The following is a 116,164-nucleotide window of genomic DNA, read 5'->3' as shown; positions in this document are numbered from 1 at the left end:
GGGCTCCTGCTTTGCACCGACTTCTTCGAGTCTCCTGGCAAACACATCTCCATTCTGCATCTCACACTCACAAGTGTCCGTGGGAATAGTGGGAGTGCCCCTCCCTGGGCAGTGCCCCCTCCCTGGGCACTGCAGGAGGTTGTAGAGAGGCACGAGGTGCACCTGCTGTGGTTCTTCCTGGTGAAGGCAGGGCCTGAGCAGGAAGCCTCACGGGAAAGTGGGTGTGGTTTGGCCTCCAGGCTGTGGGGCCACCGACGGTAGGAGTTCGTGGGGATACCTCCAGAAGCACTAAGCACCGAGAGGCAGAGGCCTCGCTCAGGGCTGCGCACGTGGACGCTTAATAAATATTTTGCTGAGCAGAAGTGGTGTTCTCTGTCGCATGTTTTGCCCTGGCTGCCCCGGGGTTTAAGGTAAGCTTTGTAAACAGCACAGGTGGTGGACGGAGCTGTTCGCTCGTGCCTTGTCCTGTTTCTCCTCCCTCATTAAAGAAAGCAGCCAGGCTACTGCATGCCTTGGAGGAGATCAGTCAGGGCCAGGACCCAGCTTCCATTTTTCCATAAGCAGCCTGGGAAGTCGGCAGCACCTGGAGAACCTGAGGGAGTGATGGGGGGGGGGGCACCAGGGCACTGCCAGCTCCTGGGACGGCCCTGGGTCAGGAATGTTCCAGATACACCATGGCTTCCCACGCTCAGCCTGCAGGGTGGACGAGCCGCAGGTGGGACGGTGCTGGCGTCTCAGGTACTGAGCCCGAGTGCCGGGCATCGCTGGCCAGGACGGAGGGGAGATCAGTAAAGGGAGTCCCAAGGAGCAGAGGCTGAGCAGGGACCACACAAGCCGCCCCGTTGACAACGCCACGGGCTGCACAGATGGGTCTGAGGAACAAAGTAGCTTCTGATGACGGTGACAATGACGGTGACCTTCCAAGTCAGAGGGAAGGACTGAGCGTCCAGTAAATGACGTGGGAGCGGTCGGACCAGCGTTGGATTAAAGTTGTGCCCATGCCTCACACCACACACAAAACCAACGCACAGATAGGTACAGAGCTAAATGCAAAAGGAAACCAAGCAACTGTCAGGAGACGTGGCACGCTGTGACCGTGGGCGGGAAGAGTCTCCCGCACACAGGTCTAGAAGCCTTAGAGGTGAGGCCCGGGGTGTGAGTGCACAGCCACGGAAGCTTCTCTTCTGGAAGCACACAGGCCTGCACGGACCAAATATCAGACATCAGAGACGCACAGAGAGGAGTGGCAGGCTGGGTGTGCCGCCGCGGGCTCTGCAGTGTCTACAACTCCTTTTCTCCCTCGGTTTGTGTCTTGCGTCCACAGAGAATGAGGAGCGTGGACAAGGAAGGCCGTGTCAGCCGGAAGTGGTTTCGCACAGAGAGCAAAAGCAGCAGAGAAAGCTCCCTCTGCGTGGAGGCGTCGGGCCGTCGGGGGTTGGCACAGACGGTCGGGGGAGTTCTTGTGCTGGGTGCCAGGGGAGGGGTGGTTTTGGTTGGTTCATTGTGTGAAATTCTACAGAAAACACACGAGACTTTCCCCCGAGAAGCACAGAATTCTCACTACTTAGATCAGTTACAGCAGCACGGAAAACCTTGACCACAAGGACTAGCCCGGGCGTCAGCCTCCTTCCCAGAAGCCAGCTGTTTGGCTTCACGCAGGTCCTGGGAGACTCATCTCCAGACGGTGGGCGAGGAGCCCCGGCCCCTGTCTACCTAGGCTTGCGTTCGTCTCTCAATGTGGCTGACTCTCCCACTGAAACAGACAGAATCTATCTATCTATCTATCTATCTATCTATCTATCTATCTATCTATCTATCCATCCATCCATCCATCCATCACTTGCATATCTCCCTCTTTACCCATATCTGCATCCCCCCCAATCTATCTAGCTGACTAACCAGTACCCAGGACTTCCTGAAGGGGTGTGATCTGAGAAATGCATCATGAAGTGTTCCCACCATTGTGTGCACACACCACAGAGGGCACTGACACACACCTAGGTGGTGCTGGTCACTCAGTGTGGCTGTTTGTTGCAGTCAGGAGTCTGGGGAGGTACCAGCGGGATGAGGCTGCTGCCAGTGCGACACAGCACTGCCTTAGAATAACCTTCTTATTTATTTTATTTTATTTTATTATTATAATTTTTTTTGACAGGCAGAGTGGACAGTGAGAGAGAGAGAGAGAGACAGAGAGAAAGGTCTTCCTTTTGCCGTTGGTTCACCCTCCAATGGTCGCCACGGCCAGCGCACCGCGCTGATCCGAGGCCAGGAGCTAGGTGCTTCTCCTGGTCTCCCATAGGGTGCAGGGCCCAAGCACTTTGGCCATCCTCCACTGCACTCCCGGGCCACAGCAGAAAGCTGGCCTGGAAGAGGGGCAACCAGGACAGAATCCGGCGCCCCGACCGGGACTAGAACCCGGTGTGCCGGTGCCGCAGGCGGAGGATTAGCCTAGTGAGCCGTGGCGCCGGCAGAGTAACCTTCTATTAAGATTTATTTTATTTATTTTAGGGGCAGAGTGACAGATCGAGGGAGAGACACAGAAGGAAAGATCCTCCACCTGCTGGTTCACTCCCCAGATAGCTGCAACAGCTGCAGTTGCCCCAGAAGCCAGGGGCTTGAACTCCATCCAGGTCTCCCACGTGGGTGGCAGGGGTGCAGTCACTCAGGTCGTCTTCTGCTGACACATGAGCAGGGAGCTGGATCCGAAGCCGAGCAGCCAGAACTTGGGTGCTCTGACGCGGATGCTGGCGTCGCAGGTGGTGGCTTAACCTGCTGCACCACCGCACTGGTGCCAGTGATCCTGTCCTTAAAAAAGCGGCAACTAAGTAGGAGTGCACTTGGAAATCGTGAGCAAGGCAAGCGTTCAGTGTCGTCATCGCGTGTTCCGTACTGCACGTACCACGTGTGCTGTGCTTTTGCACAGCTGGCCTGCAGTGGGTTCCTGTGCACCAGCGTCACCACAGACGCGCGAGTGACGCGTTGCTCTGCATTTCAGCGGCAATGACGTCTCCAGGTGTAGGAATTTTTCAGCTCCGTTGTAATCTCATCATCGTGGTGTATGAGGTCAGTTGTTCACTGACGCATTGTTACTGGGTGTGTGACTGTATGTTTTCATCAGGTGACTAGAAAGTGAGAATTGTCATAATCTTTTTGGCAAATTAAAAACATCTAGAGGGTTAAAGCCCCAGCCTGCAGCACTGGCATCCCATGTGGGCACTGGTTTGAATCCTGGCTGCTCCACTTCTGATCCAGCTTCCTGCTAATGAGCCTGGGGAAGCAGTGGAGGATGGCCCAAGGCCTTGGGGCCCTGCACACACGTGGAAGACCCAGAAAAAGCTCAGCTCCGGCTGTCACAGCCATTTGAGGACTGACCCAGTGGATGGAAGATCTCTCTCTGTCTCTTCCTCCCTGTCTCTCTCTCTCTCTCTCTCTCTCTCTCTCTGTAATTCTGCCTTTCAAATAAATAAATAAATATTTGGGGAAAAATCAAGCAACAGAGCAGGAAAGATATTTGTTCAGATCTGAGATGTAAACATATTTGTGAAAGGGCTTGTATTCAGAATATATAAAACATGGTTTTTTCTTTTTTTTTCCAAGATTTATTTATTTGTTTGAGAGGCAAGTTTATAGACAGAGGACTGACAGAGAGAGAGAGAGAGAGAGAGAGAGAGAGAGAGAGAGAGGGAGGTCTTCCATACACTAGTTCATCACCCAAGTAGCCTCAATGGCCAGAGCTGGGCTGATCCGAAGCCAGGAGTCGGGAGCTTCTTGGGCAAGGGCCGTCTTCCACTGCTTTTCCAGGCTATTAGCAGGGAATTGGATTGGAAGTGGACTAGCTTGGACTTGAACTGGCTCCCATAAGGGATGCTGGTGCCACAGCCAGAGGCTCAACGTTCTGTGGCACAGCGCTGGCCCGGTGGCTGCCCTTCTGGCCCAGCTGCCTGCTCACGTGACTTCTGGAGTGCAGAAGGTGATGGCTCAAGTGCTTGTTTCCCTGTCTCCCATGCGGGAAACCCCGGTGAAGTCACAGGTTCCTGGCTTCAGCCTGACCCAGTTCTAGCTGTTGTGGGCATTTGGAAAGTGAAACAGCAGACGGAAGACCTTTCTGCATCCATCTGTCTCCCTGCCTTTCAAATAAATGCAAATAAATCAAGAGCAATTAAAGAGAAGGCCCAAAGGAGGAGGACAGGCTGGCACCAGCTGCCCAACCTCATCGGTCCGCAGAGCGCTGCCGAGCAGAAGCTCCGTGCGAGTTCTTCCTGCTTCCCTCCCGTGTCCACGCCCCTGCCAGGTGGCCTCTGGGCACAGAAGTCGTTAGGTTGGGCAGGTGAGTTACTTGGAATCAGAGACATCGTCCTGGAGTGAGACCTGGAGTCTCAGGCATCCGGGCTGTTTCCTCACTGCCAACCAAGGTTATGGTGAGGCAGAGACGGAGCAGCCAACTCCACGCTGCACCGTGGGAACTCCAGTTTGGCTGCAAAGCTGTAGCAATCAATGCAGTGTGATTTTGGTGACAGATGGACAAATAGACCAGTGTTACAGGATCAAGAGTGCAGAAACGGATCCACAGAAATCTGAGTGTAATCGGCTGATCTTTGACACAGGATCAGAGGTGATTCAGCGGGGGAAAGATGGTCTGCTCAGCAAACACTGCAGGCGAACTGGCCAGCCCTGTACAAACACGGGCCAGAAATTAAATCAAAAGAGATCCCTGCCCTAATGCAAGATGCAAAATTCTAAAACTCCTAAAAGATAATGTAGGTGAAAATCTAGATGACTTTGGATATGGTAATGAGTTTTGGATACAAAACCAAAAGCATGATCCGTGAAATAAATACTTGAGAGACCGGCACTGTGACATAGTGGGTAAAGTCCTGGCCTGCAGTGCTGGCATCCCATATGGGCACCAGTTTGAGTCCCAGCTGCTCCACTTCCGGTCCAGCTCTCTGCTATGACCTGAGAAAGCAGTGGAAGATGGTCCAAGTCCTTGGGCCCCTGCACCCACGTCAGAGACTCAGAGGAAACTCTTGGCTCCTGGCTTTGGGTCAGTGCAGCTCTGGCCGTTGCGGCCAATCGGGAAGTGAACCAATGGATGGAAGACACCCCCAACCGCCTCTCCTCTCTCTGTGTAACTCTGACTTTCAAATAAACAGATATATCTTAAAAAAGAATGAGAAGACAAGCAACAGACTGGGAGAAATACTAGCAAAGGACTGTTTTCCAAAATATACAAACAATTCTGAAACACAACAATAAGAAAGCAAAGAACTCAGAGAATAGGCGGAGGACTTGACTAGATAACTCACTGGAGATGTTCCGACGGGAAGGGAGTGCGTGGCTATGTTCCATGTCATATACCATTAGGGAGATGCAAAGTGAAACCAGAGGAGAGACCACCGCACACCTACCGAGATGCCCCCAGCCTGCAGCCGTGAGGACGCCAAGTGTGTGGGGCAGCAGGGCCTCTCTTCCAGTGCCAATGGGAATGCTTTGTTCCTAGTCACCGGAGCTTTGCAAGCAACCAAGATGTCTTTCAGGAGATGAGAGAATTAACTGTGTTCGTCCAGACAGTGGAACAGTATTCAGCATAAACAATGACCTCTTGGGGCCGATGTTGTGGTATAGTGGGTAAAGCTGCCACCCATGATGCCCGCATCCTCTATGGACTCTGGTTTGTATCATGGCTGTTTCCCATCCTGCTCCCTGCTAATAGCGTGGGAAAAGCAGTAAAAGACGGCCCAAGTGTTTGGGTCCCTGCCACCCACATGGGAGACTTGGATGAGGCTCCTGGCTCCTGGCTCCTGGCTCCTGGCTTTGGCCTGGCCAAGCACTGGCCATTGTGGCCATCTGGGGAGTGAGCTAGCAGATGGAAGATCTCTCTTTCTGTGTCTCTCCCTCTTTCTCTATAACTCTGACTTCCAAAATAAATAAGTAAATTTAGAAAGTAAGCTATCCTTGGTTAATCCTCTGCCTGTGGCGCCGGGTTCTGTCCCGGTTGCCCCTCTTCCAGGCCAGCTCTCTGCTGTGGCCCGGGAGGGCAGTGGAGGATGGCCCAAGTGCTTGGGCCCTGCACCCCATGGGAGACCAGGAGAAGCACCTGGCTCCTGGCCTCTGATTGGCGCAGCGCCAGCCATGGCGGCCATTTGGGGGGTGAACCAACGGAAGGAAGACCTTTCTCTCTGTCTCTCTCTCACTATCTATGACTCTACCTGTCAAATAAATTTTTAAAAGAGTGAGCTATCAAGCCATGAAGATATGCAGGAGGCTTAAAATCATATTAGTAGGTGGAAGAAGATAGCTTGAGAAGGCCGCACGTTGGATGGTTCCAGCTACAGGACAGCTTGGGAAAGTCGGAAGTGTGAAGACAGCAGGAGGTGGGGGTGGGGTGGGCTGAGCCCAGAGGACTTCAGTGGTAGGTGGGGGGTGGGGCGGGCCGAGAACAGAGGACTTTCAGGACGGGAAAGTGGCTCCGTGTGAGACTGATGGTGTCGCTTGGCAGGTGCGTTTGTCAAAATCCATAGAACACGCGCCCCACTGACCTCCAATGCAAACTGTGGACTCTGGTGATAATGATGTGTCAGTGTAGGGTCATCAATTAATGGTTAACAAATGTGCCACCCTGGTGGGTCGTTGATTGTGGACAAGGCCGTGGGGAGGGCAGGAGGCGCCTTCTGCTCCGCTCTGCTGAGAACTGTCTTCACCAGCCTTCCGTTTTGCGTTTTTGTCTCTTGCTTTCTTCTGTGTGCATGGGTCTCCTTGCCTCGACTAAACAAGTGGGCTTTGCCCCGGGAGCAGCTGACCTGGCTTCTCCCTGGAGGGGAGATCCTTGGGGGCAGAAACACCTCAGGGAACGGTTCCAGTGGTCCTGGCTCGCTTGCTCCTGCCCCTCTCCCTTGGGGATCTCAGCTCAGCCACTGCCCTGATGCCTGGACCTGGCCTGGTCCCGCTGACCCGTGTCCGGCTCTGGCCTGGTCCCGCTGACCCGTGTCCGGCTCCTTCCTAGTCCTCAGCCCAGTTTGACTAAGTAGAAGCTTTAGTGGCTTTGTGTGATGCGGTGAATGTGCAACTGCACCCACAGCCACAGCCTCGGCAGGTCGTTACCACGCCTTGGTGCTTACCGTAGTGTTCCCGGCAGCTGGCACCAGGCACACAGGTAGGCACTCCGTAAGTACCTGTTACATAAGTGCCTGAAGTGGACGGGGCTTTTGGCCATAGTCTGGTGTATTCGCAGGGTTCTTTCTCAGTAGGCTCTGTCTCAACATTTGATCTGTGCAAGCTCCTCCCACCGTATGAATAAGCACAGTGTTTTTATCCATCCATTCCCTCGCCAGTGGGCAGCCAGCTTAGTGTCAATGTGTTTGCATTACTAGGTCCCCAGTCTCTTATTTGGAATTCCACAGTCCCAAAAGCCTTACAAATACGGTTTTTGTGGGCCGGCGCTGCGGCTCACTAGGCTAATCTTCCGCCTTGCGGTGCTGGCAATCCGGGTTCTAGTCCAGGTCGGGGTGCCGGATTCTGTCCCGGTTGCCCCTCTTCCAGGCCAGCTCTCTGCTGTGGCCAGGGAGTGCAGTGGAGGATGGCCCAAGTGCTTGGGCCCTGCACTCCATGGGAGACCAGGAGAAGCACCTGGCTCCTGCCTTCGGATCAGCGCGGTGCACCGGCCGCAGCACGCCAGCCGCGGAGGCCATTGGAGGGTGAACCAAAGGCAAAGGAAGACCTTTCTCTCTGTCTCTCTCTCTCACTGTCCACTCTGCCTGTCAAAAACAAAACAAAACAAAACAAAACAAAACAAAAAAAACCACCAAAAAAACAAATACGGTTTTTGTTTTTTTTCTTGTAAATTTGGGCCAAACTAATTTGGTGGCAAAATCTGACCTGACAGGTTGGGAGGCAATTTATAATTTTTTTTAAAAAAAGATTTATTTATTTATTTATTTATTGAGAGGCAGAGTTACAGAGAGAGAGGAGAGACAGACAGTAGGGAGAGAGAGAGAGAGAGATCTTCTGTCTACTGGTTCACTCTCCAAATGGCCACAATGGCCAGGGGCTGGGCAGATTTCAAGCCAGGCGCTTCTTCCAGGTCTCCCATGCGGATGCAGGGGCCCAAGGACTTGGGCCATCTTCCTCTGCTGCTTTCTCAGGAGCGTTGGCAGGAAGCTGGATCGAAAGTGGGGCAGCCAGGACTAGAACTGGTGTTCCTATGGGACGCCCATGATGCAGGCTGTGGCTTTAACCAGCTGTCCACAGTGCCGGCCCCTGAATTTTCTTTTCTTTTTTTTTTTTATTTATTTGATAGAGTTAGATAGTGAGAGAGAGAGTCAGAGAGAAAGGTCTTCCTTCCATTGGTTTATCCCCCAAATGGCCGCCATGGCTGGCATGCTGCACCGATCTAAAGCCAGGAGCCACGTGCTTCCTCCTGGTCTCCCATGTGGTGCAGGGCCCAAGGACTTGGGCCATCCTCCACTGCATTCCCGGGCCACAGCAGAGAGCTGGACTGGAAGAGGAGCAACTGGGACTAGAATCCGGTGCCCATATGGGATGCCGGCACCGCAGGCTGAGGATTAGCCTAGTGAGCCACAGCGTTGGCCCCAGCCCCTTAATTTTCAATCTTTATTGACTTTATTTGGTGTGAACAGGCCCATATTTTGGTGTTTTAATGGGTTTGATAACAGTTTGCTGAATCAAATAAACAGTCCAAATGCCCTCTGGGATTCAGGAGTAGACCCGGGGACCTGTGTAATGAGCATGTGTGTGTCCTGCTGTGTGGGGTGCAGGCCTCCTGCAGGCGGCTGGCTGAGCACTTCGCCCTACAAAGGGGTGCGTCTGCGGCCACTCCCCAGCAGTGGGCCGGAGTGCCTCAGCCGCTGTCTCCACGTCCGCACCACGCACCCACTGACTTCTCAAGGGAGGCTTAGGATCATGGATGATGATAATTTTTCCCCCAAAGCTTTATTTTACTTATTTTGCAGGTGCCCAAGCACATGGGCTGTCTTCTGCTGCTTTCCCCAGGACACCAGCAGGGAGCTGGATCGTAAGCGGAGCAGCCGGGACGCAAGCTGGCGCCAAGGTGGGATTGGGATTCCGTTTGCTTTTAGTCTCACAGGTTCTCTTCGTTTCCAGAGTTACTCAGGTCAGCATCTCTCCCACCCCCACCCCCGCTGTCCCCACCCCCACCCCCACCCCACCCCGCTGAGGCTGCTTCATTCACTTGCCCTGCAGTCGGAGGTTTTCGTCGCATTCTGCGTTCTGCTCTGGGACTCCCCAGTCTCCTGAGATTTCTTCGACAAGTGTATTCTTGAAGGCTCAGCCTTGTGTTGTGCATTTCTGGGGGTTCCACAAATGCATGCTGTCAGGTACTCTTCAGCAGACCGGACAGGCCTAGGGCTGCAAATATCCCCAGACCCTCACCTCACTGACTTTATCGATGCTTCCGTGTTCCACCTTTTCCAGTGTCATCTGCTTATCTCCTTAGGTTGACGTCTGTGTCTTGGCAATACACAGTACCGATGAACTCATATCTCTGTTGTTTGAAAGCTCATTCCTTCTAATTGCTGAATAGTATGTCATTATATAACTGTACCAGTTTTTTTTTTTTAAACATTTCCCTATTGAGGACACCTTGTTTGTGTCCAATTTTTGGAAACGATGAGTAAAGCTGCCATAAACACACGCATGTAGGTTTTGTGTGGGCATAGTTTTCAAACACACAAGAGCATGATTGCTGGGTTGAGTATGTTTAGCTGTCTCTCACTTTATTTTAAACATGACTTAATTTGCGTTTTGAATAGATAATTCGTGTGATTGGTATCAAATTCCAAAGTAAGCCTCCTCCTAGTTGGTATTCGTTTTCCTTGATTTCCCCTTTCCAGAGGCAGTCTCTGTTCTACTTCTTGTGATATTTTTAGATGTTAAATTATTCAAAACTTTGAAATCTAGAGAGGAGATGGCAAAGTCATCCTGAGCATTACATAACAGGCGCACCCAAGGGCCCGGCAGTCCTCGGGGGCAGCACTATCAGACGCTTTGTGCGCTCCGGGGGTGGGGGGCAGCAGGGTGCGGCCTCCACGGTCAGCCTCACTGTGCCACGACGGCAGCCGCCCGTGCTCTCTCTGACACTCGGTGGAAAGCTGCCAGTGTCTCAGAAAGCGAGGCCCTGACGCCGCCCAAGGGAGACTACGGTAACAAGCCCCGCCCCCGGGGCCAGGCAGCTTACACCGCGGGGGACGCGGTCTCCTGCTGCTCCGGAGGCTGGAAACCCAACACCGAGGTGCTGTCGGGGCTGACACCCGGTGAGGGCTCTCCTCCTGGCTTACAGGAACCTCCTGTGTCCTTGCACGGCCTTTCTGTTGTGTGCATGGAGGGAGGCAGGGAGGGAGAGAGAGAGGGAGGGAGAGAGAGAGAGAGAGAGACCTATGTCTCTTCAAGAGTCCTACTTCTACTGGATCAGGACCACACACTCTTGACCTCACCTAGCCTTAACGTCCCTCCTGAAGCCCCAGTCTCCGCATACAGGTGGTTACCCTGCGGGTCCAGTTTTCAGCATCTGAATGGGAGGAGTCAGGCCCCAAATTCTGCTACCGTGCATTGTACTTCTCTCGGCTTTCCACGTGCGGTACGCAGTTTGCCGGCTTGGCCTTTGGCCCCGCAGTGAAGATGCCACCTGGGATGCCCCCGTCCCATATCAGAGTATTTGAGCCCGGGTTCTGCCTCTGACGTTGATTCCGGCTTCCTGTTAGTGCACCCTCAGAGGCAGCAGAGCACAGCTCAGTAATCAGGGCCCTGTCTGCACGGGGAGAGATGAACCGTGTTCTGGGCTGCTGGACTCAGACTGCCAGGGGCGTTTGGAGTGAACTAGTAAAGGGAGGTCTCTCTGCCTCTCCAATAAGTAAAATAAAAAATAAAAATTATAATAAATTGCCAGGTTCACTTAAGAATATACTTTAAGTGTTAAAACTAAATTTTGGGGCTGGCGCTGTGGCATGGTGGGTAAAGCTGCCGCCTGCAGTGCCGGCATCCCATGTGGGTGCTGGCTCAAGACCCAGCTGCTCAACTTCTGATCCAGCTCTCTGCTATGGCCTGGGAAAGCAGTAGAAGATGGCCCAAGTGCTTGGGCCTCTGCACCCACGTGGGAGACCTGGAAGAAGCTTCTGGCTCCTGGCTTTGGATCAGCACAGCTCCGGTTGTGGTCAATTGGGGAGTGAACCAGTGGATGGAATATTTCTCTCTCTGCCTCTCCCTCTCTCTCTGTGTGACTCTGACTTTCAAATAAATAAATACGTGAAACTTTTTTTAAAAAAGAGATTTGTTAAAATGTGAAACTGCAGCGCGGGCAGTTTGGTGCAGCAGGTAAGATGCTGCCTGGGATGCCTACATCCCACATCGAAGTGTTTGCATTTGGTCCCAGCCTCACTCCAGAGTCCAGCTCCCTGCCTACCCGCGCCCTGGGAGGCGGTAGTGACAGCTTAAGCAGTGGCTCCTGCCACCACAGAGACGCAGATTGAGCTCCTGGCTTTTGGTCTCATCCTGGCACAGTCCTGGTTATCGTGGGCATTTGGGGCCTGAAGTGGCGGATGGAAGCTGGCTCTGTCTCTCTGGGGCAGGGGTGGGCCAGGACGAAGCCAGGAGCCAGGAACTCAGTCTGGGTCTCCTGTACCAGTGGCAGAGACTCAAGTACTTGAGCCGTCATCTGCTGCTTCCCAGGGGCAGCGGTGGGAAGCTGGATGAAAGGTAAAGGTGGGGGCTGGCGCTGTGGCGCAGTGGGTTAGAGCCCCAGGCTGCAATGCCAGCGGCCCACAAGGACACCAGTTCTGTCCCAGCTGCTCCACTTCTGATCCTGCTCCCTGCTCATGCTCCTAGAAAAGCAGTGGAAGATGTGGCCCAAGTCCTTGGGCCTCAGCACCCATGTGGGAGGAAGCTCCCGGCTCCTGGCTTCGGATCAGCTCAGCTCCGGACCTTGCGGCCATTTGGGTAATGAACCAGTGGATGGAAGACTTCTCTTTACTTTTTTTTTTTTTTTTTTTTTTTGACAGGCAGAGTGGACAGAGAAAGAGAGAAAGGTCTTCCTTTGCCGTTGGTTCACCCTCCAATGGCCGCCGCAGCCGGTGCGCTGCTGATCCGATGGCAGGAGCCAGGTACTTATCCTGGTCTCCCTTGCAGGGCCCAAGCACCTGGGCCATCCTCCGCTGCACTCCCGGGCCACAGCAGAGAGCTGGCCTGGAAGAGGGGCAACTGGGACAGAATCCAGTGCCCCGACCGTGACTAGAACCCGGTGTGCCGGTGCCGCAAGGTGGAGGATTAGCCTAGTGAGCCGCGGCGCCGGCCAGAATTTTCTAGGCTATGATTTTTTAAAAAAGATATATTTTATTTATTTGAAGGACAGAGTTAGAGAGAGAGGTAGAGACAGAAAGGTCTTCCATCTGATGGTTCACTCCCCAGATGGCTGCAATGGCCGGAGCTGCACTGATCCGAAGCCAGGAGCCAGGAACTTCTTCCAAGTCTCCCACGTGGGTTCAGGATCCCAAAGACCTGGGCCATCTTCTGCTGCTTTTCCAGGCCATAGCAGAGAGCTGGATCAGAAGTGGGAGATCGCAGAGACTGGGCCAACCCAGAGAAGGGAGGGAGAGCAAGGGAGGAGTTACTTACAGTTGGTCCAGCAAGGTCTGTAGTCAGCCTGGGGCACCAGACAGCTTCAATGAGCGAGGGGGCCTTGAACCCAGGAAGGGGAGGCTCTAAACCTCAGCTCCCAGGTTTCGGCACCATCTGTAAGGTGTCCGGCGCAAAACAGATCTTCCCAGGCAGACGAATCAATTAATTCACAGGCTTTTATTGGGGTTCTGCTCCCGGGCGAGGTTCCACGGCCCCAACAGAGCAACAGAGCTGGGGCTGGGCAAGTCGCCGCATAACCCCCCATAAAGCACAAGATCCTTGGTGTCTTCCACAAAGGAATGGCATAAATGGGTCCTAAATCAAGGGGGATTTAGAAGCAGTGGTCTAGGCAGTGAGTTTTGTTAGGCAGGAAGTTAGGTATGAGCTTGTGTGTGTGTGACAAAGGCCTCCGGAGAAGACTTCTATGTCCAGCATATGCATCTACATCTCAAAGTTATCCCGATAATGCTTCAGGGGCAGCCCGGTGTTCCCATCCTGCCCTGCCCCCTTCTACCTGATAACCTGCCAGGTGGGGGTCCCCGCCCCTTCTGCCGGACAAATCTTCCACAACCTCCCAGGTGCAGCCCAGTATCTGCATTTCAAACACCCTGCTCCGGATCCCCATTCTCTAGGGGGTCCTGCTCACCCTTCCTCAGAACCCAGGATGGCGCCAGCTAGGCTTCCTCCTGTCTGATACCTTCAGGGGAAAACTCAGATAGGAGTTTCTTAATATTTACAGCCATAAAATCCTTTGTTTCAGGAGGAAATGTGAGAAGACAGAGACCCATCTCCTTAAAAACCCCCGCCTAAATGTAGACCGGGCACTCTCTCTCAGGTCCTGTCTGGAGAGGTGCCCATCGGTTCTTGCGGATGTCCCTTCCCTAATAAACTTTGCTATTTTACCTCCCACTACTCTCTGTCTCACGCCCGAATTCTTTCTTGTGCTAAGACAAGAACCCTGCCATTTCTCCGGTAACAGTTTCACTTGGTTTTCTTCTTCTTTTTAAAATTAATTAATTTATTTGAAAGGCAGAGTTCCAGAGAGGCAGAGGGAGGGAGGGAGGGAGGGAGGGGGAGAGAGCGAGAGAGAGAGAGGGAGAGAGCGAGAGAGACAGAGACAGAGAGAGAGGTCTTCCATCCACTGGCTCACTCCCCAGTTGGCCGCAACGGCCAGAGCTGCACCCATCTGAAGCCAGGAGCCAGGAGCTTCTTCCGGTCTCCCACGTGGGTGCAGGGGCCCAAGCACTTGGGCCTTCTACTGCTGCCCAGGCCACAGCAGAGCTGCATGGGAAGTGGAGCAGCATGTGGGACGCTCGCACTGCAGACAGAGACTTCACCGGCTCCGTCACAGCGCCCGCCCTCGCCTGGTTTTCACTTGCACACACAGCGTCCTCGCACAGCACGAGGCCGCGTTCCCTTTTCGTCCAGGTAACACCATTCGCATCCCTTGGAAAAGAAACCCTCGGGTGGATCGTCTTGTGGGCGCCAGCAGCCTAACGACAGGGCGGCGTGTTCTCCAGCTCCCACTCCCTGAAAACCTGTGACCCAGCTCGAACGCACGCTCAGCCATCTCGCTGGATGTCTCCACACCTCTTGGATCTGCGTTCACTGCACATTTTTGTGAGTATCGTGTTTTCCGTTTTTAAGATACGCTTCGACAGACACGGGTGTATTTACGACGGATATGCGCATTAGCGTTCATCGTCGTCATTATTATTGTCTGACCAGTCCAGGCTGCTGGACCCCCACGCACCTGTGTTTTTCACACGACTGCACACTGGACTCCCTGCATGTGCGTGGACACACACGCTCGGCGTTTCTCTGCTTCTCAAGCTCCCCCACAGAAACCCACACAAACCACACGCACGCATTTGCCCTCGTTAAGAGCAGGGTCGCACGCTCCCAACAGCGGCTGGGGACACCCGGAGGGACGAGGCTTCCCGCACCACGTGACCAAACTCCCGCGATCACGTGACGCTGCCCTCGCCACGGCTCTTCCGCCCGCTTCAGACATGGCCGCCAGCCGGCCCTCGCACGGCTGCCACCGGCTTTCCTGCGCGTAGCAGCTTTGTCGGGTCCCAGAGCCGGCTCTTTCGGAGAGCGCTGTCCTAGGAAAAGCGCGGCGGGATCTTCGGGACGTGGCGAGTGGGGGCCGCTCGGGGTCGCGGGGCAGATCGAGGGCGGACCGGAAGTTCCGCGGGTGAGCTGTCCGGGGGAGCGGTTGGGCGCGCGCCGGAAGTGGCGGTCGGCGGTCCGCGGGACCCGCGGTGTGCGCGTCCCTGGGTGGCGACAGCGACGGCGACATGGAGCCCGGGGCTGCGGAGCTGTACGACCAGGCCCTGCTGGGCATCCTGCAGCACGTGGGGAACGTGCAGGACTTCCTGCGCGTGCTGTTTGGCTTCCTCTACCGCAAGACTGACTTCTACCGCCTGCTGCGCCAGCCGTCGGACCGCATGGGCTTCCCGCCGGGGGCGGCGCAGGCCCTGGTGCTGCAGGTGAGGCGGCCACAGGTGTGGGCCGCGCCTCCCTCCCGTGGGCGCGGCTGCGCGGTGGGAGGGGTGGGAGCCGCGGGCGGGGCGGGGCGGGGCGGGGCGGGGGTCGGGTGGTGGGGGGCGCCCCGCTGGCCGGGGGGTACCTGCGCGCTCGCCGGCCCAGGGCGGCCCTGGAGGGGCGGTTAGGGTCGCCTCCGGACTCGGGGTGCACGCCTCCCAGGCTGGGCTGGTCGCGAGTTGGGAGCGACCCGGCGAAGTTGGCACTTGCAGTAAGCGTGTACCGAGCGTGGTCCGCACCCGGCCGCCACGGGCGCGGCGAAGGTGGGCTTCAGGGGGCTCTGCAAGGCCGGCTGTGGGCCGGAGCCAGCTGGGAGGGAAGAAAGAAATGGGGGCTGAGGGCTGGGCGCCTGGCGCGCCGCGTGAGGCCCGCATCCCGCATCACAGCCCTGGGGCTCGAGTCCCGGCCGTGTTGTCCACTCTGCCTTCGTGCTGTGGGCAGCCGTGCTCGCCGGGTACTCGGACCCTGCCACCCAGGTGCGAGACTGGATGGCGACCAGCCCCCCCTGGTCTTGGCCTGGCCCAGCTCTGGCTGTTGCCGGCGCTTGGGGGGCGGAGCAGTGGATGGCAAATCCCTATCTCTCTCTCTCTCCCTCTCTCTCTCTCCCTCCCTCCCTCCCTCCCTAACTTTGAAATGATCAGTAAACAAATTGACGATGGAGAGAAACCGAGGCTTTGTGGGCGAGGTGGGACTGGGTGAGGCTGGGGGTGAGTGCTGGCGCAGCGCTGAGCCTGTGTGTGGGAAGCTGGGAGGCAGACGTGCTGTCGGTGACCCCTGGCGCGGTGCTGTCCGAGTCGCTGTGCCAGGTGCCCCAGCCTCTCAGGTGCTGCTTCCCTCGGATCCGGCAGGAAGGAGCTTGCGGCTTAGAGCGTGTGAGGAGTGTGTGGTTGTGGCCCGCGCAGCGCAGGCCATTCCGCATCCTTACCCGTGGCCTGGTGCCGTGGCAGCCACCAGGAGCTGGCACAGCGGCTGCCGGGAGGACCGGGTGACAGTGTCGTGGTGGTCTCGCAGCTGGTCTTCCCAGGGCTCCCGTGGGATAGGTAAGGGTGAATTTGGTGCACCAGTTAAGCAGAGTTAAGCGCTCTGGCCAAGAACACACAGAGCTGGAACTGAACACTCTGCACTGTCGGGTGGCCGTTCCGCAGTGGCATGGCAGTAGCTTGCAGAGAGGTGTGGAGGAGGAAGGAACGTGAGTCTGCTGGGTCCGTGTTTCCACCGTGGAGTGTCACTCTAACTCTGCACGCCGGCAGAGGGTGGTCTTGATCCTTGGATCGGGGATGGATGCGTCCGTTTATCTGGTGACTATTGACGAAGCACCGAGTCTGGCCTGACACGCTCACTCAGTAGATTTGTCGGCCAGTGAGTGTCGTGGGGGCGCGGCAGCAGGGACCCAGGCAGGGGAGGGAAGAGTCGGGGGATCCACAGTTGGAGGGACGAGTCTCCCCGTCTTTGTTCCAATATCTGGCTCCTGTGGGAGATAAGAATTCAAGACAGAGGCGAGGTTATTTAAAGGGAGAGAGTGAGTATACATTCAGGTATGAGTGTGGCGGCCCCTTGTCGAGAGGTGCTCACGAGGAGAGAGCGCGCGCGTGAGAAGGCTGGAAAAGGCCGCCCCACGTCCCGTGACCCCTTTTATGGGGTGGGATGGCCCCCTAAGTGAGTGTGCCCGTGTGCAGTGGGTGTGCTGTGGTGTGTGAGGGCGGGGAAGCCCCCTAAGTGAGTGTGCCCGTGTGCAGTGGGTGTGCTGTGGTGTGTGAGGGCGGGGAAGCCCCTAAGTGAGTGTGCCCGTGTGCAGTGGGTGTGCTGTGGTGTGTGAGGGCGGGGAAGCCCCCTAAGTGAGTGTGCCCGTGTGCAGTGGGTGTGCTGTGGTGTGTGAGGGCGGGGATGGCCCCCTAAGTGAGTGTGCCCGTGTGCAGTGGGTGTGCTGTGGTGTGTGAGGGCGGGGAAGGCCCTAAGTGAGTGTGCCCGTGTGCAGTGGGTGTGCTGTGGTGTGTGAGGGCGGGGAAGGCCCTAAGTGAGTGTGCCCGTGTGCAGTGGGTGTGCTGTGGTGTGTGAGGGCGGGGAAGGCCCCTAAGTGAGTGTGCCCGTGTGCAGTGGGTGTGCTGTGGTGTGTGAGGGCGGGGAAGGCCCCTAAGTGAGTGTGCCCGTGTGCAGTGGGTGTGCTGTGGTGTGTGAGGGCGGGGAAGGCCCCTAAGTGAGTGTGCCCGTGTGGCGTGGGTGCGCTGTGGTGTGTGAGGCCAGCCAGGGTTTCGTGGCAGGCGTCTCACGTGGGGTCTTCTGTATAGGAGGCCTGGGTGCATCATGGGGACGTGAGTACGCGGGGTTGGTGTGTGAGCTGCGGGGCTGGAGACAGAAATTGTAGACTACTTTCCAGCTCATTTGATCCTGACTCGCTGCCTGTTCTGGGCCCCATATCAATAATGATAATGTGGGCCTCTGCTGTGGCACAGTGGGTTCAAGCCACCACCTGCAGCGCCAGCATCTCTTATGGGCGCCGGTTCAAGTCCCTGCTGCTCCTCTTCTGATCCAGCTCCCTGCTGTGGCCTGGGAAAGCAGTGGAAGATGGCTCCATCCCTGGGGCTCTGCACCCACGTGGGAGACCTGGAGGAAGCTCCTGGCTCCTGGCTTCAGATCAGCTCAGCTCTGTCTGTTGGGGTCATTTGGGGAGCGAACCAGTGGATGGAAGACTTCTCTATCTGGCTCTACCTCTTTCTCTAACTTTTTCAAATATATAAAATAATTCTTTAAAAAAACAATGGTAATGCATTACCTGGCCTGTCACCAGGGTGTACCGGGGGGGGGAGGGGTGTAGTTGCAGGTAAGTGGAGTTTGAGGTTGTGCAAAGAAGGCTGGGCCTGGGGGTTATTGAGCTGCGGAACTGAGTCTTTCAGGAGGTGGGTCACTGGAGTGGCCAGAGGTGAAGGACATCTTGGGGGTGGTTCCAGGGACGGGCCGTGTCCCAGAGGCCAGCAGATGGCGGAGGGGCGGCCTGCTTTCTGGAAGAGGTTCTGAGCCATCAGCCTCGCTCGCTGTCCCCTGGCTGCTTTGGTTGAGAACGTCTGGGTGACTCCTGGCCACCTGCTCTTGTCTCCACTCCTGGCCACTTGCTCTTGTCTCCACAGAAGCCCGCTCGGCACGACCCTCGTAAAGGCCCTGTCACTGTTGCCAGGGGTCTTGTTGGGCGGTGGAGCCTTAAAACGCGCAGGCTGGGACCCGCTGCAGCCCAGCGCCGTCTCCTGACCCGACCCCTGCTCGTCCGCCTTTTAGGAGCTTTCTCTTCTCTGCCCTTGACTCCATGGCGGAAGACTCCGTCGCCGGGTCCCCCGCCGGTGCTGAGTGCCGGAACAGGAGGAGAGGCTCTGGGTGGGTGTGCCGGCCGCCCCGTCCTGGAGCTCTGACGTGTCCTGCTGGCCTGGGGAGTGGACCGTGGGCGAGTGCGAGCCCTTGGCCGCGGTGAGGTCTGTGTCTGTAAGTTAGCGGTGTTTGGAGGAGGAGGTGGTTCAGGAAGACGTGCCGTGCACTGCAGTTGATGACTACGTGAGAAGCACTGCGTGGAAGTCCCGCACCTGCGGGTCAGGGAGCCGGCCGGTCCTGTTGCTCAGGTGACGCACTGGGACATCTTGGGACAGTCCCTGCAGCTCCTGTCATCTGAGAGGTTGCTTGGAGGTCACACATGAACTGCGACTCTAGAGTGAGCATGAGAAGGTGTGGCTGTAGCAGGCCCTGGTGTCATGGAAGAGCTTTTGGGTGGCGCCGGTGGGCAGGCGCGCGGGGCAGGGCCACGGGCATCAGGTCTCGGGTGTAGGAGAGGGGCCTTGGTGGCTTGCTTTCGTGGTGTTGGGAAGATCTGGGTGCTAGGGGCAGGGTGGCCGTGAACGCACACAGGAAGTGCACTGAGGACTCAGGCTCCGCTGCGTGGGGCTGGGCCTGCTGCTGTCTGGCTTGCTTTCCCGTGCCTGCGCGGCCTGTCACTGGTCGGTGCCCCTTTCTCCTGGAGAGTCCCTTCAGTCCCTGAGCCTTGGTTCCTTTCCTCGTCTGTGGAGTGTCGACGCTGTCTTCCTCACAAGATTTTGGGAGGGTTTGCGAGTCGCTAGGAGCTTGGGCGTGGTTCTGTGCTGGCGCTCTGTGGCAGGCCCTGCTCCTGGGGTGGGACCCCGCCCACTTCCCAGGTCCGTGTCCGGATCCTTCCTTCCAGTGGGGTTGGAGCTTGGCGTCCCCGCTGGTTCCCCATGGGAGACCTGTCTTCTTGCACAGGGTCCCCTCCCTTCCTTCCCTCTCCCTGGATTTTCTCCCTGGGAAGTGCTCATCCCCTCCCGCAGTCTGACAGGGATCAGCGCTCTCTTAGGGCTGGGTGGGGGTCTGTCTGGTGGCACCTTGCTACCTTGCTGTTGTGACTGGGACCCAGAAAAGGGTAAGGGCTTGGCTACACACCAGGATTCTCAGGGTTTTTTTTTTTTTTTTTTTTTTTTTGACAGGCAGAGTTTGACAGTGAGAGAGAAAGTCAGAGAGAAAGGTCTTCCTTCCGTTGGTTCACTCCCCAAATGGCCGCCGTGGCTGGCGCGCTGTGCCGATCCGAAGCCAGGAGCCAGGTGCTTCTCCTGGTCTCCCATGGGGTGCAGGGTCCAAGGACTTGGGCCATCCTCCACTGCACTCCCGGGCCACAGCAGAGAGCTGGCCTGGAAGAGGGGCAACTGGGAAAGAATCTGGCGCCCCGACCAGGACTAGAACCCAGTGTACCGGCGCCGCAGGTGGAGGATTAGCCTAGTGAGCCATGGCGCCGGCCAAGGATTCTCAGTTCTTAGGCGGCAGGAACTGTCACTGGATTTTTTCTTTGCGTCCCTTGTGTGTAGGCACCCGATGGATGGTGGCTAAATGCCTGCGCTGTGTCTCCTTGGGGCAGAGAGGGTGGCGACATGTCAGTAGATCGGGTTGCATTTTGTCTATTGAGTTCAAGCATGTTTTTGTGCCTTTTTTTTTTTTAAAGATTTATTTATTTATTAGAAAGGCAGAGTTACAGAGAGAGAGAAGCAGGCAGAAAGAGATCTCCCATCTGCGGGGTCACTCCCCGAATAGCCACAATGGCTTGAGCTGGGCCAGTCCAGTCAGGAGCCAGGAGCTTCTTCTGGGTCTCCCATGCAGGTGCAGGGGCTTGAGTACTTGGGCCATCTTCTACTGCTTTCTCAGACCATTAGCAGGGAGCTGGATCGGAAGTGGAGCAACTAGGGTCTAGCCTGCGCCCATATGGGATGCCGGCATTGCAGGTGGTGGCTTTACCTGCTATGCCCAGTTGTGCCTTCCCGACTCGTAGTTCAGCGCAGTGCGTCGTGCAGTGTGAACAAGCTTGCCTTGGCTTGTCAGCTTTCAGTTTTGTGGATTTTGGAGCCCCCTGTTAACGACCATGTTCCCGTCGTCTTTTGGTGAAGTTACAGAGTGTTTTGGTGTTGCCAGTGAGAAACATTTTTGATCCCTGCCCTTGCATTCGCTGCCTAGAGGGTGCTGCCACGTTTCTGCAGAGTTTCCAGTCTGTGCTGAGCACGGCTGACGACTGCCTGGCTGCTTGGTTTTAGGTATTCAAGACCTTTGACCACATGGCCCGTCAGGATGATGAGAAGAGGAGGAAGGAACTTGAAGAGAAGATCAGAAGAAAGGAAGAAGAGGAGGCCAAGGCCGTGGCAGCCACTGCAGCTGAGAAGGAGCCGGTCCCCATCCCGGTCCAGGAAGTAGAGGTCGACGCCACCCCAGAGCTGGGCGAGCCACAAGAGGTGGAGAAAGCTCCGCCTCCAGGCCCGCAGGGGCCGGGGCAGGAGGTGGCCGGTGGCCCGGAGGAGGAGAGAGCTCCTGTAGCCGCTTCGGATGCTGCTCAAGTCCCTGCGGAGCCTCCAGCCAGCTCCAGGTATGTCTTTGTTTTTTCCTTTTTCTTAAAGATTTATTTATTTGAAAGGAACAGTTGACAGAAGAGAGAAAGAGAAGAAGAGAGATCTTCCATCAGCTGGTTCACTCCCCACTTGGCTGTAACGGCTGGAGCTGGGCCAGTTTGAAGCCAGGAGCTTCTACGTGGGTGCAGGGGCCCAAGGACTGTCTTCTCCGATCTCCCAGGTGCATTAGCGGGGAGCTGGATCAGAAGTAGAGCAGCTGGGACTCACACTGCACCTGCTGGGGCTGCCGGTGCTGCGAGCGGCAGCTTTGTCCGCTGTGCTGCAGCGCGGCTCCCAGGCAGGACTTCCTGCTCCGCAGCTTCCTTCGTGTGGACATCTGGTGGTCAGTGTTGGCACCACCTCCGTGCTTGGTCAGTGTTGATTGATGTCGTGATGTGTGCAGACTGCATGGTAAGCCTTCGGTTGCACAGGGTGGGTGCTCAGTGGCCTGAGTCCTCTTCATTATCTTCCCTGGAAAGGTGAGGTGACACCCGTCCACAGTCATAGACCCACGAGAGCACCTGGCTGCCCCCAGGCCTTCACTTGAACTCTGTGAGGCTTAGCCTTAGTGACTCAATTCTGGTTCTTGGTGTGTCTGTGCTGCTGGCCTGTGGGCCCACAGTGCCCGAGGTGTGGTGTCTGCCTGCAGGGGCGGCCTAAGGAAGGGCCCGGATGCGCATCCTGGCTCTGCCGCTTCCTGAGAGCAGGTGTTGGGTAGGTGGACCAAGGTGGTGGGGGAGGATGGTCTTGCACGTGGGGCTCTGAGGGGAGGAGCTGAGTTAGGCTTGGAGTCTGGAAGTAGAGGCGGAGGCAAGAGAGCTGATGTGTCCTAGAGAGCTGATATGTTCTAGCTGGAAGAGCTAACTTGCCGTATTATTTTTTTTTTTTTTTAAGATTTATTTATTTATTTGAGAGGCAGAGTTAGAGAAAGGTCTTCATCCTCTGGTCCACTCCCCAAATGGCCTCAATGGCCAAGGCTGGGCCAGGCTGAAGCCAGGAGCCAGGAGCTTCTTCCAGATCTCCCACACGGTGGCAGGGGCCCAAGCACTTGGCCCATCTTCCACTGCTTTCCCAGGCTCATGAGCAGGGAGCTGGATCAGAAGTGGAGCAGCCAGGGCTTGAACTGGCACCTGTATGGGATGCCGACACTGCAGGCAGTGGCTTAACCCATTGTGTCACAGCACTGGCTTCAAAGAACTTTCTTTAATGTTTCTTGTGTATATGTGCTGCTCATGAATTCATTCAGCTTTCATTTGAAAATGCCTTTATTCCATCTTTACTTCTGGGGATATTTTTGCTGGACATAGAAATTCAGATTGACTTTTTTTTCTCCCACCGTTGTAAAGCATGCGTTCCAGTGTGTTCTGGCCTGCATGGTTTCCGAGGAGGAATGAGTTGGAGTTCCTTGTCTCCTGCACAAGTGGCACATCCTATGTCCCCCACCTTTCAGAGTGCTTTTCAGATAATCTGTGTATCCGTTTTAGCAATTTGATAATGATTTATTCTGGTGTGGTTTTCTTTTCATATTCATTTAAACAGAGAGACAGAGACAGAGCTCTCCAGTCTGCTAGTTCATTCCCCAAATGCTCACAATAGCCAGGCTGAAGCCGGGAGTCTGAACTTAGTCCACGTCTCCCATGTGGGTGGCAGGGATCCGCGAACATGAGCTGTCACCTGCTGCCTCCCAGAGTGTGCATTAGCAGGAAGCTGGATTGGAGGTGGAGGAGAACTTGAACCTGGCACTCCCATGTGGGATGCGGGAGTCCCAGGCCAGCTGCCCTTAGTAGTTTCCTTGTGTTTAGCCTGCTTGAGACTTTTGAACTTATTCTGGGCTCCCTCCCACCCTGCCTGTGTCTCTTTCCTCCTTGTGCTTCATTTGAAGTCGTTTCCTCTGTTTCTTGGAGGTGTGGTCTATTTGTTGGAAATGCTTTTTTTCCTTTAGTGTCTAATCTTGAGTTAAACTCAGTAAATTTTTGTTGCTGATGTTTTATTTCTCAGCTTTGCAAGTTCCCTCTGATTTCTTTTTTATAGCTTTGAATTCTCTCCTTACTGTTTCCTTTAAATCCTGTGAGGTATTCATAATAATTGGAGTCTTTACCTGCTCTTTCTGTTGCTGTTGTTCTTGGTTGCTGATTTTTGAGTCACATTTTCCTGCTTTTTTCATGTCTGGCAGTTTTTTTGTTTTGTTTTGTTTTGTGTGTGTGTGTGTGTGTGTGTGTGTGTGTGTGTTTTTTTTTTTGACAGGCAGAGTTAGAGAGAGAGAGAAAGGTCTTCCTTTTCCGTTGGTTCACCCCCAAATGGCTGCCATGGCCAGCATGCTGCACTGGTCCGAAGCCAGGAGCCAGGTGCTTCTTCCTGGTCTCCCATGCGGGTGCAGGACCCAAGCACTTGGGCCATCCTCCACTGCACTCCCGGGCCACAGCAGAGAGCTTGCCTGGAAGAGGAGAAACCGGGACAGAACCAGCACCCCGACCAGGACTAGAACCCAGAGTGCCGGTGCTACAGGCGGAGGATTAGTCTAGTGAGCCGTGGCGCTGGCATGTCTGGCAATTTTTGATTGGATGCTAGACATGGACGTTTTTTAATTTCTGGATTATGTTTTCTTTCTCTCAAGGTGCTGTGCTTTGCTCTTCAGGCAGTTCATTTATTTGCAGATCAGCCTGAGCGTGTTGTTAAGCTTACTTAAGGTGTCTCTAGGGTTAGCATAGCCCTCTTTCTAATATGTGGCTTTTTTGGGGTATCTCCTGAATGTTCCAGTTGCCATTCTGATTGATGGAAACTTGAACCCTCCCAGCCTTTGTGAGCGCCAGGGATCGTCCAGGCCAGCTGCCCAGGGCTTTCCCTCTTGCCTTGTGGAGTCACACTTGGCATGTGTGCGTTTAGTGTTCAGCCAAAGACTCAAGGGGGCTCTGCAGTCTTCTGGAGTTTTCTTTTCTTTCTTTCTTTTTTTTAACTGCATAGCTCATCTTATTTTCCTTATTTTTTTATTTAAAGATTTATTATTTGAGAGGCAGAGTTACAGAGAGTGAGAGGTCTTCCATCCGCTGGTTCACTCCCTAGATGGCCGCAACGGCTGGAGCTATGCTGGTCTGAAGCCAGGAGCCGGGAGCCTCCTCCAGGTCTCCCACACAGGTGCAGGGGCCCAAGGACTTGGGCCATCTTTCACTGTTTTCCCAGGCCATAGCAGAGAACTGGGTCAGAAGTGGAGCAGCCGGGACTCAAATCTCTGCACCCACATGGGATGCTGGCAACCACAGGTGGTGGCTTTACCCACTCTACCACAATGCCGGCCCCCAGAGATCTTCTATTTGCTGGTTTACTCCCAAGGCTGAAACCAGGAGCCTGGAACCCCATCTGGATCTCCCACATGGGTGTCAGGGCCCATGCGCTTGGGCCATCTTCCGCTGCTTTTCCAAGAGCACGAGCAGGCAGCTGGATCGGAAGTGCAGCTGAGACTTGAACTGGGACCCATATGGGATGCCAGCACTGCACGTGGTGACCTAACACTGCTACCATGCCGGCCTCCTTATTTTTCTTATTTTTAAATGTTCTTGTTTTTAATTTATTTGAGAGACAGAGGCAGTTGGATAAACAGAGAGAATGAGCTCCTATCTGCTGCTACACTCTCCATGTGCCTGCAGTAAATAAGGCTGGAACCAGGGAGCCAGGAGTACAATCCATGGGGGTCGCAGGAACCCAGTTATTTACAGCCCTGCTGCCTCCCAGGGTCTGCACTGGCTGGAGCGAGAATCAAGCCAGAGCCAGGAGTCAGACTCGGGTGTTAGCGTGTGGATGTGGGTGTCTTCACTGCCAGGCTCAACACCTGCCTGCTGCCTTCGCCAGTCGTCTCTCCGTACAGTCGTCTCTCTGTACAGTCGTCTCTCCGTACAGTCGTCTCTCTGTACAGCAGTCCAACAGGAGCATGAAGATCTGATTTCGAAAGTTGTCTCTCTCTCTAAGTTTTCTTTATTTATTTGAAAGGCAGAGTTAACAGGGAGAGAGAGAGAGAAAGAGAAATCTTCCATTGGCTGGTTCACTCCCCAAAAAGCTGTAACAGCTTGTTCTGGGCCAGTCTGAAGCCAGGAGCCAGAAACTGGGTTTCCCATGTGAGTAGCAGGAAGCCAAGCACTCAGACCATCTTCCACTGCTTTCCCAGATTGGAGCTAGATTTTTAGATTGGAAGTGGAGCACCCACGTGGGATGGCAGCGTCACAGGCACCGGCTTAACCCACTATGTTACAGCACCTGCCCAAAAAGTTGTCTTTGTCCCTTCAGGCTGTTCTAACAGAAAACCTTAGCCTCCGTGGCTGGGTGGCTTTCCAACAACAGGAATTCCTCTCTCGGAGTTCTGGAGGTGGGGCAGATTGGGCGGGTGGCGAGGGTCTGCTCTCTGCTTCGTGTCTGTCTGTCCTCACATGGCTGGAGTCCCTTTCAGGCAGACTGTATCCACGTGGCCATTCTCCCGAGGCCTCAGCTCCTAGTGCCATCACCTTGGAGTTGACACACGGGTCTTGGACGGAGACAGGGGCATTCGGTCTGTGTCGCTGTCCACTACACTGGTTTGTTTCAGCTTACACCAGCAGAGTGGGAAGGGTGCTGGATTGTCATAGGTGGCTCAGCATATGTATCAGATGGTTTAAAGGTGGCTGTGTGGAGGCGGTGATGGCCAGGTTCGTGTGTCACCTTCTCTGGCTAAGGTCTTCGCTGACGCGGTCCAGCAGTCCTCCCTGTGGGCTGTGAAGGCATTCTGTGTAATCAGTGCCTTGGAGGGGGGAGGGTGTCCTTCAGAGTGGGCCTGAGCAGTTCTCCGACCGCCTGTGGGGCGGGGGCTTCCCTCAGGTAGAGAGGTGCTTCCTGTGGTCGGCAGCTTACTCGGTTTCTGGAGTCCACAGTCGCCTGCCGCCCCAGTTGTGCTCCTGTCTGTGTCTGCTGCTGGTTGTGTTTTTCAGTTGATCTCTAACTTACACAGATTCATAATAAAATGTTAAGTAGGAAAGGAGGGTCCCAAATGAGCAATCCAGTACTAAATTTGGAAAGCATTTAAAAATGTATTTATTTATTCAGAGAAAAAGCCTGCAAGGAAACAAATTATTATTCAAGAAACTTATTTGTTTATTTGAAAGCTGGAGTGTCAGATGGAGAGCGAGAGAGTGGGTTCTTTCATCCACTAGTGGTTTATTCCCTCAGGGGCTGCAGCAGCCAGGACTGGGCCAGGCCAAAGCCGGGACCTCCATCCTCTTCTCCCAGATGGGTGCAGGGGCCCAAGGACTTGGGCCGTCATCTGTGCCTTCCCAGGTGAATCAGCAGGGAGCTGGGTCCTGTTAGCTGGATTGGGAGTGGCGGAGCCCAGGCTGGGCCAGGCCCTCCCGTGTGGGATACGCATGTCCCAGGCAAGGTCTTAACCAGAGCGCCCAACACTTGGCCCTGTTTTCACTCCTGAACTTGTGAGTCGGGTTCTGGGTTAGAGGTGGTTCACACGTTGCCCCCTAGTGACGGGTGGAGTGAAGACTTGGGTATGTCGCAGGAATCCTAGTTCTGGCTTGGCAGCCTCCACTTTGTTTCAGATGAGACGGGGCTGCGGGAGTGCTGATGGCCGGCTGTCCCTGGTTTTCTGTGAACCTAGCAGGGAGCTGTCCCTGGCCTCCAGTTACAGCTGACGTCTCTGCCAGCCAGGCTGGCCATGGGCGTGGAAGGCCTTGCTTCTGCTGCGCTCCTCTGCTGTACCCAGGTGTCCGCCAGAGTCCAGGACGTGTGTCCCATAGACTGTAGGGCTGCACTTCTGCCGGTTGGTAACTTAGGGTGCTTATCCGTAGGTGGCTGTGGTGACTGGTTTCTCAGGCCTCCTGTGGGCGCATATTGTTGGAGACTGCCCGGTATTAGGCAGACTGCTTTTACTCTGTAGCAGTGTCACATTGCGTGCGTATTTAACTTGAACAAATTCAGCGTAGGTGCTGGGAAAACATGGACTAGGATAACATAAACTTATGTCTTCATGGTTTGCATATGTATTTTTATTATATCATTGTATGCAGTATAATATTTTTCTTTTGTGCCTTAATAAAGTATAATTTCCATACCAGTACAGTTCTGTCTTGGAATACAGCTTATGAATTTTCACAATTATAGTCTGTGCCTACTGCCATAGTCGACAGACGTTTGCTTCAGCTCCAGGCTGCTCTTTGCCCGTCAGACCAGCCCCTCTTGCACGCCCTGGTGCCCTGAGGTCTCTGGAGCCTGAGCTTGTGCTCACGGAAGTCCGTCCCCTCAGCCCTGGCTTTGCTTCCTGTGGTTTGCTCCCCACTGCCCCTTTGGATGTGGTTTGTCCCCTGAGGGTTCCCGTGCTGGAAGCTTGGTCCCTGGGATGGAGGTGGAGAGCTGGTAGGACCTGTAAGAGGTGTGCCCAGGGATGCACCTGCTGTGATGTGACGTGGCCGGGAGGCCCTTATGGGAGACAGCACTGTGCTTCCAAACCTCCAAAACTGGGCGCTCAACAAACCTCTTCTTCACAAAGCAGCAGCCTCAGCTCTGGTGCTCTAGCAGTGGAAACCCGTCTGTAAATGTGGGATCAGAATCCCAGAAATAAACAGTTCATCTTTTTTTTTTTTTTTAAGTCTATACTTTTTTTTTTTTTTTTAATAATTTATTTGGGCCGGTGCCGCAGCTCACTAGGCTAATCCTCCACCTGCGGCACCGGGGCACCGGTTCTGTCCCGGTTGCCCCTCTTCCAGGCCAGCTCTCTGCCGTGGCCAGGGAGTGCAGTGGAGGATGGCCCAAGTGCTTGGGCCCTGCACCCGCATGGGAGACCAGGAGAAGCACCTGGCTCCTGGCTTTGGACAGTGTGGTGCGCTGGCTGCAGTGCGCTGGCTGCAGCGGCCATTTGGGGGTGAACCAACGGAAAAGGAAGACGTTTCTCTCTGTCTCTCTCACTGTCCACTCTACCTGTCAAAAAATTTTTTTTTATTTGTTTATTTGAAAGGCAGAGTTACAAATGCAGAGGTAGAGCGAGAAGTCTTCCATATTCTGGTTCACTCCCCAAGTGGCTGCAACGGCTGGAGCTGTGTCGATCTGAAGCCAGGAGCCAGGAGCTTCTCCCAGGTCTCCACGCGGGTGCGGGGGCCCAAAGACTTGGGCCATCCTCCACTGCTTTCCCAGGCCACAGCAGAGAGCTGGATCGGAAGTGGAGCAGCCGGGACTAGAACCTGCATCCATATAGATGCCACCATTGCAGCCAGTTGGGGAGTGAACCAGCAGATGGAAGACCTCTCTCTCTCTCTCTCTCTCTCTCCGCCTCTCCTTCTCTATGTGACTCTGACTTTCAAATACATAAATAAATTTTTGAAAAAAAATTGTTATAATATTCTGTTTAAATTGTTCTAGTTTATTATTATTATTAATCTCTTACTGAGCCCAGTTTATAAATGAAACCATCACCAGTGTGTATGTATAGGAAGAAGATACAACTCTCCACCACTTCAGGCCTGCACCTGGGGTTGGAGTGAAGCCCCCATGGTTGGGGGGTGCTGTTGTCTACCCAGTGAGTGTATTTTTACACTGACAGCACACGTGCAGTATTTTTGGATGCCTAGGGGAGTATTTGAGGGGAATCTACATTTGTCCTAGTTTTGCTGTTACCTCAGTGGCATTTCCCCCGCTACTGAGTTAGTTGGACTGCATTTTATTCTTTTTTTTTTTTTTTAAGATTTTTATTTATTTATTTATTTGAAAGGTAGAGCTACAGTGAGAGGGAGAGACAGAGAGAGAGGTCTTCCTTCCATTGGTTCACTTCTGTAACGGCAGGAACTGCGCCAATCTGAAGCCAGGAGCCAGGAGTTTCTTCCTGGTCTCGAACGCAGGTGCAGCAGCCCAAGGACTTGGGCCATCTTCTACTGCTTTCCCAGGCCAAAGCAGAGAGCTGGATTGGAAGAGGGGCAGCCGGGACTAGAACTGGCACTCATATGGGATGCCGGTGCCGCAGGCGGGGGATTAATCTGTGCCGTGGCGCCTGCCCCTGAATTTCATTCTTGATGCCTGCCCTTCTGTCACAGGTGGGCCAGGTCAGGTGGAAATGCCCATCTATTCCTCAGAGAAGAGGCTGAACCTGGGCACCCAGAATTCACGCAAGATTGCCTTAGACAGTGGGCTTACGTTCTGTGAGGAAATCAGTCTCGAGTTGTTCTCAGTACAGAGACATTGTGAGAAATGCTGTTTGTGTCTCCGTGTTTGTGGTGTGCTTGCCTGGGTGGCCGCTGCCTGGGGACAAGACCTGTCGGGGAGGAGAGGACAAGACCTGTCGGGGAGGAGAGGGCAAGGCCTGTGTCTGAGCTGGGCGCACTTTCCTCTCAGCTCTGTGCCACCTGCACTTCGGATCCTGACCTGCAGGTGTCACTGTGGGTAGCAGAGTGAGAGTTGGATTTGCTGGGACTGGGTGGTGGGGTGGTGGTGGGGGGATGTCTCTGAAAGGCCGCTGTGGGCTTCTCCCTTTGTGAGGTGTGAACAGAATTCTGTAACAAAGAAGAGAAATAAACAGCACTAAGAATGTCAGTTACCACCTGGCAGCAGTTGTCTTTGTCCTGTGTGCTGGGGCTGGGTGTCTGGGGTGAGGGATGTGGTGGTGGTGGGCGGGCAGTGTGTTGGTTTGCGTCCACTGAGGCCCCCCCCCCCGGCCTGCAGAGGAGGGTGGACTCAGCCTCTCACTGTGCCCGGGTCAGGCGAGCCCTCGAGCGTGCACTGGGTAACGTCCCTCAGGGCCTCCCCTTTGGCTTTGCTCACTGGTTGTTTGGGCTGCTGTGACAAAATATCCGAGATTTGGTGACTTCGGGGTGGGCGTTTGGGGCAGCGGTTAAGATGCTTCTGGGTGCCCACATCCTGTATCGGAGTGCCCGGGTTCCAGTCCAGGCTCTGCTTTCAAGTCCATCTTGCTGCTAAGGCACACCCTGGGAGACTGCAGGTGACGGCTTAAGTACCTAGTCCCTGCCACCTCCTTGGGAGACCTAGATTGCATTCGAGGCCAGCTCAGCCCTGTCTTTGGTGGGCATTTGAGCAGTAAACCGGCAGATGGAAAATCTCTTTCTGTCTCTCTGTCTCTGTCTCTCTGTATGTGTCTGCCTTTTATTTGAATAAAAGTAAAGAAATAAAAACATAAGATAGTCTACAAGTCATTGGTGCAAGATAATTTTTTTAAACGACTTATTTTATTTATTTGAAAGACAGAGTTACAGAGAGAGGTAGAGAAAGAGAGAGGTCTTGCATCCGCTGGATCACTCCCCAGATGGCCACAAGGGCCGGAGCTGCGCCGATCCGAAGCCAGGAGCCAGGAGCTTCCTCCGGGTCTCCCATGGGGGTGCAGGGGCCCAAGGACTTTGGCCATCTTCTGCTGCCTTCCCAGGCCATAGCAGAGAGCTGGATCGGAAGAGGAGCAGCCAGGACTAGAACCAGCGCCCGTATGGGATGCCGTCGCTTCAGGTCAGGGCTTTAACTCGCTGTGCCACAGCAGGCCCTGATGCAGGATAATTTAAATAGCTGCATTCTCACTTTAAAAAAAAAAAAAAAAACCAACAAAAAATGTGGTGGACGTTGTGGCGAGTGGGTTAAGCCTCTGCTTGGAATAACTGCATCCCGTGTGGAGTGCCAGTTCAGGTCCTGATTCCCTGTTTCTCATCCGGCTTCCTGCCTGTGCATCCCGGGAGGCACAGTGATGTCTCAGTGCTGAGGCCCTGCCACTCACCTGGGAGACCTGGCTAGAGTACAGGCCCCTGGCGGTGGTCTGGCCAAGCCCTCGCTGTTGGAGGCACCAGGGGAATGAACCAGCAGACGGAAAATCAGTCTGGCCCGTGTCTCTGCCTTTCCAAAATAAGTAAGAAGTAAATAAATGAATAGAACGGGCATTATCGGTCCCAGTTCAGGAGGCTGGGAGCTCAAGATGGAGGGGCTGGCTCTGTGGTGAGGGCTCACTCACACGTGTCCCTATGCACACTACTTGTGAGGACAGGGGACCAGTGCTCACTCACACACGTGTCCCTATGCACACCACATGTGAGGACAGGGGACTGGTGCTCACTCACACGTGTCCCTATGCACACTACTTGTGAGGACAGGGGCCTAGTGCTCACTCACACGTGTCTCTATGCACACCACATGTGAGGACAGGGGACTGGTGCTCACTCATACACGTGTCCCTATGCACACTACTTGTGAGGACAGGGGCCCAGTGCTCACACACGTGTCCCTATGCACACCACATGTGAGGACAGGGGACCAGTGCTCACTCACACATGTGTCCCTATGCACACCACATGTGAGGACAGGGGACCAGTGCTCACTCACACGTGTCCCTATGCACACCACATGTGAGGACAGGGGACCAGTGCTCACTCACACACGTGTCCCTATGCACACCACATGTGAGGACAGGGGACTGGTGCTCACTCATACACGTGTCCCTATGCACACTACTTGTGAGGACAGGGGACCAGTGCTTACTCACACGTGTCCCTATGCACACCACATGTGAGGACAGGGGCCCAGTGCTCACTCACACACGTGTCCCTATGCACACCACATGTGAGGACAGGGGCCCAGTGCTCACTCACACACGTGTCCCTATGCACACTACATGTGAGGACAGGGGCCCAGTGCTCACTCACACGTGTCCCTATGCACACCACATGTGAGGACAGGGGCCCAGTGCTCACTCACACGTGTCCCTATGCACACCACATGTGAGGACAGGGGCCCAGTGCTCACTCACACGTGTCCCTATGCACACCACATGTGAGGACAGGGGCCCAGTGCTCACTCACACGTGTCCCTATGCACACCACATGTGAGGACAGGGGCCCAGTGCTCACTCACACGTGTCCCTATACACACCACATGTGAGGACAGGGGCCCAGTGCTCACTCACATGTGTCCCTATGCACACCACATGTGAGGACAGGGGCCCAGTGCTCACTCACACATGTCCCTATGCACACCACATGTGAGGACAGGGGCCCAGTGCTCACTCACACACGTGTCCCTATGCACACCACATGTGAGGACAGGGGACCGGTGCTCACTCACACACGTGTCCCTATGCACACCACGTGAGGACAGGGGACCGGTGCTCACTCACACACGTGTCCCTATGCACACCACATGTGAGGACAGGGGCCCAGTGCTCACTCACACGTGTCCCTATGCACACCACATGTGAGGACAGGGGCCCAGTGCTCACTCACACGTGTCCCTATGCACACCACATGTGAGGACAGGGGACCAGTGCTCACTCACACATGTCCCTATGCACACCACATGTGAGGACAGGGGACCGGTGCTCATTCACACACGTGTCCCTATGCACACCACATGTGAGGACAGGGGACCGGTGCTCACTCACACACGTGTCCCTATGCACACCACGTGAGGACAGGGGACCAGTGCTCACTCACACACGTGTCCCTATGCACACCACATGTGAGGACAGGGGACCAGTGCTCACTCACATGTGTCCCTGTGCACACCACATGTGAGGACAGGGGCCCGGTGCTCACTCACACACATGTCCCTATGCACACTACTTGTGAGGACAGGGGACCAGTGCTTACTCACACGTGTCCCTATGCACACCACATGTGAGGACAGGGGCCCAGTGCTAACTCACACACGTGTCCCTATGCACACCACATGTGAGGACAGGGGACCAGTGCTCACTCACACACGTGTCCCTATGCACACCACATGTGAGGACAGGGGCCCAATGCTCACTCACACGTGTCCCTATGCACACCACATGTGAGGACAGGGGCCCAGTGCTCACTCACACACGTGTCCCTATGCACACCACATGTGAGGACAGGGGCCCAGTGCTCACTCACACATGTCCCTATGCACACCACATGTGAGGACAGGGGCCCAGTGCTCACTCACACACGTGTCCCTATGCACACCACATGTGAGGACAGGGGCCCAGTGCTCACTCACACACGTGTCCCTATGCACACCACGTGAGGACAGGGGACCGGTGCTCACTCACACACGTGTCCCTATGCACACCACGTGAGGACAGGGGACCAGTGCTCACTCACACGTGTCCCTATGCACACTACTTGTGAGGACAGGGGACCAGTGCTCACTCACACGTGTCCCTATGCACACCACATGTGAGGACAGGGGACCAGTGCTCGCTCACACGTGTCCCTATGCACACCACATGTGAGGACAGGGGCCCAGTGCTCACTCACACACGTGTCCCTATGCACACTACGTGTGAGGACAGGGGCCCAGTGCTCACTCACACGTGTCCCTATGCACACCACATGTGAGGACAGGGACCCAGTGCTCACTCACACACGTGTCCCTATGCACACCACATGTGAGGACAGGGGACCGGTGCTCACACACGTGTCCCCATGCACACCACGTGAGGACAGGGGACCAGTGCTCACTCACACACGTGTCCCTATGCACACCACATGTGAGGACAGGGGACTGGTGCTCACTCACACACGTGTCCCTATGCACACCACATGTGAGGAGAGGGTACCGGTGAATTCTCTTTGTCTCTTCCTCAGACTCGGATCCCGTGTGTGGAGCTCTGTCTTGGCAGCTAGTGCTGTGCACAGGGCGTGCGTCCCCAGACCTGCACGCTGAGGGAGACCGCTGTTCTGTAGCACAGGCCAGCAGCCCTGCCCATGCCTCTGGTGTCCTCGGGCGGCTGCTCTCAGGGCTGGGGCTGCCTCTCCCGAGTCACGGCCCCTGTTCCCTGGTCACGGAAGGTGCTGGGGGCTGGCTTAGTGAGATGCCTGGCCGGGAGAGCAGCTCAGAGGCGCTGCTGCTCTGTACTTAATAAATAAAATCCTTTCCCTTTCTTCCCCATCGTTGTCAGTGCGCACAGTATATGGAAAAATCAGACAGTGTGTGAAGAAGAAAAATTACTACCACCGTCTTAACTCTTCGGGATATTTTCTGTAGTTTTTCTTACGTATGTGAACGTAATGTATGTTTGTATGCATGTGTGCTAACGTGCTTTGGATACCCTGTATCTTTTCTGAACATTATATCCTGAACAGTGGTATATTCATTTTCCTGTTTTTTTTTTTTTTAATTAATTTATTTGAGACACACACACACACACACACACACATGTGCACACAGAGCTCCCAACCAGACTCACTCCTTGGATGCCTGTAACAGCTGAGACTGGATCAGACAACGCTGGGTCCCCACGTGGTGGCAGGGACCAGTACTTGAGCCATCACTGTTGTCTCCCAGGAGCTGCACTGCCCGGAGGCCAGAGTCGGGAGGGGGGGACAGATACAGCGCCCAGGCGCCAGTGTGGGTTGTGAGCGTCTCAGCTGCTGGGCCACATGCATGCGCCCTTTCTTCTGGTTTGAGTTCGTGTTGTATGCGTGAAGTGAGTGTTGCTCTCGGACAAGAGGTGCGCTGCCTGTTAGGTCCCGAGAGGACAGAGAACGGAGCACCTGCATGCCTCCCCGGCGCCAGCTCTCTGTGGCCCTGGCTCTGCCGTACCTGCTGTAAGCTGCCATTTCCCCTTTTCGTGGCTCGTCTCCGGGAGGCTCAGGCACAGGGCCTCTGATAGCTCAGGAAAGCCTGCCGAGATTGTTAGGAGGACTGCCCCCGCCCGCCCCCACAGCCCCCAGTAAAATGCTGCTTTGGTTGGTTGGTTGGTTTTGAATGAAACTTACAGGACTCATTAGCAGCAGTGGTGTGTGTTGGGTTTGTTGGATCCTGAAGCCATTTCGGGTGGTGGCCTGGCCTCCTGGCCGCCTGGCCTCCTGGCCGCCTGGCCTCCTGGCCGGAGTTGCAGAGGCTTCAGGAGCAAGTGGGTTGGGACGGGGAGGAGGTGTGTCACAGGCACCTGACAAAATGTGTTACTTCAAGGTGCCGAGACGGCCTTTCCTTTGCACAGATGAAGAGGTTGAGGTTGCCGTGGTCAGGTGCTCCGCTTACGTCACACGGTTGGTTCTAAGGCAGGACAAGCGGTGTTGGGAATAGGGGTGGTACTGCTGTGCTGTGTAAGGAAAGAGCAGCTGCTGCCAGACTGTCCACAGGCACAGTTAAACATGAAAGTAAGCAGCTTCGTTTGCATGTTTTTCAGTGTGGTAGTGAGGGCTGCCCTGGCATGCCCTTGTCTGTGCACTGAGGAGGTGGGAGCTGAGCCTCACCATCGCGCGTCGCCGGTGCCGTGCTGCCCTTTGCCGTTGCGGTCACGGCCTGTGTTGCGTATGAGCACTTGGAGCAGGATCGCCCTCAGCTGCTTGCCTGAGTCTCCACCGTGCTGTCCTTGGAGTCCCCGGGGCCTCCCAGAGCTGTGATCCTGTGGGCCTGAGCTGGCCTTGCTAGTGACCCTGACGAGTAGTCGTACTCTCCGTGGAGACCCTGACGTCAGCGTGCGAGGAGTCCCCGCCCTGCAGATTGCAGCTGTGTGCAGCCCGTGTGCATTTCTCGACCGTGTGTGCGCCCTGGGGGTTCTGAGAAGGAGCGCCGAGCTGTGGTTCTGGTGGGTGTGTGCGCCCCGGGGGTTCTGAGAAGGAGCGCCGAGCTGTGGTTCTGGTGGATGTGTGCGCCCCGGGGGTTCTGAGAAGGAGCGCCGAGCTGTGGTTCTGGTGGATGTGTGCGCCCCGGGGGTTCTGAGAAGGAGCGCCGAGCTGTGGTTCTGGTGGGTGTTGCCAGATGGGCCTCTGCAGCTTGTGCAGCCGCTTTAGTGGCCAGGCTTCTGAGGTGCCTGATCTGTCCCAGCTGCGGCCAGTAGCCCGCCCACGTCTAGGCTCCTCTTTTTTTTTTATTTTTTTATTTTTTTTATTTTAGGATTTGTTTGTTTATTTGAAGGGCAGAGAGAGAGAGAGAGACAGACAGACATCTTCCATCTGCTGGTTCACTCCCCAAATGGTAGCAATGGCCACGACTGAGCCAGTCCAAAGCCAGAAGCCAGAAGCCTCTTCTGGGTCTTCCACGTGGGTGCAGGGGCCTAAGGACTTGGGCCATCTCCTGCTGCTTTCCCAGGCACATTAGCAGGAGCTCGATTGGAAGTGGAGTGACTGGGACTTGAACCAGAGCTCATATGGCAGCTTAACATTCTGTGCCACCGTGCCTGCCCCCCCACCCCCCTTCTTCTGTGGTGTCCTTTGATGCTGGTCCCCACTGACATTCCTGGATTCTGTCTTCCTTTTCCATTCCGTTTATTTACAAATATTGAAGCATGTGTTCTCTTTGCTTGCTGTTTTATTTCTTTAGCTTATAATGAATTTTCACACTTGTAAGGCTAGTGTTTAGTCTTTTTTCCTAGATTTTTCTTGACTATTCCTGAAAATTAATTTCCCATATAAAAATTCTGTTGGGACCGGCACTGTGGCGTAGCAGGTAAAGCTGCCACCTGCAGTGCCGGCATCACATATGGGCACTGATTTGAGTCCTGGCTGCTCCACCTCCCATTCAGCTCTGCTATGGCCTGGGACAGCAGTAGAAGTTGGTCCAAGTCCTTGGGAGCCTGCACCCATGTGGGAGACCCAGAGAAGCTCCTGGCTCCTGGCTCTGGATTGGCGCAGCAACTATGGCCGTTGCAACTATCTGGGGAGTGAACCAGCAGGTAGAAAACCTCTCTCTCTCTCTCTCTCTCTCTCTGCCTGTCTGTAACTCTGCCTTTCAAATAAGTAAATAAATCCTTAAAAAAGAAAATTCTGTTGAGGGGTCAGCGTTGTGGCATAGCGGGTAAAACCACTGCCTGAGCTGCCTTTATCCCATGTGAGTGCTGGTTTATGTCCCAGCTGCTCCGCTTCTGATCCCGCTCCCTGCTAACAGCAGTAGAAGTTGGTCCAAGTCCTTGGGCCCCTGCCACCCATGTGGGAGACCTGGAAGAAGCTCCTGACTTCGACCTGACCCAGCCCTGGCTCTTTTGTGGCCATCTAGGGATTGAACTAGCAGATGAAAGACCTCTCTCTCTCTCTCTCTCTCTCTCTCAACTCTTTCAAATAAATCTTTAAAAAAATTCTGTTGAAATGCTAATTGGGAATACATGGTATTTATAAAGTTTGATTTAAGGAGAATTGACATCTTTACATTATTGAGTCTTTAAGAACAGGATATAGCATGTTTAGCATGTTTATTTAAGCCTTACGTTCTTCTGTGGTATCTTTTTTTTTTTTTTTTTTTTTAAGATTTATTTTATTTGAAAGAGTTACAGACAGAGACAGAGACAGAGGCCCTCCATCCGCTGGCTCACTCCTCCCCCAGTGGCTGCAGCGGCTGGAGCCGCGCCATTCTGGAGCCAGGAGCCAGGAGCCAGGAGCCAGGAGCCAGGAGCCAGGAGCCAGGAGCCAGGAGCCAGGAGCTGCTTCTAGTTCCCCGGTGTGGGTGCAGGGCCCAAGCACTTGGGCCATTTTCCCTGCTTTCCCAGGCCACAGCAGAGAGCTGGAGCAGAAGTGGAGCAGCCGGGCCAGAACCAGTGCCCATATGGGATGCTGGCGCCCCAGACCAGGGCCTCAACCCTCTGTGCCATAGCGCCGGCCCCTCTTCTGTGGTATCTTAATATTTTTATTCAGTAGGTCCTCTGTATGTGCAGATACTGAATTCTTTTACTCGTTTCTAGTAGTTTCTCAGTCGATTTTCTTGGATTTTCTAGGTGTTCATACTAGTATTTTTTTTTTAAAGATTTATTTGTTTATTTGAAAGTTAGAGACACACAGAGAGCAAAGGAGAAGCAGAGAGAGGTCCTCCATGCGCTGGTTCACTTCCCAATTGGCTGCAATGGCCGGAGCTGTGCGGATCCGAGGCCAGGATCTAGGAGCTTTCTCCGGGTCTTCCACAGGGGTGTAGGGGCCCAAGGACTTTCCCAGACCACAGCAGAGAGCTGGATTGGAAGTGGAGCAGCCGGGACTCGAACCTGTGCCCAGAAGGGATGCTGGCACTGCAGGTGGCGTCTTTACCCGCTACACCACAGTTCTGGCCCCAATGCTAGTATTTATTTTAGTGCTTTAGTAACCACTATATTTAGTAGTAAATTATATGTATTTGTCACATTTAGAGTTTTAATGTAACTATTTTTTTCTCCCCCTCAGAATGTGTTTCCCAGCTGCTGAAAGTACAGAGCTGACAGCCCCGGAGCCCGGGGGCTGCCGGCTGCCGCGGAGTGGAGCGGGCGTGGGCGTGGGCGTGGGCGTGGGCGTGGCTCCTGGGAGGGGGCTGCCGGCTGCCGCGGAGTGGAGCGGGCGTGGGCGTGGCTCCTGGGAGGGGGCTGCCGGCTGCCGCGGAGTGGAGCGGGCGTGGGCGTGGCTCCTGGGAGGGGGCTGCCGGCTGCCGCGGAGTGGAGCGGGCGTGGGCGTGGCTCCTGGGAGGGGGCTGCCGGCTGCCGCGGAGTGGAGCGGGCGTGGGCGTGGGCGTGGGCGTGGCCGTGGCCGTGGCTCCTGGAAGGGGGCCGGGTGGGCATTGGAGAGCGCTGATGGTGCAGACTGAGATCTGAGATCCGAGGGAGGAGAGGCTTGGTCATGATGTGAGGGGTGAGGGGCCGGTGCTCCGGAGAGGGAGGGGTTAGAGAACAAAGCCCATTCAGGGCAGAGGTTGGACAAGCCTGGGAGCACACATCTGGCATTTGTTCCTGGGGTCCTGACCAGCACCCAAGATCCTGGACATGCTTTTGATGGTCTTTGTCGACCCTTCCCACTGGGTCGTGCGAGATGTCTCTGGGCCATCATCCTTGCTCTGTGGTGGCGTCAGCATGTCCCTGGGCAAGTGCCCTTGGGCCTCTGTCCAGTGAGTGGTGGCTACAAACACTGCCAGCTCTGCAGGCGCCGGTCTCTGCCTTTGCTGCCCTTTTGTCCTTTTGTTGCTTCTCTCAGCACGGAAGTCCAGAGGAGGGAGTCTGCTGACGGGTGTGCAGGGCTGGACCTGGCTCAGGTCATTGACCTTGAACTGGCTCTCACCACAGACATCTTACTGGGCATCGGCCATCTTCCCGTGCTGGGTGGGCCTTGGTGACCCTGGCACCTGACACATGCATAGTAGGCACTCAGTGAACAGTGAGTGAAGGGGTGATTGAAGTTAGAAGTCAAGTTCAGAATGGTCCGTCTGTCACATGGCATGAATGCCGTTACTTAGCAACGTTTACCTCTTGGCACCTTCATGCATTCTGGACTTCCATGTCTTCCTCTTGGGGTAGTTATGCTTTATTTTTATTATTTTTTAACTTAAAAATTTATTTATTTGGGAGAGATCGAGAGCGAGCTATCTCTCCTGTCCACCAGTTCACTCCCCAAATGCCCACAGCAGTCAGGACTGAGCCAAGGCTGTGAAGCCAGGAGCTAGGAACTCCATCTGGGACTCCCGTGTGGGTGGCAGGGATCCAAGTGCCTGAGCCATCACCTGCTGCCTTCCATGCTGCACATTAGCAGGGAGCCGGAGTGGAGAGCAGGGCCAGACCTGGACTCCAGGCACTCCCATAGGGGATGCAGGTGTCCCAGGTGGTGGCCTAACCGCTGCGCTAAGGGCCCTCGCCACAAAGTTGTGCTCTAAACCCACTCCTGGGGGCCTAGGGCTCTCGCTGTGTCTTGCTATGTGCTGACCTGGGCGGCCGTCAGCTTCTCTCCTGGTGTTGCTGTACGTGCCCCTCCCTTCCCCTCCCCAGTGGCCTGCAGCTCCCACGTGACACCCCAGGATGGTGCAGACCCCGGCTGGCTCTGCGGTGGGGAGTTGGCTGACCTGAGCTTTCGTGTCTCTCTATGGAGCCAAAGGCCTTGTTGTAGTGTCCGCTCCGAGGTCAGCTGGTGTGGGGCTGGTGTGGGGCTGGTGTGGGGCTGGTGTGGGCTCTGTCTCCTCAAGATGACTTGGCTGAGTCCTGACAGCTGGGAAATCAGCCTGGGAGCTGGGGACTGAAGAGCGAGGGCAGGCGTGGTGGCCGTGCACGGAGCCAGTGTTCGCTGGCAGGGACTGGGTCCTCTCTCTCACAGGAGTGTCGGTGTCTGTTTAGTTTCCAGTCTTTCTATACATTTTTTTTTGATGATTCAGTTCTACCTTAAAATAATTGCAAAAATCATACCAAGATTCTGCACATTCTTCACCCAGTCTTCCAGCATCCTTCGTAAGTGGGGCCTCTCTCGGCGCACCTGTGAGTGACCTTGTGGGCCGTCTCTGTGTTAGGCGTTTTTGGTGAGAACACCCCAGAAGTGGTGCTTCCTTCTCCGCTCTCCTGTTGGGAGCTCAGGACGTCCTCTGCCGTGTTCCTGAGGTGGTGGCTGTGGGCGCTGGCCGGGTCTGTGCTGTGGGGTTGTGTGTTCCCTGCGTAGTTAGTGTACGTCTATGCCACAGAGTTCCCCGCTAATCTTAGCAGCTATTGATTGCTCTTGCCCGAAACAGTTATTACTGTGGTGTTTGTGAGATGATTTTCTATTTTCATCATTCTTTCCACATTTATTCATTAGAATTATACTTGTCAGAAGACAGGATTACAGCACACTTAGCTTAAAGATCTAATTGACTTTTTCTTTGTGATTCTGGATTGGGCATCGCGTTGTTTTGAGCAGAGAGAGGTGTGCCTCCGGGCAGGCGAGGGCTGAAGAGGCAGACGGGTGGAGCGCAGCTCACCGCGCTTCCTCACCAGGCTCGCCGGGCTGGCGCGGAGGGCCTCCTGCGGCACTGCCTCGGGCTGGCCGGGCTCTCCTGTGCTGGGAGAACCGGCTCTGTGTTAGTCCGTCACCTTTTGCGCAGTTTCTGACTCGTGGTTCTGGAGGTGTGGCGCCAGAGTCAGGGTCAGCATCTGCTGATCCGCTGAGGGTCTTCTTCCTGCGTCGTAACACGGCAGAGGCCTCGCGTCGGCTGCGCAGGGCAGGTGCGCCCACAGCCGCCCCTGAGTCCAGGTGGAGTCGTCCATTCATGAGGGCAGAGCCCTTCCGACTCAGACACTTCTGTCGGGTCCCCTCTGCTGATCCCTGAGCGCGAGTTTTAGGGTTGTCTCCGAGGGTCACAGTCAGACGGCAGGCCTGTCTCACAGCTGGATTAGGTGTGCTGTGTTTTGGATGTGATTTGTCCCCAGAGGTTCATATTTTGAGAGCTTGGTCTCTAGGGAGGCTGTTGGGAGGGGGAGCCTTTGAGAAGCGCAGCCTAGTGGGAGGTCCTTAGGTTGTTTGGGGGCGTTGCCCTTGGGACGGATCCAGGTACTTCCTGGGGACCCTGGTTGGTTCTGTGAGAGGGTTGTTACCAAAGGCTGACCCTGGCCCCTGTGTGGCGAGGTGAGCGCGCGCTCTCCCGCACGTGCTCCGCTGCGAGGTGATGCAGCTGCCAGAGCCTCCGAGACTGGGCTGGACACGCCTCTCTCCGCTGGAGTCAGCCCGTGTCGGGGGTCTTGTGTGAGCTGTGCAAAGCAGTGTAGCACGTGAGGGACTCTGTTCTGGCCTGATGTGGCCTGCTGGGCCCGTCAAGAGCTCAGGCCAGAACAGGGGCCTCTGTCAGCTCGGACGTAGCAGCCGAGAGCTTGCTGCCCCCACTCGTGTGCCTGCGTCCTGTTTGTGTCAGAGGCGTGGTATTTGCCCCGGCTGCGGTCCGGGTTTTGCTCTTCCCTGTCCTCGTTTTGCTGCCCAGGCTGCCGCTTGCCCTGGGCCTGGCCTTCTGACACGTTCACGTCGGCTGTGGTCGCTTCTCTTCCTTGCACCGCAGGGGCTGGGTTTGTGCGCTTCTTTCCGTGCCCTCGCTGTGGTGTCTCTTGAGAGAATTTCATTTATTTATTTGAAATAATACAGAATGACAGAGCGAGAGCTTCCGTCCGCTGGTTCACTCCCCAAATGACTGCAGCGACTGGGGATACCACCTTAGCCTGCGGCACCACGATGCCAGACCCCGGATGTCCTGCAGGGACTGCGATGAGAACCGGAGCTGGGCTGTGCTGTTCCTTGGTGCTGGGGTCACCGCTTCCCGGCCTTTGCCGTGGATGGGTGAGGAAGAGGCCCGTCTCCTGCCTCTGTTACCATCACACTCATCCTTTACTTCCCGATCCTAGCCTGGTTTCCCCTGAGAGAAATGTGGTGTGTGCATCAAGATGGTGAGTCTTGAAACTCATTCTGACGCTGACCAGCTGGCCGGCCTCGGCAAAGCCCCTCATCCCACTGGGCCTTCGTTTTCTCATATGAGTCGGGTGTGGTGTGTACTGAACCCCGAGACTTCAGGACTAAGTGAGGTGGTGCAATTTAAGCTTCAGTACGCGCTAAGCTCAGTCATCACTCAGCGACGTCACCTCGTGACAGGGTGTCTGCAGCTCTAGCGTGTGGCCTCTCCCACACCTGGGCTGGATGGCTAGACTGTTGCTGCCGGGCTGTGGACCGTGAGCCCCTCACTGTGCTGAGTGTCGTAGGCGGGTGTGACATGATGGTGTATTTGTGTATCTGAGCTTAAGAAAGGCTCAGTGAAAAGTACATGGTCGGGGCTGGTGCTGTGGTGTAGTGGGTAAAGCCACGGCCTGCAGTGCTGGCATCCCGTATGGGCACCGGTTTGAGTCCCGGCTGCTCCACTTCTGATCCAGTTCCCGTCTATGCGCCTGGGAAAGCAGTGGAGGATGGACCAAGTGCTTGGGCTCCTGCACCCACGTGGGAGACTGGAAGAAGCTCCTGGCTCCTGCCTTTGGCCTGGCCTAGTCCCTGCCCTTGCGGCCATTTGGGAAGTGAACCAGATATTAGAAGATCTCTCTCTCTCTCTCTTTCTCTCTCTCTCTCTCTCTCTCTCACTCTGTCTTTCAAATAAATAAAATAAATCTTTAAGAAAAAAAAATGCATGCATAGAACAAAAAGCGACCTGCCTGGGCAGGGTGCTGGTCTGAGTGGGTTCGTGGGATGGGAACTTGCCCTGGGCGAGTCAGTGGTGGCGAGAGGATGTGAAGAAGGGCTGTGTGTCACAGTTTCTGCACACTGCCCTGCATTTATAACAAAGAGTTCTCCAGTAATACGCATTCTCCAACTCTTATTTTTAAAACTTTAAAAATGTTTTAACCTTTCTGACTCTCTTGTAAGAACACTTAGCTTAAAACAGAAATAGTACAGCTACATAAAAATACTTCCTCTTTTTAAAAAAATAATATTTTCATTTTATTTGAAAGGCAGAGAGAGAAAGCAGACAGAGGTAGATCTTCCATTCAGCTCTTCGGTCCAGAGCCCTCCACAGCCAGGTCTGGGGCAGACCAGAGCCAGGAGCCTGGGACTTCATCTGGGTCTTCACGGGGGTGGTGGGCCAAGTGCTGGAGGCATCGTCTGGTGCCCCCTCGAGTGGTGCACGTTAGCGGGAAGTTGGATTGGAAGTGGAGCTGTGGCTCAGACCCGGGCGTTCTGATAAGGTGTGCGGGCACCCCGGGCAGCTCCTGCCTCTGTATTTCTTCTTTTTATTCTTTATTATATAAGCTTTTTTCTGTTATTAACATTTTTAGTTTTTTTTTCTACTTTCCAAACTTTGTTAAAAATGGACATGCATACACATCAGCCTAGGCAACACAGGGCCTTTAGTGGCACCGTCTTCCACCTGCGCGTCTCAGTCCACGGGGGGTCCTTGTGGTAGTGGCGTGCATGGCACTGTCACTCCTGCGACAACAGCCCCTTCTGGCCGTCTCCCAGAGGCCTGCCCGGGGGCTCCTCTTGGGCGGGTGTCGCTCCCTTCCGAAGCCTCCATGCTGGTTTGCTTGGTTGGCTTCTTTCTCCCCATCGTGGACGCTGGAAAGCAGGTGGAGGACCAGGAGCAGTCCTTGCTGTTAACCGTCACCTCCCAGGGGTAGGCTCCCTGCTTCCAGACTCTGCAAGCAGCTTGTCTGGGTCTGTGAGGCCTCCGCGAAGCCCTTCACCGGCTGTGCAGCTCCTCTGTACTCCTGCACCAGCTGTGCAGCTCCACTGTACTCCTGGGGCCCACCACCGTGCACGCGGTCTCTCCATGTCCTAACGTAGCACGTGGCTGTGCTAGGTTTGGTCTTGGATTCAGCAAGTATAGGAAATGAGCAGAGACACTGCATGCTCAGGGCCGTGGGGTGCAAGGGCTGACAGTCTCCTGCCCGTCCCTGCAGCCTTGCTTGGGGAACCTGGCCTCAGACTCCCTCTTCCCAGCTCCCCAGAGTTGTGCAGTGAGTCAGGAGCGGGGAAAGGAAGAATTTCTTAGGCCACCCACTAACAGGAGTTTGTGTGTGGGCGCTTTGCTGTCCCGGAGTTAAATGAGCAGTCCTGATTCTGTCTGCTCCCGAAAACAAAACCCCATGCCGATCTGTGGGTGTGTTAGTGCGCTCTGTGCTGCAGCCTGCACCCCTCCCCTTCCCTGGAGCAGCTCCTGTGTCTGTTGACCCCCTCGTTCTTCAGTATGTGGGGCTCGGTCAACACAGGCTGCTCTTCGGGCTGGAAGAGCTGGCTGGTGACCTTCACAGGCCCTGGCAAGGGTGGACGTTGGGACAGAAACCAACAAAGGCCTCCTCGGTCTCAGCTGGGCTGAACTGCACTGTGGTTTGGGCCCGAGTCTTCTCCCAGGGAGGACACACTCTCTTCCCGGGACCTGCAGGGCCGGGTGTGGAACACAGGCCTGGGTGGGCCATGTGTCCCCTCCGCTGGGCTCTGTGCCCGGCCCACTTTGTCCTGCCTGCCTCTCCACGCCTCCTGCTTGGCTGGCTTGCCCAGCGCTGCCCGTTCTGCTGCCAGAGTTCCCAGTAAGTGGGTAGCTAGGACTAGCTGTGACCTAAAAACACTGAAGCATTATCTGGGTGTCCCCAGCGGAAAGCTGAATACAGCAGGATAAATGTCACTTCGGAAGCTCCATTTCTCCCAGGAGAACAAACTTCCAGATGCTCTGTTCCCCCTCATTTTTGAAGGCAGAAGGCCGAACTGAGAACCACACAGCCAGGCTTGGTACTAGGCTGGCAGGAGGCACTGGCGGGCCTGGGGAGGCCTGGGGGGCAGCCTCTCTCCCAGTGCTTCCCAACCCCTACCACTGTTTTAGTTCTTAAGTAAGAAAAACAAGGAAAATGAGCCCCAAAGCCTCCGAACAACAACAGCGGGGGAGCGTGTGTCGGGGCCTTGCCGCACTCTTACCGGGGAGGTGTGTGCAGAGCCTTCTGGAGGGTGCCCGGCCAGGACTGGGTGCTGCCTGGTTTGGGCTGTTTCCCTTCTCATCTTGGCCCTGCGAGGCGAGCTTTCTGTCAGGGCTGGGACCATGGCGCCACGTCCTGCTTCAAAGCCGGTCTTGGAGCCGGGTACCTTTGCTGCTGCTGCAGCCTTCGTGTAGACCAGACTCGGCCTCCCCTCCTGTCCCCAGGACTTCCTCTTTTTCCCTAAAGTTTCTTTGCTGCAAACTTGCCCGCTGCTCAAGAAGCTCAGGAGGTGCAGAGGGCCTTCTGTGTCCTGCCCTGCCTGCCCGGCTCTCCAGAGGGGCTGGCAGCCACCTGCTCTGAGTGCCCACAGCACCGGGGTCCTGCGTGGGGCTCAGGAACGAGTGAAACACAAGTGAGTTGTCTAGGCCTTATTTTTTAAAAGATTTATTTATTTCTTTGAAAGGCAGAGCTAGAGAGAGAGAGAGAGAGAGAGATATCAATCTGTGTTCCAGCCTCTGGTTCACTCCTCAAATGGCTGCAACAGACAGGGCTTGGGCCAGGCTGAAGCCAGGAGCCAGGGACTCCATCTGGGTCTCCCATGTGGATGGCAGGGGCCTAAGTACTGGAGTCACCTCTGCTCCCTTCCTGGGCGCATGGGCAGGGAGCTGGATTGGAGGCAGAGCAGCTGGGACTCAGACTGGCACTCCCGTATAGGATGCCAGGGTCGTAAGCTCCACGATGCTGGCCCCCCTACTTTTGTAAGAATGCTTTTAGGATCACAGCAAAATTGAGCAGAAAGTAGAGTTCCCATGTGCCCTGCCCCCATAGCCTCCGCTGTCAGCAGCCCACAGCCTCTCCTTTTTAGTTAGAGGTGGAGTGCGGTGTGGAGGGACACCAGCTGTGCTGCTCTTCCTTTGCCTTTTCAGGAAACCAGTGGAGCCGGGATCAGTCCTGGGCCCAAACTGCTGTGCCTTCAGATGGCCGCCTGACGTCCTGACAGTGGGAAAGCTGGGGGATCTCAGGTGCTCCCGGGAAACGCTGGGCTGCCTGGACTGGAGACGCCCAGGCACTGGCCAGCAGCCAGCACAGGATCCCACTCCTCCCCCTCCTCGTCCTCTTCTTTTTTTTTCTTTTTTCAAGATTTATTTATTCATTTGAAATTCAGAATTACAGAGGAGGAGAGGTAGAGATAGCCTGGCCCAGTCCTGACCGATGCAGCCGTTTGAGTTGTGAGCCAGTGGTTGGAAGATTCTCTCTCTCCCTCCCCTCCCCTCCCCTCCCCTCCCCTCCCCTCCCCTCCCCTCCCCTCCCCTCCTCTGTAAACTGAATTTCAAATAAATAAATCAATCTTACAGAGAAAAGTGGGATCCTGCTAGCTGAGGCTGGCGCCCTTGGAGTCTGGTGTAAGCACCCAGGAACTGTCCCCTTCTGCTTCCACAACTCTGTGGGTCCATAGAGTAAGGGAGCCAGGCCGGTGACCAGACTCACTGTCTTCTAGCCAAGGCAGTTTTCTGTGGCTGCTGTTACCTGCTTTGCCGTCTGTTCAGTCCTGAGGTCCTGAGAAGAAATGTGTGATCAGACCCACAGGTGAGGCCAGGCAGCCGCTGCTCTCTGCTGGCCGTTGTCCAGTTGAGGGACTGTTATTTGCAGGAGCCCAATGAGGAAATGATTCTTTTGCGCCCTCATACTGCTTGACAGGTTGTAGAAGTACCACACTGGGCTTGGCGCTGTGGCGTAGCGGGGAAAGCCTCAGTGCTGTCATCCCATATTTACTCCCTAAATGGCCGCAATGGCCAGAGCTGGGCTGATCTGAAGCTGGGCTGATCCGGGAGCCAGGAGCTCCTTCTGGGTCTCACACAGATGGGTGCAGGGGCCCAAGGACTTGGGCCATCCTCCACTGCTTTCTCAGGCCATAGCAGAGAGCTGGATTGGAAGTAGAGCCTCTGGGACTTGAACCGGCACCCATGTGGGATGCTGGCACTGTAGGTGGTATCTTTCCCTGTTACGCTACAGTGTTAGCCCCCATAAACAGATCTTTAGGAACAAAGCAGAAGTGTTATTTATTTGAAAGTCAGAGTTTTGAGAGAGAGAGAGAGAGAGAGAGAGAGATCTCCATCTGCGGATTCACACTCCAGATGGCCGCAGTGGCCAGGGCTGAGCAAGGCTGAAGCCAGCAGCTTCTTCCAGGTCTCCTGTGTGGGTGGCAGGGGCCCGAGCACTTGGGCCATATCCTGCTACTTTTCCCAGTCCATTAGCAGGGGCTGGATGGGAAGTGGAGCAGCCAAGTCACAAACGGGCGTCCATATGGGATGCAGCTTTCCCCATTATGCCACAGCACCTGCCCCCATCCAGGTCTTCTGTAACATCGATAAAACTCGAGGTGCTTGTGAGCAGCCCCCCACAGCCTTTTCACGGGTGGTCAGGGTGCCGAGGCTCCCCTTTAGGGTTTTGGTGATGCCTTTTCATGTTGATGATCGCTGGTGGAGTGATGAGTGCAGTGTCCCCTGTGCCACTGGTGGTCGTGCCGTTCTGAAGTCTTGTTGCTGTATTAACGCTAACCTGCCCATCGCCCCTGTGATGTAGAATTCGCACTCTTTGCTCAGGGTTTGGGTAGTCTAGATTGTTCGTTTGCTCTTCTTCACCTGTCTGGAACCTGCATCAGTTTTTTGTACTGGTCTCAAACATTGCTGGGAGCTTGGCATGGAGTAGACTGTACCAGCTGCTGGTCTTCAGGGAAGGCTGGCTCCTTGTCCTCTGTGGGTGTCCCCAGCCTGTCCTCCCAAAACAACTGTGTACTCTGTCTGCTCTGGACTTGACACCACGTGGGTTCCAGTGGACAGAGATACAGGCATGTCAGTTCCTCTTGGTGCTCTCAGAGACACACTGGAGCCGGCTGGGGTGGTCCTGGGTGTTGCAGCTCCTCCTCTGTCTGATGGTCTGTACTTTCCCCTCTGCAGTTGTTTTTTCCTTTAGCTCTCATGCACCTAAAATATCCCCAGAAACCCAGCACACTGCTGCCTTACCTGTAAGCCTGCCGGCTAGTGCACTGTCCCTGGGAGCTAAGTTGATCGAGGCTGAGCTTGCTCTCACTTCCTGTCTTGCCTGTAACCGTGCCTTCCTGTTCCCACCTGTCTCTCTGAGGCTTTCTTCTCTAATGCTTTCTCCTGCAGCTTCTAGGATACCCCCCTCTGGGGCCCCTCGTCCCTTTCACTTTCCTTCCCTTCTCCCACCCCCCTCTGGGCACAAGCCCATTGTAGCCAGGCGGTGCCCCCACGGACGCCTCAGAAGTCTGCAGATCCGATCACTTCTCTGCATTCCAGGCTTTCCCAGTGTGGGTGACCATGACTCACCAGCCAGAGACACTATTTGACGTTTCAAAATACAAGTTAAAACTGAAAATATGCTAATGAACTGTCCGTGTCTCTCGCTGGAGCCCTGTCTGTGTTCCTGATTCTGGGGAGACAGAAACGCTGGCTGCGCGTGTCCGCCTACTTGTCTTCCCCAGTGTTGGGGCCTCCTTGGCGGGCACACGCACAGCCCTTGAGCCCTCTCATAAGTGAACTCTGCCCTTCCTCCCTCCATGACAGCAGTCCTGAGTGATGGTGGAGACTCCTGCCAAGGGGGTGCTGCTGAGGCCTGGCTGGTCCTGTGCCATCTTTGGACATCTCCAAGTCACCATGCCTGGCTACTCTGCTGCCCAGTTCAGCTGTGCCCAGGCTTCCAGGTCCAGATCTGTGGGTATTGGCTCTCCTAGTGTCTGGGCGTGAGAATGTGTGTGGGGGCTGTGTCTGCCATGTAGGGTCATGGGGGTCCCTTCAGGTCTCTCTGCCCAGGAGTGTGTAACCCACCTTTAGGGGTCCCAGTTAGACAGTTGAACCACCTGCTGGGAACTAGTTAAAACGATGGGTTGAGCATGGCTGTGGGACAGAGCCCATCAGCACCCCTTGTCTGTGACAGCGTCCGCCTGTGACAGTCCTTGGACGGCTGTGGCTGCTGCGTGTTTGGGACCTCGCAGATTCATTCAAGGCTGTCTTCTGGCTGTGACTCAGCCACCCCGGGAAGGGGTTCAGGACAGGGGCTGCCAGCTCCACCGGGTGACACAGCTGTGCGCCTGTTGGTGTGTGCAGTTTGTATACTTTTTGTTAAGTGAAGTTTGGCGGATTTTTATAAACTGAGTATTGCCACGGAATCCCTGCCCGAACAGTGGTTTACCAAAGAGGCAGTGCTTGAGGGCATCTCCCGCGCCTCGCGCTGGTCTCTGACCCTGCCCTGCCGTGGGCATCACGGGGCTGCCGGGGCGAGGTGCTGCGAGCTCGGAGGTGAGACGGGTTTGCTCTGGAGGCAGAGTCTGACAGGTGTCCCAGGCGGTGGCTGCAGGCGTCCCTCGGCTTGTGGCCCTGTTCCTGCTGCAGCCTCTCTGCTGTCACCCAGCCCTCCCCACTGTCTCTTCGCTGTGAGGGGCTTGTCCAGGCGGCGTCTCCTCAGGGTCCTCAGTCCCTCTGCAGTGACCTTTCCCAAGTACGGCCGTGGTCACGATTTCCGGGGGTCGGGATACCTGTGCTTTGGGAGGACTGGTCCTGACGTTGAGGTTTATCTGTGGAATCTTACTCTCGTCTGTTTCTGTTCTCGTGCTTGAAGTCTGTTCACAAGCAGAACCAGCAGTTCTCGCTCATAGACTGTTTAATTCTCTGATCGCGGCTCCGTCCGCCCTACTTTCGTTCTCTGGGACTCAGAGACCACACCTTGTGTTTGGTGATCCTGTGTCTCCAGTGTCTGTGAGTCTGGAATGTTCACCACCTTTTTTGTTGTTTCTGTCTTTGGCTTTCTTTTTTTTTTTTTTAGATTTATTTGAAAGGCAGAATTAGAGAGAAAGAGGGAGATCTTCCATTCACTCCCCAGATGGCCACAATGGCTGAAGCTGGGATAGGCTCCAGCTAGGAGCATGGAACTTCATCCAGGCCTCCCAGAAGGGCGGCGGGCCCACTCCTCGGGCTGCCTTTTGCTGCCCTCCCAGGCTCTTAGCAGAGCTGGATCGGCAGTGGAACAGCCGGGACTTGAACCGATGCTCGTGTGGGGAACTGGTGGTCATGAGGGTCCCGTGGTGTAGGCGGCAGTTAACCCACTGCACCACAGCACGGAACCCAGACGTGGCTTTTGTGACCTGTCTGGGTTTAGACTCAGATGGACGCTTACTTGTTCAACCTGTGCCTGCACTGCCCTGCCCCTGAGGGCGGAGTCCCCAGTGCCCACCGCAGCACCTCTGCAGAGTTGGTGTAAGGGCCTCCCTGCAGCGGCAGCTTTGTCTTTGCTGCAGGGAGACCAGTGGAGGCCACATCGCCTTTCGTGTCTGTTGACGATCCTGCCTCCCATCACTGTGGCTCGATGGTTGCAGAATGGTGATTGAAAAGGTGCTAGGGGTGGGCGCTTGTTACAGCAGTTAAGCTGCCAGCAGGGTCTGGCACTGTGGTATAATAGGCCAAGCCTCTGCCTGGGGTGCCAGCTCCCAATATGGGCACTGGTTCAAGTCCTGGCTGCTCCATTCTGATCCAGCTCTCTCTTATGGCCTGGGAAAGCAGTAGAAGATGGCCCAAGTCCTCGGGCCCCTGCACCCATGTGGGAGACCCAGAAGAAGCTCCTGCCTCCTGGCTTTGGATTGACCCACCTCTGGTCATTGTGGACATTTGGGGAGTGAGCCAGTGGATGGAAGACCTCTGTCTCTCTCTCTATCTTTCTGCTTCTCAAATAAATGAGTAAATCTTTTTATTTTATTTTTTATTTTATTTTTATCACAGTGGTCTTCCACCTGGCAGGTCACAAGTTCCTGTGGACACTTTGGGCTAGGATCCTCGGCACAGCGTGCTTCTCTGTCCCAGGCCGGCACTCGGCCTCTGCTCCTGCCCAGGAGCGCACACCCCGTGGTCGCAGGTGCAGCAGCAGCAAACCTGCCGGGGCTGCACGTCGCTGTGCACTGCGGCTGTCATCAGAGCATCTCCCACTCAGGTGTGGTCAGGTTGCCTTCCAGAGTTACCAGAGTTAGTGATTTCTGATGCATAATCGATTTAATAGTCATATTCATTTGTGTCTGTGTTCAGTTTTATGGTTTGTTTTTTCCTTTCTTCTAAATTATTTTTCGAGTTTGCAAAGCATTTTCAGAGGCCATGAGTCAAAGCTCGCTGAAGAGCTGTCCTTGGAGGAAGCTCACTCCTTTCTCTGCTGCGTCTGCTCCCCAGCAACGATTTTTCTGTTTCTGGTCTGTGTTTTTCCCTTTTTTTTTTTTTGCGAAAGCAAAGAATGATACAAGTCTATACATGTGTGTTTTTCCTTCTTTCTTACACATTTGATGGTGTACTCTGTGTGCTCCTGTGTGTCCTGGAGGAGCTGCCTGCCCCCAGGGCTCGCTCAGGTCAGCCCCTGGCGCGTCCGTGGTGCAGCCGTCCTGCGGCCGAGGGGCTCTTGACTGCGCTCTGCTCTGCTGGTGGCAGTGTGACCTGGTGGCAAGCGTGCCCTGTGCGTCGGCTTTCCTAGGGGTGGGGGTGCTGCTGGCCTTTTCCTTTGTGACTGCCTGCATTCCTGCAGGGTGGAAGGCCCGCTGGCCAGGCTCTGTGTGAGCCAGTGTTGAACATTGCCTTTACTGCCTGTTGTGTACCCTCTTCTGAGTACTCAGCGTCTGTTGTCCAATTTCTTCTTGGGCTTTGGCTTTGTTATTTTACTTCAGGTTGTTTTTTGTTGTTGTTGTTGTTAATGTGTTTGAGACACCAAGAAGGAGCTGGCTTCCACTGGTTTACTCCCCAAATTCCTGCTACTTCCAGGGCTGGGCTAGGGCCAGGGGCAGGAGTGCAGTCCAGGTTTCCCACTTGGTGTCAGGAACCCAGTTCTTGAGCTGTTACCACCACGTTCCAGGGTCTGCATTAGCAGGAAGCTGGAGTGAGGAGCCAGGCGTTGCGATGTGGGGTGCACGGCACCCTAACACCGAGGCCGGCCTGCCCGTTCACTTGAGCTGCAAGGTGTCACTATGTACTGGGGAGATTAGCATGTATTAGAAATGCTTTCCCCTGGGGTATTTTTAAACTTGGGCAGTGACAAGTTTTCTGTGAAACAGAAGTTTTAAAAAATTATGTGAAAAATGTTTGTTATGCTATGAGCTTTTTCAGCCTTTTTTTTTTTAATCTGGATTCTGAATCAGAGTAGGAAGGTGTTCCCTACACTGAGGTTTTGAAGGAGTTCTCCCATTTTTCCGGGAGTGCTTGTATTTGTTTCCTGCGATTCAGTGAAGATGGCCTTTCTGCGGTTTCAGTGTTCATGTCTGGATCGCTGGTTCACTTGGAGTTTACGTTCCTTGTGAGGCCTGGATCCAGTTTCACCATTTCCCTAATGGGCGCGCAGTGTCCCAGAATCATTTATTCTAACACGGGAAACTGCTGGAGCTGGAGAGAAGGCTCTGCTGCTGGCTGGGGCCGTGCACCTGGGTGTGAAGTCCCGGAACCCGGCAGGTAGTGGGCCCTGCAGCTCAGCTCCCTGCACCCTGCCCCCACCCTTGGGAAACGGACAGGCAGGCCCTGCTGTGGAGGCCCCTGTGCTGACGGACCTTTCACTTGGGCCCACGTCGCACTTCACTCGTCCGCGCAGGGAGGCTTGTTCTGGATGATTCCTGTGAAATGGGCCTTGCACAGAATGGCGGCTGCTCCTGTCGCCACAGCCGCCCTGGCACCGAGGCTTCGCTGCAGCCTGTTTGCAAGGGGAGTCTGGGCTGGCGGGTGCTTGCCCCTGCTCCCTGGAGCTGTGTCAGCGCCGGGACCCCGTCCCGCGGGAGTTGGTGTTTGGCTTGCCCTGACTCTGGCCTTGGCTTCTCCCTCAGTGGGTGTGGTGGGTTTAGGTGGCCCTGTAAGGATGCTCTCTCTGTCCTGAGGTCCAGTTTGTCTTGTCGGACCTGTGAGTTTCTCTCGAGAGGAGGTTCTGCCGAAGAGCTTGTATTCCCATTTATTAAACACAGAAACCCAGTTTCCTCCTAAACTACTACCTCACCTACTGGACCAGTGCCCCCCCCCCCTTTTTTTTTTTTAAAGATTTATTTATTTGAAAGTAAGAGTTACAAAGAGAGAGGGAGATCTTGCATCCACTGGTTCACTTCCCAGATGACTGCAGTAGCCATTGGGAAAATGGGCGCTGGATCAACCCTTGCCATGCACTTGCAGTGTGTTATAAATAATACACATTCACATACATTTGTAAAGAATCAAACGAGGGGCTGTGATCTCTGTGCAGACGCCAGCATCCCTGAGGGGGGCGCTGCTGGCACTGCTGGCACTGCTGGCCAGGGAGCGGAGGAGATTCAGCATCCTCAGAAAACACAGGTGTCCAAGCAAGGTGACCAGACTTTACTTACACAGTAGTTATAGTCCTGAAAAATTCATAATGTAAAACTCTGCAAAAACTTGATGGGTTTTTATCTAAAATTGAGTTGGGCTCCAGGCTCAGATGGCTTGGAGACCCGTTCCCCTCTCCGGGCATCCGGCAGGGTGTGTGGAGGAGGCACGGGCAGTGGATGCGCCTACTGTAGTGTGCTCCTGCCCACCGATGGTCGTGTGCGAGGAAGTGCGCCCTGCGCTCCAGGAGCTTGCTCTTTTCATTCAGGTGTGAAGGCTGCAAGTCCAGCTAGTATGCTGGCGTGTGTTCTTAGTGAGAACTTTGCGGAGTCGTGGTGGCAGGGTGTTTGCAGCGTTGAGTTGTGTGCATGTTCGCTTGTTCAGGGTCATTACGTGGTGCAGGTGTTGGTTGCATTGGCTCAGGCACTGTAACTAGAGCCCTGGAAATGAGGCCTCTGTACGCAGTTTCACGATTCTCCAGATGTTCTTTGTAAGCAAAACATACCGAGCTCCTTGGCTAAGTTACCTGAAGTACCTCAAAGACGGAGTGCGCCTTCTCTCTGGCTCTGTCTCCGGTGTGTGTGGCTCTCACATCTGGTTTGGTGGTGGCTGGCTTTCCCAGGGGAGACCATCTGCCTGCACAGCCGAATCATCTGAGTCTCGATTTTGTTTGCCGTTGAGCCGGGCAGCTGTCCGTCTGCACAGTGGTCAGCTGCCATGTGGCCTGGGTCAGCGCCTGGCTCCCAGACCTCCCTCTCCGCATTTTCACCCCTTCGTGGCCACACCGTGCATCACGCGGCTAGTGGAGGGTCCCTAACCCCCTGCTCCCACACTCCAAAGGCTCTCGATTCTCCCCACGGCTGCCTTGCCGGCTTCTTTTCCAACAGGGAGCTCACAGGACGTGAAGCAGCCTCTCCCTTTGGTGGTTCATGCTCAGTTTTAGGGGAGGCTTCCTTGCTGGTGTGGGTTGAGCACCCTGTGTGCCAGGCCACGTCCTGTCCTAGGAGTCAGATGCCCGGAGTTGGAGATGCTCAGGGGCTCACAGTTCGGGGAGAACCTGCACAGATGGTGGGGTCCAGTCCCTGGGACGTGGAAGCCCTTGCTGGAGGAGGGGAGCTGCTGGCCTTGGAGTGTTCCAGGAATTCCCTTGGGAAGGGTGGAGTCAGGTCCAGTGTGGCTCTTAGGTCGGTGTCAGGGCCACCTAGAAGATCTGGTGGTGACAGAAAAGGATTATGATGTAGTTCCAACAGTTGTGAAAATGCTGATAGTTTTCCAGTGGGAGAAACCCAGAATCCCTTGATTCAAACTTCACAGCAAAGTGGAGTTAGCCAAGGGTTGATTCATTTGGATGATGTTTGGTGGTGTTTGTGGGTCAGTGGATGCAACGGCTGAGGCTGGGCCAGGCTGAAGCCAGAAACCAGGAGCTTCCTCCAGGTCTCTCATGTGGGTGTCGGGGCCCAAGCTCTTGGGCTGTCTTTGCTTTCCCAGGCTTACTAGCTGGGAGCTGATTCAGAATTGAAGCACCAGGCCTCAAACCGGCACCTGCAAGGGATGCTCCCAGTGTTCCAGACGATGGCTTTACCTGCTACACCACAGTACCGACCCCTACTTTCATATTTTCTTGAGGTGATTTGGGAAAACAGTGGCCCAGATGGGTTCAGGGCCTTGGGTGACATGGACCCTCACCCCCTGCTGTGGTCAGTGGTGGAGGTTGGTTTTGTTTTATTTTTTAAAAAGATTTATTTTTTATGTATTCGAAAGACAGAGTTACAAAGGTAGACACACACACACACACACACACACAGAAAGAAAGTCTTTCATCCATTGGTTCACTCCCCAAATGGCTGCAGCCGCCCAAGCTGGACCGAACCGAAGCCAGGAGCCAGGAGCTTCTTCCGGATCCCATGTGGGAGTAGGAGCTGTTTTCCAGGCACATTAGTAGGGAGCTGAATTGGGAGTGAAACAGCCTGGACTCCAGCTGGCGCCCATGTGGGATACAGGCGATGCAGGCTGGGGCTTTAACCCACTGCGCCGCAGTACCGGCCCCTGTTTTGTTTCTAAGACATAGGCATCTCCATGATATTAAAGCAATGAACAATACATCAGCTTATTTGGTTTCTCATATTGTTGGATTAGTGCTGATTTTTAAAATCTAAAAAAATTTATTTGTTTGAAAGGCAGAGTGAAAGAGTCAGGTATTTCTCCCATTTGTTGATTCACCCCACAGATGCCTACAGCAGCCCCGTCTGGGGCCCCATCCAGGTCTCCAGCACGAGTGGCAGGGACCTACGTACTGCAGCCTTTACTGCTGTTTCCGGATTGCACGTCGACAGGAGCTGGACTGGCTGTAGAGTGGGCACTCAACCCAGGCACTCTGATCTGGAGTGCATTTGTCTTAACTGCTGTGCCAAGTGTGACACCGGAAGTTTTTGTGTTTTTGTGTTGTTGTTGTTGGTTTAGCTTTGGTGGTGGCAGGTCTGGTATATGCTGGTGGTTTCTTGACGGGTGTGTTGTGGAGGCTGACATCCCCTTCCTGAGACTGGTGATGAGCATATTTTAAAGTTGTAGTTGTAGTTATTTTTGTAGATACAGTTTGATTCATGTTTTTTTGTTTGTTTGTTTATAGTAAAGATTTTTCTGCATGACTTAACTTTTTTTTTAAGATTTATTTTATTTATTTGAAAGACAGAGTTACAGAGAGGTAGAGACAGAGAGAGGGTGAGGTCTTCCACCTGCTGGTTCACTCCCCAAATGGCCACAATGGCTGGAACTGAGCTGATCCAAAGCCAGGAGCCAAGAGTTTCTTCCAAGTCCCCTACATGGGTGCAGGTGCCCAAGGACCAAGGACCGTTTTTCACTGCCTTTCCAGGAGCATTAGCAGGGAGCTGGATTGGAAGTGGAGCAGCTGGGACACCACGAACAGGTGCCCATATGGGAAGCTGGTGCTGCAGGCCGGGGCTTTAACCTTTGTGACAGCTCTGGTCCCTGACTTAACCTTTGACACTGCCCCTTATTAAGGCAGTGTGGATCTGGGTGTTGCCCATGGGTTTAGGGTGTTGGAATAAACCTGCGTTTGCTGTCCACCCGTTCAGTCCTGGCACTGGCTCTTGCGTGGGGTTCTGCCCCGTGTCTTCTGCAGTTTCCGGTGTGTTAGATTCTAGATCTTTCCAGTTGTAGGCTAAGCATACTGTTCATGGTCTGCCGACAGGCTGGGGCTGCTCTTTAATACTGAGTTTCTTAACGGTGAATTTCACTGTGACTTAATCAAGTTGTGCATTATACCCCCTTGGGGACTTTAATTGATACTGTGTTGAAACTGCATATTAGCTTCAAGAATATCATCAGTTTTACTCATTAAATGTTCCCATTAAAAGCAGGTGTATCATTCCATTGTCAGAGGATTCTTTTCTTCTCCCATTAGATTCAGTTACTGCAAGTTACCCTGGAGAATGCCGTGAGAATCTCCTGTGTGCCGAGTTCCAGTAATAGTGATAGTTAATGTTTGTATTTGCCCTTTAGGAATGGTTTCTTCCCAGTATGTTTTACAGCTGTGTGACGGTTAGGAGAGCAGTTGTTTAATTAATCATAAAAGTAATAACAGGGGCCAGCGCTATGGCGCAGCGGGTTAATGCTCCGGCCTGAAGTGCTGGCTTCCCATATGGGCACTGGTTCAAGACCCAGATGCTCCACTTCCGATCTGGCTCTCTGCTATGGCCTGGGAAAACAGTAGAAGATGGCCCAAGTGCTTGGACCCTGCACCTGCATGGGAGACCCCAAAGAAGCTCCTGGCTCCTGGCTTTGGATCAGCACAGCTCCGGCCATCGTGGCCATTTGGGGAGTGAACCATCGGATGGAAGACCTCTCTCTCCCTGCCTCTCCTCACTCTGTGTAACTCTGACTTTCAAATAAATAAATAAATCTTTAAAAAAAAAGTAGTAACAGCAGGGTTTAGAAATTTTGGAAAATAGAGAAAATTATTCAGATTCTTTCACCATTAGTATCTTGTTGAATTTCTTTCTAGTTGAGTTTGCCATATTCATTCATTAATTTGTGGTACCCCAGGGGGTGTCTTTGCATGCCCTCCTCCAACCCACACCTACATTTACAGGACTGCACACACATCAGTCCACACACATGCAATACTTTCTTTTTTAAAGTTTTTAGAATTCTAAGAAAGAGAGGTATCTTCCATCTGCAGGCTTACTTCCCAAATGCCTGCCGCAGCCGGGCTGGGCCAGTCTGAAACTGGGAACTGAGAACCGAGAACTCAGTCCTGGCCTCCCCCGTGGGTGACAGAGGCCCAACTTACGTGAGCCCTCACCTGCTGCCTCCCAGCGTGGATGCTGACAGGAAGCTGGACGAGAAGCGGGGCCAGGATTCAAATCAGACAGATTGATGTGGGCGCAGGGATCTCAAGTGGTATCTTGACTGCTGTACCAGACGACTGCCCCCATATACACAGTTTTTAACAAATGAGATACAATTGACATATCTTAAAACTTGCCCATTCTTAGGTATAATTCAGTGGTTTTTTTAAAAGCTATATATATTTTTAAAAAGCAGGATTGGAACCATCTCTTACCTATCCCAGGACATCTTCGATCCCCGGATAAGGACTTCGTACACTTTATCAGTCTCTCTCCATTTCTGTGCAAATCTCCCAGTCCTGTGTCCTCAGCAGATTGGCCCACATAGATTTGCCAGTTCTGACGCTCCCCTAAGAGTGGACTCATACAGTTTACGGCTTTGTGTGTCTGACTTCTTTGAGTTAGTTACTGAGGTGTTGTTCTCAGGCTGCCGTGTGGTATGCCCGTGCGCGTTCCTTTCACTGGGTAAGTATTTCATTGTATGGACAGACCCCTCCCTTCTTTCCCCTCATCAGCTCCTGTGTATTTGGGTTGGCTGTTGTGAATAGTGATGCTCTGAACACCTGTCTGAAGTTCCCCTCAGTACCATGGGGGATTGGTCCAGGACTCCCTGTGGACGCTCACATCCTCATGTGGAATGGCATAGTACTTGCATGTAACCTACAAGATTTGTTTATTTGGAAGGCAGAATGACAGGGAGAGACAGACAGAGAAAGAGATTTTCTCCCTGGTCCACTCCCCAAAACGGCCGCAATGGCCGGAGGTGGACCAGGCTGAAGCCAGGAGCCAGAAACTCCATCTGAGTCTCCCATGTGGGTGGCAGGGGCCCGAGCACTTGGGCCATCTTCTGCTTTTCCAGGTGAATAGCAGGGAGCTGGACTGGAAGCAGAGCAGCCAGGACTCAAACGGGCGCTCCTTGTGGGGTGCAAGTCAGAGGTGGCGGCCCCTCCTGTATGCTCTAAGTCATCTCTGGGTTCTTAAAATACCTACTATAATGTAAATGCTGTGTCAGTCATTGTTTGTGATATAGTTTAAGGACTGATGACAAGGAAAACAGTCTGTGCATGTTCATTCCAGATGCGGTTTTTATTTTCCTGAATGGTTTTGATTCAAGTTTGGTTGAGCCCACAGATAAGAAGGCCAAGTGGGGGACACATGTTTTCTTTGTTTGGGTCCAGACCTAGGAGTGGAGTTGCTGGGTTATATGGTGGCTGTGTAACCTTTAGAGGAAGTGCTGTGCTGTTTTCCACAGCGGCTGCACTCTGTATACTAGCAATCTGTTAGGGTCCTGATTCCTCCATATCCTTGCCAACATTTATTATTGTCCATCTTTCTAAAGATTTCATTTATTTATTTGAGAGGTAGAGTTACAGAGGGAAAGACAGAGAAAGAGGTGTTCCATCCGCTGGTTCACGCCCCAAATGGCTGCAGTGGCTGGAGCAGGGCCAATCAGGATCCAGGAGCGTCTTCTGGGTCTCCCATGTGGATGCGGGGGCCCAAGCACTTGGGCCATCTTCCACTGCTTTCCCAGGCCATGAGCAGAGAGTTGGATTGGAAGAGGAGCAGCCGGGGCACAGTTGGCACCCATATGGGGCGCTGGTGTCACAGGTGGAGGCTTAGTCCACTATGCCACAGCGCTGGCCCCCCATCTTTCTAAAACTTTTTTTAAATTTATGTGTTTGTGTATGTTTGTTTATGTGTTTGAGAGGTTGGTTCATTCTTCAGATAAACCACAGTGGCTGGAGAGCTGGAGCTTGGAGCTCAACCCAGTTCTCTCAGATGGGTGGAAGGAATCCCGTTACTTGAACATCACCACTGTCACCCAGAGCCTGCCTTAATAGGAAACTGTGGTCAGAGGCAGGCGTTGAACCCAGGCCCTCTGTGCTGGCACTTGCGTGTCTTAACTACTGGGCCAAATGTCTACCCCTCATTGTAGCTTTAATTTTCATTTCCCTAATGAGTAGTGCTATTGAGCAAAAAAAAAAAAAAATAAAAATAAATAAATAAATATATAAATATATGGTGAACTGTATACAACATGAAATTTCCCATCTTGTTCACTGTTGAAGTATATGGCTGTGTGGCTCTGAGTACGTTGGCAGTGTTGTGTAGCTATCACCTCTGCAAGGGTTTATTTTTTTGAGATTTATTTATTTGAAAGCCAGAGTTACAGAGACAGAGGCAGAGAGAGGGGAGAGGAGAGAGGGGAGGTTGGGGGTGGGGAGGAGGTCTTCCATCCTGGTTCACTTCCCCAAACAGCTGCAACGGCCCGGAGCTGGGCCGATCTGAAGCCAGGAGCCTAGAAGTTCTTCTACATCTCCTATGTCGGTTTAGGGGCCTAAGGACTTGGTCCGTCTTCTATTGCTTTCCCAGGCCATAGCAGAAAGCTGGGTGGAAGTGGAGCAGCTGGGACTTGAACCAGCGCCCATGTGGACTGCTGGCACTGCATGTGGCAGCTTTACCCACTGCGCCACAGCGCCGGCCCTACTGCAAGGGTTTGAATGTCCCTCACCGTTGGCGAGTTGAGGATGACTGTAGCACAGTGTTGTTGGGCGTGGGGCCTGGTGAGATCAGGTCACGAAGGCTCTGTCCTCGTGAGTGCGTTGTTGTTGCAGTGTTGTGGGTTAGCGGTCCTCAGCGACTTGATTGTAAGAAGTGAGTTCCACCCTGTCTTGGTCTCTCTTGTGCTCTCTAGCCCTTGCATTCTCTGCCTTGGGATAACAACCCAAAGACCCTTGCCAGAGGCCTTGGGGGTCTCTAGATCTTAGACTTTCTAGCCTCTAGAACTGTAAGAAATAAACTTATTTTTTGGAATAAATTGCCTAATGTGTGACATCTGTTATAGCAACACAAAATGGACCAAGCCAGTCACTGTCCAAGATTTTTCCATTGTTCTCAACAGCAGCTCTAGTCATTAAACACTGACTCCCCTTCCTCCCCCAGCCCCTGGCAACCCCCAGTCTACTTCCTGTCTGTACGGGTCGGACAGCTCTGGGGACCTTTTGTGTTGGGCTCCTTTTCGGGGAGTGTCACTCTTGAAGGTAGCTTGTGTAGCTTGCATCAGGCTTTCCTTCCTCCTTAGGGCTGAATGAGAGAGTGGCCAGTGTGTGGGTGGGGCACCTTGTGTTCATTCATTTCCCTGTTGATGGACACTTGGGTAGCTTCTGTCTTTCAGCTAGTGTGAGTGCTGCTGCTGTAAACATGGGTGTGCAGATCTCTCTCCAGAATGTGTGGTTATTGTGAGATTCAGCCATGTCATGTGTATCAGTAGTTCATCACTTTTTTATTTTTTAGATTTTTATTTATTTATTTGACAAGTAGAATTACAGACAGTAAGAGAGAGAGACAGAGACAGAGAGAAAGGTCTTCCTTCCGTTGGTTCACTCCCCAAATGGCTGCTATGGCCAGAGCTACGTTGATCCGGAGGCAGGAGCCAGGTGCTTCTTCTTGGTCTCCCATGTGGGTGCAGGGGCCCAAGGACTTGGGCCGTCCTCCACTGCTTTCCCAGGCCACAACAGAGAGCTTTACTGGAAGAGGAGCAACTGGGACTAGAACCCGGCGCCCATATGGGGTGCTGGCACCGCAGGTGGAGGATTAGCCTAGTGAGCCTTGGTGCCGGCCCCAGTTCGTTACTTTTTATTCCTTTCTGTTTATCCATTCGGCTGCTGTGAGGTTCTCGGGTTGTTTCTCTCCTTGGCCGGACAGATAAGCTGCTGTGAACCTTTGGGTGCCACCTCTGTGTGGGTGGACGATTTGTTCTCCGTGGATGGCTGTACCCAAAGCAGGCGCTGCCATGCTCTCCCCAGCGCTGTGCGTGCCGCCACCCCCAGCGCGTGAGGGTTTCAGCGGCTTCTCATGCTAGCCAGCATTTTGTGTTTGAAGTCTTTAGTTCTAGTCGTTTTCGTTGGTGCGTAGTGGCTCTGGGTTGTGGTTTAGGTTTGTATTTCCCGGTAAACAGTAACATTGCAGTCTGACGTCTTCTTTGCTGAGACGTCTCTTTTGACTGTTTTGCCCATTTTTAAGAAATTGGCTTGTTCTTTTACTGCCAGGATGTGAGTACTTTGCCAGGGTCTTTGGGTTGTCTTGCAGTCTTTTAACACTGCCTTTCGAAGAACAGAAGTCCTTAGTTTTGAGGAAGTCCAGAATATATCAACTTGTTACTTTCTGGGTTATGTTTTTGGTGTCATAGCTAGGAAATCTTTGCATAATCCAAAGTCACAAAGATTTTCTGTGCTTGTGCTTGTGATTCACTTTGAATTTTTAGTTCATGGTGGAGGTGTGGCTTCAAGTCTGACTTCACTTGTTGAAACTCCTTTCTTCACTGAAGTTGGAGATGTCTTCTCCTTTTCCGGTCCTCTGCCCCTGCGCGCCAGGCCTGCGTCACGCACACCCGCTCCTGGCCCTGCACCCCAGACACCCTTATTCTTCCGTGGGACTGCCATCTTTGTCCTCCGTTCACCCAGTCCTGTCTCCTCCCCCCGTGCTAATGCTGATGGTTTGATTTCTGCCTCTTTGCATAAAACCAGGGGCTTGCACAGAGTGGGCAGATGCCTTCGGTCTTAGGCAGTGCTGGTCTTCCCCAGGCTGCCTTCCTCACCTCCTGCAGCAGGCCTGCCGCTGGCCCTCCTGCCCCGCCTGCACACGCAGCCGCACCCTCCCTCCCCCAGGGATTAGTCTTTCAGCCTCTGCCTGGGGCTTGTCTCTCCACCCCTGCAACGTGGGTGTTCCCAAGACTATAATCAGCCCTGTCTTTCTCCTTCCTTCTGCCTTTCCCCCTAGGGAGTTCATCTGCTCTCAGGACTCCTGCTGATCTGTGACTTGCTCTGACCTTGGTCTCTTGCCTTTGTCCCACAGTTTCTGTCCTGTGTTCTGCAGGTCCACAAGTGGCCATGGCAGCCTCCTGCCCCCTGCCCCCTTCCTGAGCAGGGCCCTGACATTCTCGCCATCGCCATCGCCATCGCCCGGGCTCAGCACCCAGTTACCTCTCACTGTGATTTCCTTTGATAACGAATACAGAGTGTATAGGTTCTTGTGGAGTGGGGATGGGAGAGTGGAGGTGACCAGTCTGGGAGCAGGGACCTGGTTGGGGTTGGTGTGGCCCGCTGTGGCAGAGTGAGGACCTGGGAAGGTGTCACTGAACTTGGACCAGATGGTGCTGTGGAGACAGCCCCGTCTTGGAAGAGGTTTGTTTTTCCTTGAGGGTAACATCCCTGTGGCCCAGCTGTCGTTCTGGGAGGGAATCGAGGAACCCAAGTGGCTTCTGTCAGCCGTGGCATTGGGAGGTGGGGATGTCACCTGTGACTCCAACGTAAGGCGGGGTTTCATCAAGCCTGCTGTCTCTCCCTGTCTCCGTGGGGCAAGCGGTGGCCATGGACAGGCTGAGGCCCTGCTGCAGCTCGTGTGCACTGCCGGCCCCCTGAGTCTGGGAGTGCCAGGTGGGTGTGAGTGAGGGAAGCCGGCGGAGGCTGAGCCCAGTGGAGCCAGGGCCGCGAGGGGACGCTGTCTGGGGGTCCCAGTGCAGCGGGCGCAGGCAGGGGCCTGGCAGACGCTGCTCAGGCTGGAGAGCTGCCTGAGGCAGGGTCTGGGGGAGATGGCAGCCTCCTAGGTTGTGGGGAGTCTGTGTGCTGAGGCCTGTCCCTCTTCCCAGTCCCCTCACGCTGATGGCGTGTGGTGTGGCAGTGGTCTTCTGTGTAGGTGTGGTGGCATCACCTAGGGTCCATGGGTCTGAGAAGGGTGTCTTAGTGCTGTCGCAGAATTCCTGAGAACAGAAATCCGGTTCCTCACGGTCGGTCCTGTAGGCTGGTGGTCCCAGGTTGAGGTGCTGGCAGATTAGGTGGTCACGTGAGGGCTGCTGTCTGCTTCCAAATGGATGCTTATAGCTGTGTCCTCTGGAAGTGGGAGTGCCGGATCCCAAGCCTCTCTCCTTAGGGCCTTAGTCCCTCTCAGGAAGGGGAGCTCTCATGGCCCCATTGCCTCCGAGTCCCCTCACATTGGACACGGAGTTCAGCACCTGGTCCAGGCCCGTGGAAGGCAGGGCGGATGTCACTCTGACGGGCTGCCCAGCCGTCCTTTGATGGCTTCGTCTGAAGGTGATTGGCTTTGGCTGGTGAAGGTCCTGGCTGTGGAGCACGTGTGGACTGAACCATGTTGCGCTGGGACTCTGGTGGACTCCTGGCGCCTCTCCTGTCCCTGCTGGCTTTTGCTTAGCAGTCCGTGCACGTGCTGTCCGAGACGCAATCTGACAGACCTCCTGGCAAGGCGCCGCGGAATTCACGGCGAAGGATTCTCAATGCGGTTAATGAGTGTTGGCAGACACAGGACTGGGTTTCTGAGCATTGCGTTACCCTGTACTGTTTTTCTGATTCTCATTCGGCTTGTGTGATTATGTGGGATGGCGTATCTGGGCCTGCTGTTGAGGGTACTAGTACTAGTGTGGAGGCTGTAACTCAGACCTTAGTCCAAGGGTTTCACTCTTGCAGGGAAAGTGGAGAGTCCCTTATCCAAATGTCACGTGTAAAGGACCAGAGCAAAGTGCGGCCACACCGGGCACCGGAGGGCCTGCGTGGTTGGCCTGTGACCCGAGTCTTGGGTAGATCCACTCATCCGGGCTGCCTGGAGGATCTTAGCCCATTTATATGCAGAAGAGGAGCAAATTGGCTAACACTGAGGCTTTATAAATAGTAGAACTGTTTCTCGAGCCTGTCTCCATTCTGTTCACAGCTAAAATTTCCTGGCAGCCTGTAACTAATGAGAGCGGAAAAGTACTGTTTGCAGAGATGCAAGCTAGCAGACTCAGGGCTCCCATGGTGCCTTGTTGCACTGGCTGCTCTCGGGGTGGGAGGGTGGGAGTGGCCAGTGCCTTCCGAGTAAGCTCCCGTCTCAGGTGATGAAAGCAGTAGCACTCTGACCGCAAGACCCCAAGATAGTCATGGGGAAGCCTGTGTTGTCACTGTGAAAGGTGACCACGTGCTGGATAGTTGAGGGCCGTGAGGTCACACACTGGGCTGGAGCATCTGCCTGGACTGAGAGCTGCAGCCTGTGTGTCAGTGGGTGCCTGAAGGGCTCAGGTGTTCGTGGCGGTTTGCTGGCTGTTGGGTGCAGCTCAGCCATGTGCCACTCCTGCAGTGGTGGTGTTACCCCCGCCTCACTGATGCGCAGGCCCCTGCTGAGAGAGTTGGGGGGTACTCTTCTAAGGCGTGTCCCCAGCTGCGTAGGGTTTTGGCTTCGGTCTTTGTCCTAAGCACTGAGTGACCCTGCTTTCTCTTCTCTTTGTTTGGAACTCTTCCAAGTGTACCTTGCATGAAACAAATCTGCCTGTAAGACCTCGTCTTGCCCCTCCATTCTCATTAGGGCGTCAGTTGCTTTGCAGAGCCTGACACCAGCGCAGAGCTACCCCACGCAGTCTCCAGGCTGCGTGTGACTGTGTGGCGTTAAACTGTCCGGTGTGCCTTCCGCTCGGCACCATCACCGACGCCCTTCCTGATGCGGATTATTCATACTGCCAATATCGTCACATCACAGAGGAGAAGCTGTTGTACTAGGTAAGGATAGGACTTTTAAAACTAGAATTCAGGATTTAATAAAGAATTACCAGGAGCGGGGCCAGCATTGTGGCACAGAGGATTAAGCTGCCGCCTACAGTGTTCTGCTTCGGATCCAGCTCTCTGCTGATGTGCCTGGGAGGGCAGAGAAGATGGCCCAAGCGCTTGCGTTCCGCCATCTGCGTGGGAGACCTGGGTGGTGTTGCAGGTTCCTGCCTTTGGCCTGGCCCAGCCCTGGCCATTGTGGCTATTTGGGGAGCAAACCAGTGGATGGAAGATCTCTCTCGTTCTCTCCCCCTCTCTCTGTAACTCTGCCTTTCAAATAAATAAATACAATCTTTAAAAAAGAGTCGTAAGTTACTGCAGGTTGGAACAGGGTTGTTTTAAAAGGATGCTGCACTGTTGCCACAGGGGAGTGGACTGCAGAACGCTAAGGGAGTGGGTAGGAGGGTGTTAGAGACTACGAGTACTTCCGAGGACATAACAGTCCATGGGTGGAGGGGCAGCCTGGGGGGCCCAGGACAGGGCCAAGGATGCTCAGGACCATGGGGGTTGGTGGGCTCAACGTTCGTGTCTCAAGTGGTTCATCCACCTCCCCTAACAGAGGGTGAACTTGGTCTCCCCTACAGCCCCTTTGCACTCTGCACCAGGACAGCACGGGATGCTTCACTTACACGCAGATTTATCACTTCTGCAGCCACGTGAGATTATGGGGCCCCACATCTGAATTACGACCTTCTAGAAAGAGAATAAACTGTGTCTAAGAGTTTGCAGCACACCCAACATCCAGCTTGAATGTGTTCCTTGTAAAAGGAGAACCTACAAGATAGGTAACTACTGCCTACTAATCTTACAAGATATTCTACACTCGATTCCTTTAAATACTCCACTTTTGAGGCCATTAAACAAGATTCAAGCAACCCAAGCCTGGATTTTGTTTTTGATTTTACAGGAACATTTCTGGAATTCTAAAGCTGGACATGAGCCGGCATTGTGGCACAGCAGGTTAAGCTACCGCGCGTTCCATATTGGAGTGTTGGTTTGAGTCCCAGCAGCTCCACTTCCAATCCAGCTTCCTGCTAATGCACCTGGGAAAGCAGTGGAAAGTGATCCAAGGGCTTGGGCCCCCTGCCACCCATGTGGGAGGTCCAGATGGAGTTCGTGGCTCCTGGCTTTGGCCTGGCCCATTCCTGACCATTATAGCCATTTGGGGAGTGACCCAGTGGGTGCAAGATCCCTGTCTGTCTGTCTCTGCCCCCCCCCCCCCCCGCCCCCATAACTCTGCCTTTCAAATGAATAAGTTGATCTTTAGAAAGAACACTGACGGGCCTGAGGGCACATGGCGATGAGAGGAATGAACACGGCGCTGAAATCCTTTTTGCTTGAGACCGTGCTTCTGTGTTCAAGGCAGGAAGCTAGCTGTTAAGCGCTGGGCTTCATCATGCTGCGATGCCAGGGGGCGCCTGGGGGAGGCATGGAGACTGCTAGCGGTGTGTAAAGGTCACAGCAGCATGTGCATTGGGGGCATTGTTGTTCCCAGTGACAACTGTGGAGATAACTTGCGTGGTTGACAGCCAGCAGAGCCGAAGCCCAGAGCCTGGCTCCGGAGCTCGAGCCGCAGTCCTGAGCTTGCTGCCCGGCCCGGGCCCAGACTGTGAGCACAGACACAGGACGAGTGGCCGGACCTGGGCTTGCCCGGCTGCTCCGGAGGTGGGTGCCCGTGCTCAGGCTTCGCAGCCCTCCGTGGGAGCAGTTTCTGTCGCTTTGTTGCCACCTTCACACTGTGGAAGAAATCAGGATGCTGTAGAATGTTCTGGTTTGGGCTTGTCACGCAGCTTCTCTCGATCAGATCAGGGCCGTGGGTCCTAGCGGGAGGGCTGTAGCAGGGACAGGCCCTCTCCTCACAGCATGTCGGGTGTATGAGGTCGGCGAGGCCCCTGCTGCAGGGTCAGCTGGGCCGCAGGGTGAGGCCCGTTGCCTGGGCCCCTGCCCCTTCCTAGGCGTGCCGTTCCTCTCTGCTTGTTGGGGCCACTCCAGGGGCTGGAGCACGGAGGAGTTCCAAGGGATTTGCTAAATTCTTAGCATATGTTAAAACCGCTGAAGAATTGATAAGCATTTTTTGAGGGGAATGGTACTGCGAGTATTTCCTCCCGTGACGTCCCACCTGCCGTTTCAGCATCGGCGGTGGTGTGTGCTCACCGTGGTTTCTGTCTGTGCTTTTGTAGGGAAGAGCTGTCCCTGCCGCATTCGCTTGTGTGTGTTTCTGTGCTCTCGCACATGTTTACTTTAATCCCCACTGCAAGGCGTCGAGGGGTGGGAAGTTATCTGACCGTGGTGTTTGGAGGCAAGGGCCTAGGGGAAGTGATTCGATTAGATGTGAGCATCCTGTGGAATCCCTCTGATGGAACCCTGGTGGCTTTTTAAGAAGTGAGGAGAGATCAGAAGAAAGCGCACTCCCGCCCTGTGGTGTGAGCTCTTTGTCACCACTCAGAGTCCCACTGCCGCTTGTCCTAGTGTGGATTTGCTACCCGTGAGCACACGTGCCTGTGTGCTTGTGCCCCTCTGTCTGGAGGTGTGGGAAGTACACACGAGCTGTCACCTGCTGGCGGCAGGTCTCCTGAGAGCCGTGCTCCTGTGCTGGCTGTGAAGGTGGGCCCCCGTCTCTTGGTTTCTCCCTGGTGATGCACAGTGTGCCGCCTCACGGGGCCGACCCCTCGCGGCTCGCGCCTGCCGCCGCCCTGCTTTCCGCTCTCTCTGCACTCTTGAGTTGCCCTCCTGCATTGGTCGGCATCGGTGCTGGGCTCTGCCGCTGTTTGATCCTTCCCCAGCGGGCCCTGGTCGTCTCCAGGGTGAGCTTCCTGACTGGCCCTCCTGACCCCTGGGCCTCTGTCGTTTGACCCTTTTCCTATGGTGCTGTGCAGCCTCAGTGTCAGGAGATAGGTTTCTGTGGGCAGTGGCTAGCAGGCTTAGGTTGTGGCCTGTGGCTGCAGTGAGGCGCGTGTCCCAGAGCGCCCAGGTCACTAACGCATACTTGCGTGGTGGCAGTGGCCCAGGGTGTGTGCCCTTCTCTGTACAACATAGCCACACATTTCATTCCACTCTTCTGTTTTGCCCTGCTATGTGGATTTTATAGCTGCCCTTTGAAAAGCACCACTCTGGGGTGCACACCCATAGCAGAGTGTTAGTGTGAACCGTTATAGGCCCTGGAGCCTGCATTTGGCCTAGTGGTTAAGATATCTACATCTCATATTTGGAATGCTTGGGTTTTGTCCTGGCTCATACTCCTGGCTCCTGCTTCCTGCTAATACAGACGTGGGAGGCAGTGGTGGGAGACTTGGACTGAGTTTTGGCTTCTGGCTTTAGCCCTGGCCCAGCCCCAGCTATTGAGGACATTTGGGAAGTGAACCAATGGATGGGAGCGTGCATGTGTGCTCTCTTTCCTTTCTCCCCCCGCCCTTGAATTAAAAAATATATATTTATTTTATTTATTTGAAAGAGTTATGGGGGCGCGGGACTTTGCATCCACTGGTTCACTCCCCAAATGGCTGCAATGACTGGGACTGGGCCAGGCTGAAGCCAGGAGCCAGGAGCTTCATCCCAGTCTCCCACATGGACCCAAGGGATCCAAGCCCTTGGGTCATCCTGGGCTGCTTTCCCAGGCCATAGCAGGGAGCTGGATAGGAAGTGGAGCAGCCGGGACTCTAAACTGATACTTAAGAGATGCTGGTGTTGGAGGCAGAGGCTTAACCCGCTATGCTACAATGCTAGCCCCAAATAAGTAAAATTAAAAAAAAAGTTTACAGTGCCCCTGTCTTGGCCCTTTTGTGATATGAGGGTATGATTTGCATTGGGATTGTGTATTCGGATTAGGTGTAGGGCAGGGTCTACATTGGGACTGAGAGAGGTGGCATGTGTATTGGGACTGGGTGAGGATGATCCAGGATTGGTGGAACTCAGACGCTGTGCTTTGAGGGAGAGTCAGAGGTCCAGCGTGCGAGTGGATTGGTGGGATTGCTGGATCTAGGTGAAGCTGTGGTGTGGAACCATGGCCTGGGCAGGAGGCTCTTAGCACAGGCCTGTATGGATAAGGGAAGAGGGCAGTGAACCTCTGTCCAGGGGCCCCATGTCAGTGCTCTCTCACCCAGTGGTAGGGTGCAACATTTGTGTTTTCTCTGTTTCTGAGAAATAGTTTGTATTGTTGGACTTTACCTTTTCAGTACTGTAGGTACTGTAGCCTGAGTGTTGGTGCTTTTCTTTGACTTGATTCTTTTATTTATTTATTTTTTTTTTTTGAAAGATTTATTCTATTTATTTGAAAGACAGAGTTACAGAGAGAGGTAGAGACATTGAGAAAGAGAGGTTTTCCATCTGCCAGTTCACTTCCCAAATGGCCGCAGCAGGCTGGAGCTGAGCTGACCTGAAGCCAGGAACCGGTAGCCTCTTCCAGGTCTCCCACGTGGGTGCAGGGGCCCAAAGGTTTGGGACATCATCCGCTGTTTCCCAGGCACATTAGCAGGGAGCTGGATTGGAAGTGGAGCAGCTGGGACTCAAACCGGCACCCATATGGATGCTGGTGCTGCAGACTGGGGCTTTAACCCACTGTGTCACAGTGCCGGCCTCAATGATTTTTTTTAAACATTTATTTTTATTTATTTGAAAGACAGAAATTCAGAGAGGTAGAGACAGAGAGAGAGCTCTTCTATCCATTGATTCACTCCCCAGATGGCTGCAACTGCTGGAGCTGCGCTGATCCAAAGCCAGGAGCCAGGTACTTCTCCTGGTCTCCCATGGGGTGCAGGGCCCAAGCACTTGGGCCATCCTCCACTGCACTCCCTGGCCACAGCAGAGAGCTGGCCTGGAAGAGGGGCAACCGGGACAGAATCTGGCGCCCCGACCGGGACTAGAACCCGGTGTGTCGGCGCTGCAAGGCAGAGGATTAGCCTAGTGAGCTGTGGCGTCGGCCAGTAAAGCTCATCTTAAAATTTTTCTGATTTTGAATGAATAGGAAAAGAAACTTGAATTGAAGACTAGGATACTTATGTAATTCAGAATTCATAAATTGATGTATTTATGGGGTAGTTTAAAAATACAAATCGGCCGGCGCCGCGGCTCACTAGGCTAATCCTCTGCCTAGCGGCGCCGGCACACCGGGTTCTAGTCCCGGTCGGGGCGCCGGATTCTGTCCCGGTTGCCCCTCTTCCAGGCCAGCTCTCTGCTGTGGCCAGGGAGTGCAGTGGAGGATGGCCCAGGTGCTTGGGCCCTGCACCCCATGGGAGACCAGGAAAAGCACCTGGCTCCTGGCTCCTGCCATCGGATCAGTGCGGTGCGCCGGCCGCAGCGCGCTGGCTGCGGCGGCCATTGGAGGGTGAACCAACGGCAATGGAAGACCTTTCTCTCTCTCTCTCTCTCTCTCACTATCCACTCTGCCTGTCAAAAAAAAAAAAAAAAATACAAATCTATTTCACATTTATTATCTTGTAAAAAGTTAGAATGCTTCTTTCCCTTGTTAAAAAAATTTACATGATTTAAAAAAAAGTCTCGGTATACAAACTTTCATTTTTATATAATATATATAAATGCTTTTAGGATTATTTATTTGAAAGACATAGTTACAGAGTGGCAGAAGCAGCGAGAGAAAGAGAGAGGTCTTCCATCCGCTGGTTCACTTCCCAAATGGCTGCAATGGCCAGAGCTGTGCCGATCCGTTGTCAGGAGCCGGGAGCTTCTTCCGGGTCTCCTGCATGAGTGCAGGGTCCAAGCACTTGGGCCATCTTCTACTGCTTTCCCAGGCCACAGCAGAGAGCTGAATCGGAAGTGGAGCAGCCAGGACTCGAATCAGCACCTATCTGGGTTGCTGGCACTGCAGGCAGTGGCTTTGCCTGCTAAGCCACAGCGCTGGCCCCTAAAATAGATTTTTAAAAAATTATTTGAGAGGCTGAGAGGGAGCCTGCACACGAACACGCTCTCATTCACTAGATTTCTCCCAGATGCCTGTGAGAGCTCGGGCTGGGCTAGGCTGAAGCTGGGAGCCGGGACCTCAGGCCAGGTCTCCCGTGTGCATGGTGACGGGAACCCAGCTCCTGCCTCCAGGAGGTATATTGTCACGAGCTGGAGTTAGGAGCCGTGGCACTCTGACACGGGACGTGGGCATCTCAACTAGTAGGCCACCTGCTCGTCACAGCTGCAGTCATGGTAGGGTAGACATTGGTTGATTCTGTTGCTGTTGGCTGACCGTCTGATGTAGATGGTCTCTAAATTTGTATTTCAGCCTTTTTGGCACTGTAGGTGCTACAAGCTTGAGTGTTGGTGTTTTCTTTGGCCTATTTATTTCTTTTTAAAGTTTATTTATTTGAAAGGCAGAGGGAGACACCTTCCCATCTGCTGCTTCCCTGCCTGAATGCCTCAACAGCTGGGTCTGGGCCAGGCTGAAGCCAAGAGCCAGGAACTCCATCTAGGTCTCTCACGTGGGTAGGAGGAACCTTTAGAATTATTCACAAGCACATTATATAACATGTGACTGTTAACTGTCTGGCTTCAATTACTTCAGGTAACTATGGAATCATTTGTTTTAAAACTGTAACTACAAAATAAATTTTAAACTGTAGACACGAACTTTGAAAATATATTATAATTTTAAAAATTATTATTAAAGTGAGCTTTTCTGTCTGATCAAACAGTGGACAGTCTCCTGGCTGTGTAGGTGCAGCAGTAGGGCAGGAGAGAGCTGGCTGCCCGTGTGGCAGCTTGGGGACAGATGAGCCAGGGGCAGGTCAGTGCCAAGGCAGCCTCTGGGGACTCTTGTGTTAAATGTCCCTGTACAGAAGATCAAAGAGGAAAAAGTTGGTTCAGGGCTGGCGCTGTGGCGTAGTGCATGAAGCTGCCACCTGCAGTTCAGATCCTATATGGGCGCTAGTTCAAGTCCCAGCTGCTCCAGTTGCGATCCTGCTCTTTGCTGTGGCCTGGGAAAGCTGTAGAAAATGGCCCAATTACGTGGGCTCCTGCACCCATGTGGGAAGACCCGGAGGAGGCTCCTGGCTCCTGGCTTTGGATTGATGCAGCTGCGGCTATTGCAGTCAATTGGGGAGTGAACCGGCGGATAGGAGATCTCTCTCTCTCTCTCTCTCTCTCTCTCTCTCTCTCTCTCTCTGCCTCTCCTCTCTGTGTAACTCTGACTTTCAAATAAATAAATAAATCTTTACAAAAATATTAGTTCTGCAGGGGCAGGGAAAGAAACATAAAAATAGACAAACTCTGGAATGACTGAGAGCAGCTGAGAACCCACACAGGAATGCAGATTGGGTGGAAAGGGTACAGGTGCAGTCGCTAACAAGTGGAGCAGTCGTGGTGGAAGATCCATGCTCTGTTGGATCTGGAGGGAGGAGGGACTTGTGAGCAGACAAAAGCCCAGGGCATCTGATCACACGTGGACAGGCTGTGGTGATCAGATAGTCACCTTAAAATAGGAGAAGATGCGTTAAAAGTGTAAAACCCAACAAATAATTACCAAGATCTAGAAAGAAACCCCCACAAGTAAGGAAGTTACCTACGGGAAAACTTGCAAGACATGAGAGAATCTCACGGAAGATGGATGTGTGGCCAGCAAGTGTTTTTGTTGCTGGTGGGCACCGTCGGCAGGGAGGTGCGAGTGAGGATCAAGCTGGAGCATCTGGAATTGGCGAGATTGTGACAGGGACCCGAGGAAGCACAGAGCCTGTGGGCGTGGCACTGCTGTGTGCCAGTGAGAGCAGGGTGGCCTCGCGGGGAGCAGCTGGGCGCGTGGCCGTCCCGGGACCCAGCTGCTGCGCTGTGTGCTGGAGATTCTCGAACCGCACCGGAAGCAGGGAAGAGCGTCACGAGCGCCCGCTGGACCCTGGACAGCTTTGTCCCCAGCTGCTCGGCGCGGCTCGCGCGTTGTCTCCCTGCTCCCAGGTGCTTTTAGTTTTGATTTTGATAGGACAGATTCTAGATATCATGCATTTTCACCCATAAGTATCTATGTAAAAAGTGTAAGGGCTTAAATTTCATGTAATTATTATATCTTAAAATTTGTAATTCCTTAAAATCATTCAATACCCAGTCTATGTTCACTCTCTTGATTGTCTTTATTTATTTATTTATTTTATTTTTTGACAGGCAGAGTGGACAGTGAGAGAGAGAGAGACAGAGAGAAAGGTCTTCCTTTGCTGTTGGTTCACCCTACAATGGCCGCCACGGCCGGCGCACCGCGCTGATCTGAAGGCAGGAGCCAGGTACTTCTCCTGGTCTCCCATGGGTGCAGGGCCCAAGCACTTGGGCCATCCTCCACTGCACTCCCTGGCCACAGCAGAGAGCTGGCCTGGAAGAGGGGCAGCCGGGACAGAATCCGGCGCCCCGACTGGGACTAGAACCCGGTGTGCTGGCACCGCAAGGCAGAGGATTAGCCTAGTGAGCCGTGGCGCCGGCTCTTGATTGTCTTAAAATGTGTCTTATAGTTTTGTTGTTGTTGTTGTTGTTGTTTTAATTAGCATTTCAGCAAGGCCCAGCTGTTGGATTTGGATACTAGGTTGTGTAAGTCTCTCACCTGGACTAATTCCCCTCTCACTGTGCTGACCGTGTGTAGGTTGCAGTGGACTGAGGCTCTGGGTTTGGGAGCAAGAACGCCTCCCAGGGGTCCTCTTGACAGGTGCGTGGCATCTGCTACTGCAGATGTCCTGGGGGTGTTCCAGACTCATCCGTGGTGCTTGGCTACTGTGCACAGTGCCACCAGGCGCCTTGTTTTCATGGCAGAGTACATGATGGCAATTTTTTTTTTTTAAGATTTTATTTATTTATTTGAAAGTCAGAGTTACACAGAGAGGAGAGGCAGAGAGAGGTCTTCCATCTGATGGTTCACTCCCCAGTTGACCGCAATGGCAGAGCTGCAGCAATCCGAAGCCAGGAGCCAGGAGCTTCCTCTGGGTCTCCCACATGGATGCAGGGGCCCAAGTACTTGGGCCATCTTCTACTGCTTCCCCAGGCCATAGCAGAGAGCTGGATCGGAGGTGGAGCAGCCGGGATTAGAACCAGCGCCCATATGGGATGCCGGCGCTTCAGGCCAGGGTGTCAACCCGCTGCGCCTCAGCGCCGGCCCCCAGTGGTCATTTTTTTTACCCTGTTCACCTTCTTGCTTTATTGTCTGGGATACTTATTGTGGAACTTGGCTTTCCTGAAAATATGGTTCCTACAGAACCATTCCTTCCTCCCTCCCTGTTTCAACAGGAAAGGTTTACTTATCTGAGAGGCAGAGTGATAGGGGGAGAGAGAGATTTCCCATCCACTGGTTCGTTCCCCAAATGGCCATAACAGCTGGGGCTTTTTTGATGAATTTTAGATTGAGATTTTTGAACCAAAGCTGGACATGCATGCGGTATTTTTTTTTTTTTTTTATGTGTGTGTGGTAGTTTAAAGAATAATTTTATAGGGCCAGTGCTGTGGTGTAGCAGGTAAAACTGCTACCTGCAGTGCCGGCATCCCATATGGGCATGCCAGTTCAAGACCTGGCTGCTCCACTTCTGAGCCACTGCTCTGCTATGGCCTGGGAAAGGAGTAGAGGATGGCCCAAGTGCTTGGCCCCTACCCCTGCGTGGGAGACCCAGAAGAAGCTCCTGGCTCCTGGATCAGTGCAGCTCTGGCCCTTGCAGCCAACTGGGGAGTGAACCAGCGGATGGAAGACACCTCTCTCTTTGTCTCTGCCTCTCTGCCTTTCCCTCTCCCTCTGTGTGTAACTCTTTCAAACAAATAAAGAAGTCTTTAAAAAATAATTTTATTTGGGGCCTGTGTTGTGGCTCAGTGGGTTAATAAGCTGCTGCCTGCGACGCTGGCACCCTGTGTGAGTGTTTGTTAGGGTTCCAGCTGCTCCACTTCCAATCCAGCTCCCTGCTAATCTTCCTGGGAAAGCAGCGGGAGACTGTCCAAGTGCTTGTCCCTGCTACCCATGTGAGAGACTCCAGTGGAGCTCCTGGCTCTTTGCCTCAGCCTGGCCCAGCTCTGGCCATTGTGTGGCCATTTGGGGAATGGACCACAGATGGAAGGGCTAGGCCAGATCGATGCCAGGAGCCAGAACTTCAAAACCGGTGTCCCATGTGGGTGACAGAACCCAAGTCCTTGCGCCATCAGCACTGGGTCAGCATTAGCAGGAAGCTGGATTGGAAGCAGAGAAACTGCATACGCATGGTGTCTCCCTGAGGGTCAAGGACAGTCAGGTGGACAGGTGCGTGGGGAGATGTGAGGCAAGCACTCACCTTGGGTGGCTGGGAGTGTTGAGGATGATTGGATGTGGATATTTGGAAGGTGGCCAGGATTGATTGTAGGAGATGTGAAAGAGTGGCTGTGTTTGGAGGAGAGGGGTGGGCAAGCCAGGCCACAAACACAGAGCTTGGGGGCGACGAGTGCCCAGCCTGGCCTTCCCTGCAGATGTCTCTGGAGTTCTGACTGGGACGTGGGGGCCTTTACCCCCTCAGTAGAACTCACTTCCAGTACAAGCTCCTCTGAGAAGCAGCTTGGGGCAGCACCTGTGGCTCCGTGAGCTGGGCCTTTCTCCCTCGAGGGCCCCCTTTTCCTGGACAGCTCTCTGGGCGAGGGCTCTGGCTCCCTTTACTGACTGTTGCTTGTGCTTGCCTTCAGCTGCTCTAATCAGGATCCGCTCTGATTCTGCCCGCACAAGCAGGCTGCTGGGCTGGACCCAGGCACCTCCTTGCAGCGCCTCCCTGCAGGCGGCTGCTGCCGGCAGCTCTGCTCAGCTGCTGTCTGGGTCTGGCGGCCAGAGCTGGCCCAGCCCCATCCAGTTACCTCCCCCACTTCCACAGCCTGTCCCAGCTCATCGGGAGTGGGAGCCATGGTGAGACCAACTCCCTAATCTGCACCCGGCTGCTGACTCACCCTCCTCCTCCCACCCTCCTACTCTGCTGAAGCCTCGGCTCCCACCTCCCGCCTCCCCAGACCCGCAGCTGTGCGGTGGCCACGGGTGCACTGTGCGCCCAGAGCCACCTGCGCTTGACAGGACACCTATTTTTACACAACGTTGGCTGGAAATAATCAACTTTGTGTAAAGAGAATATAGATTCAGAGTGTTAAAAAAAAGCACCCAGCAACTTGCTAGGGCTGTTTTGGGAGCAGTTCTCCTGCGGCGTGTGGGGGAGGCTGTGGGGCTGCAGGGGGGGGGGGGGACAGGTGGCTGATGTGTGAGTGGGGATGGAGCAGGTATTTGTGTAGGTGTCCCTGGACCCAGCAGGTGCAGCCAGGGTCCGCTACATTGGATTCCCTTCCTTCAGAGAGCCTGGAGGCATCTTCCTTTTATCTCCTGACCTCTGTCAAGTGCTGGGGCCATGTGGGTCCCTGGGTTGGGTGGGGTGTTTTGTTTGTGTGTTTTCGTAACCTCCTTTCCCCCCCCCCCCGCACTGGCCCAGCCATCAGTGAGAAGGAAGTCCTTTTCCTCCCAGTTGCCTTACGCGTTGTTCTTCCTGGGATTGTCCTCGTGCGACAGATGTGAGCTCCGTGCCACCGTCATGCTCAGGGGCACGGCCTGGCAGTTTCCCCTCACTGTGCCTGCTTCCTGAACCATGTTCTGGGGTCTCCCAGGGCTGAGTGCAGGGGCTGCAGGGTGTCTCACTGTCTCTATGAACACTTTTTTTTTTTTTATTTTAACATGTATTTGTTATTTATTTGAAAGGCAAAGTTACTGAGGGAAAGAGAGAGACAGGCCCAGATTCACTCCCCAAATGGCTACAACTTCCCAAAGGGCTTTGCCAGGCTTTGCCAGGAGCCCAGAGCCTCTTCTGGGTCTCCCACATGGGTGCAGGGACCCAAGTACTTGGGCTACCTTCTGCTGTTTTCCAAGGTGCCCCAGCAAGGAGCTGGATCAGAAGTGGAGCAGCCAGGTCGTGAACTGGTGCCCATATGGGATACCAGCTTTGCAGATGGCAGCTTAACCTGCCATGCCCCAACACCGGCCCCTGTGGACACTTTTTTGAAGATTGATTGATTTATTTGAAAGGCGGAGTTACAGAGAGGCAGAGAGACAGATGTCTTCCATCCACTGGTTCACTCCCCAAGTTGCTGCAATGGGTGGGGCTAGGCTGATCTGAAGCTAAGAGCTGGAAGGTTCTTCCAGGTTCCCACAAGGGTGCGGGGGCCCAAGCACTTGGACCATCCTGCACTGCTTTCCTAGGCCATAGCAGAGAGCTGGCTCAGAAGTGGAGCAGCGGGACTCGAACCGGAGACCATATGGGATGCTGGCACCGCAGATGGCGGCTTTACCCGCTCTGCCACAGTGCTGCCCCCCGCCGCTGACACTTTTAAACAAATGATTGTTATTTGAAAGGCAAAGATGGGGAAACGGGGATCTTCCACCTGCTGTTTCGTTCCCCAGATGGATACAGTGTCCAGGCTGGGCCAGCCTGAAACCAGGAGCCAGAACCTCCACTGGGTCTCCCATATGGTGGCAGGCCCGAGCACTTGGGCCGTCTTCTGCTGCTTCCCAGGTGCATCGCAGCAGCTGGATTGGAAGTGGAGCAGCTGGGGCTTGGGCAGGTGCTTACGTGGGTGCCAGTGTCGCAGGCAGCAGCTTAAGCTTCTGCGCCACACCACCAGCCCCACTTTTTAAATTTTTTTATTTTTATTTATTTACTTTTAAAGATTTATTTATTTATTTGAAAGTCAGAGTTACGCTGAGAGGAGAGGCAGAGAGAGAGAGAGAGAGGGAGAGAGAGAGGGAGAGAGAGAGGTCTTTCATTCGATGGTTCACTCCCCAATTGGCCACAACGGCCTGTGCTGCGCCGATCTGAAACCAGGAGCCAGGAGCTTCTTCCAGGTCTCCCATGCAGGTGCAGGGGCCCAAGGACTTGGGCGTCCTCCACTGCTTTCCCAGGCCATAGTGGAGAGCCGGATTGGAAGTGGAGCAGCTGCGTCTCAAACCGGCGCCCTATGGGATGCTGGTGCTTCAGGCCAGGGCGTTAACCCGGTGCACCATAGCACCGGCCCCACCAGCCCCACTTTTTTTTTTTTTTTTTTTTTGACAGGCAGAGTGGACAGTGAGAGAGACAGAGAGAAAGGTCTTGCTTTTTCCGTTGGTTCACCCCCCAAAGGCCGCTGCGGCCGGCGTGCTGCAGCCAGCGCACCGTGTCCACCAGCCCTACTTTTAGAGAAGGTTTTCTCTTGGTTATGGTACTGTCTGTCTGTTGTAGTATAGGGCATTTGGCTGATCCTTAAGCTTACGAGTGGGCTCCCTGTTAGTTACTCAAGACAACCAGAGGTGCCACGAGCGTCCTTGTACAAATGCTGCTTCTTCCAGAGACTGAAGCCATACATCAGGATTGTTTGTCCTTTTCCCTGTTTCTTGATAGGTTGAAAGCTTTCCCCATTGCAATAAGCAGGTTTTGAAAATTGCTTTTTTGGGGGGAATACCTGTGTTATCTGTCTCTTGCTATGTTTTCGAGGCTTTGGCTATTTGGTTCCTTTACCCCCGTCTCTTGGCGGCGTCCAGCTAGACGCCCTCCGTGGGTTTCTCTACCCGTGTGCTGCCGTGTGGACAGGGTCAGGCTGGTCCTATAGGTACTCAGCACTGGATTTGCTATCACCTCTGGTGGAGATATTTGCTCGTGTCCACAGCAGAGCACCCTACGTGTGCAGCTGAAGCCACGTGGATTGTCTCACCAGGCTGTGAGGCACGGCGTTGGCTGGTCTGTGCTCCTGGGCAGGCCGTGGGGCAGATCCTCCCTGCCTCTTCCCGCTCCGGGGGTGGCTCACGGCCCTCGTCTCTGTCTGTCTTCACATCACCTTCCCTGTGGGTGTCTCCCTCTGTGTCCATAGTCCCCCCCACCCCAAGGACACCGGTCCCACTGGTTTAGGACCCGTCCTGCTGACCTCGTTGTAACTGGGTCACTCTGTGGATCTCATTGGGGATTCAGATGCCAGCCACAGTTCAACCCTCAGCTGCCACCAGTCAGGCCGTCGTGGAGGCTGGCCTCACACCCGTGCTGGCAGAGTGTACCCACAGTAGCTGAGTGTCTTCTTGCCTTAAAACTTGGCCCCGCTCACCCACCCTTGTCTTGTTCAGTGATGGAGATGTTGGCACATGCCCTTCTGTGCTTCCTGCCTGAGTGGAAACCAGCGTTGGCTGTCCGTGGGCTCTCTCCCTCCACGTTCCACGTGCTGCTCTCTGAGCAGCCTTGGAGGTGGGCCTGAGCTGTCTCTATGCTGGCATGTTCCGTGTTCACAGCTGCTGCTCCTGTGTGCCGAGGCTGCTGTCTGTGGTTTACCTCTTCAGTTCACTTACTGGACTTGCGCGTCTAAGCTTATTTCATAGAATGTTTATGTTATAAACAGTGTTAAGTTGTGTGATAATACTGAATTTTATTTTTAACATCAACTTTTTGGCTTAGCCTGTTTGCACCTGTGCCGTTTGTAACAGGCATCTCTGGCAGAGTTTGGTTGGGTTTTCAGGCTTTGTCTTAACAGATGCACAGTTTTGGGCCGGCGCCGTGGCTCAACAGGCTAATCCTCCGCCTAGCAGCGCCGGCACACTGGGTTCTAGTCCCGGTCGGGGCGCCGGATTCTGTCCCGGTTGCCCCTCTTCCAGGCCAGCTCTCTGCTGTGGCCAGGGAGTGCAGTGGAGGATGGCCCAAGTGCTTGGGCCCTGCACCCCATGGGAGACCAGGAGAAGCACCTGGCTCCTGCCATCGGATCAGCGCGGTGTGCCACTGGGTGAACCAACGGCAAAGGAAGACCTTTCTCTCTGTCTCTCTCTCTCACTGTCCACTCTGCCTGCAAAAAAAAAAAAAAAAAAACAGATGCACAGTTTTAATGCAGTTCTGCGACTTCGCGGGGTTCACTTCGAGGTTGGTGCCGTAAGCTGACATTGTTCTTGCCCCCTCCCCTTTAAGGGTAGGCCCTGCCAGGCAGTGTGTTCGCGGGGACTCCGTGGTTAATTACTAGGCCTGGGTCAGAGCACCGTGGGGCTGCTGGGGCCTGGCTGTGTTCTGCTGTGGTCGCAGATGCTTTTCCTAAACTTGAGATTCTGCAGGTGGGTTTCTTCCTGTAGCTCTTCCTTTCCTCTGGTTTCCTGGGACACCCAGGAAGGGGGTTTGAAGGTGTGAGAGCAGGTGAACTTGAAAGGACACTCGGGTGGGCTCCTTGGGATGCGGGGGACTGTGCTGGTGGCCCTGGCCTCTGCTTCTGTCTGCATCTCACCCTTCTTGTTCTCTCAGGATTCAGGAGCAGTTCCAGAGAAACCCCGACAGTTACAACGGTGCCGTCCGTGAAAACTACACCTGGTCGCAGGACTACACCGACCTGGAGGTCCGGGTGCCGGTGCCCAAGCATGTGGTGAAGGGGAAGCAGGTAACAGCGGGCTGGGGCTGGGGTTCCCCTGGGCCGCGTCCTTGCCCTCAGCTCTGCCCAGAGGGTCTTCCAGCTGGCCTGCAGGGGTCCCCCAGGCCAGTGTGCCCTCTCCTGATTGTGAGCAGCAGCAGAGCCATGAGAATCCCACGCCTCCGACGTCCTTGGCTCTTGTTCGCAGTCACAGATGTTCTCGGGGCCTGTTGCAGACGGCCTGCCTCTCAGCTTCTGTGCAAACACGCGAGTGTTACCTTAGTGAGCCCTCTGTTTTCCCTAAAGACTGAACTTGCCTTCAGTCTCCTTAAGAAAAGTCAGTCATCCTGACTCACAGGGAGGGCCCAGATGCAATCCTATCGCCTCTGTCACACACTGGCACCCCAGTGTGTGATGGGCTGTGTGCCACAGAGTGAAGTTTGTGATTGAAACAGTGGAGAGAGACGGTTAGACGCTACAGTACTGCAGGCTGGGAGATGGCTGCTGGGGGTGGGGAGGGAGGGGCGGCCCCCTTTTGTTGGTGCACGCACGCAGGTGAGACACATGTTCCTGGGAACACCTCCCTGACTGCACACCTCCTCTCTGAGGTTGACCTGAGATCCTCAGACCCAGGGTGTCCATCTCTTCTGGGGCCAGTGCCCAGTGGCACCTGTGGACGTCTGCGTCTGCCTCCCGGAGCACAGGTGCAGGGCCAGGACTCTTTGTCTCCTCAGCCACGGCCACACAACTGCTTCTGTTTCTTGAGTCACAAACACCCCCAGCTTCTTGGAAGCCATGCCAGGTCACCGGTGAGGCCCCCCCGGCCAGCCGTGAGAAGCGATCTGGAGAGCTCAGCGCACAGTGGAGAGCAGGCATCCCGGCATCAGCAGTGGCCGTAACGTGCACAGTCCAGCGGTTTCTGGAACTTCCGTCTTGTGGGCTGGAATGGATTCAGTCGTTAGGGGGAGAGAGCTGTTTACTTGGGGGCCTTGGTAGGAATACCATCGTCGTAGGTGGTTGTGAATCGGTAGGCTTCCCTCCCTTCACAACAAATCGCATGTAGCATGCCAAATGGGACATTACGTAATTCCCATCGCAGTATGGAGCGCTGGATGGATGCCAGCAACTGTGTCATTCTCGCAGTCTTCCCGAAGAGAACCTGCACCCGCAGGAGGAGCAGAGGAGCGCGGAGGCCGAGGGCAGCTGCTGTGGACCCGCAGGCACCTGTACCGCCTCGGAGGGGGGAGGGGCTGCACGAGGGAGCCGCGCCGTCGGGGCCTCACTTGTCAACACAGATCACATCTCACTGTGGCCCTCTCTGTGCAGTGAGGGTGGCCTGGCCGACGCCCCTCACCCCTCCCAGCGGTGCTCAGACTGCCAGCTCACGCTCTCCTACCACGGTAGTCCCTGCAGCCCCGTGGGCTCCCCTCGAAGCCGGCAGACCTGCCCTCAGCCTCCCTGGGCGGGGAGCACAGCCCTCAGGAGACTGGGCCTTCCTGGAGGGGAGGTGGCTCACCTGCCGCCAGCAAGTCGCAGGGTCCATGCCTTCGAGGCACGGACCCCTGTGTGGTTGCCCACGTTGGACCAGGGTGGTGAGAAGCCTGGTGTCTCGCTGAATTACACAGAGCTCCGTTGCTTCTGAAAAGTGAACTCTAGGGATTCTGGTTTGGACAACCAAACCCCGCCCCCACCCCACCCCCAGGTGCAGATGAGATAACTCCTGTGTCCACTGGCTTCCAGTGGAAATGCTTGGTGGTGCCGACCAAGCCGTGATGGATGTCTTTGAGCGACAGGTGGCTCTATTTCCCCCTGCATCTCCTTCCTCTCAGACGTTGCCCCTGCTGCTTGCTGTCTCTGTCCCTGCTGGGAACCTTGGGGAGCAGCACCTTGTCCCGGGCGTGTCTCCTTCAGCTCTCACCGATGCTGGGCTCAGGGAGCCTGAAGCCCGTGCTGGGGTTTGTTCAGGAAGCACCGCGGCGGACGGCGTTCCTATGCTGGAGCCCGTGTGGAAGCTCGCGGGAACCTCCATGACGGAAGAGGCTAGTTGGCTGCGCTTACCTACTCATTTTTTTAATGTACCTAATTTTTGAGTGCATAACAGGTGGGCACGATCAAGCGTATCGATGTACACAGGGAAAATCCAGTCCAGCCTCTGCGCTCTGCCGTCCTGTCCTGCCCCAGGTCAGCAGGACTGACTGGGATGTTTGGATGTGTACGTGATCAGGTGCAAATGCGTCTTTCCCCAGCCCCACTGTTAGAGAGAAGATCACCCACTCACCGAGACGATCTCACTGTCCCGGCGCAGGGCCGGCCTGGCCCCACGAAGGAGGCTCCATGTCCCTCAGTGCCTGATGGGTGCACAGTAAATCTTCAGTGGACCTCACTGTCCCTGGTCACCTGGTCCTGGGCCCGAGACCACCACCCCACATCCCTGGCACTCCTGTCCCATGCTTTGCCCCTCTTCAAGCAACAGGCTGACTTTGTAAAGAATTTTTTTCTTAAAGTTTGATTAATTGTTCTATCTATCTGTCCATCTTTCTGAGAGAGAGATCTTCCATCTTCTGGTTCGCTCCTCAAATGGACCCAGCAACCAGGTTTGGTCCAGGCCAAAGCCAGGAGCCAGGAACTCCATCCCGTCTCGCACAGGGGTGGTAGGGAGCCAAGCACCTGGGCTGTCGGCACTGCATTCTCAGGCACATTGGCAGGGAGCTGGATGGGAAGCGGAGTAGCCAGGACTTGAACCGGTGCTGTGATCCAGGATCCTCTGTCGCAAAGCATTGGCTTAACCTGCTGTGCCACAGTGCTGGCTCGAACAGGCTGATTATTTTACCAGTCCTCTGCTAACAGATGTTTAGGTCATCTCCAATCATCCGCTGTTGTAAATAATAAAGCCATGACTGCCCTGTAGTGAATTCCAGTTTGCAGAGTGCGTTTCCTGGGGAATCAGTTCCCTGAAGTGCAGTGGTGTGTGGAAAGGCGCCTGTTTTTCCAGATCCTGCGGGGGTGGGGTGATGTGAGTATCCCTCATTTGAGATGTTTGGGGCCAGAGGTGTTTTGGGGTGTTTGGATTTTGGAATATCTGCACAGACTTACTATTGAGCATCTCCAGCTAGAAATGTGAAGTTGCTGGTAACAGAGACTTTGGAGTTCTGTGTTAGGATGCCCACACTGAATGCTGACTTCCCTTCCGTCCAGGGAGTGGCCGCAGTGCTGTACAGGCGCCCAGGTCCTCTCCCGCCTGGCTGACTAGTCAACACACACGTCTGGGTTTGCCTTCGGACAGCTGGGAAACGGCAGCCGGGTTCGGTTGTGTTTGTGTTTCACCTGGAGTGGTGTGGAGCATCTCTGTACGACCTTTCCTCTCACTGCTTCTGTCTTTTGCCCACTTGCTATTAGGTTGTTGTTCTGTTTCTTATGGATTTCTGGGAGCTCTGCATATATTAGAGAGAAATAAATTTTTAATGATTTATTTGAAAGGCAGAGATATAGGGGCCGGCGCTGTGGTGCAGTGGGTTAAAGCCCTGGCCTGAAGCGCCGGCATCCCATATGGGCACAGTTTGAGTTCCAGCTGCTCCAGTTCTGCTCCAGCTCTCTGCCGTGGCCTGAGAAAGCATTGGAGGATGCCCCAAGTCCTTGGGCCCCTGCACCCACATGGGAGACCAGGAAGAAGCTCCTGGCTTTGGATTGGCACAACTTTGGCCGTTGCGGCCATCTGGGGAGTGAACGAATGGATGGAAGACCTCTGTCTCTGTCTCTGTCTGTCTCTCTCTCTGTAACTCTGCCTTTCAAAGAAATAAATAGAAGGCAGGCAGGCAGAGATACAGAAAGAGAAGGAAAGAGAGAGGTCTTCATCCACTAGTTCACTTCCCAAATGGCTGCAATGGCCGGGGCAGGCCTGGCCGAAGTAAGGAGCCAGGAGCTTCTTCTGGGTCTCCTACAGGGGTGCAGGGGCCCAAGTATTTGATCCATCCTCTACTGCTTTCCCAGGCTCATTAGCTGGGAGCTGGATTGGAAGTGGAGCGACTGGGACTCGAACTGGTGCCCATATGGGATGCCAGTGTTGTAGACAGAGGCTTAACCTTCTATGCCACAGCGCCTACCACCAGAGAAATTATTTTAATAAGATGTAGAAAGATGTGTTCCCAGACCCCAGTACATGGGATGCCTGAAACCATGCATAGTCCTGAGCTCTGTGTAGAATATGTTTTTTTCCCGCCGGCACCGCGGCTCACTAGGCTAATCCTCCGCCTGTGGCGCCAGCACTCCAGGTTCTAGTCCTGGTCGGGGCGCCGGATTCTGTCCCGGTTGCTCCTCTTCCAGGCCAGCTCTCTGCTGTGGCCAGGGAGTGCAGTGGAGGATGGCCCAAGTGCTTGGGCCCTGCACCCCATGGGAGACCAGGAGAAGCACCTGGCTCCTGGCTTTGGATCCACGTGGTGCACCGGCCGCAGCGACCATTGGAGGGTGAACCAACGGCAAAGGAAGACCTTTCTCTCTGTCTCTCTCTCACTGTCCATTCTGCCTGTCAAAAAAAAAAAAAAAAAAAAAAAAAGCCGGCGCCGTGGCTCAATAGGCTAATCCTCCACCTTGCGGCGCCGGCACACCGGGTTCTAGTCCCGGTTGGGGCGCCGGATTCTGTCCCGGTTGCCCCTCTTCCAGGCCAGCTCTCTGCTATGGCCAGGGAGTGCAGTGGAGGATGGCCCAGGTGCTTGGGCCCTGCACCCCATGGGAGACCAGGAAAAGCACCTGGCTCCTGGCTCCTGCCAGGATCAGCGCGGTGCGCCGGCTGCAGCGGCGGCCATTGGAGGGTGAACCAACGGCAAAGGAAGACCTTTCTCTCTCTGTCTCTCTCTCTCACTGTCCACTCTGCCTGTCAAAAAAAAAAAAAAAAAAAAAAAAAAAAAAAAAAAAAGAATTATTTTTTTTTCCTGCATGTGCATATATGTATGACATGGCTAGTCTCTAGATCAGATGCAGTAAGAGACTGACAGCAGCGGTGACAACAGCGGCGTAAGCCAGAGTGTTCTAGCAGTGTGCTCAGTGCGAGTCTGTCTCGGGACTCCTTCCTGCCCTGTGCTCGTCCTTGCTGTGGTGTGAGGGGATCCAGTGCCTGCGTGGGGCGGGGGGTGGCGCGGCCCTGGGTTGGGTGTCAGGAGCAGGTGGCGCGTGGCTGGGAGCCTCCACAGCTGAAGCGCTCGTGCCGAAACCTTCTGGAAGAGCCGTGGAAGTTGTCTCTGTTCTTCACTTCCCGGGTTGCTGCAGAGGTGGTAGCCCTTACCCTGCAGGTCGTTTGTCTTCCAGTCTTCTACCTTCTGTGCAGTTCCGAACACGTTGGCAGATTTTGGCCACGCTCACTTTGCTGCTTCTGCTTCGGTTTCTCCTGCTGTCGGTGGCTCAGCAAGGTCCTCCCGCTCCTTTCTTGTGAACTCCTGGGCAGCCTTCACTGTGAGCTTTGCCCAGCTTGTCTTGCTGCGTGAATGATTCTGTTCACCTCTCCGTCACGCCTGTAAAATCACTCGTGGCTTACGGCCACAGGCCCTTCAGCAGGCATTGCACTTCCTGGGTTTAGTTCGCCCACTGCACTTCTGACCACTGTTACCTTGTCGGCCATAGTGAATGATGTCCAGCAGTGCGTTATCTCTAGACCAGGGCCGGCACCGCTTGCTGATGGAGTTAGGGTGGCCTTGATGCGTGGAATGATGTGCTGATGCAGTGAGAGATTAAAAAATGTAACCTCAACATTCTCATTTTCATGGCAAACAGATTCAGGGTGGCCAGGTGCATTTCCTGTTATTAATAGGATTTAAATTCTAACCTTTCCTCCTCCAAGTATTTTTTACTTCTGGGCTGCAGCACTGGTGGAACCAGTCCATAAACAAGATGGCAGCCACCCACGCGTTGTGCTGTGTCGCCAGCACCCGGGCAGATCACTTTGTTTTTTGTTTTCGAGAGCTCTCGCGCTGCTCGCTGGGTGTGCTTTGCCTGCTCTGTTATGTGCCCTGCAGTGGTGCCACATGGAGCCAGAGTAAATCCATCCTCTGCCTTCTAGGCCCTGGTTGCCCCCTTGCACCTTAGCAACCAATGCCGTAGTTTTGGGCACCTCGTTCAGAAGAGCCCGGCTTCATCACCGCTGAAGACTGGCCTTGGCCGGCATTGTCAGCTGCTTCAGGGCTGGCGCAGACGTGATGGGGCCGTGTCCATCAGCAGAGGCAGCCTCTCAGTCCACGCCCATTTCTGCATCTGTGCAGCTGTCCTCACTGGGACGGCGTGAACTCGGTGTCATTCACTTCGGAGGTCCCTTGCTGGAGTCTTCGCATGGACTCCGTGCTCCTTGGCGTCCTGCCCGCAAGTGTAATGCCTTTTCCATGTTCCCTGCGCGCTTCCCACACTGTGGCTGCGATGTTTGCAGTGTAAGGTGTGCCAGCAGAACAGCACAGAATTCTCTTCCCTTTTTCACAATTTCATGGTAGAAGATTCACTGGTACTAGGGATCTTAGCAACTGCAAGATGATTTTTTTTTCTTATTAAATTGCGCGCTTTGACCATTTCACTTAGAGGAAGCCCCTTCACAGCTTCTGTTGCCTCTGCGTTGCCAGCATCACTACTTGAGCCCTTTGGGGCTATTGTGGAGTCACGTAAGGGCCTCCTGGGATGCGGACGTGGGGGTGGTGCAGTCTAGTGAACCGAGCAGCTGCTGAGTGACTGCCCAGCAGGTAACTATGCAGCGAGGGCGCGTGGTGCGGGGCAGAGGGATTCAGGTCCTGGGCAGGGCGGAGCAGGGCGGTGTCTAGCGTCATGGGACTTGTCCTGTGGGATGAAGCTGGAGAGGAGGAGGCAGCTCCGCCCTCCACGGTGCGTCCACGTGCACCACAGTGGGTCCCTCTGCACTCATTTGTGGACATTTGAGGGCATTTCAGAAAGTTCATAGAAATAGATTAAAGGATAATGTCCTTTTGGTGCAGAGGTGTTTTGAAATCCATGCATAGTATTTTTACAATATGCACTTTCCAAGAGTATTTTTTGGAAGACTCCTCTTAATGCATGGGTTTTAAAGTTGTTTTGCATCCAGATTAACTTCTTTTAATCTCATTTTCGATGAACTTTTTGAAGCCCCCTTGTGTGCTTTGGGTATATGCCTTCGGGAGGGATTGCTGGGCCTGTGTATCTGCATGGGTAACTTTATCAGCAGCTGCCAACGTGGCTGCATCGTTTCACATCTGCTGGTTCCAGTTTCTCCATAGCCTCATCAGGACTTTTTATTGTCTGTCAGTTTCTTTCTTTTCTAATTGTGGCTTTCCTACAGGTCTGAAGTAATGAAGTAATATTTCTTTGGGATTTGATTTGCGTTTCCATAGTAACTTATAAAGTTAACTGTCTTTTCACATGCTTATTGTCCACTTACATATCCTTTTTTGGAGAAATATTTATCAAAGTCTTTTCTCCATGTTTTAATTAGATTAATTTTGTCTGTGTTTTGGGTTGTTTTTGTTGTTGTAAGAGTTCCTTACATATTTTAGATACTGTACCCTTGTCAGATACATGATTTGCATATACTGTAATTTCTACCATTATGTGGATTGTCTTTCTGCTTTATTGATATTATCCTTTGATGTGCAAAAGTTTTGAATTTCGATGACGTCTAGTTTATCTTTTCATTGTTGTTCCTTGTACTTTTAGTGTTGTATCAAAGAAACGATCGCCTGACCCCAAACCACAACAGATTTACATTCTCCTCTAAGAGTTTTGTCATTCTAGCTCCTGCATTTAAGTCTTAGTATATTTTGAGTTCAGAATTTTGTTATGTGAAGGGACTTCAGGAAGTTTGTGGAAGAGGGGTTGAGACACTGCTCAGGACGCCCACATCTCATTAGAGTGCCTGGGTTCAGGTTCCTGCTCCACTGCGGACTCGAGCTTCCTGTTGGTAAGCACCCTGGAAGGTAGCATGTGACAGTGCCTTGAGTAGTTGGCCTCTGCCACACACGTGGGAGGCCTAGACTGAGTTCCAGGATCCTGGCATCTTTTCTGGCCCTGACCTGGCTGTTGTGGGCATTTGGGGAGTAAACCAGTGGGTGAAAAATCTCTTTCTGTCTCTCTGCCTTTTATAAAAATAATAAGGCCGGCACTGTGGTGTAGCAGGTGGAGCTGCTGCCTGTGGTGCTGGCATCCCGTATGGACGCTGGTTCAAGTCCCGGCTGCTCCTCTTCCAATCCAGCTCTCTCCTATGGCCTGGAAAAGCAGTAGAAGATGGCCCAAGTGCTTGGGCCCCTGCACCCACGTGGGAGACCTGGAAGAAGCTCCTGACTCCTGGCTTAGATCAGCTCAGCTCCAGCCATTGCAGCCATTTGGGGAGTGAACTGGCGAATGGAAGACTCCTCTCTCTTTCTTTCTTGCTCGCTCGCTCTCTCCCTCTCTCCCCCTCTCCCCCTCTCCCCCTCTCCCCCTCTCTCCCTCTCTCCCTCTCTCCCCCTCTCCCTCTCTCCCCCTTCCTCCGCCCCCTCTCTCCCTCTGCCTCTGCCTCTCTGTAACTCTTTCAAATAAATAAATAAATCTTTAAAAAATATTAATAAACAATTTTTTAAAGTTTGGGAAAATGGAATTAAAAGCCAAAAAATAAAAATAAGCTTTATTTTTCAATGAACTCTATCTAGTTCAAAATACAGTGAGTCCATCCCTGAATAACTGGGTGTGCTGGGAATTTAACTGTCAATGCTGTATTATTTACTTTATTAACTGAATAAAAATGGGTGCCCTTCAAAAATTTTTTATTTTTTAGGATTTGTTTATTGTATTTGAAATGAAAAGTTACCGAGAGAGGAGAGAGAGAGAGAGGTCTTCCATCTACTGCTTCATTCCCCAGATGGCTACAACGGCTGGAGTTGAGCTGGACCAAAGCAAGGAGCCAAGAGCTTCTTCCGGGTCCTCCATGTGGGTGCAGGGGCTCAAGCACTTGGGCCATCCTCTGCTGCCTTCCCAGGTGCATTCATAGGGAGCTGATAGGAAGTAGAACAGCCAGGAATTGAACTGGCGCTGCACGTGGCGTCCTAGCCTCTGCCACAGCGCCGGACCCTAAGGACGTTTTTCTGATTAGGGAATAGAAGTCCGGAGGAGCCACATCAGGATCCTGCCGACTGCCCTTGCTTGATAAGCAACGTGAGCAGGGGCGTGGTGTGCTGCAGGACTCTCTGGTGAAGCTCTGCTGAGGTTTTGCACTGTAGCTGTGGCGGACGTTCTCAAAACACTGTCATAATAAAACATGAGCCTTGGCCCTTCAGAAAGTCAACAGCAAAATGCTTCAAACATCCCCAGAAATCGTGGCCATGACCTTTGCTCTTCGTCCACATGGGTGCAGGGCCCGAGCGCCACCCTCCACTGCTTTCCCAGACACATTCGCAGGGAGCTGGGTCGGAAGTGGAGCAGCCGGAGCTTGAACCGGCGCCCGTGTGGGATGCCGGCGCTGTGGCATGGCGGGTAAAGCCACCACCTGCGTGCCACCCCGACCAGTTTGTTCTTTGACTGCGCTTCTTCCATCTCTTGCTTGTGCTGTGTCTCAGGATTGTGCTGTGAGAGCTGGCTTGCATCTCCTGTTGCTATTACCGGGAGAAGTGCTTTGGGATCTGGCTGCCACTCACTGGAGCCGTGCGTTGAACGCTGCGCCCTTGACTGCAGTGGATCTGGGTGCAACAGTTTTGACAGTCATTGAGCAGGAGTTTGTTCCACCTGAATTTTTCCGTCAGAATTTTGTCAGCTGCACCAGTTGAGATGCCTGTGGGGTTGGCTGTTGTTTTACTGTAAATTGTTGGCCTTTTCAATTTTAGGGGACAAACAAGATGGATTTTTTTTTCCTTGCAAATTGATGGTGGATGTTCTGTTGCTGTGGGCATCATCATCACATCCTTTCTTGAAACAAGTCACCCTATTTTTTTAAAACTTTTTTTTTTTTTAAGATTTATTTATTTATTTGAAAGAGTTACAGAGAGGCAGAGCAAGAGAGAGAGAGGTCTTCCATCCATTGGTTCATTCCCCAAATGGCCTCAATGGTCAGAGCCAGGCTAATCAGAAGCAGGGAGCCAGGAGCTTCTTCTGTGTCTCCCACATGGATGCAGAGCCCAAGTACTTGGGCCATCTTCTACTGCTTTCCCAGGCCATAGCAGAGAGCTGGATTGGAAGTGGAGCAGCCGGGTCTTGAACCAGTGCCCATGTGGGTTGCCAGCACTGCAGGTGACAGCTTTACCTGCTACCCCACAGTGTCGGTCTCTGAACTTTTTTTTTTTTTTTTTTTTTAAGTTTTCTTCTTTAGAGTTAGAGGGGGAAAGAGGAGGGAAGGGAGGAAGAGAGAGGGAAAAAGAGCAGCTTATACAGAGAGATCCTCCATCCTCTGGTCCACTCCTCAAATGTCCATAACTGCCAGGGCTGGGCCAAGTGGGAGCCAGGAGCTTTGTCTGGGTCTCCCATGTGTGTGTCAGGGGCTCAAGTGCTTGGGCCATCCTTTGCCTCTTTCCCAGGTACATCAGCAGGGAGCTGGATCTGAAGCAGAGCAGCCAGGAACAAACCGGCATCCATGTGAAGTGAATCTGCCTTGGCCTTGACTTCTTGGTCAGGTAGCATTGAGGCCAACCACAGATGAGCATTTGAGGCTTCCCCGGGTCCCCCCGAGAATGCAGCCAGCCCTGCACAGCCATGGGTCCTCCTGGTTCGCAGGAATACGTCAGAGCTTTCCAGTGATCACACAGACGCTTGGCCTGGGTGGTTAACACTTGCCACACCAGGCAGCTGTGACGTGAACATACTTGTTCTTAATTGCTTTCAGCAAATAGTCCCGGGGCAAAAGGCCTTTCCAAGTCTGGTCAAAACTCAGGCTTGTAGGTGGAGCCTTCCAGGGAGCCACCAGACAGGTCACAGTGACGTGCCTTGGGGACGGGGCGTGCACAGAGTTCCAGCTCTGGGTGCCTCGCCGGCTCCGGTTGCACCAGGGTTGTGCGTTGCCAAGGGGCTGGGGGTGTCCCAGAGCTCGTGGTTCTTACTCAGATGCAGTTGTTTTGTAGAATAAATGTGTCTGGGTTTCCACATACCCTTGGTTAGTCTCCAGGTCCATGAGAAGTTGGTTGGTTTTGATAGTTTCAGTCAATTTTCTTGGTGCTTTTATGAAGGGACACTTTTGTAGAGGTTCTTACTCCACCATTTTCACGGATACCTTTTGGGTTAGGAATTTCTTACATGGTTTTTGTTTTCCTGGAGTGGTTTTTTTTTTTTTTTTACATTTATTTATTGATTTATTTGAAAGGGGTAGTTACAGAGAAGGAGACACATACATACACAGACTCACTCACACACAGATATCTTTCATCCACTGGTTCACTCCCTAAGTAGTAGTGACAGCCAGGTCTAGGCCAGGCCAAAGCCAGGACCAGGAACTCCATCCTGGTCTCCCATATGGGTGGCAGGGACCCAGGTTTGGGACATCTTCCACTGCGTCCCAGATGTATCAGCAGGAGGCTGGGTTGGAAGTAGGGCAGCCAAGACTCAAACTGGCACTTAGTATAAGATGCCAGCATTGCGAAAAGTAGCTTACCCTCTGTGCCACATGCCAGCTCTGCCTGGGGTCTCTTGCTGCCTTTTAATCCTGTTTCCAGAAATACTGTACCTCGATCATAATATAGACCTATCCAGGCTCTCAGTCCTGTGCGTCCCCTGAAGACTGCTCACCGCCTGATCCGTCCCACTGGCTGCGCTCCGGCTCTGCTGTCTGGTTTCCATCCTGGAGCGCTCTCCTGCACTTCCGGAGCACGGCAGGATCCCAGTTGGATATGCTGCCGCTTGGTTTTCAACTTGACTTTGCTTTTTTCCACCTGACGTGATACGTGGTACACGTGGCACACGCAGAGTTCCTGTTTGTTTTACTGTGCTCGTCCTCCACCTGGATTTTGCAGTTTGGTGCGTACAGAATTGTGTCTGAAAAGGAGCTCTCCCCTGAGAAGATGGAGGGGTCCCTCATGCGCCTTATTACCTGCAGCACTCCGGATGTTAGGGGTCTCTTCCCGTCAGGTTCTTGTTGAGTAAACTGCTTCCTCCTTGGAACTGGGGCCGGTGCTGTGACAGGGTGGGTAAAGCCGCGGCCCGCAGCACCGGCATCCCATAGGGGCACCAATTCGAGTCCCGGTTGCTCCTCTTCCAATCCAGCTCTCTGCTGTGGCCTGGGAAAGCAGTAGAGGATGGCCCAAGTGCTTGGGCCCCTGCACCCACGTGGGAGACCTGGAAGAAGCTCCTGGCTCCTGGCTTCAGATCAGCTCAGTTTTGGCCGTTGCGATCATTTGGGGAATGAAACAGCAGATGGAAGATTCTCTCTCGTTCTCGCACTCTCTCTGGCTCTGCCTCTCTCTGTAACTCTCAAATAAATAAAATAAATATTTAAAAAAATTAGGCATTGCCACGTTTCGTGAGTTTGTGCAAGCTGTCTTTCATTCATTCTGCTCAGCTCTCAGTCTTTCGATCTGAAGGCACATTTCCTTCACTTCTGGAAAATGCACTTATTACTGGATGCCATGTTAATAGCTTGTCTTCACCTTGATTGCTTTGATTTCTACCTTCCAGGGTATTGTTCATTCTTGCATTCTCTCTTTTTGGTCATATTTTATTCGGATTCTGTAATGAACAGTGTCTTAGATCTCTGTGAAGATATAAAACAAATATATATGTATATTTTAAAGATCATATTTATTTATTTGAGAGGTAGAGTTACAGACAGTGAGAGGGAGAAACAGAGATCGAGGTCTTCCATCCGCTGGTTCACTCCCCAAATGACTGCAATGGCTGGAGCTGAGCTGATCCGAAGCCAGGAGCCAGGAGCTTCTTCCGGGTCTCCCACGTGGGTGCAGGGCCCTAGAACTTGGGCCATCTTCTGCTGCTTTCCCAGGCCAGAGCAGAGAACTGGGTGAGAAGTGGAGCAGCTGGGACTCGAACCGGTGCCCAAATAAGATGCTGGCACTGCAGGCGGAGGATTAACCTACTGTGCCATGGCGCCGGCCCCACAAATATTTTTAAATGGTTTTGTTGTTTTCTTTATCTAAGTCTCTATTTTCATGCTGCTGGTTTTCCTCATGGGATGTGACCCTCAATTCCTTGGTATTTTTGGTACTGAAAAATGCTTGTTTGCGTTCTGATGTGGGCTGACGTTGCTGCCCTCGTCACCTGCTGAGGGGCGTTCCTCCCTGCTGGAGCAGAGCACAGCAGTTGGGCCGGGGCAGCAGGACTCCCGGAGCCCAGGTGTCCGCCGAGACTGCTCAGGCGCCAACAGTGCTGTGTAGAAACAGTGGGGTCCCATCCTCCGCCCCCATAGCCGACCCCGCCTGTGTCCTGACCTTGCTCTTCCCACACCTGCTGACTCCCAGCCAGACCCAGCCTGCGGCCGTGGTTCTTGGGAGAGGTCTGTCCTGTGGAGTCCTACTGCACCTCTTCCTCCATAGTCCTGCTGACATCTGCTCCTGGCCTCTCACTCCTTCCCACCTTTCACTGGTGCTCCAGGGTTCTTCTCTTTGTTGAGGTCAGAGGTCAGGGAAGTGGCTGCTTGTCCTTGTGGCACCTGCAGCTGGCACTCCTGGCAGCACCTGTTGTCCAGCGCTCGCCCTCAGTGATACGGTTCCTCCCCGATGGGCAGTGTGAGAAGTTTGCCTAGAGGTGGTGCCGTGCTGGGCGAAGCTGTGTGGGGAGTTGCATTTGTTGGCTGGAGGCGCCTGGCTCCCGTCAGGTGCGCAGCAGTCATGACTGGACGTGACCTGCCCAGGCTTTGTCTACGTCCATGCAGGAGCGAGCCAGGCTGGTTGGCTGGCTGATGTTTCTTTTGCTGTTGGGAGGCAGGAAGCGAGGTGCGGTCGTGCCCCTGACTTGACGGAACCAGCCAGGGAAGCAGGTTTTCCAGCTGCTCTGTTCTCCCAAGAGTGATCAGCAGATGGCCCTGCCGACTGCTGGGAAGAAGCCCCGAAGGCTGCACCTGGATTGGGGGTGCAGCCACAGCATGTGGGGGGGGGGGTCCTGGCTGCGTCCACACGGGGACACATGCCCCCTAGGGCTGCTCTTGGTCACCTCCTCCTCTGGGAGCTCAGGAGAATTGCCTGTTGGTGGCGGCCCCCATGGGGCACTTCTCCACGTTGTCCCTCACTCACGGATGTTGAAACCCCAGTTTGGAGCACACTATTCTGTTTTACTGGCAAATGCTAAACCTCAGTGGGGGAGTTCTGTAACTTGGAGCAGTTTTCTAAGCACTTAATGAGTGCCTGCCAAGTAGCATGGGAAAGCAGCCTCCAAATAGTTTTGATTGCACACACCTGATGATGGAAAAAACCTCACCCCGATTGAGTGTCTATATCATGCAGATTCAGGTGGACCGTCCTGAATCCCAGACTCCGGTTCCTGACTTGACACTCAAAACGCAGATGTGGGGAGCATTTCAGATTTCAGACCAGGGACACTCAGATGGTGAAGTCTCCGCAAATATTCTAAAATCCAGAGAATTCTGAAATCTGAATACTTCCGGCCCCAAACACAAGCAGTACTGTCAGAAAATTTTCTTATATTATAAAACATAGATTTTGGAATTTTAAGTTCTTTTTCACTTGATGTCAGTTTACATCTTTTCCTCTTCTAGTTACTACTTTAGGAAACTCCTGAGGGTATGAACCCAGCATCTCCAGTGCAGTGTGGAGACAGATGCGGGCAGGGCTGAGGGGAGGGTGAGCTAAAGGAACTGGCCTCTGTCCTGGGTGGGCTGAGCTGTGACCCCACGCCTGTAGCTGCTCTCGAGAGGAACAGCCCATGTGTGTCGTCACAGGCAGTCTGGGCAAGCAGGCGCCATGCGCGTCACTTGGCTGTCCTGGTGCTGTGGGCCAGGGCTGGCTGCGGCAGCTTCCGTGTCGCCGGGGATGGAGACGAGGGCAACACCCACACCCCATCTCCCGTGGTCATCTCCGCCACAAGAACTGGAAGAGAGGGGGGCCGGGCAGAAAACCCACAGCTCCCACCACGACTGGCTGTCCCCAGCTAGGTCGGGGAAGGTCTGCTGGGACTCCCCCTGGCAGTTTGCAGCTGCTCTGAGTGTGGCTCGGGCTGGGGGAGCCCTACCCGTGGCAGGGCTTGGGCTGGGGGAGCCCTACCCCGGCAGAGTTGGAAGCCGCGTCCTCCACTTGGGTGCCGCTGCCCACGGCCACACTCGCGAGTGAGGTGCTTTTCTTGTGTGTGTTCCCAGGTCGCAGTGGCCCTGAGCAGTGGCTCCATGCGTGTGGCTGTGCTGGAGGGCGCCGGCGAGCGCGTCCTCATGGAAGGGAAGCTCACCCACAAGATCAACACCGAGAGCTCCCTGTGGAGCCTGGAGCCGGGCAAGTGCGTCCTGGTAAGTGCAGGCCCTGTGGGTGCACACTGCCCGTGCAGTGGGGTGCGCGGACTTCTCTGGCCTCAGTGGGCCTCCCTTTCTGGGTGTGGGGCCCCGGGTCGCGGTTGTTCCCGAGAGCAGCTGTCCTCACATCTGAGGTAAAACCCAGTCTACACAGACGCGAGCGGCAGGTGCACTCCCAGACACCAGCACAGGAGTGTTGGCCAGGGGCAGGCGGACACTGCGCGGGGCCTGCCACGGTGAGGTGACGGTGGGGCCCCAGGTACCAGGAGCAGGCTCGCTGGCAAGCTGGTGGTACCAGGAGCAGGCTCGCTGGCAAGCTGGTGGCAGCTCAGTGCCCTCTTAGTGGTGACTGTGGAGCCAGCCGAGCTGGGCTTTCTGCAGGACCCTGAGGGGCCACAGAGCTTGCTCCCACCGGGGTGTTTAATCCCCAGCATGGGAAAAAGGATGAAGATGAAAAGAATAGTAAGACTTTGGTCAAAAACCAGCAGAATCTTGCACCAGTCCAGGCGTCTCTTTTTCTTTTCTTTTTTTTTTTTAATTTTTTTATTATTTATTTATTTATTTATTTATTTTTTGATAGGCAGAGTGGACAGTGAGAGAGAGAGACAGAGAGAAAGGTCTTCCTTTGCCATTGGTTCACCCTCCAATGGCCGCTGCGGCCGGCGCACTGTGCTGATCTGAAGCCAGGAGCCAGATGCTTCTCCTGGTCTCCTGTGGAGTGCAGGGCCCAAGCACTTGGGCCATCCTCCACTGCACTCCCGGGCCACAGCAGAGAGCTGGCCTGGAAGAGGGGCAACCGGGACTAGAACCCGGTGTGCCGGCGCCGCAAGGTGGAGGATTAGCCTAGTGAGCTGCAGCGCCGGCCTAAGGTGTCTCTTTTTCTTGGGCACAAAGCGGCAGTGAAGGGAGAAGCAGGAGTCTACCTCCGTGTCCATGTGATGGGCAGGTGTGGGGCTCTCTCTGGGCCGTCCTGGCCCGGGCTGGCCTTCCAGGCAGACAGCCCCTCGGCCCGGGACGGAGCTGGCGAGCTCGCTCAGGGCCGCAGGGAGCTGGGCCGGTGGCAGCACGCACAGCCCTAGTCACGCTCCCCGTGTGTGCTTCGTCCCAGCCGGGGTCTCCTGGGGCCCTGCGAGCCCTCCTCGCCTGGCTGCATCACAGCGGAGTCCCTGCCTGAGGTGCTTGGGCTCTGTCGGGATGGTAGTCCGTGCGCTGAGGATTGCTTTTGCTCCTTGCAAGGTCTCTACGAAAGCATGGTTCTACATGCAGCTCACTCAGACGGGCGTCGTCGGCACACGCGGCTCTGAGGCCACCCCGCTTTGTTGTGCGCCCTGCGGCTTGCGGGTCCAAGTGGAGCAGGAAGGGCTGCGGGCACCCCTGACAGAGTGCGTGCGTGGGCTGGACTCTGAGGGGCCTCACAGTGCTCCTTGGTTCTCCGCACGTTCACCTCGCAGGTCAGGACACGGAGGTCTGGAAGGCGGCCGGCCTGGACCCCGGCCCACAGCTGCCTGGTTCCCCGGCCCGGCCTGTGGGGCTGCCAAGCTGCTCCCTCCTACTGCAGGGCTTCCTGGAGGAGGCCGGGGAGGGGAGCTGGTTCGGGTGGGCCTCAGAGGTCCTGTGTCCAGGCTTCCTCTGTGCCCCAGCTGCCATCCGTTTCTCAAGTTTGTTTTCGCCAGGAACCTCTGCCCAGAGCTTCAGGCAGAGCAGAGCCGGCTGCAGGCCGGAGGCAGCTGTGCCGACCCCTGCCGGCTCTGCAGGAGGTACCAGCACATGGTGGGTTTCTCAGGTGACCCCTCACTTGTGCGTGGTTGGCTCCCTAGCCAGCACAGGCCTGCGTGCACACCCTGGGTTGCCTCTGAAAGGGCTGGGGCTTTGCCTGCTGCCAACACCTCCCGGCCGTGCAGCCTTGAGCCCAGTGAATATATGTGTGACAGATCCTACTATTTTTATTTTTTTAAGATTTATTTATTTGAAAGGCAGGGTTACAGGGCGGCAGGGGAAGGAGGAAGAGACAGGCTTTTTTCATCTGCCAGTTCCCTCCTCAAATGGCTACAACAGCTGGAGCTGGGCCAATCCAAAACCAGGAGCCAGGAGCTTCTTCCAGGTCTCCCACGTGGCTGCAGGGACCCAAGCACTTGGGCCATCTTCTGCTGCTTTTCCAGGTGCATTAGCAGGGAGCTGGATGGGAACTGGAGCAGCTGGGACTTGAACTGGCGCCCATGCGGGATGCCAGCACCACAGGCGGTGGCTTAACCCAGTATACCACGATGCCCGCCCCGCTATTTTTTTTTTAATAAATTGAAAAAAATGTTTATCTGAAAGGCAGAGACACACAGAGAGATCTTCCATCCCCTGGTTCATTCCCTAAATGTCAACAACAGCCCAGGCTAGGCCAGGTTGAAACCAGGATCCTGGAACGCCATCCAAGTTTCCCACGTGGTGGCAGTAACTGAAGTCCTTGAGCCATCACCTGTTTGTCCCAGGTACGTTAGAAGGAAGCTGGATTGGAAGTGGAGTAGCTAGGACTTGAATTGCATTTCCAATATAAGATGCAGGGGTCTCAAACATAATCCACTGTGCCACAGTGCCCGCCCTGGATGTGACTATTTATGGTACTGGTCCACTCCTCAGAGGCTGCAGTGGCTGGGGCTGGGCCAACCTGAAGCCAGGAGCCAGGAAGTGCATCTGTATCTCCATCATCTGTGGCTTTCTGAGACACACTAGCAGGAATCAGAGCATCTGGGACTTGAACCGGCACTCCAATATGGGATGCCCGTGTTGCAGGCCACAGCGTAACCTGCTGTACCACAAACACTGGCCCCTAATTAATTATTTTCTTCCTTCCTTCCTTCCCTTCCTTCCCTCCCTTCCCTCCCTTCCCTCCCTTCCCTCCCCTCCCCTCCCCTCCCCTCCTCTCCTCTCCCCTCCCCTCCCCTCCCCTCCCCTCCCCTCCCCTTGAGGCAGAGACTGAGATAGAGCGAGTAGGCTTTCCTGTTCGCTGGTTCATTCCCCAGACACCTACAATGGCTGGGGCTGGCTCAGTCCAGGTCTCCCACCTGGGTAGCAGGAACCCGTAGGGTCTGCATTAGTGGGGAAGCTGGCACAAGACGGTGGAGCCAAGATTCCAACTCAGGTACTCCGATGCGGGACGTGGGCGTCTCAGCCACCGTCTTAACTGCTGGATGCGCCCCAGGCCCTGATTGGACCATCTGCTGATAGTGCTGTTTTGGGACCCTTTCCCTTCTGACTGAAGGGAAAAGATGGTTTTGCCCTTGAAGATCTGTGTCTCCTGGGGCCCCGTGTCTGCCACGTGGGCCCAGCGTGCTGTCCCCCTGAGCATGTGTATACGCAGAGGGCTTTGCCGGGCAGCTGGGGGCTGGCCCCGGCCTCATCGTGCTTCAGTTGAGGCTGAGTGCCTGGCCCAGCTGAACTCTCCTTTCTTGGTTTCTGTGGCTGAGCACCCAGCCGTGTGTAGACGGCCTGGCCAAGGAGAGTAGGAAGAGGGTAGGAAGAGAGGCTGTGGAGGGGGTCTGCGCATGCAGCCTCATTTGGAGAAAGGGGCCGTGCAGATGTGACTGGAGCTCAGACTCCTAGAATGCGATTGTCCTGGATGACCCAGGTGGGCCCTGAATCCACTGCCAGGTGTCCTTGTCAGAAACAGGTGGGGAGACACAGAGGAGAGAGGGCCGTGGGGCAGGGCAAAGAGTGATGTGGCCACAAGGCCAGGGACATGACAGCCACCAGGAAGTGGGACAGCAGGAGGGACCCTTCGCTGGCACTTTCCTGGGAGTGTGGCACTGCTCCTGCAAGGCAGGCGGAGAGGCCTGGGCGCTTTCAGGCCCGGGCAGCCACCCCAGGACACTCGGCAGGGCAGGAGGACGCGTAAGGGCGGAGAGGCGAGGGCGGCTCCTGGAGCTGTCTCTGCACGGCTCCTCGCTTAGAGCCATGGGTCCTCTTCTTCCTGCAGCCAGTGCAGACGGCTGCTAGCTTCCCCTGTCTTCCACACGGCCTGTCCCCTCCCCTGTGCTGTGGGTCCCTCATCAGACAGCCGGGGTGGCAGGGGTGGCAGCTAAAACCGTGTGACAGCTCCTGCCTCCCCCTCCTCCCTCCCACACTGCAGAATGTTAAATGAGACTTCTTGACTCAGGCAAGCTCCCTGCTTGGTTACAGGGACATGAAATTGGCCATGGCAACGGCTCTGCCTCCTGCAGTGCCTGTTCAGGCCCAGAAGCCGGGCACTTGGTGCACACATTGTCCTTGGCTTGCCTCCTTCAGGGAATTGGCAGCCGTGGGCAGCCGTGGGCTCTTGGGCGTGTGTATGCTGGGGACGTATCATCCGTGAGGGGACACCGTCCACACACGTCTTCATGTGCCGATGCCACGCACACAAGGGGGCGCGCATCGCAGAGTAGCCCCAGCACGTTCCTGGGCAGTCAGCCTGGAGACGTGGCCCGAGGCCTGCCTGGGTGCGGGGTCCACCATTGCCGAGCCCCGCGAGAGCTCCTGTCCAAGCCGCGTCCTCTCCCCTCCCACCTATTTAGGCGACTTCCTGAAGTCATCTCCCAAAAGCAGGCGATTGCGGGCTGTGTGCTGTTTGCCCTGGCTCTCCCCACAGGGCCAGAGTTCCTGGGGACATCACCAGTGTGTGTCTCCGGCAGGCCCGCATCCCTGCTGGCGTGGGCTTCTAAATGTTCACCTGTTTTTGCCAGTTTATCTGGATTCCTCCAGTGCGTCTCTTGGTGTCTTGTGTGGATGCAGTGGTCTGCCGTCCACCTCTGCTGATGGCCGGACTGCCTGCACCCGCTGCAGCCCTTCCCTGCCTTGCCAGCAGGTCTGGACGTGAAAGCCGTCTCCTAGGACTCCCTCTCGTGGGTGAAGTTCAGAGTGGAGACCAGGTGAAATTCCTGCAGGTGCTGCACCCTTTCTGCCCAGAGCCCGGAGCCTGGGAGGGAGCGTGTGGAGTGAGACGGGAGCCCTGTGGCCTTCAGTGTGACGGGGCTCTCCTGGGAGCCCCAGCACCTGCAGTGGAGTCAGGATCCTGCATGTAGTGTCCTGGCCCTCCATCCGGGGAGGGGAGGGGTGGGGCCTGGGGATTAAGCGGACGGCCAGAGGCAGCCTGTTTCAAATGGCGGGGGCAGGGAGGAAAGGTTTGGTGCCAGCCTCAGGTGTCCCAGGGCAGATGTGCTGTGGGAGGAGAGAGGGTGTAGCGTGGCCTCACTCATCATCCCTGCTGCCCACGTGGAGCCCAGGGGCCCCTGACTCCACCCCACCCAGACTATGGCTCTGATCTGTCTGGCCTGTGCAGTGTTTTTAGTTTTTAAACTCAATAAAATAGTTGAGGGGGTGGGCATTTAACTTGGTGGTTAAGGTGTGTGTGTCCGTCAGAGTGGGTGGCTTGGACTCCCAGCTCTGGCTGCGGACTCCAGCTTCCTGCTAACGCAGAGCTGGGGAGCAGCGGGATGGCTCCGGTGGTTGAGTCCCTGCCACCCACACTGGGGACCTGGAGTGTTCCCAGCTCTTGGCTCCTGCCTGGCTGTTGTGAGCCTTTGTGGCATGAACCAGCAGTGGAGGGCTCTGTCTCTGTATTTCTTAAATAAGTCAGAAAGTTTAAGAATTAGCTGATGGCATGAAAGATGGGATCTGCCTGCCCAGGTCTGGCTTGTGGCAGAGCAGGGCAGCCTCACGTGGCCACAGTCCCCTAGGCAGCGGTGCCGCTCCCAGCAGGAGCCTGGCGGCCCCCCACCCTGTTGCCTCCCCCATGTGTGCACTATTCCAAGGTGCTTTCCTGGAAGGAGCGACCTATGCTCTCCCCCAAGTCTCTGCTCCAAGTTGGTCACTCGGGTGGCTGCAAAGTGTGCAGTGTCCTTGCTGGGCACGTGGCCTCCCAGGGAGGTTCCTTGGCTAAGGAAGGAAAGGGGGTGGATGCTGGGGAGTCCCTGGCACGGATTGGGGGCAGAGTGGAGTTTGTGCTTGCTGGGCAGCATCGAGGTTGCTCCCCGGGGACACGCTTGGAGCACCATTGACCTCACAGTCCAGGCTCCCTCCTGGAGGTAGAGGGTAGGTCCCACACCAGATGTGGAAAAGAGGGGCCCAGGACGTTTTACCACGCTGGGGAGTCAGGATATGCCGAGGAAGTGGTGCCCAGAAGGTCACAGGGGCCTGGCTGACGCCAGCACAAGCTGTGAGCCATTGAGAAGGTGGGAGTGTGGCTCGGCGCAGTGGCAGGCTGTGGATGCCTTCGTTCGAGAGGAAGCGTTTGCTGCAGCGAGGCTCTGAGTCCCCGGTCCCTGAGGAGGAGCTTCTGTCCCTGGTGGGAGAGAGGGACCAGGAAGCCCCCCCACTCCCAAGGGCCTCAGAAAGCAAGTGCCTGCCGGTTGGCGACTGTGGGGAGGGCGTCCGGGTGGCCTGAGGGATTCACCCCCACCTCCCAAGGCTGCCTGCACAGGCGCACGTGCGTGCCGAGCTGGGCCTGCACTCCGGGGTTATTAGGAGTGGACACTGGGCCAGGGAGGAAAGGGAGGAATTCAGCTTAAAGGGTGCAGGACTCCATGGTGGTGGCAGCGTGGCAGCACCACCTAACCCCCACTGTGCCCCGTGGATCTCTCCAGCAACTTTGTGCCTCATCACGAAACCCTGGAGACACCCTGAACAGGTGTGTGGTCACCTGTGTCGTGGAGCAGCCACGGAGCATCCAAGCCCTAGGTGCAGAGAAGGAAGCACACCGAGGCCATGTGCACTGTGACTCCTTGTGTGTGAGCTAGACAGGCAGGCCAGGCGCCACAGAGGACTGTGGCAGGTCGTAGCAGTGGCTCTTAGAGATGTCACCTCAGGAGGGTGAGTTTCCCTGTGCCCACTCTCCTCCATCAACCCAACTTGTTAACAATGTCAGACAACCAGACTGGTTGTCAAGGGACCTGGGACTGTTGGAGGAGTGCGACACTCATATCCCCTGATCCGGCGTCCACACTGAGTCTGGCCCTGCAGGTCTGTGAGCTCCAGCCCCCCCCCCCCCCCCCCGGGTGTGGAAGGGTAAGTGTCTGCCGGCCTCCAAGTGCAGCAAAGCGCAGCAGCGGAAAAGCTGCAGAGCCAGCCAGCTTGTAGCACAGTGTTTGGCGCATCAGTAATGTGTCCGCTAACAGACCTGGGCGTGTGGAGTGTTAGGAGGAGGGTGGAGTTTGGGAAGGGGGAGGTGCATGTGGGAGTCACAGCCCCACAGGGCAGTGGGGCTGTCCCAGAGGGCAGGTGTGGGGGAGGCCAGCAAGTGCAGGATGACGGTAGAACGCCGTTGTTCAGGATACCGCCGTGGTGACCGTCGTCAGCCTCCTCACTGGGAAGCTTGTCCCGAGGACACAGCGGGAGATGCGCTGAGGTACTGAGTCAGTATTCGGACGTTCGCACATGAGCTCCCTCAGCACTGCGGGCAGCTGCACCTTCACGGTGAGGAGCGGGGCTGGAAGCCGAGGGCGGCGTTGTGCACGCAGTCAGGATAAAGGACCAGTGGCGCCGGCCACACCCGGGAGGACGATTGTGATCCGAGAGCAGAGGATAACGGGGACTGGCGTTGCGGCGGGGCAGGGTGAGACGTGAGCAACCCGTGGCGGAGTGCTGGTTTGGATCTTAGCTGCTCTGCTTCCCATCCAGCTGCCTGCTAATGCACCTGGGAAGGTGGCAGAAGACGGCCCAAGGGCGTGGCTTCCTGCTGTGGAAGTGGGAGACCAGGCTGGAGTTCCTGGTTCCTGGCTTTGGCTTCACCCAGTCCCGGCTTTTGGGGGCACTTGGACAGTGATCCAGAGGGTGGATGGAAGATGGATCTCCCTCGCTCCCTCACGGCTCTGCCTTCCATGTACACACACACACACACACACATACATGCATACGTGCCATACATCTTTTAGAAGAAAGCAAGGAGCAGTTGCAACCCCGTGTGTGCTGCTGGCGGGGATGTAAAATGGTGTAACCGTTGTAGAAAAGTCTCCCAGCTCCTCAGAAAGTTCACTCTAGGGTGACCAGACGACGCAGCAGTTCCGCACTAGGCGAGTGTCCAGAGAACTGAAGGCCGGGGCAAGGATAGGTGTCTGTACAGGGTGTCCACAGCTGTTAAAGGTCAGTGGACGAGCAGCGCGTGCTCCGTCTGTGCAGTGGAGTGCTTGCAGCCTGAAAAAGGAGTGAAGCTGTGATGGATGCGGCGGCCTGGATGAGCCCTGGGGCCGTCACACAAGGACAGGCTTCCGAGTGTGCGAGCTGGAATGTGCAGACCAGGCGCGCCTGCAGAGGTGGCATCATTGGCAGCTGCCAAGGGCTGGCGTGAGGTGGGAGTGGCTGCCAGTGGACACGGGGCTTCTTCTGGGCCGGGGCTGATGAAAGTGTCCCAGAACCAGGTAGTGGTGGTGGTCGCACCCGACTGTGAATGTACCAAATGCCATGGAATTGTTCACTTTTGAGTTGTATTTTAAGTATGTTTTGTCTCAGTTAAAAAATACTTTTTAAAAGCAAAGTGGGTGTGGCCAGTGTGGCACAGCAGATTACACTGTGGGAGTGCTAGTTAAGTCCCAGCTGCTCCACTTCCCATCCAGCTTCCTGCTACCACAGTCCTGCCCAGCACTGTCCATTATGGCTTTTGGGGAGTGAACCAGTGCGTGGAAGATCTCTGTCTCTGTCTGTCCCTCTATCTCGGTAACTCTGCCTTTCAAATAAACAAATCGTTAAAGAAGTTCAAGAATTTTAAAACAAAGAGGGGCTCCTGTCTCCTGTCCAGGCATTTGTGGTGCACATGCTGATGTCCATGCGTGAGGTGGTTGCACCACACAGACCAGCAGCCACTGGCCGTGTGTGCCACCACAGGAGCCCCTGGCAGGCCGTGCACGTGACCAAGGACTTAATGTTTCTCTGTTTCTTTTTTCTTTTTTTTTTTTTAAGTAGTCTTAAATGTTAAAATCTACTTGGCTTATGGTACAGGGCGTTCAGCCTGTTGGTTAGGATCCAGTTATGATGGCCATGTTCCACATCAGAGTGCCCGGGTTCCACGCCCAGCTCTTGGTTCTGGCTCCCTGCTGGTGGAGACCCTGGGAAGAAGCAGGCGACGGCTCAGGTAGTTGGGTCACTGCCACCCACTTGAGAGACCTGGATTGAGTTCCTGGCTCCTGGCTTTGGCCTGGCCTAGCCGTGACTATTGCAGACATTTGGGGAGTGAACCAGTCGGGAGAAGATCTCTGTCTCTCCCTCCCCTCCTCCCCCACAGCCTTTCAATTAAATAAAACATTAATTCAGAAACTTGAAGAGCAGTGCACTGGGCATTGCAGCGCACAGCAGCCCTGGGTGGAGCTGACGCTCAGCTCTGCTCTTCCCTCCCCCGGCCTCCCAGGGGAGGCAGAGGCGGCTCCTGACGTCTTGTCAGGGTTGCTGTTCCCAGCTCTGGAAAATCCTCTCTACCATGAGTGCCTTCCTGCACTCCTGCCCCTCCCTCTAGATTCACGGGCTTTGTGGGTCCAGGCGTGTGGTGTGAGGGCCCGGGCAGCAGGACTCTGGTGGGAGAGGGGCTGCACTGGACACTGCCTGTGTCCAGCTCCCATGGGGCACATGATGCCCTGTGGACCCCCGCAGCTTGCAGGTAGTCACCTGTCCACAGCCTGCTCCTGGTCCACTTGTCACAATGACCCTGTGGCCTGGCAGGTTTCACCCTGTCAGTCTGCACCTCTGTGGCTTGCTGGCCTTGTCCTGCCTGTTCCTTCCGTAAGGAGCTCCGTGGCCTTGTCCTGTCCCACAGGGTGCACAGCTAGAAGACAAGACCGGAAGCCCACCCTGTTGCTTCCTGGTGCTCTGGAGGGAATGTCCCCCCAGGACCAAGTCCCTGATGACGTGGGAGGTGTGGCCCTGTGTCTCACCACGTGGGAGGTGTGGCCCTGTGTCTCACCAGGTGGGAGGTGTGGCCCCTGTCTCTCACCACGTGGGAGGTGTGGCCCTGTCTCTCACCACGTGGGGTGTGGCCCCTGTGTCTCACCACGTAGGAGGTGTGGTCCCTGTGTCTCACCAGGTGGGAGGTGTGGCCCTGTGTCTCACCACGTAGGAGGTGTGGTCCCTGTGTCTCACCACGTGGGAGGTGTGGCCCCTGTGTCTCAGCACGTAGGAGGTGTGGTCCCTGTGTCTCACCACGTGGGAGGTGTGGCCCCTGTGTCTCACCAGGTGGGAGGTGTGGTCCCTGTCTCTCACCATGTGGGAGATATGGCCCCTGTCTCTCACCACGTGGGGTGTGGCCCTGTGTCTCACCACGTGGGAGGTGTGGCCCCTGTGTCTCAGCACGTGGGGTGTGGCCCCTGTGTGTCTCACCACGTGGGGTGTGGCCCCTGTGTCTCAGCACGTGGGGTGTGTGGCCCCTGTCTCTCACCACGTGGGGTGTGGTCCCTGTGTCTCAGCACGTGGGAGGTGTGGCCCCTGTGTCTGAACATGTGGGAGGTGTGGCCCCTGTCTCTCACCATGTGGGGTGTGGCCCCTGTGTCTCACCACGTAGGAGGTGTGGTCCCTGTGTCTCACCACGTGTGGTGTGTGGCCCCTTTGTCTTACCACGTGGGGTGTGTGGCCCCTGTGTCTCACCAGGTGGGAGGTGTGGCCCCTGTGTCTCACCATGTGGGGTGTGGCCCCTGTGTCTCACCAGGTGGGAGGTGTGGTCCCTGTGTCTCACCATGTGGGAGATATGGCCCCTGTGTCTCACCACGTGGGGTGTGGCCCCTGTGTCTCACCAGGTGGGGGGTGTGGCCCCTGTGTCTCACCGCGTGGGAGGTGTGGCCCCTGTGTCTCACCACATGGGAGGTGTGGCCCCTGTGTCTCACCATGTGGGGTGTGTGGCCCCTGTGTCTCACCACGTGGGGTGTGGCCCCTGTCTCTCACCATGTGGGGTGTGGCCCCTGTGTCTCACCACGTAGGAGGTGTGGTCCCTGTGTCTCACCACGTGTGGTGTGTGGCCCCTTTGTCTTACCACGTGGGGTGTGTGGCCCCTGTGTCTCACCAGGTGGGAGGTGTGGCCCCTGTGTCTCACCATGTGGGGTGTGGCCCCTGTGTCTCACCAGGTGGGAGGTGTGGTCCCTGTGTCTCACCATGTGGGAGATATGGCCCCTGTGTCTCACCACGTGGGGTGTGGCCCCTGTGTCTCACCAGGTGGGGGGTGTGGCCCCTGTGTCTCACCGCGTGGGAGGTGTGGCCCCTGTGTCTCACCACATGGGAGGTGTGGCCCCTGTGTCTCACCATGTGGGGTGTGTGGCCCCTGTGTCTCACCACGTGGGGTGTGGCCCCTGTGTCTCACCATGTGGGGTGTGGCCCCTGTGTCTCACCACGTGGGAGGTGTGGCCCCTGTGTCTCACCATGTAGGGTGTGTGGCCCCTGTGTCTCAGCACGTGGGGTGTGTGGCCCCTGTGTCTCAGCACGTGGGGTGTGTGGCCCCTGTGTGTCACCACGTGGGAGGTGTGGCCCCTGTGTCTCACCATGTAGGGTGTGTGGCCCCTGTGTCTCAGCACGTGGGGTGTGTGGCCCCTGTGTCTCAGCACGTGGGGTGTGTGGCCCCTGTGTGTCACCACGTGGGAGGTGTGGCCCCTGTGTCTCACCACGTGGGGCGTGGCCCCTGTCTCTCACCACTGGGAGGTACAGCCCAGGCCCTCTGCATGCATGTGCGCTGACTGCAGGCACCAGCCCTGTGTTCTGCATCCTGTCCTGGCTGCGTTTCACTTGGCTTTGAATTCCTGTGGTGAGATGAGTCCCACGGATCCCAGCACTGTGGGCTGCCTCCCCGCCCAGGGCTGAGTCTAAGCCGCCGTGAGCAGGCTGAATCAGGTTTGGGGGTGGCTCCTAGTGGGGCTCCTCTTTCCCCATCCTTTTGAGACCCAGGGACTGAGCCTGGAGGACCCAGGGAAGGGGCTTCTGGGAGCTCTTGTTCTGCGTGGGGCTGAGCCCTAAGAGACCTGGGCCTCCCCGAGGCGGCAGGAGACTGGGGACGGGAAAGGCAGTGACGAGGGAGGTGACGAAGAGCAGGCACACGGGTGGCAGGACAGCCTTCTGGGGTGGGTTCGGGGCTGGCGGGGGTGGCCCAGGACCAGGTCCTGGTGGGCAGGGGCCTCAGGCAGATGTCGTGTCTCAGTGAGTGGGGGCGGGGAGCACACTCGTGAGCGCCGTGCTGTTTCTGAGGGTCGGGGCCCTGGTGAAGAACAGGGAGCCCCTGTGCACGCTCAGGCCACTTCTCAGGGACCCCTCGGAGCACGCGGCGGCTGACCTGTGGCTGCTGTCTCTCTGTCCTTAAGGGTCTCTGCCTTTCCTGCCTGCAGGTGAACCTGAGCAAGGTGGGGGAGTACTGGTGGAGCGCCATCCTGGAGGGCGAGGAGCCCATCGACATTGACAAGATCAACAAGGAGCGCTCCATGGCCACCGTGGACGAAGAGGAGCAGGCGGTCCTGGACAGGCTCACCTTCGACTACCACCAGAAGCTGCAGGGCAAGCCGCAGAGCCACGAGCTGGTACGCACGGCGGCCTGCTGGCAGAGGGCACGTGGCGGTGCTGGTGCGGGGGAGGACAGGTGCCCCGTGTGCGGCAGGGTGTCAGGAGGTGGCGTCCCATCCTGCCCTGGGACCTGGGTCCTGCAGTCTCTGTTGTGCCTTGTTCACACGGGGCTTCCCTGTGCCTGAAGACCCCTGGGACTCCCGGGTCCTGCCTGCCGCTCCCGTTGTGTCTTGTTCAGACGGGGCTTCCCTGCACCCACAGGCCCCTCCATGGAGAGCTGAGCCAGGAGCTCGCAGGTGGTGGTGCATGTGGGCGGCAGGTGTGAGGAGGCGTGGGGTCAGCAGCAGGCTGGGGTAGGTGGCGGCCCAGGGCGGAGACGGCAATTAATGAGATGCGTGCGCTTTTCCTTCCTATTTTAATAATCCCAAGGGCAGCTATTTAGGGAAGAGAGGATTGCTTTCCTGAGATTATTTTTACCACCCCGTGTCCCATATCCACAGCACCATGGGCCGGGTGCAGCACGGGCACAGAGAGCCGCGCAGATTGTCTCTGGGAGGAAACTTAACTCTGGCATGTGCAGGGACAGCGCCGGTCCTGGCCTTCCGGGGCAGTGTCCACCATGCTTGCCCGGCTCCACAGGTGTCCCGCTGCTCCCCGCAGGTAGCTGGCGTCCCTCCGGCGTGCACACTGGGGCCAGTAGTGAGCACCTGCTGTGTAGAGGCTGGGTGGGTCACTTGGCCACAGTCCCCTAGGACCAAGGTCTTCTCACAGCAGGGAGGGCGTGTGGGAGCTGACTGTCAGGCAGCGGGAGTGGGGTTTGACCCCGATTCGATTCCAGACTGTTCCGTCCTAGCTTTGCAGCCCTCCTCTGGCCTGTGTCTGAGAGAGCGTGCCTGTCCATTTGGCCCTTTGCCACGGAATCTGTGTGGCACGAAGGCCCCGGCTGCAGGGCCGGTGGAGCTCATCCCGGGGTGTGGACAGCCAGCCAGCTAGCCGTGCCTGGTGCAGTTTAATCCAGTTACACAGTATTAATGTGTGGCCGCCAAACAAGCAGCCGACCTGTGAAGCTTAGCCTTGTGGGAGAGACACGAGGGACCTGCCCATCCTGCGTCCACAGCCTCCGCAGCTGAGGTGCAGCCACAAGTTGACCTTCGGGGGGAGGGGCTGCCCTCACTGAGCTCGGGGACGTGGACACCCGCTGTCCTGAGTGTCCCTGAGAAGCACCCAGGACTGGCCCCCGTGCACATCTTCCCTGGGTGCTGAGTCTGGGGCGTGGCGCTACTCCTGCATCTGGTAGAGCCTGTGGCGTCTTCAGTGGACTTGCTGCGGGGCAGAAGAGAGGCTGGAGCATTCTGAGTCCTGGGTGTCTCGTGGTGGCATCTCCTGTAGGACGTGCACATCGGGAGCAAAGCAGCAGTTGCCTGGGGGCTGCCAGAGTCAGGTGCACGGGGGCGTCGGGCTCGGGCAGCCCTGCCCTCTGCCTCCTCCAGTGCTCACAGCCTCCCCGCCTCGTGCCGGTTGTGTTGTGGGTTTCTTGGCCTCCCTCGCATCCTTCCACACCTTGTCTCTGCTGATGCCCCTGGCCCAGGGCCCTCGGCTGGGCTCCGTGCTGGTGTGGGCGTGTCCGCGGGGAGGCACAAGACGGGGCCACCTGCCCTCCCGGCTGCAGCACCGCTCCGCCTCGCTTTGCCGTCTCCTCCGTCGCCCCCCTGGGAAGCGGCTGCTCTGCTCTCTCCCTCTGCAGAGGCCTGAGGCTCTCCTCCGCCTGCCCCTTCTCCTGGTGGGCACAGCATACCCGCTGCACAGGCCTGGGAGCAGAGTGGACTCCTGAGGCAGCTTCCAGGGAGTTTCAGGGCCTCAAGCTCGTGCCAGGATCCTTAATGACAGCCTGCCGTCGGCCAGCCTCGGCAGCCCTGTTCACCACGTGTGTACCGCACACACGTGTGCTCGCACTCCTGCTCTGACGGCAGCACAGAGGCTGCCCTCCTGGTCCCGGCCCACAGCTGCTTGGGGCTTGGCATTGGGGGCCCAGAGATGGGCAACAGCTGGATTAGGAAGTACCCCGAGAGGAACCTGGAGACGCTGTGGCCTAAGGATCCCTGCGTTGAGCCTGCCTCGACTCCACTGTGGACTCGCCACAGGCCGGGCAGCTGCGGAACCCCCAAAGGGGTGTGTGTGGTGCCCCCACCCAGAGTGGGTTCCCTGTGTACACCTGTGGTGACCTGCAAGAGCCCAGGGCTGGCGGCATGTGTGCTGGGCCTGTGGTGACCCCCTTGCCAGGGCTGATCTGCTGTGTGGCCGGGAGCGTGCAGCCCCCGGCCCCGTGGCTGTGAACAGTAATGCAGCTCTCAGGGCTTGGTGGGCAGAGCCGCGACCACCAGGCTGCCTTGTACAGTGCCTGTTACTCCCTTTTTTCTCGAATGACGAACCAGATCTAGAGAGGCAGGGCTGTGCCCTTCTGTGGCCACATTCACACACCTGTTCTCAGGGTGCCTCCTAGGCAGGGGAGTTCTGGGGGGGTCACTTTGGGAGGACCCCCAAGCCTCACTAGCAGAGGGAGAGAGGGAGCAGGCCACATCCCCTCTGTGTGCTGCACACCCCAGAGCAGTCAGGCAGCGTGTGCCCTGGTGCCGGCGCGCTGGGAACCTGCGGCATGTCGGGCTGTGCCCTGGCGCTGGCGCGCTGGGAACCTGCCGCATGTCGGGCTGTGCCGATGCCAGGGGCGCTGTGGCAGCGCAGCCTCGTGTGTTAGGCCTTCGATGTGCCCTGCGGCCCGAGCGCATGTGGTACTCTGCATCTTCTCCCAGGTGGCTTCTTCCTAGCAGGATGTGCATGTGCAGGGGCCGTGCCTGTCAGGGATCGCTCCGGCGTGCGGTCGGGTGGCCCTTGACGTGGCTGCTGTCCTCGGGGTGTGGGGTGCCGGAGTGCACGCTCTCTACCTCTGCCAGGACAGGCGCCAGCTCGGCTTCCCCAGTGTGAGAGCAAGTCTCGGCGCCTGCCCCTCGCAGCACAGCTCTCCAGGGAACGAGTGGCGGCCACGGCGGCTTGGCGTCACTTGCCTCTGCAGCTGGTGGGGCCCTGTCCCGGCTTCAGTGGCCTCGTGCAGCATCCTGTTTGGGTTCTCTGGTTGGTGCGCTCCTGTGTGGGCGGGACTGCCCGGCCTCACACCTCCGTGCGCAGGGATGTGGAGAGACCTCCAGGGCTGTGCATGCTGGAGGGCGGGTGCTGGGTCTCCGTGCAGCTCCTGTCCCCCAGCCTGTCGGTGTTAGCACCTCACTCCATCACGGCGCAGCACCTTGCTCCCGGGGGGACCTTCCGGAGTCTGCGCTGTGGGCAGTTGAGGTCGATGCGACGAGTCCCTGCTCTGTGTGCCGTGTCTCCGGCATCACCTAGGGTTGTGAACAGGAAACAAGCAACTTGCCAGGAGGGCCGTATTTCACTTGCATAGCAGCCGCGCTGGAAGCCAGGAATTTTCCACACTGCCCAGCCTGTGTGCCAGCGAGAGGAGGGGTGTCTGTTCCCGGCTTTCTCACCACCACAGGCCCTGCACAGAGGAGGAGCGACCACCCGAGGGCGCTTGGTGGCGGCTCTCCAGGAGGGGGTGGGGAGATGCTGACGGGGAGGAGGGCCCCAGCTCAGGTGCAGGTGCTGCCCCCCAGGCCCAGCCTTGCCATGCCTCCACCATGGGCGCAGTGGCCACCTGCCGGAAGGGCTGCGTCTCCAAGGCAGCCGTGGGAGGTCTGACTGGCGGCCCGCTGCTAGGCGTGCTGAGGTCTCTCCCCTGCGTCCCATGCTGGCTCCGCCCTGCGCCATCTGATGCCGTGGTTCTCTGTGCCAAGAGCTCCCTGCCTGGGCAGCTGCTCGCACCCTGCTCAGTGGCTGTTAGGGCTGGGGCCCTGGAGGCAGTGTGGAATTTGGGCAGAGATCCTGGGGAGAAGGGACGGAAGATGAGCCATAAAAACAGCCGGAAGAAGGAGGGTTAGAAATCAGGCTGCGGGCACCGTCTCGGAGGAGCTGGCAGGCTCCCGGCCCCTCCCTGCTCATGAGCTGCCCGGGGTTGTGCTGGGTGCGTCCCAAGCCCTGAGGAGGCAGGCGGGCCTGGCTGGCGGTGTGCGTGTGTGCGCGCTGTGTGACCCCTTTAATCTCTCTGTTTTCTGTTTGTAGAAAGTCCATGAGATGCTGAAGAAGGGGTGGGATGCAGAAGGCTCTCCCTTCCGAGGCCAGCGGTTCGACCCGGCCATGTTCAACATCTCCCCGGGGGCTGTGCAGTTTTAACGGCCCGGAGGAAAGGCAGCCCTCGCGCAGGGCGCAGGCCATGTGTGCAGCCGTCCCCTCAGCTCCCTGCGCCGGGGCTTGCTCGTCTCGTTCACCCCGGCCTGCCATTGCGTCCAGGGTGAACCAGGCCTTGCACCCGGACTGTGCAGAGGCAGCGTGGGGCCGCGGCGGAGGGGGGAGGTGCTCGGTCCAGCCCGGGATCACAGGCTGTTGTCTCCACAGCAACCAGCCATGCAGGCAGCGCCGCCCCACTCCCCGCTCGCTGCTGTCTGATGCTCTGCGCTTGCTTTGCTGCTTGGGGGTGGGCCGCTGGTGCTGGCGAAGCCAAAGTCGTTGAAATTGTGGAGCTGGACGCTTGCATGAGGGACGTGTGGGTGGGCTGTGTGGCTGCGCCTAGGGCTGCTTTGGGAAAGGCCGTGCCCTCCTGTGTAAATATGTGCTGCCCGCCCCGTGGGCAGGGCGGGAAGCTGGGAGCCTCTGCACGTTCTGGGTGTCGGGAGGCCTTGGGACTGGCTCCAGGTCTGTGTGCATGGCCCCGTCCTCCTCAGACCGCGACTGCCTTGCCTTTGCGTCTTGGTGAAGTGAACTGGGCCCGGCTGCCAGCGCACAGCCTGTGCTGCGCGGGGGCGACTCCTCTTGGGGTGCACCGAGCCAGCACCCCCAGCAGGAGACCGCAGCGTGCCCCGCAGCCCAGCAGCAGGACCCCAGGAAGAATGGCCGAGGAGGAATTCTGCGTGGGGCCTGAAGGCGCTGGCCCGCGGCAGCCAAGCCTGAGAGCAGGCGCCATGTCCCCACCCTCTGGGCCAGGGCTGCTCCGCATCTTGGGGCTTCCAGCCCTTTCCACGTGTTCTCCAGGGCCTGGCCTCTGCCGAAACACCCTCTCGCCCTCGCCCTCGCCCTCGCCCTCAGCTGTGGCTGCTCACAACCTCCAGCCAAGCTGCAAAGACCCCACAGCGGTGGGGCAGGGCCTTGGGGCCAGTGCTCCTGGTCCTCACAGGACCTCTCTGGCCGTCACCAGGAAGGTGGTGCCAACACCACCTGGCACTGGCTATCAGCCTCGGTGCGTGGGTCAGTCGCCCTGCATGGGCGGTGAGAATCGGGGCGGCCGACACGAGCCTCAGAGGAGAGAGCCCTGCAGACGCCGTGTTCTCTGGTGCTCGGGGAGGGGCCGTCCGGGAGAGCAAGTTGGCAGTGGCCCGTGAAGAGGTCTCCGTCATCGGCACGTTGGGACAGATGGACGGGTCGCCCGGGAGAACGCGTCTGCTGTGTGGGTCTGGCTGCGCCGCGCTGCCCCTGTTGACTGCTCCCTGTCACCCACTGTGTTCCCTTTGCCTCACACTTCCATCGAGGCTCTAGGATTTGCACACAGCTGCCCAGCCTGGTGGAAGGAGGTGTGCGTGAGTGTGCGTGTGTGTGTGTGTGTCCTGTCACTGCGTGGCGGTGGGATGGGATTGTGCTACACCGGAAACTCGGGGGCTCACTTCCGCGGTGACTTCTTTCCCGATTTTATTTTGTGTTGCTTTTTCTCTGTTCCCTCCCTGCTTTAATAACCGGTGAGCCAGTGTCTGGGAGAGTGGCTGAGGGGCCGTGTGCAGTGCAGGCCGCGTGGCGGGAGCCGCTGCCTCGAGCCTTGCTCCCGGCATGTCGCCGAGGTGGCGCCGTGGACCGGCCCCGTGGCCAGAGCTGGCCCACTGCCTGTTTTCTCTTTTTAGACACAACAGCCGCGGTTTGGGCCCTGAGTCCCACCAGCTGAGGCCTGAGGAGAGCAGGGTGCCTCGTTCCCTTGTCCGGGCGCCCAGCCTGCACAGCCGCTCCGGCTCCTTGGTGTGTGTTTGCAATAAATCTGTATTTAAGCAGTTCTGGGCCCGTGTGTGACATTTGCTCTTGAAGCAGCTCTGTGCGCGCTCGCTGCCCCTTACTCCAGCTGAGGGGTCCCAGCCCTCACGAACAGCAGACGCCAACACCGGGACTTCCTGGGGCCGCTTCCCATCCAGGCTGCACACCGCGGCAGGTGGCTTGAGGATCGCTGGGAGCCTCCGATCAGGGAAGATAGAGGATGTAGCTGCACATGATCCCCTGCTCAAGGTTCTGGAACTCGTTGTGGCCTGCAGCTCAGGGTGCATGTGGAATTCTGAGCCTTTGCCTGGAGGGCCGTCCTTGCTCTGCAGGGGCCCCTGCGAGGCCCGGCCTCGCGGCCCAGCGTGCACCTGCTGCCGCCTGCACCCGTGCTTGGAACACGGGCTTCCCCCGGGACACAGGACGTGACCCAGTGTTGGACTCTCCCTGTCTCCTGCCTTCTCTGTCCCTGCTCCCTCTCGGGCAGGCTGAGGAGGTGAGAGGTGTATTTCTTGAATGAACCAGCAGCGTGTCAAAGGGTAAGCAGTGGGATTGCCAGAAATAACCCAGCAGAGAGGAGGCGGCTTCAGAAGCCCGCCCCCGAGGGTGGGGGAGGGAGAAGGGCGGAGATGTGTTTTTGTGGACATGTGTCCAGGAGGCGTCGGCTGCTGCCCAGAACGCTGTGCGAGAACAGACCCTCGCCCCACCTCAATCTGCTCCCGCGGCGGGCCAGCTGGCAGCCAGCTCAGCCAAGGGGACGGCTCGCTTTTGTGAATCGGGATGAAGTTGTCAGCGCAGAGCCTGGCCAGCTCGGACGAGCTCCCACCCGTGACCAGCAGCCGAGCAGCCCTCGCGCCGGCCGTGTCCTTGGGGTGTGGAGGGAGGGCAGGTCCACTGTCCACCTGAGGGTTTTGGCTGCTGCCCTGGGACGTGTGTTCCTGGGCTCCAGGACGCCGCGTGTGGGTGCCGTCGGACAGTGCCGGCCGGGGTGAGCGTCCTCCTCGGTCATCCCGCCCTGCTTCTCAGCTCACACGAACAGCGTGGTGTGTGTGTTTTGTTTTGCTTTTTCTCTTAAGACTGGGAATTGAAGGGCCTAGTCTTCCTTCCCTCGCATCGCTGAGACCGCCTCCGCCTTGGGAGCCCCGTGCTCCCCAGGACTTCGGCTGAAGTGGCCGAGGGGCTGGTCCGTGGGGAGAGGACGCTGTCACAGCGGGAGCGTGCGGTGCCAGCGGGGTTGCTGCGTTAGCCCCGGTCCCGGCGGGCGCGGATGGAGATGCACACGCAGGGGGAGGGGCGACTTGAAGGGGTGCCCAGACCACTCTCCCGGAGGAGGGGGAGTTGGGGGGCACTGGGGAAGGTTCCTGGATGGGAGGGGGTCTGGGCCTGCTCCTCCCCGCCCCATGCCTCAGCACTGGGCCTGCCGGAGGAGCCTCAGGGACTTAAGTGCTTCTGCTCCTCCTCGTGCCATGG

The 116,164-nt window shown here is 55.5% G+C and overlaps 1 protein-coding gene across 2 annotated transcripts; it reads left to right on the top strand.

The window, feature by feature from the left end:
- The first annotated feature begins 14,607 nt into the window (after positions 1-14,607).
- NUDCD3 (NudC domain containing 3) lies at positions 14,608-114,714 on the top strand. Of its 2 annotated transcripts, none has more exons than XM_051853060.3 (6): positions 14,608-15,140; positions 20,763-21,088; positions 80,628-80,760; positions 95,963-96,106; positions 108,412-108,600; positions 114,571-114,714. In XM_051853060.3, exons 1-6 carry the CDS (start codon positions 14,949-14,951, stop codon positions 114,595-114,597), a joined length of 1,011 nt encoding a protein of 336 aa, XP_051709020.3. In that variant the 5' UTR covers positions 14,608-14,948; the 3' UTR covers positions 114,598-114,714. The 2 variants fall into 2 exon arrangements, with proteins under 2 accessions (XP_051709020.3, XP_051709019.1); XM_051853059.3 differs by having other exon boundaries at positions 112,748-114,714.
- The last annotated feature ends 1,450 nt before the right edge of the window (positions 114,715-116,164 follow it).

The sequence above is a fragment of the Oryctolagus cuniculus genome, chromosome 16 (genome assembly GCF_051225735.1).
Source record: "Oryctolagus cuniculus isolate XC-2025 breed Fujian yellow rabbit chromosome 16, ASM5122573v1, whole genome shotgun sequence".
In the NCBI taxonomy this organism is placed as follows: Eukaryota; Metazoa; Chordata; class Mammalia; order Lagomorpha; family Leporidae; genus Oryctolagus; species Oryctolagus cuniculus.
The sequence above is the reverse complement of the archived record's forward strand: the minus strand, read 5'-3'. Positions and strand labels throughout refer to the sequence as shown.

Excerpts from the sequence above, each read along its gene's own strand:
- NUDCD3 (XM_051853059.3), top strand. The coding sequence starts at position 14,949 with ATGGAGCCCGGGGCTGCGGAGCTGTACGACCAGGCCCTGCTGGGCATC. Across the intron at positions 96,107-108,411 it reads AGCCGGGCAAGTGCGTCCTG|GTGAACCTGAGCAAGGTGGG; the intron begins GTAAGTGCAGGC and ends TCCTGCCTGCAG. Across the intron at positions 108,601-112,747 it reads AGCCGCAGAGCCACGAGCTG|AAAGTCCATGAGATGCTGAA; the intron begins GTACGCACGGCG and ends TTCTGTTTGTAG.